Here is a 144,179-nt window from a genome sequence, read left to right on the forward strand (position 1 = left end):
GGAAAGATTGTGGCTGATCCCTCCCATCCTGGACATCCAGACACTCTTTGAGACACTCCCCTCTGGCAGGAGGCTGCGGTCCATCAGGACTAAAACCTCACGCCACAAGAACAGTTTTTTCCCGTCTGCTGTCAGCCTTATTAACAAGGCCCGGAACCCCCCCTGACACTTCACACTCCACCTCTGACTCTACCTGTCAGTGACATTATCACAACCATATGCGTTACATTAACGCTCTACTTGGACTCCCTTGAAAAAACAGTCTGTGCCTCTGTTAACAAAAAAAAAAAAAAAGACCTGTGTACATATATTTATATTGTGCAATTTTTTATTTTACTACTGCTACAGTTCTTCTATTGTTGTATTTTTTACTTATTTTCTTATTTTTATATTATTTACTTACTGTCATATTTTTAACTTTTTAATTGCTTCTTCTTGATAGATGTGTCATGCACCAACCTCACCAAAGCAAATTCCTTGTATGTGTAAAATCGTACTTGGCAATAAAGCTTTTTCTGATTCTGATTCTGATTCTGGGGGTAAAATAGGAGATTTGTACAGGGTGGAAGGGACCTTGAGGAAGGAAAGCTATCACAAGATTTTGCAAAGCCATGCCATACCCTGTGGACAGCACTTGATTGGGGCCAATTTCATCCTACAACAGGATAATGACCCAAAACACACCTCCAAAATGTGTCAGCAATATTTAAAGAATAAGCAGTCAGCCAGAATTCTGACTGTAATGGAGTGGCCAGCACAGTCTCCAGATCTGAACCCTATTGAGCTGTTGTGGGAGCAGCTTGACCGTAAGGTACGGATGAAGACCCCATCAAGCCAATCCATCTTGTGGGAGATGCTCCAGGAAGCATGGGGTGAAATCTCATCAGATTACCTTGAAAAATTGACAGCTAGAATGCCTAAGGTCTGCCAGGCTGTAATTGCTGCAAAAGGTGTTTTTTTTTTTTTTTGATGAAAGCAAAGTCTGAAGTACACATTCATCATTTACATTAAAATCATTATTTCTAACTCTGACAATGTCATCATGTCCTGTTCATTTGTTATATTTCCTATTCAGACTAATCTCATGTATGTTTCCATGGAAAACAAGAAAATTTCCAAGTGATCCCAAACTTTTGAGCGGTAGTGTATACATAAATATTTATGTATAAAAGGCTAAAATAAGAATGGGATGTCACTGATAAGGCGCAATTTTTTGGCTAAGCTGTTTTGCAATGAAATTTAGAAGACATCAAATAATAACCTCATCCACACTGGACAGTCAGCTGTTGCTGATGGGAAGGGGGATGAATAGTAGGTATTATGACAGTCCCAGTAAATCAAACAGAATGACAAAAGCAAGGCCATAAACCAAAACCAACCTCTGAAGTGAAAAGTGTATCCCAAACAGTTGCAACACAGACGTAAGTGTCAAAGCAATGTGGTGCTTTTTTTTGAAGCTGGCTGGCAGCCATGACCAACACAAAGTTTTGCTGACAGCAGCACCTGTAGTGAACAGGTCTCTTGTAGCATTGACAGAAGATGTACAGCCTTGTATTGAAATACTGACAGCTACAATCTGTACAAACTGTTTTAGCTGATAACTTCACATCATATCAACATCTTAAATATATCATCGCAGAAACCTTGCCTTTGCATTACAACTGCACGCTTCATGAAATGCTGCGAAATGCCAACCGTTGTTGTTCAAAATTACTTTGTCATTAACATAATTTATGTTTATATCAAACGTATGTCACCTAAATTTCTTGTGCATAAAATGAGATTGTTAAACAATTAAAGTTGATTGTGTTTCAAACTTAAAATTTTATTTGTGTTTTATTTGATACCATTACTTTGCGTAATTATCTTGCATTTTGTGGATAGGAAGTGTTAGCATGCTAATACTGTAAACTAAAATGATGGCCATGGTAAACTTATTATACTTGTTGAACATCAGCATGCAAACATTGTTGCTGTGACCATGTTAGCACGCTGGTGTTAGTGTTTAGGTCAATATAACCTTACAGAGCTGCTCGCAAGGCTTGTGACTTTGTTTAGCTATATCTTGTAAGGACACTGAGTTGTACAATATGTGTCACTGTGTACAAACTCTATCCTTGCACTACTTGCCTGCTCAATTTTCAAGCTAGATTAGAATTTTGTGTTTGAGCTTTTGCGTTATACATCTATTCCTAATATGTAATATCATATAACGTATAGTATAATTGTTTTTACCAGGTAGTGCAGTATTAACCAACATAAAACATAACATTTAAATGTGTGGCAATATAAATAGACAATAATCAGCAGATAATATAAGATTAATTATCTGCTGACACACATAAGCATGTCACTGAAGTTTACCAGGTTACTTGTGATGGTTACATTTAAATCCCCCTTAGGATCAAGTGGAATACGAGCGGTAACACATAGTTAAAATTTGTCAAAGACAAAATTAGCCTTGCTGGATGTTGATTACTGGCTGTTAAAGTCCCCAAAGGTAATTTTAAGAAGTTGCTTGAAGAGACTTTCAAACACAAGAAAACATGAAGTTGTATGCGTAATGTTTCTAAAACATTATCGAACATATCGAAGCTGCCTGTTTGCGTTAAAAAAATTCTAGTAGTGATGGTTCATTTATGCATGCCAAGCCATCACGGCATGGAGGTTCACAATTCAGTGCACACAGCGACAGACTACTTCATCGAAGACTGATGCAAATAATGCAGAATTAAATTTCTAAAGAACCGAATAAGTGTAAGTTCCACCCAGAAACTCTTAGCCTTACGCTGAAAGCATGCTAAGCTAATTGCTGTGTGAGTTAGTCACACTATGGCGAGCACAAATGAATGGCAGTAAAATACATGTTTTGGTGCTTTCAATGTTTAAATATAGCAAACTACTACTGAAACATTCTTTATACAAGTTTTACTTTTTCATTATGCTATTAATTTAGTATTTTAATTTTTTTTTAGTTTCACAGCCTATTGTAACCTATTGCCTTTCTATATAGTGTAATACAGAAATGTTTGAAATATAACTTATTTTCAAGAGGAAAATATTGCAAAAAATGTCATCCCCAGGTCACAAGAGGTTTGATGGTTTCATATTGTACGACTTGACTGTAGCACCAGTCCTGATGAGAAAAGTAAGTATGCTTTGTCTGCATTCAAAATGAAGAAGACAATATTCCATCCTGGTCAGGCCTCTTTTTCTATCTGCTGTATTGATGCATGGGATACGACAGAGAAGTCATGGAACAGTGGAATTTTTTTTCAGTTTGATTACTTTAGTCAACTCTCAACAAAGACTCAAAGATTCAAAGAGGGCAAGGCCAAGGGCATCCAAGTGAATGCATCAAGCTGTGAATGTGTCAAGTGCTAGAGCATACTGCTTTTTATAACACACAACAAAGGCAGTCGGACAGTGCTACAACCTTCCCATGCAATAAGAGCATTTTGTTCAACCCTCTCTTTTCAAGGGTGTCCTGGTAGCTCAGCTGGTAGAATCCATGCATGTATCATGACTGGGTCTTACCACAGTAGCCAGGTTTCGATTTCAGCCCTGGCTTTTTGCTGCCTGTCATCCTGTCTCTTTCTCCCCTGCACTTCCTGTTTCTCTCCAGCTGTCACAGTCACAATAAGCAAGAATGCAAAAAAAAAACCCATAAAAACCTTCTTTTTACTTTCTCTCTATGTGAGAAAATTTATGAGAAATGTTTGACAGACGAGCTTCCAGTGGTATTGCATCAATGATTGTCCGGAGAGATAATTGACAATGGGTGTTTAGTTGTTGAAGGCTATAGCTACTGTTATGGAGACCTTCAACAAATAATCTATGGTGAGGCTGTGAAGGGAAAATGGCATCATTTCTTATCTATCCAGAAACAGGATTGCAAAAGAGTTTTTGGTTCAGTTTTCAACTAGAGCAGCTCTGTGGAGTTTTCTTGTCACACAGGGCTGGAACTCTGTCCAGGCTGAGGCTCACGTTGACCATGTGCAGGATGACCCCACAGAGCTGATCTGCACAGTCCCTGAGCAGTCGGGAGCTCATGCCTTCCCGACCTGTAGCCTCGCCTTCATCCTCCTGAGCTCCTTCCTCACCTGATCTGCTGTTATGGGAAGGATGGGGTGGGGACTGGAGGGGCGGTTACTGTAGAGTGGTGTGAGGGGAGGTGAATGTAGTCTGTGATGTGGAGTGGTGTCAAATGGTATGAAGAGGGTGCTGCTGGTGTCAGGGATGCTGCGAAGGGAAGGGAGGGAGTATGGAGAAGTAAGACTCTCAGGTCTTGAAAAACAGGTGCAGTTCATTTGCCCATGTCCAGTCTCCAGATTTAGGGCCCTTTCAGGGTTTGTTGTTTGGGAAACACCGTACCTTCCTGGTCAGCGCAGTGTTTTCCACACAGAAGCTAATGTATTCCGCGATGCAGCAGATGATGCAGCAGATGAACCAGGTTGTGATCGGAACAGCCCAGTGGGGGGAGGGGGGACGAACTGTAAGCATCCTTTGTATTTGCATACAGTAAGTCCAGTGTTCTATTGTCTCTGGTGTGGCATTTAACATACTGGGTGAAGATGGGGAGAATGGAAGACAGGGAAGCATGGTTGAAGTCACCAGAGATGAGGAGGAGGGCCCTGGGGTGTGATGTCTGCAGCTGTGAAGCAAGTGGGTAGGAGCTCACATGCTGCTGCAGCATCGGCCGACAGGGGGATGTACACGGATATTGCGATGACATGCGAGAACTCCCTCGGAAGATAATATGGCCAAATGCTAACAGCTAGAAGCTCAACTTCTCTTGTGCAGTGCTGCTTCTTTACAGTGATGTAAACTACACCATCTGTTGTTCACAAACATTGCAATGCCCTCACCTTTCCTCTTACTGCTCTTCCTCGCTCTCCTGTCCACTCTCAGCAGTTGAAATCTGTTCAAAATAAATGTGCGTGTCTGGCGTGAGTAAATTGGTGTGAAGGGCGAATGAACCAGGTCACGCACAGGGCTACTCTTGAAAACTGTCTTCTTCCATCAGCTGGTAAACTCTTTCCTGCCTCGAATGACTGGATTTTCCAACAAGACAATGCCCCTTGCCACATGGCAAGGTCAGTTAAAGCCTAGATGGAGAATCAGAACATTCAAACCATGCCTTGGCCTGCTCAATCACCAGATCTAAATCCAATTGAAAACCTGTGAAACATCATCAAACTCAAAATGGAGAACCACAAGCCCAAAAACAAAGCAAATTTGGCTTCCTCTCACAGACCAAAAACATGCTCATTAGGTTAATTGGTGACTCTTAATTGTCCTTAGGTGTGAGCGTGAATGGTTGTATGTCTTTGTACATTGCCCTGCAATCGACTGGCAACCCCACCTTCCGCCCAATGACAGCTGGGATAGGCTCCAGCCCCCCCGCAACCCTGAAAGAGATGGTCGGGTATAGACAATGGATGGATGGATGTATAAATATAGACCAAACACGTGTGTGGGTCGTGCCTATTGTTTTGTTTCCGGTTTACAACCGGATCCTGTAGTTTTTCTTATGTTACTAGCAGTGGCCACAGCTTATTAAAAACTACAAGTTCACTAGGTCACAAAGAGCATTCATCTCAGGAGAAAAAAGAATGACGCCGTTAAAACTGATTTGCGTTAACACGTTAATAACGTGATATTTTTGACAGCACTAATAAATGTTGATTAAACAGCAAACTAAACATCAAACAGAAAACTAGTCACTATCTGGCATGACTATAGCCTGTGGAATGGCCAATTCCTCTTCAATGGCTGTACAAAGTCATGCACACCAATCCAGAGCATCCCAAACATGCCCAGTGGGTGATATGTCTGCTGTGTATGCAGGTTCTGCAAGAACTGGGATGTTTTCAGCTTCCAGATCAATTGCAACATCTCATCATCTCATCCCTGTAGGCGTAACACATTTTCTGTCATACTGTGAATCTATATTTGACCCTGTGGCAATGCAAATCAATTTTAACGGCGTCATTTTTTTTATCACAAGATTAACGCTCTTTGTGACCCAGTGAACTTGGAGTTTTTTGTAAGCTGTGGCCACTGCTAGAAACATTAGAAAAACTACAGGATCCAATTGTAAACCAGAAACAAAACGATAGGCACGAACCCGTGCACGTGTTTGGTCTTGTCTGCTCGCTAGCTGTAAAAGAGTAGGCTACTGGTTTCTGTGGATGTCAAGCGCGAAACACCGAAATGGACGTAAACAAGATTCTGAATGGAAACTAGTTTCAAAAAGTTGCCAGATGGGTCGACTGACAAGACCAAAGTTATGTGTGTACTGTTGGTGTGAACTGAGTTATTACCGTAGCACATCCAGTACCACTTGATGGCCAAACACACGGCTAATGTGAATTCTTCACCACCTCCTTGTCAAAACCAGGCAATAATGGATGGCTTTTGACAGAGACATATGGATACCGCAACTAAGAACAAGCTTACTGCAGCCATAGCCAAGTAATGTTCATTCTTTCTGGAAAGAAATAAAATGGGTGATAAGCCTCTGGTGAATAAATAGAGGAGCATTATAGTCTGAAACGGGCTGCACGGTGCTGTGCGCGTGCCTCACAGCAAGAAGGTCACCGGTTCGATTCCCGGGTCGGGCCTTTCTGTGTGAAGTTTGCATGTTCTTCCCGTGCATGCGTGGGTTCTCTCTGGGTACTCCAGCTTCCTCCCACAGACCAAAAACATCTCTAAAGCGTGAATGGTTGTTTGTGTATATATGTTGCCCTGCGATCAGCTGGCGACCGGTCCAGGGTGTACCCCGCCTCCCGCCCGCTGACAGCTGAGATAGGCTCCAGCCCCCCCGCGACCCCAAAAGGGACCAAAAACATGCTCATTAGGTTAATTGGTGACTCTAAAATTGTCCTTAGGTGTGTGTGAGCATGAATGTTGCCCTGCGATCGCCTCTCGCCTGTTGACAGCTGAGATAGGCTCCAGCCCCCCCGCGACCCCAAAAGGGATAAGTAGCATAGAAAATGGATGGATGGAACTTGAGGAAGAATGTTTCAGCCATGGTTTAACTGCACATAGTTTAACTGAGTCCTAGTTTACAATGATATGCACTTTGTAACTTATTCTTGTATCACCCTGTTTTGATCCCTTAGAAAGGGATTTTGTAACCAAGTATTTATTTATTTTTGTCATCTGTCTATTGACAGTGTTAAATTCTGTGAGATTTTGCTTCAAATGTGAATGACTGCTCAAAGTGAGAATGTTAGTGTGAAATATAACACTACACGTTATTGTTTTCAATTAAAAACATTTGCACAAAGCAAGCCTTTCCACTTTTCCATGTTGATAACAGTAAAATGATAATTAATGGGACATTTAGGATAGATAAAAATGTGTGATTAATTTGCGATTAATCACGAGTTAACTATGACATTCATGAGATTAATCGCGATTAAATATTTTAATCGTTTGACAGCACTATTTTTAATCTGTGATCTATTTAGCAATGTATTATTATGATCTGTATGGCCAACAACGGTGATCTGATATCCTGTCCAGTCTGAGTTATATTCCTGTGATATGATGGATATGATACATTATGATTTTTTTTGCAGAATTGATCCATACTGATTGTTGATGCGAAGCCTCTAAACTGAATAGACTCCAGTGCAACATTTAATTGAACTCTACATATTATCATGACAACTACTACCTGAGGAAGTATTCAGATATTTTACTTAAGTAAAAGTAGAAATACTGTAGTGTAGAAGTACTGTGTTACAAGTAAAAGGCCTCCATTCAGGAAGTACAAAGGTATTAATATCAAACAAACAAACAAACAAACAAACAAACAAACAAACAAACAAACAAACAAACAGTCATTATGCAGAAAGGCCCATGTCCATTAATATTGTATTATAATTATTGATGCATTAATGTCTACATCACTTTCGCGTTATAACTGGTAAAGGTTGGGCTAATTGTAATTACTTTATATACTGCTGGAAATTATTTTAACAACTTCTAACAATATGTCATACTGTTGAGCATGTTTTATATTATTAATCTAAATCTATTAAGTAACTTATTTTATCACATAAATGTAGCTGAGTACAATATTTCCATTTGAAATGCAGTGGAATAGAAATAGTATAGTAAATAGTACTAACAGTACAGAACTTGAGTAAATGTACTTGGTTACTGTCCACCATCGCTTCTGCCAATCAGGAAAGTCAAACAGTCAAAATAATTAATTTAGAATCATGTTTAAACCAAATGGTTTAAACCAAATGGCATTAAAGTAATCCTGTATTTTCAAATCTTTGTCTGTACACTCTCAGGACTGCTTACTGTGTTTGTCTGGCTAATAAAAACTTGTAAGAGCTTGCAATGTTGAGTTCAGTGCAAAGCGGTTGCTGAGGGGATGCAGATTAACAGAAAACAGTCCTAGCATTGCGATGCAAATCCAGCCATGTGTCTTTGTTCATGTAACGCAGCCTTTTAAATGCAATGTTTGCATGAAACAAAGCAAATTACAATTAAACAGCTACATGTCTCCAATTTCCACTTGCTGGGCCACATCAAGAAACGTAAGGACTAAATGATGTTTGGTTTGGGGTTTTACATTTCAATTTAGCCGCAGGTCTGGAAGCCATTAAGGCCTAATCTGAATCCTGGTCAGTGCTTGCTCCCTGGAGCAGAAAGTATGGCTTTATTAGCATCAAATCATACACAGCATTGAGAATACACACACACACACACACACACACACACACATACACACACACGCACACACGCACAGACACACACACACACACACACACACACATACTGGCATAGACCCAGCCCACGTCCAATAATGGCGAAACAGCATCTCATTACTGGCCATTAGATTTGTATTACTTTCATTTGAACTGGCAATACATCTCATATTCATAAATGGAACAAAGTCACAATATGAAATAGTGACACAGCTGCATGATGGGAGCTGAGAGACAAGGCCAGGAACAAATGATTCGTAAAATGAAACAGTTTGGAAATGTCATTTATGATATGGGGGCAGAATGTTACTGACAAAATGTAACGCCCACTAATGTGCTGACAGGTATGACTACTGTAGGTAATTAAGTATATAAATACATCAAAGTTTTGAGTGAATTTTGCTCAGTCTTTTATTGGAGACAAATGTAAATCTATGTGTATATGAGTGAGCAAGAGGGAGGATATAGAAAAGAGAGCAAAGAGAGTAAAACCTCTTCCATCTCTTTGGCACAACATCCATACTGAGTATCTCTTACTGATGGACACAGCACATTAACTGGCTCATTATCAGCCTCCCACCATATGGACTCAGGTCGGGGTGGGTCAGAGCCACGGCCGCCCGATCCACACCTTCCTAATTAGGACAATTATGCCATCTCCATCATGAGGGCCAGTTACACAAAATGGTGTCACGCCCTTGCCGAGATTGGTGTCACCAAGCCCAGACTATGAGACGCGGCGAGAGGAAACCGCAGTGTCGTTCGGCAGGCATCGCCGAGCTCACAGAGCAATTACCCCGGGTGAGAGGTGCCAGAGTCAGAGGGGGAAGAGACCAGAGAGAGCAAGAGAGGTAGAGGGCAAGTGAAAAGAGAGAAGACAACAGAGAGAAAATCGTAGAGAGATGGAGGGAGGCAGGGGTTAAAACCTGGACGACAGTGAGAGGTTACAGTATTGGTGACTTTTGGATGGATTGGGTGTGAAGCAGTACAAAGTATCCTACTGGACAAGGACAATGACTTTATTTATTTAGTCATTTAACCTCTACTGAGCACACTGAAGTCTCTTTTCATGGTGATCTGGTAAAAGGAATAGTTTTGAAGATTTTGAAAATACATTGCAGGCTGAAACAGGTAGACCTGCTATCTACAAAAACTCAATAATACACCTATTAACAACTCACTAATTAACACTTCACCAAGTGTGCAGGAACCCACCCTGGGGGGGGGGGGGGGGGGGGGGGGGGGCATGCATGCACACAACAGCTAGCATTCACACACAGATCAAGAATGATCAAGAATGTTTGAACCTATTCTTTAATCAGAGATTATTTAAAATATTTCCACTGTGTTATACTCTGGCCAGGAGGTTGCAGCCCCCGCACCACCCCAACCTCACACTAATTTATCTCAGAAACTTAACCATGAAAACAATTTGTTGTTTCATGGTGAGGTTTATGCTGTAACATTTAGGAACAACAGTTGATCCATCTGCCTTGCAGTTCTGTGCACTACCTCCAGCTATACCAGGTTGCCAGATATGGTCCGTTGGTATGGTGTACAAGCACAGTTGTAGAGTTGATTGACTACCTCAGAGTACCTCATATTAGCTTTATCTTAACTTTGGAATGCATTTATGCACAAAAATAAGACTGCAGATTTTGTCCCACATCTCTTACATTGTAATCGCTTTAGGAAGGGATCTCTTCACAGCCAGTATGAACAGCAGCAACAATTACAGAACAAGAACTCTTTCAGCCTACAAATGGGTAGTATGAGTATTCTTTAAGACGGATTGAAAATTGGGGTACTCAATCAGGTCAGAGATTTGCAAGAAGGAGAAAGTCCTTTATTAATCCTTCTCAGGGGAAATTACATTTTTAAGTTTTTTTATTTTTCATTACACACTGAAAACACACACACACACATACATGGACACATAGACATGTATTAGTAGGAGAGAAGTCAGTAAGGGGCTGCCACATGGTTGGCACAAAGCAATTAGGGGTTCAGTGCCTTCAGTCCATACAGACTGAGCTACTGCTCCCCCCAAAAATGAATAAAATAAAAGTGACCCAAATCAAAGCATCAGAAGTTTGTCTCTAGTAAGCTCCAAAATTCCTGGATCATACTTTTCTCATAATGCATCAACTTGTGTTTGCTTCTACAGATAGCACAATTATGAATACAAAAAAATAAGAAAATTAGAATGGGTTCAATTGGGAAGCAAATGGCACACAAGCTGAAATCTGTCCATGGATACTAAGATAGGCCAAAACTCTGTAAGGGCACATAAAACAAACAAACAAACAAACAAACAAACAAACAAACAAAAAAAAGACACGTTACGAAAGGTTTTTGCAATTAAAAGCATTACTGAGTCAATTAGATATAAGCTCAGTTAATAGCAGATATTCAGGTGCACCATTGGCTCTATCGTGCATTAATTAGACCACATTCATTGTAAGTGTTGTTCCATTGATCTTCAGACAAATAGCACACATGACTTAGAGCTCATCTTCAATCCAAAGCAGATCCAGTTTTACCCCAGTTTTCCTTACAACTACCTGATGTTCAACCAGTGATGTTTTATTTTCTTTCTTTCATAACAGAATCCTTGAGTTTTAAATTAGGCCCTGAGGATGCCTGTAGATCGATAGGCTCACTGCAGGTGCACGTCAACAGGAACAACAAGAGAAGGCATTTTCCCTCTCCCTTTCATCAGAATAAAACAAGCTTGATTAGGAGCGATGAGTGGAAAGAAATGCATGAGTTTCTGTCCACCAACAGTTGCACCGTTGCATTTGTTCTTGCAACCTGTGTTCATTAGCCAGGCGTGGTATTGACCATGTTGTATAGCAAAACGGAGATCAAGCTGGGTTACAACGGCGATGCCTGAATTCCTGAAAACAAACTGTTATTGATCTGTGAAAGTAAGTTGAATATAAGCAGTATAAAAGAGGCTGCTTTGAATGCCTAATCCCATGTCAGAATCCAGTACCATCTCTGTTTTCATCTTACAGCATGTTGCTGCCAACACCGGCTGCCCTTATTGTATTCATGCATAGGTGGAGTCCACTTTAGCACTGAGTGTAAGAAGGATGTATAACTGTCATAGGATCAGTGACTGATGCACTTTTTTATTGCGCTGAAACACAGGATGATATATTTTTAAACAGAAGTTTCAGATACAGTGACATAAATACAATTTAATCATTACTCTTAGAAGTGTAGAATTATCTGCTCTGTAAAACAGGGTGACCCACAGTTATTCAGTGGCAGCAAAATCTCAGAAATAATGCAGCCTTTGAAAGAAAATCTAATTTAGAATTTTACTGAATAATTAAATGAATTAATAGAAAGACTCTACAGACTGTTTATGCAGGGACAGAGTTGCATCACACTGCAAGTGAAGGACACAGCCTGGCTGTAAACAGTGTTTATTGTATTCAGAGAATGAAATGACACTGATCTATAAAAACATAGTCTCTGCAGCTTAGGTTTGAATTCATTCAAATGAGTTCAAGCGAGATTTCCTTGAATGATTTATTGGTAGGTGGTTGATTTTTTTTAAGGAAAGTAATAACATTGTAACAGGTCAAATCAATGTCACATCTTTTCAGAACTGCCTTCATGTGTTATACTGTAGAACACAACCCATGCCATCACTGCACATGACACCGATTGAATTTAGGGACCATCACATTGAAAAAAAATATTATGCTGAGAATTTATTTAGAAGTTATGATGATTTTACGCCAACCACTGAATGGGATCTAAGAATCACTCATTTGTTTATCATTACATCCAGTGAACTGTTATCATGCTGCTGGCCTAAACAATACAATTAATCATCCGTCTGGTTAAATAGAAGAATTCTGCCATATCTCTTGTGTCCTGGTCAAAATGAGCACAAAAATGGGTGTTGAGTATCAAGACGAAAATACAGACATAAAGTAAATCCAGAGCACACAGTTCAACAGATGATGAATGAACAATGCAGTTTGCATTGTAGCTGCTTCAGGTCTGTTCCTCATAACAGGCTTTTGATAGCCATCAAAATACAGATCATGTGACGAAAGCACAATAGATACATGTGCAATTCGCAACAGAAAATAATGTACAAGCCTAAAACCACCTTATATGAAAACATTTATCTTAGCAGAGCACATGACTGTCTAAGCCTAGGCTACACCTTACATCTGATCCTGACAGCCTGGGATAAAAGGGAGTCAAAGGAGATCTTTTGTTTCTTTGTTTGTACAAATGCTCAGGCTGCATTCACAAACAGTCAGTGATGCATATGTTGTATACACCAATGACTTCCGAAAAGTATTTAAGGACTGAGTGAGAATCCATGATAAATGAACAACCTCTCAAGCACAGCTGGATGCAGGTACTCTGCAAATGCCAAACAACAAAAAGTTGCACACGCAAAGTCAAGAAGTCAGAATACAAGAAAAATCACTAAATGCTACTGTCTTCTTCCTCACTGGCTGAAAAGCTTTCATAAATTCCCCTAGATTAAAGGTAATGCAAAAACAAAATGAGATCAACTGCATATGATGAAACAGAATTGAAAATTACTTCTTTATTATCACTGCAGTACAGCAAGGTTGAGTAGCAAACCTGACGGTGCATTCACACATTTAGAAAAAAAGTTCAAATTAGACTAACTTAGAATACAAGGTATATATATAAAATGCCACATTAAACATAAAACAATATATAAAATAAAATACAAACACAATACAATAGCAGCTGGGATATTGTACTTCTGGACATTGCACAGCTGCTGAAATTTATTTGTATAGCACCTTTCATACCTCAGATGAACCAGGCAAATAATAAACAAGGGAATTGATGTAGCTTGGATCTCGTCCATTAAGGGCTTTGTATATGAGGAGGAGGATCTTAAAATCATTTCTAAATGTTACAGGAAGCCAGTGCAGAGCAGCTAAAACTGGACTAATGTGCTCTCTGCTCTTGGTTCTGGTTAATAGCCAAGTTGCAGAGTTCTGAATGAGTAGAGGGCTTTGAGTGTTTTTTCTTTTTTCTTTTTTTTTTCAGGAGGCCAGTAAAATTGTAGCACAGTTCTCGAGTTGCCTTGAAATAAAGGCATGAATCACTGTTTCAGCATCTTTTTTTGATTTATAAATGGTCATACTTTGCTGTGTTTCTAAGGTGGAAAAAGGAAGTTTTTATCACATTGTTGATGTGGGACTTGGAGCTTAGATTTAGTTCTGAATTGAGGATAACACCATAATTTGTAACCTCAGACTCAGTCTAGGAAGTTAATTTCCCCAGATTATTAAACAGCATATCTCTTTTTGTTTTAGGGCCAACTGATAAGATTTCAGTTTTGTCTTTGTTTAGCCAAGGCAGATGGCTTGTGCAACCCCAAAACAGATGTCATGTTTCTCAGACACGTGATCTCAAAAACTGATGTAAAACTTTCTCCCTTAGTATGTTTGAAACCAGTTTAACACACAGTCAGAAAAACCAACCAACTGTTCAGAATTTAGGATAGGGTAGGATAGGAATTGGGATATTTTTTACAGCTCTTAATATAGTTATCATTCTTAATGTCCCTGTAATGTGTCCATCACTTTGACGTTGCAGCTGGTAAAGCTGGTGCTCATTATAATTACTTTATATGCTGCTGGGTAGCATAATCTCAGAATATCATTTTTTTAGTCAATTAATATTTTATATTAATAATCTGAATCTGCAGAGTAAATAGTCACTTAAGTTATCAAGTTAATGTATTAGAGTTAATACTACAATATTTGCCTCGAAAACATAGTGGAGTATAAAGTAAAAAGTAGCAGAAAGTAGAAATACTCGAGTACAAGTTTACAAGTACAGAATTATAGCCTACTTCTAGCCTAGCCTAGTAATAGATCAGTACTGAAGTAAATGTACTTCATTACATTCACCACTGGTCGTTCTAAATTTTGACACTAACATTGTCATTTTCACTGCAAATGTATATCAGTTCAAAATATAGGTCTCCTTGATTACTAATGATCAGCGTCAGTCATAAACAAACCATTTCAGATGACCCTCACTTCACAGACTGTCTTCATATGCATGCTGATTAGGTACATCTTTTTAAAATCGATTTTGATTAAGAGTATTTAAAGAGTATTCTCACATAGATGGTCACAGTGCTTACTGAATGAAGTTTATGTTGCTTTTCTTTGTAGATTGTCCAATCTGTATGATTAGAATGTTCAATCTTCCAATAGTCTCTGTTGCAAGTCAAATAACTAATGAACTTTTAAGGGTTAGGCACATTTACTTCCTCAGAAAATTAATTACGGAAGGTATTATTATGGAAGGCATGCTGATTTGACAATTATACGCGTAACCCTGTCTATCCCCGCCTCTACTGCTGCTATTGGATATCGGGCTGTAAAGAAACTCTTCCTTTCATGCCATTGGCTGTATCGCGTAGCCAGGGGGGAGGCGACAACTTTCAGGAAGTGATGGGTTTTGGTTTCTGTTTTACACCGGGCTACTGAGGAACTTGTGAAAGAAGGCTAAACATTTCAGACTTTCTCTATGGAGTCATAATTACGACACCGTATTGATATGTTTTTATACAAAAAGCTCAACTGACTGCGTGCGGTTTGGATTCCCTCCGGACGTTGGTGCATATTCCAGCACGTGAGTCATATTCAAAAGGTACTTACTAGCTAGGGTATCTGCTAGTTGGGCGCTAACTTTCTTAAGTTGCCTAGATGCTGTCCTCTAATTTACCAACCACAGTTATTTGAACGCTTAACTGACGCTCGTTAGCTAACTGCAAAGCGTTTAACGGTCTTCGGTTCTTTCACTTTCCACTGAGCAGCCATTTCAGTCGCCATTCTTGTGTTTCACGTAACTAACTTTAAACTAGCTGCTTATCTGCGGTGTTGCATTGAGCGAGCTGAAAAAGCTGAGATTCACTCAGTCCTGAAGGGCTGCGTTTCAAGGTGAGGAGAACTACATCCAGTTTGATAAGAACTCCACCGCGGACTTGTGGAAATTCCAAACTTTTGAATAAGTGTGTGATTTACAACAACAGTCCCGTAAATTTAGCTGTTAAAGTGCTGTTCCTCACGCTCACACAACTTAAATTCATATTAAAACAGACCGAGTGGAAGTTGGCCTGAAGTCGGATATTCGACGGATATTCACTCCGGGTCGCAGCTTCCATGTCATGTGACTCAATGACTCAAAATCCACGTGAGATACTATTACTACTAGTGATGGGAATTCCGGGTCTTTTTAAGAGACCCGATTCTCACAGCTCGGCGCTCATAAAAGAGGCGGCTCTTTCGGCTCCCAAGTGGCTCCTCAGATTTTTTGTTGCTTAAACTAATTTATTACCAAAATGATGTAGAATTGTGCGTAAAATTAATTACTAATGCACAAGACATACCTTATATGAAATTTTACTGCATTTCCTGCGGTCACTCATTTTCTCACCTTTCCAGCGTTTTGTCTGTCACGGCCCTGTGTGTGTGTGTGTGTGTGTGTGTGTGTGTGTGTGTGTGTGTGTGTGTGTGTGTGTGTGTGTGTGTGTGTGTGTGTGTGTGTGTGTACGCTGTGTCTGTAACCTCCCCCTCCTGCTCAGTGTGTACACACTGAAGCCACCACACTCATGTAGTTGACCAATCATGTGCGGCTTGAACGGAAAAAAAGTCGAGAAAAAACAAAACAAAAAAAACCCCAATTCGGCTCCCTCTCCGGCTCCCAGGTAGGAGCCGACCCCAATTGTTCACTTCAAAGAGCCGGCTCGAAGAGCCGTTTCGTTCGCGAATTACTACACTGGACAAGTAAGATACACCCCATCATGGAGTATTTGAGTGCCTGTCATATTTTATATTCATATTTTTATGGAAAAATCCGCATTGGTCTGGATTCACTCAGTCACATGACATGAAAGCTACTGACTGCTGATTTTTCGATAAAATATGAGAAAGTTGGAACTACACCATGATGGTGTGTATTTGTCCAGTACGATGATAATATCTCATATGGATTTTGAGTCATTAATTCACATGACATGGAAGCTGTTGGGAAAAAAAACTGTGACCCGGAGTGAATATCCATCGAATATTCAACTTCCCCATGGCTAAACACCGACAGTTAACTGTTACAATGTGTACAGTGCTTTTTCATAACAAACTGTATGTCAATATCTTAAAGCTGACGTATTTTAAATTCATTTGTTGTCTTTAACTTGTACAATAGAGAACTGGCAGTGTAATGGTACAGAAAAATGGAAGGGCAGTGTTGTACCAGCAAACTGTTGCACCGCCTATTGTGTTGTTTAAGTTTTGTTTTCATGTTTATGTTAGACTGAGTGATAGAGTCTGCTGTCTGCTTACCTTTAATAATTTTTTCCTTAAATTCTGTCTCAGAAACCTACTACTTTGTTCAGAGGTTTGGGATCACAGACACATCAGAAAATTTTTGCAAAGTTTTACATTTTCCGTCAGTATTTAAAAATGTTTTCCTAACATTTTTGTACACATAGATTCTGCAACTCAGTTTCATGGCACCACCAAGAAAGGGAGCGTTACCCAAACCACTCCCAGAGGGTTTCATCCTGACTGACACTGAAAAGAAGAAATGGAGGCTAGGAAAAATCATTGGTGAAGGTGGCTTTGGACTGATCTACCTTGGTACACGCCCACACACATGCACACACACTGCACATTCACATAAGTATTTACATGCGCACATGCAGACCAGTAGAATAACTCTTACGTCTTAACATAATGAATCTCAACTTTGTGGCCTGCATTTATTCTCATCTTTCCTCTCTGTCTCCTGTTGTCTCAAAGCCTCCCAGGATGAGGACAGACCTGTTGCAGCAGACACTAACTATGTCATCAAAGTGGTGAGGACATTTGTGCTGCACACAGACAGCCTATCTATCATAAAGGACACAATAATGCTTGTTGAAATGAGTATATACTGCTAGATGCCCTCACTGCACTTAACATTCCCAGCCATATAAAATGTCCTGTCAGCATTTAGCATGAATAATCATCTAACTTGGCAGGCTAATGTTGGCTAACATTATCAAGCATATTGCACATTTTTGTTGGACACAGCCAACAAATGAAACACAAGAAAAATGAATTTATGGTTGACCAACATGTTGGCTCTTACTTGCTGTGTCCAGGGGATTATTGGATGAAACAGTGGTGGCCTTCAGTGTAAATTTTGTGGCAAAACCCATCTATTTTTGTGTAAAATATTCCAAACAGTGCTCTGGAAAATGCTGACTGCCTGCTAGTTTTCTCTGTCTTGGGTAATGCATGAAGGCTCACTATTACCTTTAGTACCTTTTGCAACTTTTCAACAAAAAAACAGCACAGCAACATTTTGAAAAGAGTCAAATGAGTTTGCAAAAGACTGATACATAGCCACACCTGGCTTCCTCTGTGATACCCCTTGGGAAGCGCCACCTCGCAAGGTGAAGGGTTGGTTCCTTCGGTATGTGACGTATGAAACCCTGGCTGTATGAGTTTTTGAGACTGTCATTGGTACAGTGCAGAGGAAATGCTCAGCCATGGTTCTGACTGCTGATTTTTCTCAAGCTGCAGGGTGTCTTTTTAACTCTTTAACTTTTTAATTGCTTCTTCTTGATAGATGTGTCATGCACCAACCTCACCAAAGCAAATTCCTCGTATGTGTAAAATCGTACTTGGCAATAAAGCTTTTTCTGATTCTGATTCTGATTCTGATTCTGATTCCGGTCTTGTAGCATGTAAAAAACACCATATTGACATGGTAACAGGGTGGGGTCCTTAAAAGTCTCAAATATGTGCATTATTACTCTTGTCATGTTGGAACTTGTTATCTTTGGAGGTTATAGTATGGTAGTTAATTTGCTCAGATAATGTGTGAGTAATTGTCCATGGCATGCAAGAGTTTGCCATGAGTCAAGTTTGATTACCTGAAGCTTGAGCAAATAAAGTGCAAGTAACAGCATGTTAGCCACTCCCTTACAGGACAACTCAAGGTAATAAACATGCAAACTGTTTAAAGTCACCCTCCTGATATGTAATGTCAGCTAAACTAGCTAACTTCATGGCATTTCTCAACTCAGTTATCAGTGGTGGAAAGTACCTTTGGTTCAAAATTTGCATTGGGATTTCTGTACTGCACAGCAAATGTTGAGTGATCTTAAATTTCTGTTAAACCATATAAAACAAAAAATGCATGCCACCGTTAGAGATGGGAATTGATAAGAATTTAACGATTCCGAATCCATTATCGATTTTGCTTATCGATCCGATTCCTTATCGATTCTCTTATCGGTTCTCATTGGGTGAGGAAATAAAAGAGTACAAATGGGTTTGTTTGCGTTAACTGTCTTTTATATTTTCATCTCTGCACAGAAAATATAAGATATACAGTATGCACAAATGATGTGTGACGTAACCTCAGAACAAACCTAAAAAGTAGGTGAGCTACTTCTCAGAGTAGGAATGAATGAAGCAGAACTACACTGGTTAAAATAACAACATGCAACTCTGACAGAACTCAAATTTCTGATTTTCATTTGAACAGATATGCCAGATAAAATGCAACGAATGAACCTACTGAAATTCAGGGGCATCTGTCAAAAGGGTGCAAACCTTTCACCACAAATCTAGTGAGCGCTCTGTGACATTCCTTTATCCTCGTCTCGGTCATTTTACTCTTCCCTGCCTCAGTGAAAGGAGTGGATAGAGGTGCACGAGACCTGCCGGTACCCGCTGCAGCCTCTGTGCCAGCCTGACTCTGGCAGTCATCATCATCTAAATTTGATGGAAGGACATGGAGATGATTCATGGTGAAAGCAGTTTACACAGTGAAATGGCGCTAACCTTAACACAACACGGTTGTGTTTGTATGAGTTCAACATTACCTTTGGCACTAATAACAGATGATGCCCTGGTGTTTGCTCTGCCGCTAGATTCACAAGTGTCGCTAAGTAGCGTATCAAACACGTGACATTCCTGCAAATGAATGCGTGCATGTTGGAGGTATTTCCCCCTTTGAAGAAATGGAAACTTTGCATGTGTTGCAAGTGGCCCTGGTGTCATCTTTTCACGTGAAAAATAGCCATACTTTGGAGCGTTTCTGCCTCGACGTCATATGGGCTAAACCGTTCTAAACCAAAACAATGCATCGCGCATGTGCAAGACAGGCGGAATCGATAAGCAGAATCGTTAACCAGGCAGGCAAACAATTCCAAGGAATTGAGCCAGAAAGAACAGAACAGAAAAGAACCAGTTCTCGATTCCCATCCCTAGCCATCGTCCTGAAAAAAAAAACAAAAAAACCCAGTCGCACTGAAATGAGCATTCCGTCACTTAATTGAAGAGTATCCTATTGTAAATACTTTGTTTTAAGCCTAGATGACAAGCTGTGCTTTAAAAAACATTGTCCTTGTTGTCCTTGTCCTGTGAAACTTGTTGATATCGATCTTTCGTGTACATCTGTTGCTTCACATATATTGTAATTTAGTTTTATTGTTTTATGTGTATTGTAATTTTTAGATGTATGTGTTGTTAGAAAGGCACCATTGGAAAAGAGAGCTAGCTGTCAATGGCCTTCCCTGTTAAAATAAATGTAATGTATATAACTAAGTACATTTACTCAAATATCGTGCTCAAGCACAAATTTGAGGTACTCATACATTACTAGAATATTTCTATTTTCTGCTACTTTACACTTCTACTCCACTACATCTCAAAGGTAAGTATTACACTTTTTCTACAGTGTTTTTCTGACAATTTTAGTTAGATATACTTTGTGAGAATTTGAAATAAAAACATGATGTGTGTTCTCTCACTCCTTTCCCTCTGTCACCCCTCTGTGCCTCATTAAAATATTCTTCTGCACCTCTCAACCTGATTTTAGTTTTGTCACCTTTTTCACTACTCTATTGTTTGCAGGTCTGTAATAATGTGTGCTTGTATTTGCAGGAGTACCAGGAGAATGGCCCCCTGTTCTCAGAGCTCAAGTTCTACCAGAGGGCAGCCAAACCAGAGAGCAGTGAGTAGCACCACCCGTCCAGCGTTCCGGCAGGTTGCTGGAGCACGAGTGTGTTTGACTGATGAAGTGGCCACAGCACAGAGGCTTTGCTGCCTGCCGCACAGTAATTAATAATAAGCCAAAGCAAACATGCACCTCAGTGGCAGTTAGCCCCCTCTCCGTGCTTGTCTGAGCTCTCCAACACCTTCGTTTGGAGAGGAGCAAGAGAGAGGAAGCCACTCACACGTAATGATGGCTGGGCCTCCACTGAGCCCCTAACCACCTGCCAGCCTGGTTGAGTGCCAGTCAGGCCAGCCGCCATAGAGCCCTGAGCCAGGCCCACTGCTTTGTCTGGGGCCTGTGTGTGTGTATTTGCAGTTGTGTGTTTGTACTCTCAATACAGTAAGACTGATATTTGCATGCATGCATTATTACTCTTACAAGTACAAACTGGAGTTCTGGACAAAACATTTGCCGCCTTTGCGTAGAGTTTAGTGGCCTCTGCTCAGACTCCTCTAGGAAAAGGATAGGATTTATAGATTGGGGGTTAGTCAAGGTTAGGGAATCATTAGTCTCACCAAAGTTTATGTAGCCACAAGCCATTCCCTTCAGACTCAAGTGGTCGATGACAACAGCATTTCTTCTTTCTCAATACAGCCATTGTTGTTCTGAGTTTTGATTTAGTTTGTGGTTTTATTCCTGTGCTTCAGTCTTTTGAGAACCCCACTGTAAGCACCCCAGGATTGTGAAAATGGACATGTGCATACACACATTAACATAATTATTTCTGCTCTAATCTTGTTCCAGTGAAAAAATGGAAGAAAAGCAGGAAGCTGGACTTTCTGGGCATCCCAACGTACTGGGGATCCGGGCTCGCTGAATATAAAGACCTCAGGTATTGACAGAGCCGGCACTTGGTGGACAACATGTTATCAGATGATTAGATGATTACATGCCGTCTCCCTTTCTCAATGCAAAAACAGCATCTGCATTTTTACTGTGGGTTTGTTTCTAATGTGTTGAACGTTAAGATGGCATTATTATCTAAATGGAGGACGATGTTGTGACTGGAGCATTGTATTTCTATTTCTTTGTCACAGACGAGAAAAAATCAGCAGGTGCTAGTGGTAATGGAAGATTTAGTTCCTTAGACCCCATTTATACCTGGCATTAACATGCGATTTGTATTCTCATATCCCATCTGGATAAGGGAAAACAATTATGTTAATGAGGGTGTAAATGCACACAAAACGCATTGTTATTAGAATGTGATTGTATCAGACCACATCTGGAGGGGGCTAGGCTGGCATTGTGAGCAGATCACAGCCAGGTATAAATGCAGTTTCTACATTATGACCACATAATAAAATTAACCCAGCAAGTTGAAAGTTCACCTAACTCGGCCTCTTTTCTGGCTGTTTTACTTGATGCTACTTCTCTTTTAGAAGTCTGTAATTATGTCGACAGTGAATAGTTGCAGTTTTTGGTGAAATTCCACCATAGCATTTTTTGCAAAGTTGTTTTAAAAACTTGTAATTTCTGGGTGGTAAAAAATCTTCTTCTGTTAACCTGGTTTTTAGTGTACTCTCATCATCTTACTGTATCAGGTATTAGGAGATGGGATGCTATTCAGAATCAGGAGAAAAGGTTTTGACTGCTGATATGTTCTCACTCAGGTATCGTTTCATGGTAATGGACCGACTGGGCTGTGATCTTCAGAAAGTCTGCGAGCACAACGGAGGTCGACTGAAGAAGGCCACCGTACTCCAGCTTGGTCAAGGACTGGTAAGGCCATCTTCATGGGAAAAAAAGCAGACTCTTTTTTTATGTTCTTTGATAGTTGTTTAAAGAAGCTGGATGGAGTCGGAGCTCCAGCAGCCCAGATAGAAAACACAGAGTCAAAGGCCACTGACAGCCAATGGCCCTTCACCATATGGTGAACATAAAATACCTCTGACATTGTGCATAATTGTCACTCTTGTTTTTGTGTGCACGTGCTGTGTTTTTGTCCTGTGCCAGGTGGCTGTGCTGGAGTATATTCATGAGAACGAGTATGTCCATGCAGACATCAAAGCTGCCAACCTCATGCTCGGTTACAGAAACCCTGAACAGGTCAGCCCACTGTACACCTCCACTAATTATCCCGCATGTGCATAGAAGTGAGGCTGCTCTATTTTCCAGAGCTACACCTCTGTTATATTAACACACATGGTCAGTTATCAGCTATTCATTTTAATGAGGATCATGTCTATAAGACAAGATAAATTCAGTGTATTTGTTTAATGGCTTTGTTATTAGTAATGTGTGTGTGTGTGTGTGTGTGTGTGTGTGTGTGTGTGTGCGCGTGTGCGCGCACGTGCGTGCACCTGCGTGTGTTCTGTTTTGTGCTGTAGGTCTACCTTGCAGACTATGGGCTGTCCTACAGATACTGTCCTGATGGAGTCCACAAAGAATACAAGGAAAACCCGAAGAAAGGCCATAATGGAACCATCGAGTATACTAGCCTTGATGCCCACAAAGGACTTGGTAAGTCTTCCAATTCATCAGCAGATAAACGGTAGAGAAAAAGAAGCCCTGACTGACATGTGTTGTGAGTACATGGATGAACAGAGGTTATGTGCAGCAATCACAATGTGCAGAAAGCTCCATGAGCAATGGAATGAATTCACCAAACACTGGAGCATTTGAGTTTGGCCATGAAGCCAAAAATCTTCCTAGAACTGTTCACCTTTACTCATTGAGGACTCATCTCACTGACATATTGTCTTTTCACATTTTTTTTAATTGAGTGTATTCCTCAAAAAGGATTAGCAGATGATCACATTCAGTTTAATTTATGTTTTACACAGCATCCCAACTTTTTTGGAATCTGGTTTGTATTGTATTGTTGTATTTGCAAAGCGACGCCCACTTCTGAGCAATCCAATCATGTCAAAGTGATTTGATTTAAATCCCTGTAGTAATTTCCCTTTTTGCACGGAAGAACCCCACATGTTCACAAGCTGATTCACCTTCTGGTGAATAAAATGTTTTCAAATATGTCCAGTGTTTTATAAACATAGCAGAAACTGAGGTAGACTTGACATTTGTAAAAACAAACATGATAGACAGTGCAGTAAGATTGACTGAACTATAAAACCAGCCTCGACATATGAATAACTTTAGTCGCTCTTCTTACCCTAAACATACATGAACTATTCAATTATATTTTTATTGCAAGTGTGTTAACAAAAAAAAAGCATGTGGAACAGATTTTTATAACCTGGCTTCTCCTCAGTGCTCAGTGAAGCATGTCTTTAGCTATATGAAATGCCGCTGCCTCCGTTATGTCTTTGTGCCTTTTAGATGATTTGTCATCAGGCACTGAAGCAGATACCTCTGCATGGTGGTCTGCTGCTTGTGTGGTGGTGCTGCGGTTGCAGATGTTGTTGGACGTTGGCGAATACAGCTGTGCTCCAACGGGTGAGCGCGGCTAAGGTGGTTAAACAAGTTTGTGGTGTTACCGGTCTTGGTGGGGACGACAGTCTTGCATAAGTTACAGACCACATTGGTCTGACTACGGTCCAACTTATAAAATCCAAAAAACTGCCATACTGGCGAGCTGACTTTCCCTGTTTTATTGACAATTTCTTTGCTCGCTGCAGCACTCACTTTCTATTTCTCATCTCAGTCCTCGCAAAGAATCAAACACGAAACGAGATGGCGCAACCGAACTTGATACTGTTACATGATTGGCGTGTTAGCGTGTCACTCCCGCTGATCAGTGATTACTCCCTACGTTGCTTGGTTACTTGAGAGCGAGTGCCTTTGTTCATGCAACCAACCTTGCTTTGCAACTTCTGGTTTCTTCCGACAAAGAAAAATTATCGAATGTTTTATCGAACACATTTTTTATTGATATTGATTACGTGTCTATCGCGAGACATACCGTTATCGTTTTATTGCCCAGCCCTAATATTACCCTCCTATAAGCTCTGGCCTTTTTGTTTGCAGTCTTCGTTTGTCAATACATGTAAAACAGTCTCTCCGCCCTGCCACCATCTGCTTCCCTCGGCTGATATTGGGAACACATTAACTGGCAAATTGCCTACATGCTCCCTCTCTTCATTGACCATCGATTCTCCATCCACTGCCCCTGCTGAATTCCCCAGTACCGTCTCTGTTTAACAATTCCCTAATTAGCTGAAGTCATAACCTGCGTCGTGTATTCATCCCCCATTAATTAAGGGCTTTGATGTTTGGTTAGAGTGAGGCCCGAGCCACAGATAACCTCTATGAGCTCCACGCGACCAACTCCACTACCCTCCAGTACGATATTGTGAGTTAGCATGGCTCAGACTCCCTAATCGCTACGGGTAGTGTTTCTATCAACACAGTCTGTGAATAAAGGAGTGGCAGAAAATGTCCTGTCAGCAGTAACTATCAAATGGAAGTCATGTCAATTTTAATGGTTTTGAAAGTGGGAGGGAACGAGCAAAAGAAAGGTGAGCTATTCAAATTGAGATGTACCTTTTTGCTATTCTACATGAAAGAATACAATATTAAAGTAAGCATCCATTTCCACCAAGTGCTGTTATTGGAGCTCCAAGAGTGCTGCGAGCCTGACAGAGATAATCAATGTTTATATTGCCTATATTACAGTTGTCATTCAAAGAAAGACCTGAAGAAACCTATGTATCTATCTAGCTGCGTGTGGGTATGTATAGTGTATATTTAACACCTACTTAAAGAAAGACAAGTATTTTCCACTGCGCATGGATATTATGTCTGATGACCTGACCATTATCTGCCCTTCCCTAACCTGATGGCACTAATCCCCACAAAGATGTTGACAGGTTGTCATAGTGAGGTTTGGTGAATGCAGCTGCAGACTGGCAGGCCTTTGATCCTAGAGCTAAACGGTGTAATTACCAGCGTTCAGTGGGCGTCCAGTGGACACAAGACCATCTCCAAACGACAAGACTGGAACAGAGGGGTTAAGAGTGTGACACTACAGCATGCTGTAGGGAATCTGAATAACAATAGGAGATAATTAACAACAATACCTTCGCTGTCTCCCTGTCTAACGTGTGTAGAGAACATGTGATAGTGTGTGTGTGTGTGTGTGTGTGTGTGTGTGTGTGTGTGTGTGTGTGTGTGTGTGTGTGTGTGTGTGTGTGAGAGAGCGCGCGCAGTTATGTTGGTGCTCTGTTTTTATGCATTGTGCATGTATGTGTTTTTCAAGCATCCTTCAGCCCAACCTCCTTTGAGAGCTCTTTAAGTGTATATGCACATGCACATCTCTGTGCACTGCCCCATGTCACTCCTCATTTGAGGGCAAAACGCATTAAATACAGAAGAGCAGACACACAAAACACTATTATGAGCTTCGATAACGCGCCCAGAGCACGTACAGAGGGCAGCAACGCTAATGTAGTTGTTGATCTTTTTAATTGTTAATCTATTATGATGCTTTGGGAGTTGCAACACTTTTTCCAGTGTCAGTACCACATGTTTTTTCATCTTTATTCTCCTTTAACAGGCTCTCAGTAGCAATGAAGTGTTGTGTAATTATTTACAACAATAGAAAGCCACACTGTAATGCTGACTTAGTGCATGTTATACACCCACAAGGGCAAACAGTCCTAACTCTTATTTTCAGAGTTGTTGAGATGTAGTGTAACAGACAATGACAGCTTCATATTTGGAGCTAACATGGTTAACACTTTATATTGTTTTTGCTGCAGAAAAAAAGTGGCTGTGAAAGAAATAAGTCACCACTAGCTTTACTGGTTTAAGTTCCATGCTTTGCTCCACCTGAACAGGGATCCAATAGTTCATTAAAGTCACTTTCACAACTCAGATTCCAAAGCAGTTGAGAGACTTTGTAAAAAAAAAAAAGTTAAGAAAAAAATCTTGCGCTTTAATTTTGAAGGGGCTTTTTTATGCAGCGGAGTGCCGTTTATACGTGTCGTAGCTTGGGTTGCAGCTTGTCATTAAGGGGTGATGATGGGTCCTGAAGTCAGACCAGTTTAGAACCGCTGGTATAAAGGATATTACTACATTGGCTCATAAAACTGTTGTTGGTAAATACAGGTCATTTACAAATGTTTGCATTCTGTTTTTAATTTATGCTTTAGACACAGTTTTTGTAATCAGGGCTTGTACTTCAGCATTATAGTCTGGGCAACATACAACACACTCTATCCTGATGCCAGAATCAGTCTACACAATATTTGGTCTTGACCACATTAGTCATATTAGGCAATCATAGATTTATGTATTGGGAAAAAAGACATGGCATACTACAAATTGGACCCCAGTCAGTCAAATGGAGACTACATGTTGAACCCCAAACAATGTTTCACGACTTGCGTGACCTGAAGAGGTGATTGGTAAAGTGCCAGGACCAACTTCATTGTTCTACCTGACGAGTCAGTGAACTTCAACTTGAAGCAATCAGTCTTGGTAAGAGGATTAAGTTGTGGTTAGACCTGAACTAAAAGATAACATGATGGATGTTCATGTGTGTAATCACAGTTTTATGAATGAAAGTGCACGTGGAACCATTCATCATCACTTGATGGCGAAAGTGGGCTCTGTCAGTGACGCCAGTGGGTGTGTAGTGAACATGTGTGCAGAGGGTCACATTGCACCCACAGGTGGGATTCATTGGGTATGCTGCTGACCTGAAGATGATCGTTACAGGTTCACTGAAATAATAAAAAAAAAACATCCTATTTTTGTTTGACCATGTCTATAGTTGTGCGCAAATGACTGCTCTGTGCTCCTGTTGTTGTCCTGTCTCAACGTCTCAATAGACAAGTTGTCAAACTAAGTGAGAGAAAGTGTCCGTCCACAATGCCCAGTTTCGTTTTGACACCGCAAGTCTGTTGGTTTGAGAGGTGCATGTAGTTTGATTTTAGCATTAGATCGTACATGTTGATTAGCAACTTTTCTCTGCTTGTTGCACATTAAGGTCAAAACAATTCTCATGGTCTTCAGTAATGGTTTTGTGAGATCTGGTCCACAGGTTTATGCTGCAGTGTACATCAGGTCCATTAAGATAGCTGTAGCTGGTTAGAGCTGTGGAGTGACACACTAACTTGTATTAGATCTTCAGAAGCATCAATGCCATACTTTGAAGAAATCTCTTGAGAACCCCCACATGGCTTCATACCCATTAAGTTGAGTTACTTTAGGGTTTCTGATGCTGACATGTTAGGACATTAGCTAACATCACTCTTCTCATGGCCTTTCCTATAAAGTCAGTGTCAACATCCAGTCCTTAACCACCTCTCCCATTCTGATCATCGACATTGATCGTTTAGCCCCATGCTGGGCCCAAGCAGTTTAGTGGTCCTGAGTTTTTTATTCACAACATTTGTTTCCTTGAAGTGATTTCCTTTCATCTTTTGCACTCTGTGTATCAACACATCCCTACCCCTTGATATTCTGTACCTACCTTAAAACTATTTGGATTACCTAAATTTCATGAACTAAGGTGTAATCGGATTACTGCCTTACAGGCCCACCCATTCCATGTAATCTGGGTCTGTGTGGCAGTGACCATGCTTCCTCTTTAGAGCAGCCTGTTGGCTGTGGAGGATCAATGCTGGCTGTGGCTCAGGGAGGAGATTTCTCCCCTCTGATGGAACCAGTCGATAGGTAATTTCTCCAGAGATGTGTGGCAGCCGTTACAGTATTGAGTTGCTAAAACTCCCCGGGCTCGACCCTTCTGGATGGACTTGGTCGACAAGTATTGATAGACCTCACACATTAATGTAGACCTATGCAATCACACATGTTCACAATAAGACGCAAACATACTAGACTTGTTCTTAAGGAACTCTTACTACATGGGAAATACCGCTGGTGTAATTGATATAGTTTTTCTTGTCTTCAAATACAGAATTCCCTAATTTTTAATTCTGTTCTACTTGCCCTGCTGATCAATTCCATGAAGTGCTGAAGTATTTTTGGTTATCATTTGTGGAACGCTTTTCTAACTTCAAGGAGACACGTAAAGTGCAGATACACAGCTGTTTGCAGTGCTCATACTAATTAAATACCTAGGTGTAAAGCTCAGTTTGACCACAGTAGTTCTTAGTTCTTCAGAGTGCTGTTAAACACTGCCCAGAACTGCTCCTTTTAAATTGTGCCTTTCAGCAGAAATGTAAGTCTTTGTAGATGAAGAATGAAGAATTTGTCACTGCTTTACTCATTTTCTATGCACATAGAAGAAAAACAGCAGAGACTGCAGTGATACAAGCTAAGATCTGCCAAATGGCATATTTGAAAAAAGCATTGAAAGAGTACTCCGCCGTTTCAGCATGTACTCCTGTAACATTGTTGAAAAAGACCCAAATTGCTGCAGCAGAACCAAGGATATCATATTTTTTTCTTCCTGTTCAAAACCTGGTGCCTACATTACCAACAATACAACTCGACTGCTGACAGTTAGGTCAGAGATTCAGGTGTGCTGTGCTAGTGGCAGCTAATGTAGCCTGGAGCCTCGTGCAGAGATGAGGAGTGGCCTGCAAAGGACACTTCTTTGGAACTCCACGCCCCCAGTTTTTTTCATTGTCAAAACCCCCACCGATGCCGACTCAAGTGGCATCACTTGATGCAATTTATAACACTTCACACAGCTCCCTGTAGAGACACAAAATGCTTTATACAACATTTTTTTCACATTTAGTAGTACACCCCCCAAGACCTGTGAATTGACTGTGTAAAGAGGGTACCCCTTTAAAGGTGGTGTAGGTTATTCTGGAACGAGATCATTGGTATAGCTCCGTCTTCACAATGTGTTTGCATCTTAGCGTGCCAGATTTACTGTCCCTCTTGTTCCATCATCCCGCTCTCCTTGTCCTGTGCCCAAGAATGAACGCCACCTACTCCTGACTGGCTGGAAAAGTGTTGTGTGGCTTGGTACGAGCCAATTCGTTTGTTGCCCATTTGCAGAACCAGGGCTGTGTTTTGTCAGCGCACACAGAACATCAACTAACAGGAAGTTAGTTGAGGAATTTCAAGCTCAGCAATATGAGCAGTCTTTCTTCAGAGTGGTGAAAACATTCATGTCCCCTGAGGATGAATTGTTTGGTTATCCCTTAACTTTTCGTCTTGGCCATCATCATCTCAAGTTCACCTGCAAAACTCATGATATTCCGATCAGCCCCTGCTGTACTCTGTACTTTGTGCTAATTAACAAATGTTAGCATGCTAACATGCTTAACATATAGTCCATATGAAAAACGTTAACAGAAAATTTTAACATGGTATAATAAAAACATCTACAATACCAAACACTACTACTTTTACATTTACTTCCCAACTTGTAATGATCAAAAGTAAACTTTAAATCTCAACTTTCACAGTTCGGTTTTCTTTAACGAGCACTACAGCCTCACAGAGCCTCTAGCATGGTTGGAGTCTTGCTTATTCATACAGAATTAGACGGGAATTGTGTTGTTCTCTGTCTTTCAAGTTTAGACATAAAAAAAGGTTCTGACTGTCATTATATTTTATGCACGTACACATACTTGAAAGGGGTCAACGGTGCACTTATGTAATGCGGTAGTGATGTGGCCTCAGACATTTCTATATTTTACAAGCAGACAGTGTATACAGTGAGGAAGAAAGGAATATATTTCTCTGTCTGGAGAGATCACAGGTATGTGGTTTTATAAAATAGGCAACTACAGGATGTGAAGAAAAAGAAAAAGAAAGTCTCGCGTAGCACTCCAGAGGGCTTTTGTCTTGGCAAAGGGGAGCCAGAGCCAGCATAGAGCACAAACTGAGGCCCTATGTTCATCATTGTCCTCACATTCAGTATGTAATCTCACTGTCATTGTGTCTCAACTGAATCCAGACAGACTGTAAATCACAAGCAAGCAAGTTTCCATCTTCATCAGTCTCCATCTTGTTGGGTGAAACAAAAATGTCCCATTGACAGGTGACATAATGTAAGTGTGAATTAGAATCTGTGCTGCTGGGGTTTTGATTTATTCTTCTTTGTGAATCACAAATCTGCTTCAGCACTGTAAATGGTATTAAAATGGTGTAATGTAAATGGTGTTCAACCTTGATTGCTCTGGGGAAAAAAATCAGATGTTTGAAGATACTATAGATTCTTTTTGATACAAGTGAAACTACTACTGTCATTTATTTTCTTCTCATCTTTGTGGATTTTACACTTGAGATCTGAATCTGATCTGAAAATTAACAGAAGCCGGATATTAGATGTATTATTTTTTTCTGACCACTTCACCACTTGCTGTCTTTTTATAGCTCCATCTAGACGTGGTGACCTCCAGATTTTGGGTTTTTGTCTTCTTCACTGGTTATGTGGGTCGCTGCCTTGGGACAGTGTTCTCAAAAACCCAGCTCAGGTCCAGGAGGCCAAGGCCAGGTAGGTTGTCACTTGTATAGAGACTTAGTGAAATGTGGCTTGGATGTGTGTGCAGTGTTGCTATCTTCAAAATGTGATTGCATAGAATAAAAAATCTGTTAGCAAGATAACTTTGATACCAATTAGCAATATAGCACAACTGAGAACTACATGGCAGTATAGAGCAGTGATTCCAATGTCTGTTGATCCAACAGATCATCCACTTGTAATTCCCATCTTCTGAAAGAGCCACATCACACACAAACTCCCCTCAGTTAATTTCTCATAATGACATTTGATGTCAATTTTGACATCAGAGAACATCTTGGTACAGCGTGTATGCGTGGATACAGTCAGATAACAAAAGCTTAAACATCACTGGGTATCACACGGCTTAATAAAGCATCTACTGCCCTCAAGAGTCACGCCACCTGGGAGGAGGCAAATAATATGGGTAACTCTCGGTCAATGTCATTTCTCAGTCAGCATTATCGAGGGAGTCCGGAATTTCTCCATGGCCCATCTTATCTGTGCCTCCGGACCCAGAACCTCTCAATATGGAGCATGCCAAGTGTGAAGGGCTCTGAGGCCTCTCAGGTCGACAACCACATCAAAGCAGAAATGAGACATTCCTTCATTTGCATAAATCTCTACTGCAGCTCCATTTTTCTAAAATATGAAATTACAGTGAAAACACAAGGCACAACCTGACAAACCTTAACTACAAACCAAACACTTTCAGGTTCTTAAAGGTTTGGGTTATGGTCACTCTGTATTAGCTGGTTGTCCATTACTTCTGTCACTTTTAGAAATTTAAATGATTAATGATGTACTATGGAGAGCTTCATGTCCGTGGCTGATGGCAGCACTTGCAGGATTTTTAGATAATTAGAAGCCAAAAATCTGCTGGGAAACTGAAAGGTAAATCCACCAGATGGAGACACTATCTAAGATTTACGTACAATTTAATGCTAGCTGTGGAATAAAATACTGTGAAGCTTCTAACCTTCAATTTTAGAGATTTTGGAGAGTCATTGATTTGACTCAACATCTACTAGAGTGCTAGTACTACAGCAGCACACATAATTCCAACAAATAAATGGCTGTCAATGTTTTACCCTGAGAGAAGTCTGAACATCCTATAGGATAGTTTGCTTTCAGTTGGTTCTCCTGCTGCTTTCTTCCCACCCTGCTATCTACCCCTGAACTCCATCTCTCATGATGTATCTGTCCTCACTCCCTCACTGTTTTATCTTTCTTTACTCCTTTATCAGACTGATGGATAATCTGCCAGACTCAGTCCAGCAGCTGTCAGTGAGCGGAGCCAGCACAGGTAAGCCAGGTCTGCAGGGCATCTTCAGGTTACAGGACAGGATCATTTACTCCTCTTGGGTTCAACTGAGAATTTGGAAACAGGACGAGAAGCCTGTGGAGGAGGAGAACAATCTGTCTCATCTTCTGCTGTTTTAATGGAGATCCAGTGTAAAGGCCATATATGGGTAATAGCTGTTGCGCACTGATATTCCTGTGTGCATAGTGCTCTAGGACCGGTCTTCCATGAGAATCATTTTCAATTTCTAATGTTTGCAACTTGCTAGTTTTTGTAGTCACAAAAGCTGGCAGCTGAAAATAATGCATAATGCTTGAGTTCAAATCATATAGGCCGCACTCTAACAGTGTCATTGCCCCAAAGTGTAGAGGGCTTTTAATGGCTGGAATATTACGGAGATTTGCGCTGACTGTCAGCTCACATGTTGACACTGAATGTGGTGAAGTAACCCCATGTTACTTTGCCACATGTTGTACACTCAGCCTGTTTGTAGAAGGTTATACTTCACCCTCAACCTCAACAAAGTCAGGAGTTGTGTCTTTAACATTCAACATCACATTTTAGTTGTCATGGAAGAGCAGTGCAGTGGCATTTTTCAGAGCCTTGGTGTGATTGGTGATTCTGCCTGAGTTGAAAAGTAGTTCTGACCTGCCATCTGAAGCAGAAAACTAAAGACACTAAATAGGCATTCTGATTATTCTGCGGTAATTTAAATTACTTTCTATTAAATCCATGGCTGTGTTGTTGCCATAGAAGGGAATGATGCCATTGATGGGAATGATGCCATTCATGTTCATTCACCTGAAAGCTGATGTGAACAGGACCTTTAAAATGTATTACTGGCCAAGAGTCTGTAGAAATGAGGAAACAATGGTCCAGACTGCACGAAGATCAAACCCTCATTCTGCCAAAGTCGCAGAGCCAAGCCTTCTCCACCCAGAATGAAACACTCCATCTCTCCCTCAGTTACGTGAAGCTCCTGAATAACTTTGTACCAATTAAATAGCTGTCCCATTGACATGCCTTTCAAAGTTTGTCGTGTTTTATCTCTCCTCTTTATAAGAAGAGGTCACACCTGTGTGAGGGCTTAGTGTGTGATGTATGGTTGGGACCGGGTGCTCCTTTGCTGACAAGGCCTGGCTGCCCGCCTCAGATAAGAGCCAGGGTATGCATCAACTGTGCGTGCACGTGTGTGTGTGTGTGCGTTTGTGTGTGCATGAGATGCAAGTTTTCCCGCAGTATGTGTCATACACGTCATCTGGCCAGCGTGTGATGCATGGCAGCTGACAGTGTATGACACACACACACACACACACACACACACACACACACACACACACACACACACACACACACACACACACACACACACACACACACACACACACACACACACACACACACACAAGACATATCCATACCGGAGCGCTTGCCTAATCTACTCTGTGTGGGAGATGCATTGCCAGGAAGTGTATTATCTGGACAACGAGACCTTCGGGTTCATCCTGCCTTTGCTGATGCATGACTCAAGTCTCTTAAAGATTCATACTGACGATGCAGCGGGTCTGAAGCTAGCTGTCTAAAAATAGAGAGTCAATTAGTAAAATCAACCTATGATAGCTTGTGCAACAGATGACACATTTTATCAAGTGGTCTGATCGATCTGGCTCGATCTAGCTACACAAACATTCTGAATTAAACCTTGGACTTTGTTTGATGTTCACTCTGTTCCTGTCCTCAGATGAGGTGGCTGCATTCCTCAGTTATGTGAACAAACTGGGCTACCAAGATAAGCCAGACTACCAGCATCTTAAAGAGGTGTTGGCCAGTGTTGTCACAGGAAGACTCGACTTCTCCATACCTCAAGGACCTGAAGGGGGGTCAGCCACCAAGGCACAAAATCCCCCCACCAAGGGAAAGGTGAGAACATGACGAGGTTGGGGTTCTAGTTAGACGAAGTCTACATTAAGACGTTCACAGGAGCATTTCCAGCTTACGTTTGTAGCAACCTCTGTCCACAGTGAAACAGCTGAACAACATGAAAACACCTTAAATTCTTCTTCTCTGACACAAGGTTGTCTTCACACGCCCCACCTGTTACTGTAGGCTACACATAGCCTGCTTCATCTCTGTTCAGTCTCTCCAGTCACTGTTTCATGCCAAATTCACCATATAGTTTTTACAGATTTGTCTGTTTCTGGTGTCAGACAACTGAGTGACACCACACTTCATGCACTACTGCTGTGCTGCGCTGATGCTGTAAATCATTATTTCAGAATCAGTACGTTGTCTGACAAAATCGACATGAATCCAGGTTAGTGACACCAGGTCTGCTTCTCTATATCAGCATATTAAACTGTCATGATGAAAGTGAGAGGTGACTGAAGGCTGTTGTCAGAACTTCAGTGCTGCATAGACCCCAACCCCATCGTCATAGTTTTGGAAAAGCTTTATTCAGCCAGCACGCACACAGACACCAAGATGATGATTTGAAAAGCCTCATTTCAGAGAGGACGTGGAGCTGTGAAGAGAGTTTAGTTAAAACTAAAATTTAATTAAATATTTGATATGAGATCACTTGTATTTGAAACATACAGTAGACTATACAATAAAATGACAATAATCAGTCAATGCTAGTGTGTACTGCACATACTGCACAGTATTGCATAAGGACAATGTGTTAATGGTAATGTTTTAGGGTGCGTATGTGCTCTTGCTACAGAAAGTTTGATCATTTATTGATTGTTTGGACCATTTGGTAGCACTTTATTTGAAAGGGTGTCCATCAGATGGACATGGCACCTTCTGAATGTTTGTGACTGCTGCCATTAATTGTCATTAGGGTTAACTGACCAAATGTCACTTCACGACAACAGTCATAAAGGTTCATGACAGATGTTGTGTTAGTCTGATGCACAAACACTGAAATACAGTGAGTCTGTGTGGAATGTTTGACATGTTTTGCATTCAGTGAACATTCAACAACTTGATTTTTTTTTGGTCACAAAGATTCCTGCTGCCTCTGTTGAGTCTCTTAACCCCACAGTGGAGAAAAGTGACAGCAGTGAAGGGGAGGGTCAACCTGCCCCTGACACCACCAAATGAGTGTGTCAACCAAAGGTGGGCAGGTCTGCAGCTGGAGGAGGACTGTGATTCTCCTCAAATTCACCAGAATCACTTCTTGACCCCCTGGGCCCAGCGAGCGCCCTCTAAATGGCCCAATTTGAAGAAGTTGATGACACACACTTTCCACAGTACAGGATGTCTCCAATTATGCTCCTGATTTCCTCTCCTCTTCTTGTGTCATTTAATTTCCATGCTAAAGTGCTGGCCAGTTTGATAAACAGAAGTGGCCATTTACTGGCGGTTTAGTGAAGAGACTAAATGTCAGCCGAGATAAAGGCCATTCAGCAGCATGTTCACTGAATCATTCCCCACTAGTGCTGCATGAATATATGATTATTTTATGGATGATTATAGTTATTTATTGACATGCATTATTTCGAAGAAACTAGTCAAACATAGTTAAATAACCTACATTTTAGTAAGTTTCATCTGGATCAAGTTTCTGTACAAAAGCAGCTGTCATTTGTTTGCTTTTATGGGGATTTAAAACACATTATCGTAGCAGCAACGTCATAATGCAAGTGGTCAAAGGAGCATGGATGTTGAGAGAAAACTGAGCTCCAGCGGCAGCAAAGATGCGAAAATAAGCCGTTCAAACAACCGCTGTCTCAGCAGAAAGCAGGACGAGCCAGAACGTCCCCCAGAGCCAAGGCTGTGCCCACAGAGGAGGAGGAGGAGGAACAAGAAGAGAAGATGAAGCCTAAACCAGTGCAAGCTCAGCACATAAGAGGACCACCCCTCACTAAACCTCAGGCACAGCAGGTAAGGTCTGAAACAGCTCTGTATTGACCACAGTGAGTTCAGTTTAGTTCTGTTTTATGTTTCTTTCAGATGTCATCAATTTAAGACTATTTGGCCAAAAAACAAAAACCTTCAAAGTGACTGGATCACTCTCGACCTGTTCTCCCAACTAATGATGTCAAACAGCGACTCTACCTTTGACTTCTCAGTGTCTCTGAGAAAACTATGGCTAGCTGGATCCACTGCAGCAAAAAGACTGATAACAAGCTTCACCTTCACTTCTGCTCAATCAGTGGTGTGGTTCATATAGGGATATATTGAGTATGGAGCATTATTGATTTGTTGACATTTACCCTCTGTTGTTGGATGGAGGAGTGGTTGGATGGGCAGAGGAGGGAAGGGGTGTGTTTGTTTCTATAATACAGATTCCAAACTGAATGACGTTTAATGCTGATTCACTCTTCAGTTGTCATGTAGCCAAAACCCTGAAGATGTTGCACTTATACGACTGTTGGAGATAAAGCATAGCAAGGCTCAAATGAAGGCTCAGTTGGGGGGTTGTGTATGTACTACATGCAATACATACTGTGAAGACACAGTACCAGGACGCACCGTGTAAGGACATGATGAGGACACAACTCTTACACCACAATTTTCATTAATGAAACAAGCCTTTTAATGGGGCCACACTTGCCTCCCACATCAGGACTCATTCAGGGTGTCAAGAGATTCCTGTTCATCATGTAACTGCACTTAGTGAAACCAAATAATCCAGTGAACTCAGTAATGATCTGCTGTCTTTTGCTGTTTGCTTACAGAAGGATGATGGAGTTTTGCCTGCTGTCGGCATATCACTGAGGCCAAGGCTTAAACCTGTGGTGACTTATAAAGAGGACAGTGAAGATGAGGATGAAGAAGAGGAGGAAGAGGAGGCCACCAGACCCAGACCCATTCCTGCATGCTATTTGAGAGGCCCTCCAATAGGCCCCAGAGCTCAGCCTAAACAGGTGTGAGGCCAAGATCCCAGAGCCACGAGGCTCCTGATGTATGACTGCTTTTAGTTTGCTGTGTTAAAAAGTTTTGGCTTGAATCTGCTTTACAAAAATGGCTCCAAAACAACTTTTTTTTTGTCAGCATCTTCATAAAGATGTTTTTAAAACTTCAGATTTGTTGTTGTGACTCAAGTTCTCAAGAAGGTTACAAAGAAATACACAAGCATTCAGTTCAGTCGAGCTTTCCTCAGTTACTCACATATAATACAGTCGAATGTTGGTGCTGTCCCCAGTTTTAAAAGAGCAAACACTTGAATCACCCTTTTTAACAGAACACTAAACCCAAATGGACGGGCAGGAAAACAGATGACCTCAGCGTGACCTCAGAGGGACAGCTCCGTCCACAAAGGAGAAAGCACATACTGACCGTCCAAAAGCACATGGAATACAGGGAAAGGTGGGACGAAAGGCTGCTCCACCACAGAGCAGCCTGCAGCCAGCGACAGTGGCGGGACAGTGACCTCCTTAATGAAAGCACAGACAGCTTTGGTAACTGGGAGGGGTCCGCTGTCAGTGGTCCACAACAGGAAGCTCTTTCCATCCAGGGGAAGGGACTGTTGTCCTGGTTTATCTTTGTGAGCATCTTCCTTTTCTTGGGTTTTGTTGTTGGGAGTTTGCCAAAGTGCATTTAAACCCCTCTGAATTAAAAAGCAGTCACTCCGTCTCCTGGTTTTCTCACTGTCTTTCTAAGCTGTTTCCCCATGTCGCCAACAGGAACACAAAGCCACCTCTCAGGACTTCTGGGCCGTCATTTTCACAGTAATGGGCTGAAACAGAAGGAGAATCCTCCGTTATTTCTGTTCATTAAATGTTCATTACACTAAAATGCGATGTGAAGGATCGCTTTGTGAAAAAATGAAGTGGACTCTCATTTCTGCCTGGACTGTAGATGAAGGACTCCCAAATACACTCAAAATCATATGCACAAATTAAACCGTCTTTGACTTTGACTCAAAGGCGTGCTGTATTCACAGATATCCAGTATCACATACTTTACTTACCCCTTTATCACACAAAGAGTCGCTTCAGTAAAATTGCATGAATGCAGTATATTGTTGTGAGCAGCCTTTCAGCAAAGGGAAGGCTATGTGATGTATAGAGCCATGCTAATTAAGTATGCTGACTATCTATTGAGTGCGCAGTGAAGGCCTTTATGAAGCACCGTGAAGGCGGCTGTCAGTCACTGTGAGCTGCAGACGTACCTTGCTGCAGTAAGGACACTCTCCAAAAACAATGTTGAAGCTCTGCCTGCTGGAGGGGAGCGCTCGCAGCCACTGAAGGAAAAGGACAGAGAAGGAAAAAGGCTACTTCATCAAATCACCACTTTGGATCAGATGTGTCAGTGTCAAGTGATAATAATGCTTGTTTCAATGCACACTTATTACTGCACACTTTAAAGGTATATTCAAGATTATCCGACACTGAAGTATTTTGAGGGCTTTTATGTGGAACTTTTGAATGTCCTCCTGCCACTTTTTCTATCTCTCTTCAAAAAGAGAGTCAGTGTGCTTCGTCTCATTGAATACAGAGTATACATATAAACAAAGTCGTCAATGCTCAGTCAGATGGAGCTCATGTCCTGTGTTGTGGAGCTGCAGCGGTTCACCTCGGTCCCTCTCTTCACCTGAGTGCTGAGCAGAAAGCCCTGTAAGGGTCTATGACAGTCTTATTTCTTTTCCTGGCAGCTTGGTTGAAAACCGGCTTTTAACTGATACATTCTGATCTTCTGTGACCGGGATCACGTTTCAAAGCTTCTCTCTGAACTGTGGTAGTGATTTATTTATATCTGCTACAGCAATGTGTACAAAAAGAGCTATTAGTGAAATGAATTTCACTGTGGTTGGCTGTCTGCAGGCTGAAATGCAAAAAACTGATTGATGGCCTGACTGAAAACACAGTGTGTTGCCCGTGTGAACACACCCAAACTATTCTGCACAAACCAGTTTGGGATGTGTCCAGTGATCGAGTGAAAGACGAGTCCAGTTATCTCTTCTCGGACTAATAATGACATTTCTTTGAATACCTACAGACTCAAGCTGTTTCTGTCTCTCAGTGTATTTACATGAGTGTTCAGTGTTTGTGCCACATCTACACAAACACTGTACACACAGCAGTGTACAGGGGTCCACACAAATGGGCTTTTTCTCAGGTAACTCATAATGTCATGGATTTGGTCTAGAGACACACAAATCCAACGCGCTCTCTCCACAAATACTGATATCAAAGCTCAGGATATCAGCCAAAGCGGAGTTCTGATCCAAATCAGTGTTTTCTTAACAACCTGACGAACACTGCAGAAAATGTCTAGTTTTAGAACAGCTATCCTGAGAACATTTTTGTCCACTGATTGTGAATGTCACTGCAAAACACTCAGGTTTCACAGCAGAGGCTTCCTGTGGAACACATGGAGGAAGTGAAGATTCAGTAACAGCAGCTAAATCTTTTGTTGCAGCCTCCATGGTGACCAGTTATATCAACAGATTCTAAATGTGACCCTCACCAACACATCTGCTTTGTCTAATTAAATACATAGATTTAGTTTGTAAGAACAGCACTGACAAAAAACACAAAAAGTTACTCTGCTCCAATTTGAGCAGCCTGCTGATGAAGATGAACAAATCTGTAGGCGGTGCCATACCTCATACAGACAGGCCTGGTGGAAGGGCTGGCCACAGCGAGGGTCATTGCACACCTGGTCAGGGATCGCAGCCTCAAGGCGATAGGAGTAACAGATCCCACACTCAACGCTAAAGCTCTGCACATAAACACACACACACACACACACACACACACACACACACACACACACACACACACACACAAATATCAGTCACAACTGCAACAAGTAACACAAATTCAACCACTCGCAATGAATTCTGCATGGACAAGTGACACTCTTAGCTTGTTTTCTTGTACATTTATATGTGCAATTACTTTTTTATCTTGTCCGTGCACTATGGACACTACTCTCGGTCTCTGGTCGTTCTACTTGTTTTTGCATGGTTTAAAACATTCCACTCTAATGGATCTAAATGGCGTTGTGTGACCTGTGGAAGGTAGGTAAGAGTGACCACCCTTCAATGAGAAGATTCTTGGTTCCTGGTTCTCAGCATCTTCAAGAGAAATACTGTGGAGCACTATACCTGCTAACATTTCAAAGGAAGGCTGCTCCTGTTATACTGACGAGCATCCAGATGCGGAGTGGAGACATGCACTGATCATCCTCACTGCACCCCTGGAGAAGGATGGATCTAAGAGGATCCTGGTCTACCTTTTGCAGACACCCTTTTCCTAAAGGAGAACAGCTGAATGTGTTCCCCACAGATGTTCTATCACGCTGGCTCCCTCAAAAGACAATACCTTCAGCGACAGTGTGTCCTGCTACAAACACACCCCAGGCTTCAGTGCTGCTCCTAAAGGTGGATCAGATGCCTACTTTATTTTTTTCTTTATCTGCTTGGGTCCAGGAGCACTCACAGCTGCAGCATATGGAGTGGTGGATTTGGATATGTTCTGGGATGGACTGCATCCATTTTTTTTTCTTTTTGCATTCATCAATGGTCACATCTGTCAACATGAACATTACATGAAGCTTTTCATTTTTATGAGCATACTTAGATGAAGAGATCATTTGTTTTATGATGGTTGTATTTGTTTTATTTTTTTATGTATGTGTATATATATGTATTTTTAGGTTGTATTTTATATATGTATATTTTTATGTATTGTGTATTTATTTATTTTGTCACTTTAATATTAGAATTTAATGCTTACTGATTTAAATAAGTCCTGAGCCTTTCTGGTAAGGTTACTCTGAACACTCAGAACAGTGTGGTTTCTGTCACATTTTTGCCTTTGAGTTTTAGACAATTATACAAAAAAATTGCAACTATTTTTTACATTTTCACTCACTCCCACAATTTCTGTGCAAAAATGGCTAAAAACATCATCTTTTTTTGAAAAGCCTCTGTAAGCATGTTAAGCATTCAGCATGTTGTCTCACATGACAGTGGCTACAGATGCTGAAGACTTGGGCAGGGCCTCTGTAACCACTTAGTGTTAAACAACCTTCTAGTTAGAACTCCAGTGCTAACATCGGCCCATAACACCCCTCTCTCTCCAGTCCTATCATCACACACTCTCCTCTGTGCTCTCGTTTGCATTTTGGTGTAATGAGAAGCTCCTGTTTTTCTGGGGCTATCCATTAAGAGAGAGGATGGCAGGTAAAAAAAAGAAAAAAAAAAAAAGAAAAAAAAAATCAACATCTGGTCAACTCAACTTTTTTTGCACTCCTCTGAATGTTAATGAAGCTAAGGCATTAATCACCACAGCGACAGCGAATAAACACGACGCCCTTTTAACCCATCCGCAGAGAGGGGATGGAAAAAGAACGAGCGTTAAAAAAGACAGATAAATGGTTTTGCGTGATTAAAGCGATTTGATAGTGCAGAGAATTCTGCCATCTTTGTTATTCTAATGATCTTTTCTGTAAACAACCCAATTAAAGGAGAATTTGTGCCCACCTCATGGAAAAACAAAACACAGAGAGAAAGAAAAATATGGAAAAATAGGCAATAGCGTATGTCCGCCCCCTTATAACTTGAAGCTCAAACAAACACACAGACAGGAGTGTGCATACATAGATGTAAACACACACACACACACACACACACACACACACACACACACACACACACACACACACACACACACACACACACACACACACACACACACACACACACACACACACACACACAGCTCCTTGAGGTAATCATGATGGGAATGGACATGTTTGAAATGGAAAGGGGGCAACTGTGTGACATACAGATTTTTCGTGGGTGGCAGGTGACGGGAATTCGATCTCCAAAACATCCCGGAGGTTGTGCAAGACGCTGGAGTCCGGGTTCCTGCCAGCAGACCACAGACAGCTCCTTCACACACTAATTAACCACATGCAAATGAGACTGCAAAGACACTGGGGGATGATTAGGAGACTTTCACCATTGGTATAAAAAAAGAGGTAAAAAAGCAGGCAGGCGTTTGTGCTGCTTCACACTGAACAGTGGTAGAGGGAGATTTTCCTGCGATGTGTCATGCAGGGAGGCTAATGTTAAAACCTGTGTGAAATTAAAATCTCTACTTTATTTCAAAATGAAATGTAATCACGTCTTTTTTTAGCAGGGGAGCTGGTATGCATGGCCTCCCTCATCAGACACTGATAACTACATGTAATGGTGAAAAAATAGAAGTGGTTGCTCAAAAAAATCCTTCAAAAGACCAAAACTACCAAAACTGATCCTAAATTTGATTTAATTCCAGAAGCCATTTAACAGCCACAATACAAGAAATGGCCAGTTTGCCTGGAAAATACAACCTAAGATAAATAGTTTTTGACAAGTGATTAAAAAAAGTCAACAAAATTAGACAAATATATTATGACTGATTGGAAAATAATATTATGATACTTCCGTCATCATGATATGACTCGATAAATGATTATACTGTATAATCACCTGGTTGAAGATCTTAAGAAATAACCTGGTTATGCAGAGAACCTTACCACAAGTGCATGTTGGCGTTCAGCTTATTCCTCAGTGGAGTCACCTCTGCAGCAACAAAACAAAGGGGAATGCTTGTTATTGGATGTAAACTACTGCTAATAAAAGCCTTAAATCTAATTCCAGGCCTTTTTTTCCATACATTCCAAGAATCTGCAGATAAACAGTTACTGTACATGAGCCCTCAGAAAATAAGACTGTCTTAAAAAACATACTGTGCATACCTTCAAACACCATCTGTTATTTGACAACAGCCCGGTCCACCACAGATAGCGGCATCAGCACTGCCAAATATGAGCCATCACTGCCTCCTCTGTTCCATGGGGAGCTTTGTCTCCATGCAGCGCTCATCACTTTCACTATTTGTTATTCCTACATGCAAAAAGCAATATTTTTATGCGACCCCCTCGTATTTGAGGGTCGCCGCCTGCCTCCCGTCTGGGTGGCTGAAGTGTGTATGTGTTTAATATCTTTTGAGTTGCATTGCTAGGCAACAGGCTAGGAGTTGCATGACCTTGGGTTTACAGAAACAATGGCCAACAACTGATAGGAACTTAAATGGAAAGCTGAAGCCGAAGCTCACCGCCTGGCCCTGGTGTTGGCGTGGTGAGAATGAAAACGTGCCATTCTGGAAGCGAGCCCTTTCACATGACGGGAGACAATAGTCAACACAAGCAGTCTGGCTGAAGTCGAGACGTGTGGAGATCACTGAAGTAGCGCGATTCCTTTTTCATTTGCACCTGACGGCTTCTCACTGATCTGATCTGAATAAAGGTAGGCACAGGCAGAGTTTGTACTGCCTGTGTTGATCCTCCACTGGCAGATTAGGCATTGACTGTAATGATATGGGCCTTATGAAGAGGCTCAGGCCAGTCTTTTCCATAAGTGATGAAACACTTCATTGATTAGTCTGTTGATTGCCTGTTAACAAACATCTGCATGTTGTAGCTTCTCTAACGTGAGGATTTGCTGCTTCTTGCTTTCTCTTCTAACAATGTAGACAGAACATTGTGCAGGGATTTATTTGGATAAAGCAGGAATTTCAAGATCTGGAAAATTTTGTGGGGCAGTTTCCTGTATTTTTATAGTATATTTTTTTTACATTTTATAGACAACACAATGAAATAATCAACGTATAACTTTAGATTCACAATGGAGTACATGCTCAGTCACACCAGCATATCTAAAAGCAAAATTTCTGATCCAAATCAGTTCATTTCAATGTAATTGCTGCAATCTGCAGAGATTCATTTGGTGCTTTTGCATAGAGTTCAGTTTTGGTGAACATTAGCGTCAATTTGCGCCATTTACCAATCAATTAAGTGTCTGGATAGCAAGGGCGTAATTTCCACAGGGGAACGGACGAACATGCCCCCTTCACTTTCAAAATTCCAATTTTGCCCCCCCCCCCTTCACAGTTTCAGTTTGTTTTCTCTTGAAAATCTCCCCAAACACTCTCACTTTTAAACTGAGAATATCCAGATGTAGAAACGGTCATCTGAGTTGCCTTTGGTCACCAGCATGTGTTCCAGACAGTATTATGAAGATTTGTGAGCAGCTTGCTAGACTTTTTTTGCCCTCATTTAACCTCTCAGACCACATGAATTTTATTGTGTGGAGTTAAGTCAACTTTTCATTCGTGACGATCACCTGCAATTCCTACAACTACCTTAACAAACATTATTGACAAACCTTGTGGGCACCTGATAACTGCGTTATAATGAGGACAGGATTTCACATGCTCTAATACAGTGTGTCAGCTTGAGTGTATTAGTGCAGATACGCTTCTTATGCTCTTGCTCTGCCTGAAAACACACTTTCAAGTGTTGCCATGTCTCTGGGGTCCTACCCACCATGCTCGGCTCCCAGCAGGCAGCACTCTGGCAGCATCTTAGGATGTCTGGGATCCACCTCCACTTTGATGGATACTTTGTTTCCTGCACACATAGATAGGGATGAACAACAAAACACTGCTATCATATGGACTAAAAATATATATTATATATATATTTTGGTGTTGATCAGTTGCTTTATCAATGTCAACCTGTGAAGTCCCATAAGATACTGCTCAGTATGTGATAGTATACATATGAACTGTCTGACTTGTCTTGTGCAGTACCGATGGCAATCCGCCTCATGGTGTCGGACCGGCTGGGTTTTTCTGGCTCCAGAATCCAGGTCTTACTGTCAATCTCATCCAGGACGTCCCAGAACTCGGTCAGGGACTCCAAAACCAGCAGGAACTGGCTGTGGAGCTGGTCCAGAGTACTCTAACAAGCCAGACCAGAGCAAGCACAGCGGTCACTTTCAAGACTAGAGAATTCCAAAGTGCTACAACAGCACTGATGCTATATAATGCTATATGATGCTATATAACATAGCTATATAACATTTTGTTATTTCATATATATTTGAAATAACAAAAATGGAGAAGGGCCTAAAGCAAAAGTTTGGGCACCCTGCATGGTCAGTACTTATCAACACCCCCTTTTGCAAGTATCACAGCTTTGAAAGGCTTTTTGTTGCCAGCTAGGAGTCTTTCAGTTCTTGTTTGCAGGATTTTCGCCCCATTCTTCCTTTCAAAAGGCTTCTTGCTCTGTGAGATTCTTTGACCATCTTACATGCACTGCTCTTTTGAGGTCTATCTACAGATTACTGATGAGGTCCAGGGACTGTTAGGGCCACTGCAAAACCTTTAGCTTGCACCTCTTTAGGCTCTTTAGGCACGGTGGCGCAGCAGGTAGTGCGCGTGCCTCACAGCAAGAAGGTTGCCGGTTCGATCCCCGGGTCAGGCGGGGCCTTTCTGTGTGAAGTTTGCATGTTCTTCCCGTGCATGTGTGGGTTCTCTCCGGGTACACCGGCTTCCTCCCAAAGACCAAAAACATGCTCATTAGGTTAATTGATGACTCTAAATTGTCCGTAGGTGTGAGTGTGAGTGTGAATGTTTGTTTGTCCTTTCATGTGGCCCTGCAATCGGCTGGCGACCGGTTCAGGGTGTACCCCGCCTCTCGCCCATTGTAGCTGGGATAGGCTCCAGCCCCCCGCAACCCCGAAAGGGATAGGCGGTATAGATAATGGATGGATGGATGTTAGTATAACTTGCCAGAGAGATCACTCTGTGCTCAGCTGAGATATGTTCTATGACCACCTACATATTGAAACAGGAAGATACAGAGGTGTGACTGATGATGAAAGAATGTACGTATTGTGAGCTACATGAGGTGGAGAAGGATATTAATTTAATTTCATTCAGCCCTTTACATCATCATTTATGACAAATATTGTTTAAATAAGCTCATGTTCCTGATTTAGATTCAATAGGTAATGGAAATCAAGCTTAAATTAATACTCCATGATAATGTTTGTTGCATTTTCTGAGTTTTATTCTAAGCATTGGACAGGAGGACAAAAGAAACACATGACATATCAATGCAGACTTTATTCTATATGGAATGCATAAATATACAGCAGTACAATGAAGGGTAAATTAAGCTACCTAAAGTACACAATGCCTCCCAGCATGGGAACAGGATATTGTGATTAAGTTTATGTTCAAGCACTCATCACAGTCAGAAGGAACAGCTGACGGGAGGGCAGAGAATCCTTTAATTTATTATTGGTTTATGATTACATCTAAATACCACACTGAGCCATAAATTTGAGTTTTTGATATAATCAAATGCAGAGTGCTTCCACTGCCATGTCTCATTTGAGGCAACTGGAATGAACTAAAAGTGCAGACAGCAATTGACCAGTTGGTAAAAACTGTGACAACTTTAAGGCACACACACATGCTCACAGACACACGCGCACACACAGAGGAGAAAGAAAGGCTGATAGAGGTGTCTGAGAGCAATACAGATGGAATGAGAGGGAAAAAATTAGGGGAAAAAATGAACCAAAAATTATGGGTCATTGTGCCAGCACAGTGCACACAATTAAGCATCGTCCAGGTGCTGAGAGCCTCAGCAATTACAGCCCAATTAATGCCAGTGGCATGATTACAGTTACAGCTCAGGATAACTACGCTCGGCCCAGTTCAGAAAGAAAAAAAAAATGAAGAGCTGGTAATTGAATTCCTGCTGTATCTGTGAGAAGAACATGAGTGAGAGTGGAAGGCTTAAGAAAGTATGAAAGAGACTGAATCTGAGCTGAGATATTATCTATTTATGCTATCTCTGACTGACCTCAATTTAGCTCTTAAAAGCAGCCAGGCTGAAAGAATTCACTCCTCTTTACATGGATGCTATAACCCTTTACTGTTGTTAACCTATTTCAATCAATTCTTTTCTCCCTGAGCAGCTTCTGATTTATAAATCAATTAAGAATTACTGATTGTTCAAAAAATAATGATGAATCTGTACATGCTTTTAAAATCACAAGACAACATTCAATGTTGTTGTTTCATGATGAAAAACATGGTTTTCTTATCAATGTACAGTATTTGTTACTATCTACTGTAACATTAGTGCATTCTCTTCATAGAAGACATGAAGGCAGCGAAGTACAAACCACAACCAGGCAACACGATCATTCATTGTTGTAGGAATGAATTGAATGCACCATGGGACTATAGGAACAGCTTCTTCTGGGACCTACACATATCTTGTAGGTGACATGATGTAAAAGTAATGGTAGCCAGATATAAGCCACAGAGGAGGGCATCACCCATTGTGAACAAACAGAACATGTAACGATGTAATCTACCAATCACACTTCAGGATTTTCTTTTACTAATGATTAAATTCAGAGAGACAACGAACTGGTTTATTAGAAATGGTAGATGCAAAAGTAGCTGACAACGGTGCTTGAGAAGAAAAGGATGCCATGCATGACAACCTCAAACTCTGACTGATGTTGTGATGATAATCGGGTAATCCACTTTTTAAATAAAATTGTTATGGGAGTTTCCTTGATGCTGCTTGAGGTGCATCTGCTGAATTTCTACACACATTTCTTAAGGAAGATTACCATTTTATTCCCTCCTTTACAGTGAAAATAACAAAAATGGAAAAGGGCCTAAAGCAAAAGTATGGGCATCCTGATTGATCAGTACTTAGAAACGCCCCCTTTGGCGAGTATCACAGCATGTACAGGCTGTTTGTAGCCAGCTGAAAGTCTTTCACTTCTTGTTTGGGGAATTTTTTGCTCATTCATCCTACAAACAGCTACTTACTCTGAGATTCCTGGGCCATTGTGCACGCACTCCACTTTTGAGGTCTATCCACAGATTTTCACTGATGTTTAGGTCGGGGGACTGTGAGGACCATGGCAAAACCTTCAGCTTGTGCCTCTTGAGGCAGTCCATTGAGGATTTTGAGGTGTTCAGGATCATTATCCTGCTGTAGTGGCCATCCTCTTTTCATCTTCAGCTTTTTTACTGTGTGATATGATGTTTTCTTCCAGAATTTGTTGGTATTTACTTGCATCCATTCTTCTCTTTACCAGTGAAATGTTCCCTGTACCACTGGCTGCAACACAAACCCAATTCCCCTGTCTGACAGTTGGAGAGGTGTTTTTGTTTGTTTTTTGTTTTTTTTTTCTAAAATTGTACACAACAAACAAACTTTATCAGAACGATTTTATTCGAACATCAATCTTAAGTAACCAACTGCTGTATCATTTTTCCTTATATCAAAGTGAACTTAAATAATTCATGTAAATTTGAATGAATACTAAATACATAAAAGTTCAAATTAAACACATAATTTCTACATTTCTGATATATTTTCTATAATTTAATATATCTTAGCTATAGATTTAGTGAATCAATTGACATTTGAAATGAATTGTATTTCTTTGACTTCTGTTTAACAAATCCAGTTCATAATAACGTTAAAGACTGTTCATTTTGAACAGTGTTGATTTTTTTTTTTTTTTTTGCGGTGATGGGGGTGTTTAATATCGACCAAATAATCATCAGCCTGCTTTTTTCTGCTCCAACCAATTTTATTACATCAGCCTTGAAAAATCCACTATCACTCTACCAATACACTGAAACCTCCTGGATTACTTATTTCTTGCAGTTTTTGCTTCTTAAAAATCTCCTTTGTGTAGTCTACATGCACAAAGGACAAACTACACACACCGAGGTTTATTTCTCTTCCCATTCTAGTTCAACACAAATGCACAGAGTGGCATGTCTTGGCCCTGCAACAGAGCAAGCAATAATTACTCATTCAAATGAACATGTCAGGACTGTCGACAGACAGGCCCTTCCCCCCGCCACACACACACACACACACACACACACACACACACACACACACACACACACACACACACACACACACACACACACACACACACACACACACACACACACACACACGCAAACCCTTCACACATCAGACATAAACACACTTGGCACAAATGCAAGCACATACACAAACACACATGTGTACACACACACACACACACACACACACACACACACACACACACACACACGCGCGCACACACGCGCACACGCGCGCGCGCGCACACTTCATGTTGCAGTGTAGGAGAGATCCATCAACGACCCAGCAGGCAGACAGGCTCCATACGGTAACGCTGTTCTAAGCTGGTCCTCACTGTACGCCTGCCATGTATCAGCGCAACAGCACACATACACACACTCACACACACATACAGAGAGACAGAGAGAGACTGAGAGAAAGACACACACACACACACACACACACACACACACACACACACACACACATTAGCATCTCTCTGCACACACACACACACACCACACACACACACACACACACACACACACACCACACACACACACACACACACACACACACACACACACACACACACACACACACACACACACACACACACACACACACACACACACACACACACAGACAGACAGACAGACAGACAGACAGACAGACAGACAGACAGACAAACAGACAGCAACCTTCTGGTATATATGTGAAATACTAGGAAGAATGGTCCAGTGCATTGCTTAGATATGGAGCAGTGGTTTTTATGATGGAAAAAGCAACTTTTGGTGTGACCCCCACATGCATCCATTAATTTCGTGGAAACTTACCCTAACCCTGACCATAAACACTGCCTAAATCTAACACTTACCCTAACCTTACCCTGACCCAAGCCCTCAACCTCAAATTTTAGTACAAGACAAATCCCCACAATGTTCAAACGGATTTATGTCCCCACAATATGAGCAATACATGGTCGCGCACGCACACGCAGGCACACGCACACACACAGTCCATGACAGAGATGACAAGCAGAGTCGTGGGTGAAAGAAGCAAGACGGCGAAGAACAATAACTAGGAAGCAAAGAGATACAAAGAGTGCACAGCTGGTTTTACATCAGAGCAGTTTCATGCCAATTATAGAAGACTACATTGATGGGACTGAAAGAGACTGTCTCCATACAGCAGGTGGAGAAGTGTTTGTCAAATTATGCAATAAGTAGCTCAGGATGAGTCAAGTGTATTTGTGTAGCCCCTAATCACAGTTTGAGTCTCAGAGGGCCATAAAACATCACATTAAAAAACATTCAAAGACATCAAACATCCCCGTCCACATTTGAGGTTCTCAGTTTTAGTCATAAAGAATCTCAAAAATATCAAATACATCTGCCAAGTAATTAATTTGATAGACTTGACATAACAGATTCTCACAACATAACAGCTGAAAATATGTGGCCTTGAAATGCCTTTCCACCGTGACCTTTAGAAACGCAGGATTTGAAGGCGATTGAAAAAAACGAGTGAGTAATTTCACCTGCTGACACCATGATGGTTGCATTTCAACCACAGAAGTATCTCTAGAAACTTCCATATGCAGTACATTAAGAACAGAAAATATATGCATGTATGAGAACAATAAGAATTATGAATCGATGAGAGGAGCACTGCTTATGTTAAATTAGCAAGTCTATGTTAATTCTTGTGGTACAATTTCTTCTTTTAAAAGTGTTTTTTATAAAACACGTTCTAATTCACAAGATACTCTGGTCTACATGTTTGAGTTGATGTTGCTGAACATAAGTACGTCTTTGTTTCTATCAGTGCTGCTGACAGAACTTTCAAATGTTAAGCAAAAACTTCGATTAGACGTTAAAAAAAGCTTTGTTGCTTTGATGCTATATCCGTGCACATGCACATACCTGTGGTGTCCAGGTTATGGCCAGAGGAACTGGCAGGTCAGCTGAGCATTCAGGAGCCTCTGCAGGGTGCTGTGGGTGGAGAAGGTGGGACTGTCACACATCTTAAATTAAGACATCATTTAAACCTAAAAGCTAATTGATCTTCTGTATGCCTTCAAGTCTCCAACAGGAAGCAAAGCACCAAACCCTTGACTTCCTGTGCTAAACTGTGAATTGTTTACCTAATAGGAATTCTAAAAACATTTTTCCTCTCCTAGCACTTCCTTCTCTAGCGATCATTCTCCAACCTTTGGGATCTTACTTTCAGTACTGCAGTACTTGTTTCTTTCAGATTTCTCAGTTCACCTTCAGCATCATGCTACTTTCCGTCCTTCCCTGTGCTCTCCCTCTCTCACTCCCCTGCCATCCAAGCCTCCACGTGTCCGTTCCAGTGCTGTCTCCTCCCTAACTGTGCCTGGCGAGTGATGACCTGTCGCTGGATCTGGTGGAAGCAGCTGGAAGGCAGGGAGGACTCCAAGATATTTTTACCAGGTGCCAGAGGGGTGAGGAGGGTGAGGAGGGCCAGGTGGGCAGGTGGGCACAGAGTGGGGTCCCACCACCCGCCCCTGTGGATGTTATCTGGGCTTAGGTAAGCACCACCTCACCATGCCACTCACTCACTATGCCGAGAACATGCAGCCCCATTGTGAGATGCTTACACTGCTGCCAGCTACTAGATGCTCCATTCTGACTGAGATTTTAAGTTTAAGACACAGAAAACTGTACTGACCACTACTACTACTGATACTACTACAATAGTAAAATATACTTTTTTGAAGTATTGTTAAAAATACATACAACAAATACAATAACCACATTCATCGCCAGTGTTATATAATAATACTACCTCTAAATTTTGGCCACTCTAAATTGCAGTGACACTCGAAAAAAATGACCATGCAAGATATGACTTTGATTGTCATTAGAAACATCTCCTGACTTTGAGAAATTTTGGTTTTATACAACCTGTTTTTAGTTTTGGCCACTTCAGTCATTAGAAATAACATTGTACTACCCAATTGCTGAAAAGTGAAAATGTTGCAACATCACAAAAAAGAAGTTGGAAGAAGCAAGAAACTAGAGCAGTGAGCCAATCAGACGGGTTTGACAAGCAGCGTATTTGAAAAATACGTGAAATGGTAAAATTATTACCCAAGCTCTCCATTCTAAACATCCATCACAGTTTATCAAGGCTGTGTTTAAGGAATTCATCTGACAGTTGTTTTTTTCAATCAATTCATCTGGCAATTATTTTAAACTGCAAACAGTCCAAACCTCCAAGACATTCAGTTTATAATCATGCAAATCAAAAAAATCCTAACATGCAAGAAGCTGGAATCAGAGAATGTTTAGCAATCTTGACTCGTGGGGACCCTTGAGCCTATTAGAGGGAGCTGCCACCTAATGAGGAGCACTGTAATGTCACAATACTTGAATTCATAGAAAGTGATCAGATGTGAAATTGTATATTTTAGCTCACACTGACCACTAGAGAGTCTTGTCTAGATGCATCTACAATTCTGTAATAAAATGAACCAAAACTGTTATGTGTTCCTGTGACAAACCATCATTAAACACACTGTATCACCTTTACTCTGATGATTTGCAGACCTGTGACATGCAAACACTTCAAACTGCATTTGTCTGCATTTGTCTGCATTTGGCTGCGCCTACAGCAGGTAAAGGTTTTGTGTACTTCTTTCATTAGCAGCGAGCACAGACAGCAGCTATGCAGATGAATGTGGGTGTACTGGTTTTCTCTGTGCACCGAGGAAGACTTTCTATCATGCTGAGGTCTATGTGGAGATGTTTTATCTGTGCTACATCTCAGTCACAGTGGGTTATCATGTCTCTCCACACCCTCTCTAGTTTGACCTCGATTAGGGGTACAGATGTAAATCACTGATTTGCTATCAACAAATTGAATATCCCATACGCGTTTGATGAAGTCAGCCTGTTTGGATTTAGATTGGCTATAGGTCAACATCAAACTTTAGAATATCCCATTTGATGATGCACCATTTCCAGTGTGAAAATTCTCCACCCCTTAGACGAGAGAGTGTGTCTCACCTTAGACTTGAGTTTAACGGTGAGGATGTGCTGCCTTCCAGAGGAGTCCTCTGCCCTCAGCCTCAGCGTTTGGAAATCAGTGTCTATGAAGAGCAACCTGAAGATGGACACACGCAATAAATCAGAATCCATTCACACAGAAGGGCACATATCTCTGCACTTACAGCAGCCACCATCCACTGTTAGTCACAGCTGCAGAGAACAATACTAAGACATCAGCTTCCATCAACCACCTTTAGATTTATCAGTGCAGGCACCAACAAAGCGCCGTTACATCAGGCTGCAGTGCCACATTCGTGCCCCAAAATGTCGCCATTTTAGTACAGGGAAGCTGCACCTCCTGATGCATGTAAGTCTATCAAGGCAGGAGGTCTATACACAATTAGAACCATCATAATTCAGTGAATTTTCAACCGATTTTCATGCAGTTTGTAAGAAATGCCAGACATGTATATATCATATATATGCTTGATTAAATAAAAAATGTGGGTTTTCATAACAAAATACTTTATGTAGATGGTGACAGTGATATTTCTGTAATATTCAAAATGAACTTACCCTCCGTAATTAGTTCCAAAGTATATTAGTTTTTCTTACTGCATGGAAAATGGCTGCCATGATGTAGTTTGGTTTTTGATTTTGCAAATAAATTAAGACTTAATGACATAATTCCAACAAACACGAAAGTTAAAAGACGAGGTACATTTCTGACAGACTTCATTCTTTTTATAATTTCACCTCAGTGAAATATTAAGTTTTACTCAGCTACAGAAGAAAATAAATATTTTACAAACGTAGCTTTAATCTCACATACAGTAAATGTATAAAAAGGTTGATAATGCCCTTTCAGCATCATGACTGATATATACATTTTTACTTTTACTTTTTTTTTAACCTAACATAGGTCAGCTAAACTTAGCACCAAGACAGTCATGTTATCTTAAAAAAACAAAACAAAAAAAAAAACGTATTACCATATATCAAATTTAACACGTTTGTGTTGTATAATAACTGCACAAGTGATATATTATAACCTGTTCCTTGTTTCTGGCTTTCTTTCATCACAACATCCAAAAGCAGCACAAAAGACATTTTCTCTGAATGGGTCATAACCTGCTACTCATGTTTGTGGAAATCATTAATAATAGAACAAAAGCACTTGACAGATTTATACTTTATCAATACGAACTGAACCTAAATAACAACGTATGAATGAAATCTAAATTTACGGAGAATTGCAAGCGGGTTTGTTTTTACTGCAATTGACGAAAATGTTTGTCTGAAAACTTTGTCATTAAGGTTTGGATGGTATCCTGTAGGCAACATTAATGTCCTTTGCCTGTCAAGTGATGAACTGCACTACTTGTAGTTGTTCATAGAGATGGTAACAGATGTTTTATACTTTTGTATACTTTTGTAATTTTGTAGCCTGTGCTGCAAAATTTTTAACCCTCGTGCAAAAAAACCTACAGCCTGTATACAGACTTTTCTTCTCTAAATTCTAACTGGTCGTCTTCTATAGCAAGCCCCTTTTTAATGGTCTAATGGAGGCATACAACAAATCATATATAACAATTGTTAAAACCACAGAAATATCCCAGATTTTATGCTTTCTAATAAAACTCTAAGCAAACACACAACTGCATGTATGCTCTATTAATTGCACAATAGTGACCAATCTGCCATCACATCACCTGACTGATGCAGAAGAACAGGAGTGAATACATATTTCATGATGCAATAAAATAAGGCTGCAATCAACAAAGAGCTATTCAAAGAACCACTGTGATGAACAGACTTCTTTCATGCCATGCCCACACTATTTGCCACTATTTGAGTAAAAAATGTAATACTAATACTACAAGGACTTAAACACTTACACGAGTTGGATTCAAGCGCTCATAAAATGACATGTCTCCCAGTGACCTTACAATGGGTTCATATCTTCAAGCTCAAGTCAACCTGTAAATCAGACCCCTTCCTTCCTGAGCTAATTATAACCTATTGAGGCTGAGGACAAAACACTGTCAGATTTACTGCTGCTCCAGCACACTGTGAGTGACTCAGTTCCTCCCCCTCCCAAGTCCTTCTCTTGTCTACTGAGACATGAAGACTAAAGACTGATCTGAGACAAAGGATTTGGACAGTCCTCCTCCAGATTTACAGTACATTACGATGGACGCTCTGTGCCGAGGCTGACATGACTGTATATCTGCTGAGGATTTATGGAGTGTGTTAGAGAGGAGTGATGTGAGCAGTGTGCTCAGGAATGACACACACACACACTTAGGGAAGTGATGGAATGATGGGAGACGGTGTCCGATGTGCCCAATTCATAAAAGTGCCTGCTCGCTCAAACACTTGCAATCAAACGCAGGCGAAGGGCAACAGTGCTGAAGTGTCACACGCACACGAACATCTACACATGCAAACACACAATTTCATGATCACTCCAATTCAACTCTGCGTCCCTTTCATGCATGCTAACCTGATTAATTTCTGCTCCCACGCTTACTCACTTTCACGGCCCCTCATCTCTTTATCTCTAAACCATCTTCATATAAAGATCTCGCAAACACATTACCCTATCTGCTCCTTCTAACACACACACATGTGCACGTGCGCGCGCATGCGCGCGCACACACACACACACACACACACACACACACACACACACACACACACACACACGCGCACACACGCGCACACACGCGCACACACGCACACACACACAGTCTTTAGGGATGCATCAGTGCCAGTATGGGATATATATATATAGGCCAAAATAATCTAACAGCGGCTCAGAACTTCCTGAGCAGATAATGCCCAGGTTACTTCATATCCTGAGGTCCACATTTACAAAGAGTACAGGCACATAAAATACCCATTAGTGCTAACAGCAATAAATACACAAATCTGTCAAGCAAGACCAGTTAATAGACCTATGCAAGTGAAAGAAGTGACAAGCATCCAAGTGAACAAATCAATAAATAACAAGTTGAATCGCTGAAATAAAGTGCTGGTGATTTGCAGAGTGCATGAATCAAAAGAATGCCGGTTCTCTCAAAGGGAAAATCTGTTTCTCTTAATCCTATTTCAGTCATTTCAGTCATTCAGTCTTGAGCAAATCACTGCATATCCATTGTATTTCTGCAGTTACCAGTCTGTCAGACCTGATGGGCAAACCCAAAGTACAAGGTTTTCGCAGATTGTAGAAAGCAAAACACTTATTAGACATTATAAGATCTTTTTTAAGGAATTAAATGAGTCTTTTACAATCCACTGTTCTGGTTGCAGGACACAAGTGCTATGCTTCACACTGCTAATACTGTGGAAAGTTACTTGAATATGACCATGTACTGTTTATACAGTATGGCTGATGTCTGGTCAATGGCACTTTAACCAAATCAAGCACAAATCTGCTTATTGAATCCAAATCATTTTATATATTTTACTGGGTTTATTTAGGTGTAATCTTTCAAATTTGCAAGTAACTACAGTTAAAAATAACTACGACTCAAACCTACATTTGGAATCAGAATCAGTATCAGAATACTTTATTGATCCCTGAGAGGAAACTGGGTATTGACCTTTAGCTGGCCGAGAAGGCAGAAACACTACAGTCTTTTTAACCTGGATGTAATGTGATCAGCTACATGAAGAGATACAACACTGTTGGTCTTGTTTGACCTTAAAAAACAAAAAAAATAGCTCACTCACAGTTGTCTTTCAGAGAAGTGTTGCTCCTCTCTCACAAACAATGTTTGTCTGAGTACAGACTCCCAAATGAGACAGCACATTAACCAGAAAACAGCTATGTTTCATTTCAGCCGTTACGGTGCCGGTGACCTTTGTCATTTTAACCGAGGTAAGAAATGATCAGCAGTGATTAAAAATGAGAAGCCAGCCACCTAAATATATTCAACATTGCTCGTCACTAAGGAAAAAGAAAGATGATGTGAAACTGGAAAGCAGACCTTACATGGTACCAGCTATCGAAACTCTGGGCCAAACCTTATGTTTCCATACTGTTGATCAGACTTTGACCTTTTATAGTCATTATGGTCATTTTGGAAAAGAGTCTGTGGTAAAAAATAATGCAAGACAATGCACGACAGGATATATAAGTCTCGTTAAAGTGTAGTATCTCCAGGACAGTAGATTTTAAAGAGCTAAGTAAATATGAGAAAGAAGGGCTGGCATGACAGTCGATTCTCAAGTGGAGATTAACAATGAAATAATAAATGCACAGAATGCCACAAAAAAAGACTGATGAGAAGAGATATAATATTCAGATATATTACACAAAGCAGGTATAATGCAAGGCCATACTGAGCATTACTCAGTATTGACCAAATTTTAAGGTTTGGTAATTTACAAACAGTACCGGCAGTGAAAAAGTCACTGCATCGCTAACACACATTTCCATCTCCTCTCCTCTGAGGTCTCACACCCAGGATGGCAGGGACGAGCTGCCGCCCCTACTTGGCCATGATGGAAACAGCATGACAGTCAGACGTCCTACTGGGAAGACTGATGAGAGCATCCTATTTGCAACTCCACAGCCAAGTGAGCTGCTTCCAGACAGTGCACACCACGCACATTTGTGCTTCTGTGTGCGTGCACGTGTGTGTGTGTGCGTGCACGTGCGCATGTCTCCGATTTTTTTTGTGTGTGTCAACAAAGTGATTAATGAATTAATGAACTACATATGTAGTGCTCGTGTGTGTTGCATGAGAAATTCACATGCAAAATGACGACGTACATAAGGTACAGTAGAAGAGAGAGGACAATGTAATCACATGCACTCAAACAATGTATGTGCATATAAAGTGCACAAAAAACAAACAATCTCAGATTAATCTCAAAAGCAGAGACACCTACACATATATTAATTAGGTTTGCAGTCTAACTCTAATTTACTGGATGTAAGTGCATAAACCCCAGTACTATTTGTCAATGCATTTACATCACACTGTTATAGGAGTCTTTTATTAGCTGGCCTAATAATACTGTGTTGTAAACAAATGTGGTGGAAGAAAAAAATCTATGTTAGAAAGCATCAAATCCCTAAGCCCTGGGCCTGGTTGGCCAAACAGAGCACTGCAGTCAGAGAGCCAATATAACTGTCCTCAGAAGAGCAGCAACATAGTGTGACAGAGTGATAACACTGTGAGAAGAGACGACGCTCTGTATGTACACCAAGAGGCTGTGAACATGGAGTGGCAGCTGTGCCCGTAATGAGGCCCGAAGCTTCCAGGGCCACGTTTTAGGGCCACCGAGTGATGGCAGCTGACCCACTTGACCTCATTTTCCATTAATTAACACATGGTATGCCATCTCCAGCCAATTAAGATGACCACACTCTCAGTGCAGAAATGGAGACACATGGCTAAAGAGAAGAGAGAGAGAGAGAGAGAGAGAGAGACAGACTCACTTACCTGGTCCAATCAGCAGACAGAATTACAGCTGAAAACCCCTGGTGGCTATTAGCACGGCCCATACCAATTAAGACGCTAAGCGAATCTCGAGTGCTTTGGAGATTGAGGCCCACTGTGTATAATGCCTCCTAACCGTAACACGACACTGAAAATGATGTTGGTCCCATTTCCAGCATAAAGCATACCTTCACCCCCCCTTCTCCTATTACAACCTGAGAGTCTTCAATTAGAGCCATTTGCATTTTGCTAATATCATAATTGTAGCCATGGTCATTAATAGGAAAGTGGAAAATGAGTGTAGTAGTCAAAGCTTAATCCGAGCTGGGGGAGAATAGCTATCTTCCTACTAACCACCACCACCCCCTCCTCCTCCTTCTCTCCTGACGAGTGGAGACGACAGTATTAGCTGGGCCTGTCACCACATGTGGGCTGAGAGTTATTAAATGTGACCTGGATTTAACCATAACTCAATAACTAAAAATAAGGAAGTCATTAAGAGCCATTTGTTAATGTGGAGCTGTGTTGTTGCAGGCTCTCCAATCACTTTACACAGCTGGGAAAAAACAAGCAGTGCTCCATATAGCTGTTTAAAGCAGTAGAGGTTTCTAGTCTATCCACCTCGGCATGCTAATCTTACCTCTGGGGATAATACACGAAAGTCCCAAAAAATCTCGATCAATAACTTCAAGTTTCAATAATAACTTTTCCTTGTCTGGCTTGTGAGTTGCTTACAACTGCTTATTTGTGGCCCACAAACTCTGAGGGCCACAGTTCTACTGAGAAAAGGCAAACCACAGAGTTGATATCTAGATCACCAAGAAACAAGCTCCATCAGCCAGCAACTCTGCAGGCTGATCACTCTGAGAGCAACCTGGGACCAAGGACACAGGGGTGGGAACATTACCCAGCTGTTTCCAACTGAAACAATCGTTTACATTAAAACAATAGTTTACTGTTGTCACACTCATCATAGTTGCAACTACATGTCATCTTTGAGAACCCCCTTGAAACTTGAAACTTTGTGAGATAAATATAATATACTAGTGGACAACTTGTATGCCTGAAACATGCCTGATAATTTGTGCTTGCACTCCAACCAATTCACGGCACCAAGTAACACAAAGTTTAGTGACTTTCTAACTCGATCACTCCCTTACATGCTCTTGCTCACTTTTTCTCTCGCTTCCCATCCCTTTCAGCAGAGGGTTGGGGAGAGAAATAGATAGACCATGTCTGAACCAAAGCATACATGATTTATGAATATGTATGTGGATCATTTAGTTAACTAAAGATGGAAACAACTGCAGATTTGCAGCAGTTATAGTAGAGAAAGTACAGAGAGATACAGACACTGACTGTTTATGACAGTTACTGGTGCCTGCTGCCTAATAGAGTAAAATTAAACTCTAAAATTTCAGCCACAAAAGGGCTGAGCAGTCATGTACATTTTCAGATAATCATTTTTGTGTTTGATCATAAATACCTGATATCAGTTGTAGGGCTGCAATTAATGACTATTTTGAACTAATCTGTTGACTGTTTCTTCAAATAATCAATTATTTATCGGATAAGAAGTAAAAAGCTAAATTTGATTATTTCCAGCATTTCAAAACACAGCTTATTCCTTGGCTTATTGTATAATGCTCGTTCAAACCTCTTGCCAAGGCAAGTACAGACAAGGCCACGACAATAAAAAATGAAGTGAAATGAAAGGAAAGTGGGGATGCAGCCATGCACCGAGAATAAAAGGGAAATGTAGCTAACATATATTTGATCAGAGGCTTTTGTTATGAAGAAATAAAAAAAAAATCACTTTTGACTGTTAGCGTTAGCGAAAACTGCCATCTAGGGTACAAATACACGATACACATTAATTTAAAAACAAATCTAACAAAGAGGGAGAGATCACATTCATGTTTTTGTGACTAAACATCACTCTCCCCCACTGTGACTTCAGAGCAGTTTGTAGAAGTAATGAGCAGACAGAGCTGAGAGTCAGCGGGTGATGGAGGAGCCCTTTGTCAGACATGTGAAGCAGAGCTGAAACGATTAGTCGATTAAACAATTTGGCAATTAACCGAACGACAGAAAACTAATCTGCAAAAATTTTGATTAATAGTTAATCATTTCAAGACTTCGTTGGTACATGTGTTAGTGGGGTGTTCTTCCTCGTCAAAGCAACTTTATTCCAAACTATAAACATTTTCCAAACATTTTTCAAGCAAAAATGCAAAGTACTTGCTAGTTCCAGCTTCTCTGTTTCATTTAACAAACTGTATTACTATATCACAGACTGAAAATCTTTGTGTTTTGAACTGTTATTCAGCCAAAAACGAAAACAAATTAAATGTTAATTTCTGCTCTGCAAAACTGTGGTGGGCATTGTGTCAATATTTCCAGATTTCTACACAAAGTGATCGATGGCTTAGAAATCTATCTATCTATCTATCTATCTATCTATCTATCTATCTATCTATCTATCTATCTATCTATCTATCTATCTATCTATCTATCTATATTTTAGTTCTACACATAAAACAAGTACTTTGGAAAAAATTACTTGTTGATTACCACAGCATACCGATCATCTTGTCAATTTTCGATAGTCCATACAATGATCAGTCAACACAAACAAAACAGGTAAGCTATCTGTCAAAGCGACATGTAGAGTTGCAAACCTGTTTGTCATTTGACATCTTAGGTGTTGAAGTTCTTTTAAAACATGGTTGCAGATGCAGTGATAGTGCTCCTAGTTGTCACTTACTTGGCCCACCCAAGGGTCTCCATTTCAGAAATGAGCTGAGAGTAATACTGGGGAGGCGGGATGGAGCGGCACTCAGGAAAGCTCTTCAGACCCACTTCCTGCAACAACAGCGAGAACTTATTCTTCTTATTTAAAGCCCATATTACTGTGCACATCATCAAAACTTCACCACACTCTACCATTATCTTTCTATTAAAAACAAACAAAACAAATACAGCAAAACTGAGTCCAGGTCAGTAAGTCATATTCCTTTGTTGGTGACAAGCACATACAGTAGGCTGTTTTTCTTTAATCTAATTTTAATATACATGTACATGTGTGCCTCACAATCAAGGCTATTCTCATTCATAAAGCAACAATGTCAAAGTGACCGTGCTAACCACTGTGTCATTCTCCTCCTTACCAAGACAGTTTTCAGCTCCAGAATGAAACTGACAAGATCAGCCGACTGCTGCAGCCTCTGAGAGAAGTCAAACAAGAGAGAAAAGACATCCTTGAATGGGAGGATAATGAAGTGACAGTGTCTATTTTTTTCCTCTAGCCAGCCATTCAAATCAAACACAGTGTTTGTGATTAATGGGGGCTGCCACCAGCTTTAATAATTAATGATAGCTTAAAGGCTGTGAAAATAATGAACTTTGCAGCCCGGGGTGAAATATCAATCTCATCCAAATAACCCTGAGGGGCCACATAACAAATAGGGACATTTTCCAGGCGATGTTAATTAAACAGTGAAAAATATTTTTTCTCTGCTTGTGAGTGAGGTGAGCCTGATGGGTGACAGAGAGCACAAGAACGACTTCAAGATGATGCACAGAGCACAAAGGAGCCAAGATGACACGACAAAAAAGAAGAAACACAGAAAAATCAACTTGATCTCAGGCAGACCTGGCAAAAACGACACAACAAAAAAAAACAGTATGATGCAATTTGCACAAAATACAACTGAGGATTTGGTGCTCCGTGTAGAGTTTACCTGCTTCACTGTGTGCTCATACCCACGCAACAGGTGCTTCAACTGCCAGCAGCACTGCAGCCTACAGGGACAAAGTTATGCATAGTTACAACAACTTAAGTTGTAAATAAAACACATTTTGTTTATGTAGTAGCCTATAGTAAAGGTAAAATGATAATTCATACCTAGCCCGTGTGAGCTGGCGGTCTGGTGGAAGCAGTATTCTCATTCTGAAGTCTTGTTCCTGAGAGAATCATGTGATAACCTTTGAACAGACTCGGAAATAAAGGAGGACGCGGCCTACCAAACTCCATTGAGAAGTTTTACAATATAAAGTGTCTGTGCTCACTGGAAAAGGTGCACATTGGCTAAGACATAATATTGCAAAACACCTGAATCATCATTATCATCTCTTAAATTCAGCATAATGTTAAATCATGCATTGAACGTAACAGTCTATTGAAATGTGGCTTTTTACAGCTGCTTCGCATTGTATTGCTCACATCATGTTCAGCTGACGCTAACACGACTGCAAACACAACATAACGTAGCAGTAACATTAGCGTAACCATGATGCGTAGTACCGTATGGAGACAGCAAATCAGTAAGTTGGCAAAAACGTTTTTCTAAAGTTCCCGAGAGTAACATGTATGCCGAATTTACCAGCGGTACGTAGACATTCGTGAAATGTCTGAAGTTATATACTATTAGGCATGCAAAATTTTCCACAGCGAGGAATCATTAAAATCACACATTTTATAATGAAGTTTGGAAATATACCCCACTGACACAATAACTTAACCTACCTGGACCGTGATGAATCCGTCATAGACTGTTTTCTCCTTGTTGAGAGGTAAAAGCAGTGGGCTGTCTTTGACCAGTGAAGTCTCCATCGTTTGTTTTAAAGTTAGGTTAACCAAAGTTTCAGTCAGCAGTCAAGCCAGGACTGCTTCCTTAGCTAACGTTAGCAAGCCTGACAGGATAGAGTAGTAGTAGAAAATTGAAGATTTGTGAATAACACGAAACCCTGAAGCAAACACTTTCACTTAAATAGCTCAATTAATGCTGCTGAACTACAGATAATACCAAGAAGTCGTTTGGTTTTAGGCAGGACCAGTTCGCAAAGTTGGAGCTGAAACCCCTCATCGCGCCATGAAAAACAAAACAGGCGACGTCATAATGCTGCCTTCAGTGACTTCTTAAAACACCGGAATTATGAAAGACTGTGGCGGTGCGACGTTTAAATTTCAGCTTGTGTAAATAGGCGTGGAATTGTACGGTTGCCTGTTCATTGTTCAACTGTTATTTACAATGATTACAAGGCCTGTGTAATCATCATTTGTGACTACCCAAAGGACTTACTTACATGGAGCATTTGAAGCTGTGACTGTGACTAGCTTGTTGCCTAAAGTTACAATAGAATAAAGGTATTGATAGGATAAAGACCCTATTTATTTATTTATTTATTTATTTATTTATTTATTTATTTATTTATTTATTTATTTATTTTTGTCATAACATTGCGGTATTTATGCAAATTCCACATACTGATGTTGAGGTGTTTAAAGTGTCATCTACAGTTTATAGATATCTCTCATTAAATTTCTCTCTGACTTTGTCTCACTTTCACTTTTCCTATTTTAGGAATAATGTTGTATTTAGGTAGCGAATGCTACCTATTAGGGTCAGGAGAGCAGCTCACTACTCATCTCTACTCAGAGATGGGGCAGTAACCCTATGTTTATTTGTCAAACCAACCACTAAGTCTTCATCCTTGCAGATTTAGGGCTCCTGGATCTTCAAATACTGCCGCTTTGTCACACCCCTAGGCATCTCATAGGGATGCACAAGGTACCTTTGAGCAAATGTTTAGGATGGCTTTCAATTAACTCCAATGTATACCCATCTGCAGCAGCTCAGAGCAACGGAGCGTAGTATAAAGAGCAAGAAAGTCCACAAATGGAAGGGTGGGGTGTAGGAATGGATCAAACTAAACCTAACCAAACTGCGACTGATTAACAACAATGCCCACATGCTGAAAAGGCTTTCTGGCATGAAGGCTTTGTGCATCACTGAGATGAGAAAGTGTTGGATGGTCTGAACAGTTACTCTGGGCATCTAATATTGCTGTGGATGGGTTTACATTGGAGTTACATGAAAAGCTGGTGCTCCCCATGCAGATACTAAAGGGTATGAGAACAGGTTGCGTGGCCATGATGCCCACTCGGAGCACAGCAAATGCTCTGCTTATGAAGGAAGTGTTAGATGAGGGACTGCACTGGAGTAGGATACACCGTCGACTACATGTTCACAAAAGTACATATGGATTAATACTTTGACATTAAATCCTGTAGTTTCTCTGGAGTGATCTCTCCGCTGGACTTGTCACCAGACCATCTGTTCACTGTTTCTACAGCTGGACTTTAGATTTACTACATTTCTTGTTCCAATTACATTTCAAATTTTTCTTAGTCTAAGTGAATACATTGGCTAACTCCGACTTAAACCGATGGTAACAGTAAGGTGCAACTCTGCTGCTACCAGCTAAACCTGATCTTACTGTACATACACTAAATGTTAGCTGCAAAGCTGATGTTAGTGTAGGTTGTTATTTTTTATGTTTCCTCACCTTTAAAGAAATGTAACCTGCATATTATTATTGGAACTCAGCTGTTTTCTTTGGTATGGTTTCTGTGGTTGGCCAGCCATGGTGCAAGCTGAGTATTTTAATCAATTGTTTAAAAATATTAACCTAGACAGCAGTGGAAGATAGGTGTACGTGTTCACAAGAGCTGCATTCATTTATATTTAGGGTCAAGTGGGGCCAGTGGAACAAGCTGTACACACAGCACTGACATATTATCACCTTAGACAGTTGATATGGCTACTGTGTCAGCAAACAGTTCTGTGGTTACACATCCAGCAGACAAGGGGAGCAACATTAGTATTCCTTGAAGTTGTGTTTTTGGTGACCTGACAATTTCAAGTCCAAAGTGGTAACACTGTCGCCTCACAGCTAGAAGGTCCCCGGTTCGAATCCCACTGTGAGTGCTGGTGGCGTGTCCTCCACCATGTCTTCAGTGCCTGCTGCTCGAGGAAAAAGGGGCCTTTCTGTGTGGAGTTTGCATGTTCTCCCCGTGTTCACCCATAACCCCCACTAAAAACATGCAAGAAGATCACCGCCTGACCAACGGTAATGAAAAAAGGATGGGTCCCCGGGCGCAGGCACCGGCATCGGCTGGCAGCTGGCAGCCCACCGCTCCTGGTCTGCCGCGGAGGAACAACGGACCGTGGATGGGTCAAACGCGGAAAAAATAATTTCACATTGCATGGCGTGTGTACAGTTTCCTCCTCCCTGTAGCATGTGTGTGCTGTGATGAATAAAGTACAAATCTTAATCTTAATCTCTTTTGCTCTGTCTTTGGTCTCCACCAACTCCTTCACCTGCTAAATGCTCCACTCCTTTCACCAACTAGTTGCTAATGTTTATCTGTCGTTTGGTGCTGAACAGGTAATGTGGTGCACAATGGGTTCATCAGAACTTTTCAGTTGAAAACAACCATCTGCTACAGCTACAGACAAGGCTGAGTGGACTAAAACAGTGAAGTTGAAGGACTCAAAGCTGAAAGAAGGAGCTGAGAGACTCTAAATCAGTCTGGAGAGCTGAGGGGAACTGCAGATGACAAGATGTCGGTTTTTTGTTTTTTGTTCTTGGGAAATAATTATGATGAGTGCACCTTTAAGGCAGTGGTTTCAACATTGCCGTTCAAAAAAAGCACTCTATTGTTTTTTTTTGTCTTAAATCAATCTTGACTCAGACTTGACCCCCATTTGGACTTGAAACTGCTCAGACTTGTCTCAGACTGCATGACTGCAGCCTTGCAATTTAGTCCTAACCAGTAGCTTCTCGTTTGGGCTAGAGAGAACCTTTGTATGCACAGAAACATAATTAAGGCTATACATTGATTTAAAGAGGCAAAACAGTCAAATGGACTCCTTATGATTCTGGCTCATGCTTTTTTTCTGTTGCTAACTTGCATCCATCAGCCAATGTCCTCCCTTAGTGTGCATAAAATTGCCTCAACATATGGCAAATGGAACTCTGGAGATATAACAAATTCCCATTCTAATCCAATCAAAACATGATTACAACAAAAGCACACTCCAACAATGCACACTTGTCCTTCAGTTTTCTTTTGAGCCCATATTCATTCGTGGAGCTGTGAGGAGAGAATAGGAATGTGTGATTATACTGTATAGAGCTGGTGAGGGGAGTGTGTCAAAGTGTGCATGCCACACAATGTGCCTGGAGAGATTGATGTTTTTGTCATCCACCTGCTTCAAAGCTGTAAAAAGCCGGCTGATGCAAATAGAGAAACCTAGCCAGGCAGGCTCACAAACAAAAGAGGGAGAACCTCACTGCACTCTTTGCACATCTATTTTGGAGGAATATCTGAGGTTTCTGTTGTGACGCACACTGGGCTCAAACACTGAACACTGAATCTGAGTCTTGTGTCTGGGAGTGGGTAAGTGCTGAATGCCTTTTTTGTTCTCTTTGGGAAATGGGAACAATTTAACGCTTTTTTTGTTTTGTTTTTTGAATACGGTGCATCGGCAAAGTGGCAGTGGGAGAAGGAAGCAGCAGCACCCTTCCCTCCCTCTTTCTCTCTTTCCCTCTCTGTCTTTCTCTTTGGCTCGCTCTCTCGTTCTTGTCATGGAGAGCAAATCTGCAGGCGTGCAGCACGACCGGCTTTAATGGCATTCCAATTGCAAAAAGGGCATCAAATTGTAGCGTCAGAGGATAGCAGAGGGGCAGATGCATATAGGCGGTGAGCTCTCTGTCGTCTTCTGTCTCTGTCTGCTTCTTCTTTCTCTTTCTGTCTGACCGCTCTACCTTCCGCTGCCTCCAGCGCCGGGCTCCGTCTGGGAGAGGAATGATCTATGGTGCTTTGTTTATCACTGGCCATGGTCACTTCTCTGGAATGCAATTGGCTGGAACTACACCGTGTGGGTCCTGCACCCTGCGTCTCTCTCTCTCTCTCTCTCTCTCTCTCTCTCTCTCTCTCTCTCTCTCACTCTCTCTCTCTCTCTCTCTCTCTCTCTACCTTTCTCTCTCCCTCTTTGAAGCAAGACACGAGCAGGGGTGCCTTGTCCAACGTGCCTTTTTATCTCTCTTTCGTTCATTTTTTTTCCCCTTCTTGGTGTTTTGCATGTATCTGAATGATAATGGAACATATTGTTCCCTGGACTAGTGATTGATTGAATGGCTTGACAGCAAAATGTGTTGAAGACATTCAGGAATTTGTGCATGCCGAGTTGTAGATTATCTTGTGTTTTGTCTTTTTTGAGCACCATTTTGAAAATGCACTTTGTCTTTATTGTAATTTTAATTCTTTTTGGTGCGTTTTCATGTTTAATCAGAATAGTATATTGCATGATTTATTGCAGCAGTGGGAGGTTTGCATTTTTATTCTCAATTTCAAGAAATGAATATCCACAAGTCAGATTTTTGTGTTCTTAAGAGACAAAGCATCTTCTGTTTTATTTTTTTTATGGGGAAACATCTGTAATGTGTCAGCACATTAGTCATAAATACACAAAATAGTGACATTTCTTTCTTTCTGCGCTGGCACATAAAGGATTAACTGATATATTAACACAGTAATATATCAGTTAGCCTTTACTGTTCATATTATCTACTTTAGAAGTTTTTATTTCTGGGATCCATTTCAGCTTCTTTTTTTTTTTAAGAATATCTAATGCATGCGTCATTGTGTATGTTTGGCTTGAGCTGGAACCATACAGCACGCTTGGCACACAAACTGACGTGACAACATTTTAATATTTATGCTGATTCCTCCTTTATACACATTTACAGTAGAACACCGTGTCTTTCTACAAAGACAGATTGAGTGAAGCAGCCACCAACTATCACTTTTCTCTCCAAGTATGTTTTCGAGTGCGTGTGTGTCTGAGTGTGTTTCCAGATAAGTGGGAGCGCGGTGTGTGAAGTCTTAGCCGTGGATTACAGGCCTCACAGATAGGCTTGTATCCAGACTGCTGTCTGACATGAGTTGATGGGATTACAGGAGGTGGGTGTCTGTCCTGCCATCCCCATCCCATCCCTCTATGGGTGGAGGAGACACTAGTTGGAACTGAGGGTCACTGTATGTGTGTGTGTTTGTGTTGATGTTAGCATTAGACCATTACAGGCTGATGCTGATGCTTATATTACTTATTAAAGCTATAAATAACTGATGCAACTTTATGTGCAAAAATTCATTTGATTACATTGACTGCAGCTACAAAACAAATACAAAATAACATAAGAATGTGACACCTTCTTTGAATCAGACACAGGGCAAAAAAGAAAAAATCTCTTTTAGTAACTGCTGCCTCTTATTTATGGAATGAGTTTCAGTTAATGTCAGCTTCACAGGCCTAACTGTAGGTTTTACAAACTGTTGAATATAGTTGAAATAATTAGTTGATCTATCATTTAGCTAACAAACGTAGAATTTTGCTTCTAATTTATTTTAATTAACAGAAATGCCATTTATTTGCTTCCAGCCACTTAAATGTAGAAATTTGCTGCCAAAACAAGACATTTGAAGACATCACCTTGTGCTCTCACAACTTGTGACGTGCATTTCTCTCTTTTTTTGACATTTCATAGATTGAACAATAAATTGGAATCAATCAGCAGACTGATGGATACGGAAAGTAATAGGCTTCCTGTTGAGTCTGATTATTTATCGTCCGACATATCAGTCTCAGCCTCATTTCTGTGTATTATTATGTTTAATATGTTGATATGGCAGCTCAGTGACGGAAAGCGAAGTATTTATTGGCCTAGAGGAAGATTAATACAGGTAGCATGGAGTTTGCTGTGAAAAAGCACATTGTGTGCACTTTCTTTCTGATTACCTCTGACCTCCACTTTGCTTTCAGCATTTTATTTTATCACCAACCACAGGAAGCATCCCTCTCCAGTATACTTTGATGTACTCATGACACTGGGTAAATCGCAGATAATCTTATCTATTGATACTATCCAGGTAGTTTCCTAATCTAAGCCAGGGCTCATCTCTATGAGCCAAACGCAAGAATGTGGATGCAATGCAAGTCCACTTGAGCTGATTAGTGTGTGAAGTGTGCTTGTTATATACCCAGCCTCACGCTTGATTACTGCTGCTGCTTTACTACCGACGGCTATGCACAGAGACACTGTTGGGATGTGATGTGCCCGGTGACAAATGGAAATCGAGAAATATTAGCAGCTCCTGTTTTGAAAGCAAGAAATTTATAAGAAAATTGAATGAAATTAAATGACACGACAGCCAAAGCTAATCTTCAGCACACATATTTATTCTCTGAATTGGCATAATAAACTACATAATAGCAAATTAAAAATGTCCTCCAATAATCCCTTATATTCTCCAAAAAAATCTACTACCTCATTTAACTTTATTCTCTTCCTTACATGTCCTTCCCTCCTTTTTTTTTTTCTCACCCTCTTTTGTACTTGGCAAAGCTTAAGTAGTACCAATTAAATATGTTATTCCATATGCTCTATTATTGGACATGCTCCTCCATAATGCATGTATTTCAACACGAATCCCTCAGTAATTGTGCGACTGAATCTAATACGGATTTGAAATATAATGTGAATATTTGGGGGGAGGGTGAAATATCCTGCTGTGATTCTCCATCTGGCCTGTGCAGTATTGGAATGGTCCATCCTCCTTTACCATGCCGTCCCAGAATAAGCTTCACTTTAAAGGATCAATGCTTTTATTATTGAAGTCGGTCTCTGTAGTGCAGGCTAATACATTCTGCATTGATCTCTCTCCCCCCTCCCTAAAACCTTTATTGCCATTCCTTCCAGCGAGGCTCGCATTTAAAAAGATATCTTCGGCCGAATAAAGATTTTACAAAGTGACTGGAGGACAAATAAGCCTATAAACTGGGGTATTCACATCTTAGTGGGAAGGAAAGACAGGGGAGAATAAGGAGTCAGAGTTGCCAGCAGGCATTTTGAATATCATTACCAGCTTTGCAGGAAGAAATTGAAATCATAAGCATAAGGAAAGTACCTGGTAATTAAAACTGTCTTGCTGTGCCAAGGCTTTGATACCTGCTTAAGAAAGTATATGCGAGTGTGTTTTCACATCGATGTAGATATTTCAGCTGCACAAATTTCGGTGAGGTTTGACATAAAGCAGAGGATGTGAGAGTGTGTTTTGCTGTGTTTTTTCCTCTGTCAGGAGGAGATCTGTTGATGACAAGCTGTGTGTGTGTGTGTGTGTGTGTGTGTGTGTGTGTGTGTGTGTGTGTGTGTGTGTGTGTGTGGAAACAGCCATGGATTGCTGTGGGATGTGGCTCCGGCTGATGTTTGCCATGAGCGGTCAGGCTCAGTAGGACTAATGTGTGTTCAGATTCATTCATCATTTTGCCACTTTCTGAAATCGTATGCATCAGCACTGTTTATTAAATGGAATTTATTGTAAAACTCTGAACGAAGAGAAACACATGCCACCATCATGCTGTAACCAAATGTGTCGTAGGTTTGTGGCCTGTGGTGCAGCCACAAACAGTCTGATGTGGCTGTATCAAAATCAAAGCCTGAAGCATGCGTGCCAGACCCTTATTGAACAAATTTGCGCCAGTGAAGCCAGCAGTTGAGGACATTAATGATCTGGACCCACTGGGGTCTGGTGCTCCGCACCCACAGGCTAGCTGCTCGATCCCCAATCAATAGCTTTTTATTAAAATTGTTTGCGAGGCAACACAAATCCATATTGTTTTGCCTCAGACAGGGGCGCCTATGTGAAATATGTCGGACATATTTATATATTTTTTTCAGATGAATGCAGAAAATGACTGCTTGATATGCATGAGAAAAAAACAGAAGGGCAGTGGTTTGGCATTATTGGAATATCCATTTCAACATTGATTTTCATAAGAGATGCATTTGTGATTATCTTATTTTCTCTTCCCTCTACAGGGTTGAATTACATATCATATTATCCCTGGTATTAAGGCAAAATTAATAACACAAGTAATTATAATACTTATGTCTAATGATATGCTGCGAGGGCCCTATTGATTCAGTTGAGATGCATCTCGGGGAAATGGCTTGGAGCTTTGCCTGACGACAGGCGCTGCCAGTGCGCTCAGCTCTGTGTGGAGTGGCAAAATAAGATCAACAGCAGAACACAAGCATCAATCCCCAATCCACGTTCAGTGTCATTTCATACTTAAAATCCAATCTGTGGCCAATGATTAAGCTTCAGCATAGTATGTTTTCACCTGTTTTCTCCTTAGTCCAGGCACTGATTGTATTTTTAGTTTTGATTTATTCAACAGAATGTCCCCTGCGTTGCACTTCGTTCTTTCTTCATTCAATTCTTCAATTCTGGAGGATCTTTTTTGGCGTGTTGATTAGATTACCGTGATGTGCTCTTCATGAATACACCACCATGCTCGGCGTTGAAAACATCTGAAGTTCTTTACTATTGCTATTGCAGAGTGGCCATCGTAATTGTACTGTATGTGCCCAGTGGTTGATTTTTCAATATAAATCTCTCTTTGGACCGGTTCCTTCTCAGCTGTTTGCATGTGTTTATAAAAACTGAAATCCAGAATGGTGTGTGTTCTCACAGTGGTCTACAGATGTCAGTTCCCTGAGTGAGGACGGAGTTTGGAACAATAGAGAAGGACTGGAAATCGACAGAGGTGATTACTTTTGGTGAATTCAAGTCAATCTGAAAGGACATGGCAGACACTGACGCACTCTTGGGCAATGATTTTCCTTCTAATTTATTGGTTTAGCTTTATTAGATAGTTTCAGAAACTTGTGCCTGCATCTTAACTGAACGATATTTGTACTCTGTTTTAGCATGTGCCAGTCATCTTCCGGGCAGTTTATGTTGTCTGTATTGTTTTTTTGTTTTTTTTTATTCAGAAGTCGCCTTCTTGGTATTGCCTCTCTTGCTAAATTGAGTCTTTTACCTTGTTGAGTCGAAACAAAAAGCCTGGTGACACACAAGAAAGGCTGTTATAAGTGAACGAATGAGGGGAAATGATGCTTTTTGCTAATTTTGTCCAGATTTTATTCACCTTGGCCTAACGTGGGTATTCATGCAGTATATTTGTTATGTACTCATACAGTTAATATTAAGATCATTCCAATTATTTACCTACATTCTGATGGTTGCTTTGCCGTTCAGGCTTTTAGTTCTTTAACAGGGAAGACAGGCTGAGTTGTTGCCATTGAGGTGACAGGTGCAGTTGCAAACACCCACCAAAAGAGGGCAACATGATGTCAGAATTGTCCCCCCCAACTACCACTACCTCGTCAGAGTGCAAGCTGGTGAACAGGGAGGAGGGTGGGGTGAGGTGTGTGTTGGTGTGGGTGTGTGTGGTGGTGGTGGTGGTGGTGGTGGTGTGGGGGGGTTGTAGGTGCTGGGTTAAACGTGTAAGTAATAGTAATTTACATTTACGCCTAGAACGGCTTCCCCTGCGCTGTCAGTCTGCAGTTCAAAGCTCTCTTCCACTCTCCTGGCAACAAAGCCAGCCGTCTTGTTACGCAGGCACCAGATAGCACGGCAGAGTGGATGAAGTTCTTCACAGTCAAGGTGTCATTATGGAAGACCTTGCCTTGGTGCGGCGGCCCGCTTCAAAAAACAAAAGGGATAGTGGTGCAATGGGGTAGAGGGGGGAAATTAAATATGCCACTCTCCCTTCTCTCAGTCTTCGTCCTCGCTTGGAAGCAGGAGTTCCAGACCCCTAAATGTGGCTTCAGCCAAGGACGATCAGCTGCAGAACACCTTTATGATGCTGTGCTGATTTGGAATTTGACAGATTTGCGTTTGCTCTCTCACTTTGTAACCATTTTCCCTCCTTTTTTCACACCGTTTGATGAGGTGAAGCACAGTGGCCGACAATTATTGAAAAAGGCACAAAAGAGCAGTGGTAGATCACATGCTAACTGATACCTTTTGCCATCCCTTGTTTTCGGGCTGTAAAAATCCCACAGCCCATTTGTTCTATGATGTGACAGCATTGATGATAGGATGACAGATGTCTTACCAGCCCACCCCTCTGTGCCAACAACCACCACCCACCCCACCTCCTTACACCCCCCCAACACACACATGCTGAAACAGTTTGCCCCCATTCGGCTGGGAGTCGACCACAGAGCACAGCTGCATTGCTCCAGTATGGCGGAGCCCCCTTAACCCTGCCCCCTCTGGAAACCTTCCCTCCTCTTCCTCCCTCTCCTCCCCTCTAAAGGAGAGAGTGATAGGCCTCTTTGGCACAACGCTGCCTCTTTGTTCCCTGCCAGGTTGACTGCAGGAGGTCGGGTCAGCTGTAATTCACGCACTGGGCAGTAGAGGACGACGTGCCCTGCAGAGCAACAGGGGCACAGGGCCTGGAGGAGAAACAGGAAATCCTTGGTGGTGACATTTAGTCTTCTTATTAAAGGCACCCGCTTATATCTAACACTAGTATTTGTAAGCAGTTATTAATAGGCATGAGGCCTAATTAAATGTATTATAATTGGTTTCACATGTATACACAACAGTGTTGTGGTAACAACTGTAATTCTTAATACTGCAGCACTGCATGTTGAACAATTCAATTACATTGGACATACAATTAGACATGAAATTCGGCAGGAAATGACTTGCATGTATGCACAGATCCAGCGCTGAAATGATCAGCTGAATAATCAATTAGCTGATCGACAGAAAGTCAATCGGCAGCCGTTATCACAGTGGATTCATTACTGAAGTGCGTTTTTAAGCAAAACTGCGCAGCTGTCTTTGTTCTCTGCTCGTTGCATTTGAACATTTGCTGCTCCTCATGGTTTTATATCATTATTTATTTAATATCCCTTTAGGTACTTCAGCTGATAAAACACTTTGATGGCAATAGACCACACAATAAATCAATTCACTGAGAAAATAATCGTTAGTTGCAGTCCTACAGAGGTAATTTTCATTCTGTGTCCGCATGTTTGTCACATCCACGAAGTGCAGGGCTGAAACATTTAGCATTATAAATTGAATATGCTTGAGTTTTGGACTCTTGGCCAGAAAAAAGGTGCACTTTGAAGATGTCACTTTGGGCTTTTGGAAATTGGTATTTTTCATTATTTTCTGATGTTTTATTTACCAAATCTTTAATCAATTAATTAAGAAGACATAATGGTCAGATGAACGGATGATGAAAATAATCATCAGTTTCAGCCCCACAGAGATGATTTCCTCTCATCACAGGCCGTCATCACAGGCCGCCGAGTGCATCGCTGAAACGTTTAGCGTTTGACATCACTCTGATTTTGTGCTGTTTCCATTTGTTACTTTCGAAAACAAAATGGACTCGCAGTATCCTGCCAGGTCTGATCCTGACACTCCGCTGACCTTCCCGACTGTCTCACACACACACACACACACACACACACACACACACACACACACACACACACACACACACACACACTGGTGTTTATGAAGCTCTCTTTTCCATCTGCACTATCTGCATCTTCTCCTGTAATATTCTTAATCCCACGCACACCACACAGGCAACAGAAGGTGCGTTTAGGCACACTGTATGTAAAACAAACTCTTTCTTATTGTAAGAACGCGTGAAACAAACAAACTCATTAGAAATACACATCCTGCTCCCTTTTTGTTCTTTGTGATATTTTATCTGGGCTAATGTGGTATGGATATTCAGCGCAGACTTCTGCTGAAGTCGTCATTTCGCTTCACCAACATACACTGTGTGCGTGTGTGTGTGTGTGTGTGTGTGTGTGCATATTTATTATTATTGTCTTGATTCCTTCTTGCCAGGTTTTTGTAGAACATTTAGCTAATTGATTATCACATACCTTGGCCTTATCAGCAAACCGTTATTTTGTAAATGAATATTCAAGAGAGATTTCTCCTGTCTTTGCCTTTGTACTACATTATTTGTGGACAAAATATGCAAACAGAGAAAGGCAGCTTGCCTTTCTGCCTCACTGCCTAATTACATTTTGCGCATGCACCTATACAGAGACATGCCGTGTATTTATAGCGGAGGAGAATGAATTCACACACTCCCCCGGCTGCAATCGTATGCCAGGCATCTGCTTATGAAGTGGCTCTTTCTCTGGTATGGTTCTGCAACTGCTCTTCCCCCACCTTGTACAAGAGGAAAAGAGAGATCGAGCCCGGTGGAAAGACAGAAAGAAGAGTGAGAAAGGAGCTTAATCGCTCCTGTCTGTTTCATGCCCCCAGCCCCCCACCACCACCTCGCTCAAAATGGCTCATCTTCTATGGGATCAATTTGACTTGTTTATGTTTATGCACCGTCGTGCTTGTCGCCGGCGCCATCTTTGTGAGGAGCCTTGTCGGGGGAGAGGAAATGGATGGCAGTGACAGGGAGGAAGAGAGAAAAAGAGGAGAGGAAAAAAGGAGAAGGAGGGAAGGATGGACTGGCAGGTGGAGAAGATGGGGGGGCAGAGAGTGAGGGATGGAGTGACAGAGGGGATTTGACAGACAGAAAGCAAGGGAGTGGGGATGGGGACGGGGGGGTGTCTGCGACATCCCTTGTCATCATATATGTAGATGCCTTTTGAAGTTTGCAGTGTGTTCCTGTGCTGGTAATGTACCATGCACCCGCACACAAGATTGACAAAAAAACCCTGAGCACCTTTCTGTGCCCAGTAAGGCTGCGGCGGCTAATCGTTCTTGGCAGAACATACTCTGCTTTAATTTTAGCCATAATGACGATGAGAGGGGCGAAATGATACTTTAAAGAGCAGAGGAGAGTGGAGGAAAAAAAAGAGGGGGATGAAAAGAGTGAGAAAAGGACGAGGAGAGAGAGGAGAAGAGAAGGGAGAGAGTGAGAGAAGCTGTGAAGGTGATTAGTTGTACTGGCGGATCTTGGCGGTGGAGGAGGTTGGAACACTAATCCTTGCTTTGGTTGGAGACATTTTCGCGCAGTAGGTCCCTTCTTCCCGCCCCCTCTCAATTTTAAGCCCCGTGTCAAGCTCAAGCCCTTCTTTTCCAGCGCTCACTTGCTCTCATTTCCTCTGCCTTCTGGCAAGCCCTGCTATTTATAAGAAAAATCATTTTTCTTTCTCTCTCCCTCTCTTTCTCCTTTAATTCTTTCCTGGCGTGTTTGATTTTCTGCCCTGCTTAGAGAAGGTGCCCAGATGAGTGGCAGCCAGCCAGGGCTCGTCTCTTCTCCGCTCTTCCTACCTCTCCTCTCTTTCCTCCTCTTCCTCATCCTCCCTCACATGTGGCTTTTAACAGGGCTACCGTACGCACACAAACACATATCAAATTTACATTGAATAACAGTAGCAGGCTGCTGCTGTTGTATATTGATGACTGGCTTACGTTCGGAGCATTCTTACCATTTTGCATAACCAGTGTAGCAATGTGAATTGGCCCTCTGCCCAGACAATAAGCCATAGATTTTACAGTATGACATCATTTATCCAGTGCATTATTTGATTGTTTTGGCTGGTTTCTAATTTGATGGATCTCACTGTTGTCTCTTAAAATCATCAGCATCAGCTGCTTACTCCTTTCAGCTGAAAAAGAAGGAAAATACATGTATTTAGCACACTGCAGCTGCTGGGAGCTTTACTACTACTACTACAACAGCTTCAAATGAACGTTTTGAGCAACACTAATCAGGACAATATAGCATATATTGTAGCTTTGGCCTGCCTCGCTGAATATAAAGAAAACTGCACTTTTCACATTTACATTCATGCCAAACACTCCAGGGCCTGTCAATGCTTGGGGCCAGATATCATCCAAACTGCCATTGATTTGTTTGTCCTTTGGCCCTTTTTCATGGTTTGGGAAATGAATCATGGCTTCTTTTTTTTTTGTTGTTTGTCTTGGCATCATCTGTTTAATCCATACACTCCTCGTTTTCCATAAATAACAGGGCAGAACTTGTCTTGGACCGGCTTGTAACGCTGAGTGCTTTTGTTCTCAAAAGGATGACAGCAGTGCTCGAGGTGCTTCACACACACACACACACACACACACACACACACACACACACACACACACACACACACACACACACACACACATCCTTAACCACGCTTTTAGAGGTAAATTGAATTTAGAGAGCACCAAAAAGATACACTTCCATATCTGCGAGGCTACAAGTTCAAATTTCACAATGTATGCACGGCAATAACTGAGAAACACATGAACATTTAAATCGTGGAACTAACTCATCAACTGTTGAATAACACAGTTTAAAAGGTTCAAGTTACACAGAGTGTCTTCCTTTCTTCATAACCTTTCTGCTACTCTCCGTTCCTTACTCTTTTTCTCCATCGTTCCTCTGCAACAGTGGGCAAAATTAATTTCCCTGACCTTTGCATGGCCCGAACAGCATGGGGTCAAATTCCAGCGTTCATTACTCTGCTGTTTTATTTCACTATAAAATATGTGCAACCGGATAACGAGAGCTCTGGGAATCCAAGTATAGATTATTATGAAATAATAATCTATACTTGGATCCTGGGAAAAAAAGAAGAAAATAATTAAAGGAGAATAAACAGCCACCTGATCAGAGGGGAGGTTGAATCGGGAACTTTCAAAAATGATTGAAGTGGTTGGATTTTTCTAATGTGTGTGTGGGTGGAGATGAGAGGTGCAACATATGGAGTTCATGTGATGGCGGAGGTTGTCATTAAATGATCTGTATTCTTTTTCTGTACATGCTTGAATGTAAAGACAGATTCACGTGTATGAAGACAGTTTACAGGCACTCAAGACTTTCTGAAAATCTCATTACCTGCAGGCTTTGAGGCTGTTACAGCAGCAGGATTGACAGTAAATCTTTCTCTCTGTCCTCTCATTTAACATGGAGGTATCTTAAATTCATAAACTTGAATTGTCTCTTGCATTTTTCAGGAAGGGGTTGAGGAAGGGGTTGTGTCCTTGTACATATTTTCTAGAGGTTGGTTTATACGGTACTGCACACCGAGGCAATTGTGCCAGGTGTGTGCCATGGACGTAAACACTGTGTAAGCACGATAATTGTGCCACTTAGCAAGCAAAGCTGTGTCAGGACTCAGAGCTCTGTATTTAACATGCTGTAGTTGGGGGAGAATCAAATCTTGCCGTGTTTAGGCTTACGAATAAAAGAAGGCAGATTGGATCTTTGGATAACCCCGCAGGCCTACATACGTTTCCATGAGGCAGAGTTGCTCTTGAGGCAGAATAATCTAATTGCTAAGCCTCAGTGGTTGAACTGTGGAGCCAGAGCTAGAACGTTAGCTAACAGATACGCTTGAATGGCAGATGAGGAACTATAATGGCAGCGGTTTCTTTTTTCTTTTTTTTTTTCTACGGTCAGCAGGCTAGCGCACTCTTCAGTCAGCCAGGCATCCTAGCGAACATGATATGGCTGGTATTGTTTTTCAATTAGTGGCAAAAATGACTGTTTCATCATAATTGTGACTTATTACTGTTTTGGACTTTTTTTCGTTGTTTTCATCTGTCATTTCTATCTCTTATGTGTTGCTCAGGGCAACATGGTGGCCCTCTCACCAAAAGTTTGTTGAGATCGGGAAACACAAAGACATAATTTTGTCCATCTTTGTGTTATTGTTTGGCTAACATGGGGAATGATTTAAAATCTGTCCGCTTGTCCAACGGCTTGTGTTTTTTTTTTTGGCCTGTTTGACCTTAAAATTAAATCCCCGGATTTCAGTGATTAACTTGGTGAGCACTGCGTCGTTAATACTTGCAGGAAAGATGACCAACAATACAAGACCAAATAAACTGGAATTATGCCTGATAAACATTTTCTTAGCAGACAGTGCATCTCCAACCATAGAGCCTTTGATAACGTATCACTCTCCCATAAAGATGGATATTAAAAGTATATTAATAAAATATTATGGATTCCAGCTTTTTGTTCAACCTTTGATTGAATGCTTTTCTTAGAATCCTGGCCTTTGAGTTATGTTTGCATAATTAAGTCTGCTACAGTGTGAGGGCTGTTAAATAAGTGTTCTGGCTTATTTCTGATTGACTAAGAGCCCAGTGTGTTTTATACATATTTTATATTTTATACATTTAAATAGTAAAAACATGCAGTGACTGTGTTCACCGATCTCTAGATTATAAATAACTATAACTCAGTGCTACAGTCCACATTAGCTGTCATTTACACGTAATTACACAAGTTCTAATAATGATGTAGTCCCTACTTTGTGGTACACACATACACACACAGACTCGCCCTACACATTATCATTGCCTAAAAGACCTGAACAAGAACATCCCTTCAAATTTGTCAAAATGTCAGTCTAGCCAGGCAGTAATGGACTCCATAGGTGTCACATACTGTTTGATTGATAACGCCCACTTCACCTCCCCGAGCCAGAAACTGCAAACTGTCCATTTCCTCAAGTAACTTTACACATCAAGAAAGAAGCAAATCTCTCTCCTCATCCTCTCACCTTTGCATGCCTGGTCATGGCATGATGTGAATAATGTGCTGAGCCTTCCTGAAAAGAAGTCTCCCGATCCATTTCTTTTCTTTTCTTTTCTTTTCTTTTCTTTTCTTTTCTTTTCTTTTCTTTTCTTTTCTTTTCTTTTCTTTTCTTTTCTTTTCTGGAGTGAGCGCCAGGCTCTTAAAGTCACCATCTGGCAGTGTCCTTGCTAGTCACCAAACTCCATCAAGTAGGTCCGACAGCTCGGGCCGCAAGAGTGCTGGACGATAAAAGGATTGAAACTTTTAGAGGTGTGTGTCAAAGGAGGTGAAGGGAGACAGAGGCATGAAGAGGAGGATGATGAGGAGGAGGAGGAGGAGGAGGAGGAGAGGGTAAGGAAGGAGTCAGTCTTCATCTTTTAATGGCAGCGTGCGTGTGCGGAGAGGACGTGGAAGGAGGAATGTGGAGGGAGAAAGAGGTAGCGTTTAGTTCTGATAGATATTGATAGAGATTGTAATGAATGTGGTGAGGGCATGGCACCCTAAAGCGCTGCAGTGGTAATGCAGGGTGACAGTGTATTTGTACTAATAACCCTTAAAAGTGGTGATAAAATACTCCACTCCCCTACCAGAGCCCCTGATGGATGTGCTGGGAGTGATTAAACTACATTAGGCTGTGGGTCCACTTACCCTGCATCTATATGTGTGTGTCTGAGAGAGAGAGAGAGTGTGTTTGAATGTCTTAAAACACTTCTCCCCTCAGGGATCAGGCTATTCCAGGTAGAGGGGCAAGTGTACAGCCATTGTCGATGTGGGTGTGTGTTTGTGTGTAGCAAAGCATATGTTGCTTTAGAGAAGCCTGCAGAATGACACATACTGTACATCATTTGGATCTGTGATGCTGAGTATACTCCGGCTTTTCACTTCAGTGTATTCCCAAAGGTTGGGAGGGCAGTGTCAGTGTCATTGTCATCCAACACGTTGCTGTATTTTGCTGTTGACAGGGAAGCGCACTTTGCTACTGTTTTTTTTTTTTTCTTACCACGGGAGATGTTTTGACTCAACACTGAGCCAGGGGAGAAGCCTGCGGCAAGACCACTGTACGAGGCTCACTGGGAATAGCACCGGTCCTGCATCCACCGTCATGTTTTCACACACACAGCCACAAATGCGTTCATACAGATGCATGTCTGACACACACAAGAAATGCATGAATGTAAATTCTTATCCATGACCTCCAGTTGGTAATCATGCAGTGTCAAACAATGCTGACTACAAATAGAGCAATAAAAAAAAGAACTTCATTTAATATAAATTATAAAGTGAACACACACCTTCCCTAAAAGCACAAAAACACATCAGTCTTTACCGCACTTGATTCTCGAGGCCTCGCATCATGGCTGGCACCCAGGCAGGTCCGATCTGCTTTTAATGACCCTCCTGGGAACCCTTACCTGATGGGCCAGCTTAGCCAACATGTCCAGGTGCAGCAGCATAAGCATTTCATTAAAAATTGAAGCCAACATTTTGTAGAAAAGCTCTCAGTCGGCGCGGGGTAAAAAGAGGAGGAGAGAGGACGTCGAATAAAAAACAGGAGACATTCTGGCACGGGTCCAAAGCTAGATGTATGTGAGCTTCTTCTTCTCCTTCTTCTTGTCTGTCTCATTTTCTCCCTCCCCCTCCTCCCTCACTCCCTTTCTCTCTCCTTCTCTCTCTAATCACACTCTGACTTTACTTGACCTTTCTGCGGCTAATTAGTCGGCTTGTGGAAAAGGATTGTGTAGTATATCTCCAGCAAAGATGATGATGGCGATGCTCTGGTCTTTCTACGACTTGCAAATGTGCCGGTGATTAATTCAGGGAGGCCATCTTTTTTTTTTTTTTTTTTTTTTTTTTCTCGTCCTAAAACACACAAACCATAAAACACTGTGGGTTGTGGTGACCTCAGTACTGCCAGTGGGTGAAAGGAGGGCCTTGGCTGGAAGTGTGGCTCAGGATGCCACTGGAATAATCCCTTACTATGATAAACTGCTGTATTTTTTACAGCATAATGCTACATTTAAGAGAAATATTGAATCAAACCTGTTCCTAAATGTATTTTTATTTTTTTTTTGCTTAATTGTTTTACAGAAACCCTTTTTTATGATCACACTCTATTGAATAATTCCAGTAATTTGGTATCAGTTCAGCAGCCATGAACACATGCTTTATTAAATTGAATGTATGATGGTGCTGCTTAGACTTAGAAATAATTAAACTAATGCCAGATATTAGTCTCATGGGGGAAATCACAGTTGTAGTTAGTTAGTAATGAGTGGGTGGAATAGCACCAGAAAAAAATTACTTTATTTATGTCAAATGTGTTTTTGTACATGCAGTTGAAAATGCTTTTGTGTGTGTGTTGGTCTGTGTGTGTGTTTGTGTGTGAACAGCTGGATATGACTCAAGTCCTGAGCTGATGGCTGTTCTTGGCGTGTTGACGTGTGCCTTCAGGTGCATAGTGTTCTCCATTTCACGCATAAAAGAGTTAGCTCGTACTCACATACACATATGGTACATACACACACAGGGACAAGGTAAATGCATGCAAAACATCCGCCCACGTACGCAGACACAGCCGGGGAAAGCAGAGGAAAAAGCAGGTGTGTGCATGTGTGTCAGATGCTCAAAGTGAATCCTGTGTGATTAACTGTGTGTCGGATGTTTCAGTGTCTGCTGCCTCATTATTACAACTTACATATGCTGTTTTTGACATTAATAATTGATCTTCCTTTAGCTGAGAAAAGCAACGTTTGGGAACACTTAAATCAGGTTCCAGTGGATCAGAATTTAGTAATAATCATCTCTAAGAAAAAGCTCATATTATAGTTAGTGTGATTATTAATGGTAGTATTATACAGTGCAGATGTGTTAATAGGCACAATGCCTTACGATACATTTGTTTAAATGAACCCATATGATGCATTATAAAACATTATGGTTACATGTATGTGTTAATAGCTACACATATAATGCATTGTAATACATTATAACTCTTTGTAAATGTTAGCAGCCACACACTGTAAAATGTATGATAATACACCGGTTTAAGTAACCTCTGGGGGAGTTTACATGGTAAATTAAGTGCACACACAGTGTAATTCCAGTATGTTTCCATTTGACTATTCATAGGTCATCACAATAATAACGAAATACACAACTGTGCTGAGAAAGCTTTTGAAACACCATTTAGACTTTATATTTTATGTAACTATAATTAAAAAGGTAACTGATTAGATAGAATAGAAAAAAGTGATGAAGAGTTGTTAGGTTTTTTATAATCACATTTCTATTGTATTTCCACAATATTCCTATTGAGCCATTGATTGTGTCCAAAATAAATAATGACCAGAATAAAGTCACCTTTTTTTTTTTCTTTTTTTTTTACCATTGTTCATTCCTTTAATATTTCTATTTTACTTGAGTAATATTCCTCTAAAATAATTTACTTATTTTTCATGTGAATTGCTTTGCCATCGGCAGTCTTGTCAGAATTTTGTAAAACTAAAAATGTGCTTGTAATTGTAGTTCTTAAACTCATTTGCATGGATGACATGGATATACTTAAAATATTATTTTGTGATAATAAAAATATCCATTACCTACAGCACGCTTTTCCACCTTTTTCGCATCTGTCCCATTAAAACATAGCAGGTTCTCCATATGAGCTTACATCACTGGTTTAATATGCTTACGAGTTCTCAAATTGTTCTATACAGATATTTTTCAGCATCTGTAAAAAAAAAATAAAAAATGAAATGATTAGAGAGAAGTGTTTTGTGTTGTTTTTGATTCTCTCCTCCCCTATCCCCTGACCACTGACCCCACTGATCACTTACAGAATACTGTCCACACACACACACACACACACACACACACACACACACATACACACACACACACACACACAATAGTGTTTTTAGGTTAATTCACGTTTTTAATTGCAGCATCAGATCTTACTGCCATCACTGGTTTAATTTGGTGCGCTCCTTCATCACATGCATTGATCATTCACCATGCTGCACCTTTCATTCCATAAGTGGTACACTCTGTTCCATCAAATCACAATTCATCCCTTTACAGGCTCAGATGCCTCAAACAACAAAATGCATTTTCAGTTTCTCATCCCACCACTCAAGGAAATACCTGCTACTCTCCATCAAACATGCATCAATTAAGTGTTGATGTGAGGAGAAAGGACAATCTATAGTTTGGAGGATTTATTCAATTTGCATCCGTAATTGCGTGCAATTTACAAACTCATTATTTTACAATTTAGTGCATTTAACAGCAGCTGGAGGGCAGATAATGGTGGGGCTATAGGGGGCGAACACGGGCCCCAGATAGACCCAAAACATGATCCAAAGTACTAAAATGATGATTTCTATATATCTGGCTCTGAAAAGTTCCATTTCAGTGGAGAAAAGTGTGAATAGAAAGAAAGAAAGTTGATACAGGGGAAAAAGCAGCTTCCAGTAACACAGATAATTGTATTTTTACAACCTGATAGGGATGATGTGCAAGATATCAGCTCTGAATAATTCACACTGTATTGATTGTTTTTTAATTTTGCTTTGATCGAAATATTCGTTTTAATGTTTAATGAAGAGCTTGCTCTGAGTGTACAGTGAATATCAGCTCTCTGTATAGCAGAAAGCATGACTTGTCAAGAGGAAATTTATAGCTCATTGTAACTTTCCAGCTCAGTCCAACATTTCTGTGAAACCACTTTAGTCACTGATACTTTGAAGGTGACATAGCCATACAGCCTAACAGCCTTTGTGCTTTTATTACATTTGGCATGTCCACAAGAGCTCATGAAAGAGCTTTTCTTGCAGCAAAGGTGGGCGACTTGCTGCTTTTTGGCCCCTTTTGGATTTGGAATTGATCTTAGGGCAAGATGGCCTTGTTAAGCTCTAATAAAGTCCACAGATTTTCAGTGTATGATGCTGTGCTTAAAACGGGATTGTGTGTGCCTCAGTGTGTCGCAATCTGCGACTGCGTGTGCATGTGATGGCCTCTCCCTTTCTCTCCTCTCATAACTGATTGTTTACTGAGTGCTTTTCACCTTTTTTCCCTGAGCCTGTAAGTATAAAATTTTAATTAGGAACACTGACAGGTCTGGCGCATGATCCACAGCCTTGCATCCATCACAGAAAAACGAGAGAGAAGGATAGAAGAAAGAGAGAGAGAGAGAGAGAGAGAGAGAGAGAGAGAGAGAGAGAGAGAGAGACACTTTCTTTCCAATCTCTCTACTTCCACATCTCTACCTTCCCCATCCTCCCCCCTCCTCAGTCTCCCCTCTCCTGACGCGAGTGCTGGACTTGAGCAGCAGGTGCCATATTACTGTGTACAGAAAAGCAATTAGGCAGCATATTGGATGAATGAGGAGTGCATTAATATTAGCAAGTGCATTTGTCAGTGGCGTTTGATGCAAGTCCTTTTCTTTTCTTTCTGCAACATTAAGATTGTGGCGCTCATAAATTCACTGCTTAAACCACCATCTGCTGCACTGTCAGCCCACACCGAGGAGAGAGGAGAGGAGAGGGGAGCCATTTATTCCCTTCTGTCTCTCTCACTGGGGAAAGAAGAGTGAAAGACAGATAGATAAGAAGAAAATGCATTCATTCCCTCCCTTTCTTTGCCTTTCTTTTTCTTTGTTCCACAGGGAATGACTGTGTATTAGGATTTATGGAGATGCTTGGCGCACACCAAGCGACAATGCTCTTAAATCTGGCTCTTTTCCTATTGTCTGGAGTGCTACCTTCTGCTTACCGACAAATGCGTAGACACATTTCTCCTCATTGTGCTCAAAAAGGAGATAAATTCTTACGTGTGTGCCAATTCAAACAAGCATAGAGAATAACTTACAATAAACAGGTGGTTTTGCGATCATAACTCAGCGCAGTGTGTGGCTAGAGGTTGTGCTTCTCTTTGACCTCTAGCTTGTGTTTTTCCTCTTTTGCGATATGTGTTCTCACTTTCACAGCAGTGCATATATTTAAAGGATACAGTTGAGGGTATTCAATGTTTTTCCTCATGACACTGAATTCCAGGACAACACCAAAAGCACTGATCCTACTAAAAAGTATTGTAGCTAATTCCTCCGTATCATAGAAGTGCATCAGTGAGCCTCTGGGTAACATGTCCGTTCCCTCATCAAGTGGATTTTGGGTCAATCTGATATACATGTATGTCTTGCAACTAAAGTTACTTAGTCTATCAAATGTGTATTAATATGCACCTGAAAATAGTCCCCAACAAATGTACTTTTTCCCTTTTGTTTTTGTTCTAATTATTATTCTTTTTTATTTCTTCTTTTTCCTTGCTATGAAAGTGTTGGTGCAGCAAAAACCATAAGAACAAAAGTCATCAAAAAGGGCAGATGGTTTGTACGTTCCACTCATTACTGCGGCACATAAAATGAAACTCATTGACCTCAGGGTGGCACTGTAAAATCAAGTTTACGTTTTCCCAATCATCTCAGGAATTGCTCCAAAAGTCTTCTGCTCTCAAAATGTCAAATTTTCTGACTTTTTCTAAATTCTTTCAAAATCCTAGTTTGGACAACTTGTCAGAAACCATCAGGCCAATCTAAGTCATCATCAACGGGCTTTGCTGAGCTAAAGTTTTCAAGGAAATTTCACCAAAATATTTGACAATGCACTCAAGAAAAGCAAGCTGATGTTAGATTTTTTTGAGAACTGCATCCCCAACAGTTAAATTGATGTGAATTTCTTAAGTCTGGTGACATCCCTCTCTCTGCTGTCCACTTGTGAAGTTGGTGTGGCGTCTTGGTTCAGGAGCCAGTGGTTGGGGTTGGAGAGGACCTCAGGGAGCTACTTGCACCGGGTTAACTCTCACTATCATTCCCATTGTCTTCAATGCAGTACTTCACTAATTGTGCCTATGTTTAGTAGCAACTGCTGTCTGCGAATACTGTGTTCTCCTGATGGTCCAGTGGTCTAAACATATAGCTTCTAACAAGAAGCAAATTCAGTGTGGCACCAAAGTGTGTTTCTTATTTGGTCTGAACTCCTGTGGTTTCAATGTTGACATGCTGTATTCTGTGCTACTTTTGCAATTTCCAAACTCACTCCCAATCTCCCATGACAAGTACATCAGTTGTATAATTTCTTATTATTTTTCTCTGGTAAAAGTGTTTGTGCAGCAAAAACGTAAGACCGAGAAACACCAAAAATTGGCAAGTGGTTTACAAAATCCACGGGCATATATATAATGACACTCATTGACCTCAGTGTGACGCTGTAGTAATCAAGTTTACACTTTTGCAATTATCTCCAAAACAGCTTGGCATCGAGTCAAAATTATTTCATCATTTTAATTTCTCAAGTCATCTGCATCTGGTCTTCTGCTCTTAAAATGTCAAATTTTACGATTTTTTGCAATCTGCTTGAACCTCAATTATATCCCATTGTGGCTATATTTTAAGTTAGGGTATGTTTGTTTTGACACTAGTGTGTCTCATCCGAGTCAGTCATCAGTGTTTGCCTCATGTCTTTGTTCATTTTGACTCTGATGAAGACACAGTAATGTCGAATGCTTGTGTGTTTGCAAAATAAAAGTCTGCAAATCAATTGGTGTGCTCCGGTCCCCTCTTTTCTCTGGTGGTGGTGGGCGATGTTAGGGTGGATGCATTACCATTCGCCGGTGCATCATTGCATAAACCTATTATCAGATGCATTGTGTGGAAGTATTTTTAGAGGCAAGGGAGGGAAGGCGTCTCTGTGCTCCTGGCTGGCTGGGCTGGTGCAGGCAACACATTGTGCTGCCGTGTTGTTGCCTTCTCTGGGGACAATCGTATAAGTGTCATGGTACCTCTGGGTTTGGAGGGGTGTTGTGTGTGTGTGTTGGGGGGGGGGGGGTTGACAACACCTCCCGATTCTCCCTCTGAAAGCCCCCCATTAAAAAAATAGAAAAAGAAAAAAAGAAAAAACAGAAAAGTGTCACTGGAAGATTACTGTCACACTGCTGTCACCGTGACGGTGCCCTGCGGGCAGTACGGGGGCGGGATTGGCGGGGGTCGGATGGTTGATAGGAAGGTGGGGGGCAGTTGAACACCACTCCCCTTCCTTCTCCCTCTTACTCTCTCACTCTCTCACCCCTACTCTTCCCAAACCCCTTGCTTTCCTTGGTGATTAGCTCACCCCATGGTGAGCGCTAAGCGGCCTAATCTGCAACTATGAGGTGGTGGGTGTTGAGAGGCAGAGACAGAAAGACAGACCCAGAGAGAGTAACAATACGCAATCTAGACAGAGAACAACACACACACATACAGTACACATGAAATAATTATTAGAGTGGTTCGGTTTTGCTTTTGAATGATTTGCAGAGCTCTAATTCTCAGTGTTGCTGCTGTGTATTACATGTAATGAATGCTTTACAAAGCAAATTATCTTGACTTGACTCTTTACATTTTATTTTAGCAAAACTGTGTCTGATGAACTGTCACTTCAGTTTATAACACCCTGTGTTAGTTGACAAAAAATTGAAGTGAAGGGCCATTTACTAGCTTCCCCCTATGCTTTCAATCATATCTTTTGTCTCCACATTCCTATCAGCAATAATAAATTGCACTCACGAAGTGAACTGCCATTAAGAAGTTCATCTGTAAACATTAGCCGTCAGGTACTCAGGTTTTAAACAAACTCAAAGGTTAGCCAAAGAGAAAAGGAAGGAGAACCATGTTATAACCCAAACTATGTAAACACACAACAGTTAACAAAGTGACTGTCTGGTTTAAATTTGATCCCCTGTATGTGCAGCAGTTGTGCACATTTAGTTTTCCTGTGCAATGAGCATTGCTGGATCAAGTTAGCCAGTGCAAACATTTGCTATTGCGCCCCTAATGATCCCTAATGTACCACCCTTTGTCCAATGTCCCTGGTCACCTTCAAGTTTGTGTTAATTCTAGTTCAACCAGTAATCCTATGCTGGAATAATATTGAATTTCTGTTTTAGTATTCTTTAGTATTCTTCTTAAAGGTGGAATTTTCAGAAAATCCTTGTTATTTATGACCAATACTTTTGGCAGTAACTAGAAATGTATCTAATTACTTTTCCAAATAAAATACTGCAGTTACAGTTACTGGAATTTAAATGGGCTCATTACTCTCACTTTTGTTTCATGTGAAAATAACTTGCAGAGGAGAGCAGAGAAATGCAGCTTATTCCTGAGAGTTCAATTTACGATATAATGTCACTCAGTGTTACAGTTCTAATAACTGAAGAAACTTTGGTTCATTAAACATATAATACAATGATAAAATGTATGTCTTGTTTCACACTGTGCCATGGCAATTCTAAATTAACATAGGCATGTGTGCATTCAGAGAATTAAAGCAGATATTTAAAAGTCGCACAACAACACAAATGTTTTTAATATATCCACTCAGTATTTTGCTAGCAATAACTTGAGCAAGCAAACTAGATTAGGTAGCTGTTGGCTTTGCTGTCACCAGGGACAGTGGAAGTATTTTCTTGGAGGGGGTGTTGCAAGTATCACTTTATTTGTGGTGCACAACCCTGGACTGCACTGTCCAACATAGCAGTGCTGATTAGAGTGAGTTTGAGCCTGACCCAAGGACAAATGATTTGAGATGTAAACAGCTGCCAAGAACTAAGACTTTGATTTTCACAAATCCTTTTTATTATTACGACAATAAAATATGGTTCATATCAAAGAAATCATGTCATGCATGCAAATGTCAATTATAAATTCTTCATAAGATCATTTATAAAGGTACTGAATCAAAAGTCATTAGGTAAAAACACACAATGCTGACACCGTCTGCAATGTATTCCAGCCAGTGCCACTCTTTGAACCACACGGCCTTGTAGGAGTGAATGAAGTTTTCCCCAGTTTCAGAGAGGGAATCCATTTAAACTCTGGTGGTCTGAAGGACACTGCACCTGCCTTTTGAGTAACCTCAGCAGACAAGGACAGAAGAGCAGTACTACTGTGTGGGGCTGCTCTGTTGGTGTTGGCCTTCTGGCACAGATCAGGGAGGTGCAGGTGTCAACTTGTCAGTCTTTGTCTCTGTCTCTCAGGTCTTTAGCTGACTCAAGGGGATGTTTTGAAAAAAAAAATCAAATATCGACTTTTCTGATATTGACTTGAACTCTTAGCCTAATTTGCCTAACCAAGTCAATGTGCGTGTTCATCAAAAGTTCCAACATGCAAAAATTGCTCTATGTGTAGTCTGGTGTCAGGTAGTGGCACATCCTCATACCTAAATGACTGGATAGGTTGATTGTCGATCCCAAAATGACATAATATCAGTGTCAGAGAGTACCAGTGACAAGCTGGTAGAATGGACGTGTGCTGGACATTCCTTCTCGTGTCATCAACACTGTGAAATGGTCACTGTTTGATAAGGTTTAGGCAACAAAACTGCTTGGTTAGATTTAGGAAAAGGTCATATCTTAAAATATATACATTATTGTTTCCTACATGATGTAATGAAAATAGTTTATGTTACTTAAAATGCCAGCCATGTATTTATGATACAGGACACTTGGATAAATTAAAAATTCTGTTTTTATGGCAAAATGCTTTATTTTATGTAGATAGTAACAGTAATTGTTCTATAATCTAATCTAACAATTAAGATTAGCCTATCCTAAATAAATCAAGACATAGAAAAGACATAAAGCAAACACTAAAGTTGAAAGATTAAAGTCATTTTTGACAGGCCTCAGATTTCTGTTTTTAATTATATTTCTAGTGAAATAATCACGTTTCACTAATTTCCATTGTAAGCCACCTCTATGTACGATAAATATCCAGCATATCAAGTGCATCAGCAGGGTCGCACAGAGTTGCAGTGTAACAGTCACATATTCTGCTAAACTGATTTTACAGTTTTGTATGACTATAAAAAATTATTTATGGCTGCATGTTTATACAAGAGAGATGAACAAGACAAATGTTTTAATCTCATCAGTGATGGTGCTGGAACAAATATCCAAGGAGGTCATAAGTCTTATGCCAGGGGGGCACCAAATTAATGGCAAGTGTTATCAAAGTTGTGCTGAGTGAAAGTGAAACCATTCAGTGGTACGTTCCCCTGGAGAACATTTTTGAGAAACAAATAACAAAAATAATGCATTCTCCTGGCTTTAATAATATTCTGACTAAAAGCACGAGGAAAAATCACTTGCTTATGTATGTTTTACGTCAACCGAAATGTTTTACTCAAAACCATAGATGCTGGGGTGTTGAGGTGAGTGCAGCACCCTCTAAAACCAGATTTTACAAAAAACATCAGGTGATAAAAAGAGAAAGAGAGAGAGAGAGACAGAGAGACCGTGTGGATGAGTGAGGGAGACGAATGGAGAACATGGACAGAAGTGTTGACATGATATAAAACCTTTGATCATGAAGCCGAATGTTTTCTAAAATTCTCTGGTTTATCAGTGAAGTGTATGAACACACTGCAGACTGGAGTCTCTGTGCACAGTAACTAACAGACAGATAGATCCATGTTACATCCACTCATCTCCTCTTTGGAACGTCTGTGTCCTCAGTGTGCTGCTTTAGAACCTCTATGAACTCATCCAGACCATCTCTCTCTCTCTTCATCTCCGTGCACTCCTCGTGCATTAGTTGTTGACAGTGTGGCTGCTTTGACACAGGCCTACAGTATGCTGGTGTTCAAGTCTGCTGTGTGCTGTAATGTAAAATGTTCTGACATTTTTGTGAATTGTTGTAACTATCTGATATTAGTTATCCTAGCTCTTCAAATGAATGGAAAAAACACAAATATTGCACACCGTTTAGTGACGTCATTATATGGAGTGACCTCTCACCTATATGCATAACGAGGTCACAGCAACGGGACAACAAACAAAAAATCCAGATAATCTCACCAAGTCCTGTGAGTTCCAAAAGCTTCACATCGGATTTCCATTTTCCGCTGCTATCGCTGGACTCTGATGACGGAGAAAATGTTAACGGGCTTATACAAGTGAGTGAAGTTGGGGACACTGCCCCCTGGTGCCCCCTCATGAAACTGATGCTGAATCTCATGTAAATACATAAAAAGATTCACGATGATTGATACAGTAAATGTAATTTTCAGCATCTTGATGATATATAACTTTAGTATAACATAAGTTAGCTTAACGTCGTATCAGGACAGTCACTTAACTTAATGTTGGCTGAACATAAGGATAATGTTTTGCGATAAAAAAACAATGAAACACTGCCAAATGAAAATAAGGTAAAACTAGAAGGAAAAATTATTGATCTAACAATAAGTAGGTAATGACTTAAGTGGAAAAAAGGATTTCTGCTGGCTAACTTTTGGTGAAGCACAGCAGCTCTTGTTCTGATGCTGGTGCAGGGAGGCTCCAGAAGAGATTCCACTGAAGAGTAGTCTATGGATGTTTTGTATACTAAGAGGTACATGTCCCTTCAATGTGCCATTATGGCCAAATAAAGAAAATGCTGATCTGAAAACGTTTCTTGTTAAGATTTGGATGGTGTCCTGTGTGCTACATTATTTTCCTTTGCCTGTTTAAGTGATGAACTGCTCTACTTGTGGTTTCAAAAGATGATAACAGATGTTTTTTCCTGGTGCTATAATTTTGTGGCATTTCATTCGCACCAATTCTTTCTCAGAAAAAAAAAAGAAAAGAAAAAGCATTTAGTGCAGCTGTTGGTCAGTCAACATCTCTGACTGTCACCCTGTGCATATATATATAGACACACACACATAGGCACACACTCTTTTATGGACCTAAATCAGCCGTGTGAGAGTCCTACATCTGCCTTAAATCATGGCTGATCAGTCTCCCCAATCAACCATTTTGGCCCCGTCCAAAATGCTCCATTTCCTGACCCAGCTTCTCATCTCTCTTCATGCTATTAGTCAAAGCCTCTCTCCATTTCTTTTTTAACAGTCCTTTCCTAAACACTGCTACTGCCAGGTTTGTCAGCCGCCGTAGATTTAGCTGCCTTGTCAGTAGCGCTGCTGTCCTAATCTCTATCACAGCCTCAACTCTGGCCTCGAGGAATGATCAGAGAATGAGAGAGGTAGAGAAAAGGGAGAGAAGCAGTTTTTGTGCCAGAATTGCTTTTTTTTTTCTTCAAATAAGCAAATGTGTAATGTGGCAAAGGCCCAGTGCAGACCTACCCGCGAGGGTTGGGGGGTTGGTGGAAGTAGGGGGTTAGAGAGGGGAGGCAGACTTGGCACAATGCTCCGTCTAGTGTTCTGAATTAGTGAAAGTCCCTTTCACCCCCACTCCCACCTCTGTGTACCTTCCCTCCTTCATTTTCTTTGTCTTTTATCTTTGATATGCTTTCTTTTTTTTTTTTTTTTTACTTCCTCCCAATAGCTAGTGGATTGTCATAAAGTAGGCTAATTTATGAGAGCTGCTGTGCCGGGCTGTGATTTTAAGGATCATATTAGGAGCGTGTGCTTGTTTTTGGGGAGTCCAAAAGTATGAGTGATTATGCGTATGTGATTATTTCCACAGCTTCAAGTCAGTATTGTGCTGCCTTATTTTCTGCACATGAAACCCTAATTTCCAAAGAAAGAAAGATGCTGAAAAACATCAGACCACCTATACATTTCTTTTTCATGCAACAGGTGCACCAGTCCTTCCATTTACAAGGGTTTTTGTTTTGATTTTGACTCTTCGAAACAGACAGCTGTCTGTAGGGTTTGGTGATAATGACTGTCTAATGTGCAAAGGTAACCAACTTTGTACATGCATTACTATCTATTCTACCTACACAAGAAAATCTAGAGCTACTTTGGTTACATAGGTTTTCATTGTATTTGATTCTGAACATTGAAAAAGGCTTAAAATTAAGTCTGCAACACAAGTTTATGAAACACACATGCCAGCAGAAGACTGTTGGCCTTTCTTACTTAGGTGTGTGAGCATTTTGAATTTGTGTTCTTGTCAAATGGGATACATTTCTACCCAAACTCCACAGCAAGCCATCTTTGACACAACTCTGATTCCAAAAAAGTTGGGACACTGTGTTAAGCATAAATAAAAGCAGAATGCAATCATTTGTAGATGAACTGTGATCACCAAAAACAGTTTTACAAAGTGTTTCCAAACCCATGTAGTAACATCCTTTATTCATGTGTTCACAAAGTGGTGAACCTCACCTTACTTGTAAACAACTGAGCCTTTCCAGGATGCCCCTTTCATACGCAATCATGATACTATCACCTGTTAGTAATGAACCTTGAAGATTTTTTTAACTAAACCATCAGTCCCTGTGACATCAGCACTGAGGAAGTGACATCACATAGTATTTTTAAGGTGAGTGTCAGTAAGTTTTTTTTTCATTTTTTTATATTTTATTGTGTGTTTTATCAGATTGAGACGGTGAGACTCACCATTTCAGCTCAGTTGTATGAATAAATGATAGCAAACAACTGTTTCAGAAAAATTGAATAGTGTAGCAAAATATTACAATTTGATGATGTCCTAAATGACATGTAGTGCTGCCGTCTTAGCTAAATATGGAGTGATAGCGACTATTAACCAAACACTTCAGCCCCGTCCCATTCAACCCTGTCACATTTTTGATAGCGACAGGGTCGAGTCGTAGTGACAGGGTTGAATGGCTGACACTTCTCAGTAGATGACTCAATTGTAGACTTTGATGAGAACTGTCTAAAATGATTCCTAATGCTATTTTATGTTCCATATTTTCAGACATCACAATGGCAAAAACAGCAGCAGAGCAGCAAAGAGAACAGGGCAAGACGGAACGCAGACCCAGAGAGAAGGGAAAAATATTTCAGGAGTGAGGGCGAGAGGTGGAAAAGGGGCACTGAGGCACGGAAAAAGAAAAACATGGGATCTGAGTGACAGAGCTAAACGACATAAGCATAGGATGTGGAGGAATGCTAAAAAAAAAAAAAAAGAGTGAAGAAAAGGGAAGCATTGAGCAATATCAACACCCTTCCACAAAGTCCTGATAATCAACATCCAGAGCTACCCAGGTCAGGGCCATAAGGGAATTTGTTTACCGCTGACCACATGGACAGATCCATTCCATTGATGTCTGCGATGAATTTGTGCTTGATGCTTCTGATTTAATGTAATATGTTCAATACTTCTTTAAATAAAATGTTTTGTTTCATTTTTTTTCACTTGAAAAATCTTCAATTTTGATAACATTCAGTTCCCATTTTATTGAATATTATATGATTTGCACAATCCATACCATATTAAAATATTGATCACCTCTGCTATCGTGTCAGTCCCGTCATGCCGAGTTCAACCCTGTTATGTGATGTTTTTATTCATATTTGAAGAAATATGAAGTTAATGTTGAATGTGTGTACAATTTAGTGAATAATCAGAAAAAGTGAATCAGCCCTAATCAAATCCTAATGTTACTGCATGTTTTTGATCAAGTATGAAGGCAGATGTCAGATAAAGTTCTGAAGACATGCTTTTGCTGTCAAATGGTGAGGATTTTAAAAGAAATAATCTGCTTCATTACTGAAGTTCTACAAAACTACAACATATTTTCAAATCATATTCAGGGTCCAAGTTGTCTTTGAACAAATTGGAGTCAAAAAGGCTTTAAGTGAGAAAGAAATGCCTTATAATGATTGGGATTTCATGTCTGAGGTAGGAAAATGTATTTTCTCACATGTTTAACTAGTCCACCATCAGAAGTATTCTTTTCAAACAATGGTATGACCCAAAAGGCGCCCATCTCAGAGAATCACCCAGTAACCAAACCGTGTTCTCCTGTGTTCAACACTGATGTTTTGTCGATCACCCCAATCTCCTCCGTCAGTGTACTCATAATTACTACAGATGTGGTTTTGGGGCACTTGCTCAAATGACTGATGTTGTCTCTGAAGTTTCTCACAGCGAGTTACTCCAAATACATTTATCATGGCATGTTTTCCAGCTCTAATGAACTCATACAACATTGTTCTGCAGCATGACCACAGCCTTCTGCTTACTCACCAGCCTATAGAGGAAGCTAAGCTACTGACCGCTAGAAATTTGGTAGCCGTTTAACATAGCGCCATTTCGTTTTATTTTCATGCAAACTTCAACGTAATTATTAAGAGATATTTTCATTTTGGGGGTGAACCTGAAAACTATAGTGATTTAAAAAAAGCAGAATTAAAGGTAGCAGAGGGGCAGGTTGTCAGTGGATATACTAAACTGCCAGTAACAGAAATAACAGTGGAATGCGCTACAGAGAATATGGGTTATATTACAATAATGGGTCCAGGGAGCAGTGAGTAGTATGTGGGTTAAATTATACTGTAAGCAGGGACCGCTGGACTGTATGTAGGTCATATTATACACTTTAAATGGGGACTGGTGCACATTATGTGGGCTATCTCAGTTAAATCCAGTCAAATGAATTCAAATTTTAGCCTACTATACACATTCATGGCTCTTGTGCACCTCAGAGAATCTGCCTTTGATGGCGAAGCTTTTTGTGTGTACTCATATACCACCTTACACATATACTCGATGAAATTAGTCCACTACACAGCAAGGTCATTGCTAAAACGTGTCTCACATATCTCTAATCTTACTCAGACATCCACACACTCACATACAGAAGCAGCTCATCCACACCCCGGTGGCCTGTAAGCCCTCAGATATATAATTTTCTTCAAATGCACCTTTTTAGTTTGCCTGTATCCTCAGTGCCCTTTTTCAATCTGAGCTGCCGACTCATCCTGTCGTGTCCCATCTTTCACAAATCACACAGCGGCGGGGCCATGATCGGAGAGGGACAATTTGTCAGCTGTATGCATGAGTAAGCAACAGATTCACCATCCATTACACTGACCGGACAGAGGAAGGCGGAAAGAGAGGGGAAGGAGGGATTGCATGTGTGTATGTGTCTGTGTGTTCATGCTTGCCAATCCTTGTGAGAATGATTTTAAATTTTAGACCTTCAGAGGGAGGGCATCTTTGCAAAGTGAGGACATTTTGGCTGTTCATCATTTACACATGAAGTTTGGTGGTGGAGTTTGAGGTTCAAGAATTTCACCAAGGATTTGTGGAACTGGCCCAATGGTCAACTAGTGTGTTCAGCAAAACAAAGAAAACATAGATCAAAATCATCCTGGTAGACCACAGGTCATACTGCTCTGTGTGTTAGCACTGTGTAGAGTGATTTCTGCTGCTTTGGTATCGTGCACTCGAGCCATAGAACTGTGTTGCATGCTGTAATGTCTTGCAGGATGTGCTGTCACTACTTCACATTAAAAGTTTTCCACCAGTGAACCACTTGAAGACATGTGATGTAAGATGTCTAGAATTAGCCACTGGGTGTGCAGAAGCAACATATTGCTCATTTCTGGTTGTTAAAAAAAATTGCCTTGATATAGATCCAAACAATTTTCAGCACCCTTGAAATATTGTAAGAGGATGAGACCTCACAGCCACAAGTAAAATAGAGTTGCAGGAAAGAGGTGTTCATTGTAAATTTGGGCTGTAAGCAATATCAGCATTTTTGTTAACTTCCTCCCTCCTCCCCATGTCTCCACCTGTTCCCCTCCCTCAACACATGAACACACTGCGGTCTTCACTACAGCACCTGACAGCATTAGACAGCAGGGTCATCCTCCTCTCACCAGTAAGTACACTAAAACCAACCCTGGCAATAAGTGCAGTTTACTAGCCATCTACTGAAGTCACAGACAAACAATACATTAAACCTGTGTCAGAGTATGAACATGGCATTTGAAAATATTAGCTAGTGTCCTGCTGGACAGACAGATAGCTAGTTCTGGATAAAAGGCAACTAGCTAGGCAGACAATTCTGAGTTCTAACAGCTTCATTTCCAAACATGAATGGAGTAACTGGGTTCTTAAAGCCACTAAGTTTGCTAATGGCAGCTTGTGAGCAAGTTCTTTGGAATGTCACTCACCCAAGATATGAAGCTGCAGCTGTCAGTGAGAACTGCTATTAGATTTGTGCATGTAACTTTCTTCTGATTTTGCATCACAGCGGTCAGGGAAGAGGGAGGCGAGCCAGGACCGAGGCCGAGGAGGACCAGGATGCTGTCATGGGAAAGGGAGAAGCAGAGGCACCTTCAGTCAGGAAGCATTTTGTGTGCAGGTACGTCAAAGAGCCCAGCCTGGGCTGTGATTGATAGAGTATGTACTGCTTATATCTTGCTGACGTACTCAATGAATACTTACAATACTGTTTTCTTTTCCTTTCATTTTCACTTGTGCACTTGTAGTTGTATGTCATGTCAATATATCCTATTAAAGTATATTGTGCTGTGATTTGACGACAATAAAGCTTTATATGACTGTGTGTATTAATATTTCATAACTGTGCCCTTTCAGGCAACACTGAGCACATTCACACACTCTGCCCTGCCTCAGCTGGGACCCTATCCTGATCTTCTTTGCTCTATGTCCAGACCATCCCTTTCTTGGACAGCCACGTTAGTGCATCTGTCAGAAGTGTGTTGTGATGCCATCAGACCCAGGGAATGCATGCTGCACTGCAGCCAGCCTGGTGCATATCCATGCTGCCTCACATGGATGTATTCACCCTTTAAGAAGAGGTCCTGTGGCTCGCTGTGGGAATGTGGAATGGTGTCCACTGCCGGCAGACAGTATGCTATGTGGCAGCATGGAGTGTTACTTAAAGGTATCACAGGTCAGTTTCTTTCATCACGAACAGTAAATGAACATATTGGACAGATATTTGAGGTTATATCTTTTTTTTTTTTTTTTTTTGTAATACGTTATGATGCTCTATTGATATTGTTGGAGATATTACTAACTACAAATTTTGGAAAATGTTGTTGTATATTTGGGAAAATTGGGATCTTGTCTGACTTGTCTTGTCTTTCTGCTGACAGATGTGCCAAGGTCGCTATTCATCTAAATATAAAAAAGTTTATCCATTTCATTTCAGAACATCTCCAGTTTTGTCTCATGTGTTTGTGTTATGTTTGGGGTGAAGACATATTCCATGGCACATTTCACTTATTCAGTTTCAGTTTATTCCTAGGGCAAGTTGTATGACTCACCTATTCCTCTGCTAGCTTGTGTCTGCAACTACTCTTCTGTGGGTGGTGCTGGAATACCTAACAGAGCTCCAACATGCTTGGCATCATCAGGCCTCCTTGACCTCACTGATGGCACACACTCATCCGGAGGACAGCCTTTTCTGCAGGACAACATCCTGTCTGCACTGTCCACTTCCATAACCTGTCATTGTAAAACTGGTGGTACTGGATGGTAAGTGTGGTTCCATTTAGCTCAGTAATAAACATTTTCAGTGAATCATTTTTAGATTTTTCTAGCTATGATAAACATTTTGGAATATTCTTTATCAGACTTATTAAGTTCCTAGCTACATTTTGAGTATATGTCAAAAACATAACATGGTTTCATGTTGAACTTAGTCAAATGATGCTTTTGCTTTTCCCTTGGATAATCTCCTAAAGGTGGTGGTTGTAGCCAGGGCAGCTGGCAGGACCTGAGCTCCATACAAGGGCAGAGATCCCAAAGCAGTTGCCAGCATACATCAGAGTATGATTGTGGAAAGACTCCACTTCTGCAGTTGACCTGTAACATTGAAATGCATATTTTTGTCCATTTCATTTCATGCTACAGCAGTTTCCACATGGTCAGTAGCAAAATACAATATTACATACCCAGGATGTATGCTAACTTTCTTGCATATAGCACTGCTGCTCCAGAGGTTGAAAGTTTTGTATAAAAGGCCACAAAATTGTAGCATAAGTATGAAACGTCTGTTACATAAAAGTCATTTCCTGGAATCTTTTCTGGAGCCTCCAGCAACAAAACAAGAGCTGCTGTTCCTCGTCCAGAGTTAGCCACGGGAAATCCTTTTTCTACTACTATGTTGTATCAATAAATCTTCCCTCTCATTCTGCTCTTTCCACTGGCAGCGTTCCATTTGTTTTGTTTCACAATAAGTTATTCTTATTTTAAGATCGCATACAGTTAAACAACTGTCCTGATATTAAGTTAAGCTAACATGTTAGGTAAAGATGAACATTTTTAATTATATATAAATATGATGAAAATTATATCTATCAATCATCATCTGTTGTGTTACATATTAAGAGATTAGAGCTAATTTGTACTGTTAATCTCTCTTGTATAAACAGACAGACCTTTGCATGTCAAAGGTCTCATTTATATCCTCAGAGGACATACTGACAAAAAACACAATAACAGTGATCACTTGTCAGAAATAGCGGCTTAGTGTATGGCACAGAGATTAGGAAATATACTGTAGCTTCTCTGAGATAGTACTTCTTACAAGATGACTGTCACATGTAATGAACACATTTAGGTAGCGGTCACAGAGTACCACTCATGACATCAATCAAACTCATAATCGGAAAAGAGCAGCGATTGCTTTGGAGGAGAGAGTTCTATGTTAAACTCAGTGTAACATAAAGTACATTAGCTAAAATAGTAATACATTGTCATGGAGGGATGGCTATCACTAAGAGTCCTAGTTAGATTGCAACTCTTTGGAATTTACAGAATAAATTCTGTATGTCATTTCAATAAGTAATCCCAATCAAATGTTGAGCAGCAATTTGTCATCAACATTATAAAAGAGTTGACATTTGTAGACATGGAGATACAGTAGTTAGCCCCGCAACCCCAAAAGGGATACGCGGTATAGAAAATGGATGGATGGATGGATGGAGATAGTTAGTCTTGATTGCCTGATAAAAGATGGAAATGGTAGCCTCAGTCTGAGTGATCAATTCACTCAGAATCATGAGCAAGAATTATGGGTGTCTTACATCTTTGGTGACCTAGTAGCTACGTCTGAAAGATGTGAATGATGAAGCAAATAGCCATTTTCTTTGTTATTATGATATGATTGCGTGGCACCACTTGTAGCCAAGTCATTTTTGCAAGTAAGATACTTTCTTACCAGCAACATGATAAACAATTAGTCTTCTGCCACCGTAAAACACCGAAGTCCACTGCATTTATAAACTAATGTTAACTATCAGGGTAAAAACTACCAACAAACCTAGCTGGCTAACAAATATCTGCATAGCTACTGCAGAGGAAAATATACATTAGCTTACCTTTCCAGAAGCTAGCTGTGCATCCCTTTTCAAGTGATTGAGGTTTTTCCAATGTGCAGGTTTTGCTGAAACACATGTGCATGGACGCAGTGCTGCATGTCTGCCACAGCATGCCTTCAGCAGTCCATTATACTCAGGTACAACCTGATACGACCACAAAAGTCTCATAGATGTAGTGCTGCTCATCTCTTTATGCAGCTGGCCTGTTTTTTTTTTGTTTTTTTTTAATTGTACCATGGTACCAGGGGCAATGTGACGCAGCACGCAGTGAAGCTGGCATGTAACCACATGCTGCATAATATCTACCCAGCGTCAAAATGCGGTTAAGCACATGGGGAGTGTTGACGCAAAGTCCGCAGCAGAGACTGAACAAATGACAATATGTCTATGTTTACACTGTGCAAAACCTAAAGTCCTCCAGGAACATACTCCTGTGCTTGTCAAATCCTCCAGGTACACATAGTACGCAGGCAAAGATGTGAACAGTGCTGCTAGCATCACAATCATTTGCCTACACATTAAAATGCATGTCAGCACTTTTGAATAGATGGGCAACAAAGTCCTGGACAGACAGAGAGAAGAGGTGTAGTGAAAAAAAGAAGCGATAGAGGAGGCCAAAACTTTTTGCTGCTTTGACACCTCTCTTCCATTTTATGAATAAAAAAAGCATATACATCCTTCCTGTGAAGGCAATGCATGTGTATGTATGAGGTTGTGTGTCAATGGACTCAAGGAGACATGTCTCTATGTGTGTGTGGTAAACTTTATTTTGACTACATGTGTGAGATCATGCTGAAAGTAACCCTCCTGTTTCACACAATTGTATATGGATGTGTATGTATATATACAGTAGGTGTGAGAGTGTGTTTGTGTTGAATCACCATATGAAGGTTGTTTGATGCCAGACCTCCACAGGCCTGAATAGATTTACAGACAAAATTCATACATCTGCTTTTGTTAGAGATGTAGAGAAACGTTGACATGAGTATGTGTGTGAGAGAGTTTCTGTGTGTGTGTGGAGTATGTCAGAGAGATTAGCAGAGTAGCAGCCAAGTTTTGTAGTTTTACAGAACATGAAAAACCATGAGCAGTCCCACACCGCCAGTGAAGAACCTCTCTCTGCTTGTAAAACTCACATCTGAACTCTGGAGTAATCTAACTGGACCACAACGCATTGCTATAACACTATGAGCCCATGATCGAATGGATACTCAGAGGAATATACTTGTGACCTTTGATGCCATGTTGGTGCCACATTGGTTTTTGTGCTTTTTGATATATAAACAATGTTGTGGCAAATGATCATAACTATTTTTTTTAAACCCTAATATGACATAGTTTTGACTTCAAAACTACAAAATGAATGTAAATGAGTCTTATGTTATCTTACAAATGTATTCATGTCAGTCTGTGTATATTACAGTAGTAGTTACAGGAAGCTGTAACTCAGTACATCTCTATGGTAGTTCACTGAACAGTAGGTATATAGGTATACTTAGGCCTGTTCCTTACCCTGTTCCTTTTTGGAACTGAATTAGGCCACTGTGGGGAGTAAAAAAATTGAGATTTACAGAATAAAGTAGAATAAAAAGTTGTAATCTTACGAGTGTACTTTTAGCAGAAATTGGTAACACTTCATTTGAAGGGGTGGCTATAAGACTGACTGTTGACATGCTTTGAGATGTCCCAAACAAGATATCCAAAATACTATAAGATGACTTTGTCCATCTTTCTGACACAGAAAATGTGTCTTCATCTCTGACGCAGCTCCTCCCCTTAGAAGAAGTGTTGAATGATTTAGCGGGACTTTAAGTCATCACTCCTGGCTTTGGTCCACCTGTGACGTACATTTTAATTTGATCTCCTCTGGAACAGCAGATCTTTCTTGAGGAGGGATGGTCTTCACCCTAATGGCCTGGGTGCACTTTAAAAGATATTTATATTATAGAAAGACAAAGGGTGTTGACCACCAAAATCTTAAGTATCCAGAATTAAACCTGTCTAGGACCAGGTCCCTTACTGTTAAGCTTGCCTTGTTCAATATAAGGTTACTGACCAACTTTTCACATGACTCAATGAGGACATTCCAAACCTTACAAAAGCTTGCAGCAGAACAAAATGCAAATGGAGGACAAGAAAACTCCAAGTCCATTCCCTACAAATGAAAGATCGACTGGTCATCTACCGCCAAAAAGAAAAAGTTAGTAAGCACCAATCAGTAAAAATCCAGTTTTTTATTTCCATCCATTAATCATCTTCTCAAACCTCAGACAAGTCCCACCGATTCATCTTCTGCTGACTGTGAAAAATTTCTCTCCTTTCTTTTGTAATAAAATTCACCAAATTCGAGCAAACATCACCATTCCAACTTCTCCCATCATTCTTTCTTGTCCATATCATTGTTTGGTATATAGCTCTTGGCCAGTTGATATGGGAACTCTCACGGATGCTGTGTCCCACATAAAACCCTCATCCAGTCATCTGGATATCATTCCAGCTAAATTGTTCAGAGGAGTGATGGGGAAATAGGCCTAGTCTGCTCCAAATATTCAACAGCTCCCTTTGCTCTAGATGTTTGTCAGATTATTTTAAAGTAGCCTGTATTCAGCCTCTGCTAAAAGGCCCTGGCCTTAAGCCATCAGTTTTTACACAAATTAGACCAATCTCAAAATTGTCCCGCATTTCCAAAATTCTTGAGAAACTGTTCAAGAACAACTTCTGGAAGCGATTCATGACATGCTGTGAAAATAATCTGGACATTGCAAGCTATAAACCACTGACACAGCTCTTCTTAAGGTTACAAATTACTTAATAATGGCTGCAGTCTGTGGACACAGCTCTGCTCTGGTGCTGCTTGGCCATAGAACAGCTTTCCACAGTCACTCTATAATAATTTGTAGACTTAAAGATTGGGTGGCCATTTTTGGAACAGCCCTAGAGTGGATGTCACTGTATATGCTAATATTAGGTCATATTATTCACCACCGTAACATGCCAGTTATATACAGCTATATCTTGCCATTAAACCCTCTCAATGCAACAAGCTGCAGAGCTGATGTGAAAGACTGGATGTCACAAAAGTTTTTGATAATCATCACCCTTGAGCACCTGCATAATCAGGTCCAGCCACTGCTCGTACCCCATGTCCCAAATATGTAGGACACTGCTAAGAACTTGCATGTTATCTTTGACAATGAGGTAATTTTTGGACAAAACACTCACACACGCAAAAAAAGTACAATAATGTCTTTGCCAGCTCAGGTATATTTCCTGAATCAGAGCAATGTTACCTTTCAATGCAGAGAAAATATTCATGCATTATTTCCTCACATTTGGACTATTGTAAGGGCTCGTTTACCTGCCTCAGTGTGAGAGTGAGATGTAGCTCAGCTTCAGACTGCGCAAAACAACTCTTGTTGTTATTATTATTATCATTATTAACCAAGACAACATAACCGGTCATAAACATGCCATAGCAGCCCTCATTATCTAGACTTAAAGAAAAATAGCTTCATGTGTTAACATCACATTTAACTGTCATATGTGGTTGGTTTTGATGTTGGCTGTCATGAGACCATTATAATTGTGCCTGCCCTGCATAATTAAATATTTTCCATGACTTTATCTACAGTGGTACAATTTGGACCAGTCATTAAGATATAATTAAATGTTATTACATGGTTAAATAATTTTAAAGTAACACCTTGCACATTAAAGCAACATTATGCTAGAATTGGTATTTTTTGCAATTTGCAATTTTTTCTGATTGTTCCCTCTGATGTCCTCTGGCTGCTCTGCCTCAACTCCGTGTTTCATAGAGTTTCCTGATGGACAGTTTCACTTGTTGCTAAAGTAAGCACTAACTGCTGCTAACTGTAGCTGCTGTTAACTAGTTAGCTGTGTAGCTCGGGGTCCTATTAGCTTGGAGCACTGTGGGAGTGTTCTGCCAGCAATATCAAGTTGTCCTAACAAACACATTGACAGGTTATGGTGTCTTAATGTCAAGATGTAATAACAAAGACATCTTAAGCAATGATGTAATTAATTGAATGACACTTCATGACAACAGTCAGAAACATTAATTGAGGCTCATTTAAATATTTAAAGAACAAAACCTGAATTTTATGAAAAAAAGGTTGGGACATGTGCTTTAACATCTTGACCATATGATCAGTGTACAGATGTGGTCTGTGTCTCTAAGCTGTGCGTCCTCCTTGCTTGGTGATAATACCACACTTCATATTATTAGAGGTATCTTGCTAATACATATATTGCTAATACATATTTTGAATTACTAATGTAAATCTGCAATGTAACAGCACAATACAGTATAAATGTTAGAGGAAACAATGGACATGGTAGATATTTTTGATTTGATTTGTGGTTGTGTATTGTTGAAGCTGTGCCTCTGACTGTTGTAGTGGTTTTCTGGAATGTGTTGGTTAATTTTTACAACCTTGCTGTGCACAGGCTCACTTGTGAGAAAAGGAACTTCTGTACAAATACAATCACAACTGCACTGAAGCGCATTACATGCACCACAGCAGCGCTGTTGTCTGTTCATAAACTCCCAATACATGTGAGTGCAAAAATACACTCACACACACATGCTCCTACACACTTTCCCACATTGACATCTGCACTCCTCTGTCCGTACACAAAGATTTTCTATATACACACGCATGCAGACACGCACCCTCCCCTCTGCACACACACACACACACACACACACACACACACACACACACACACACACACACACACACACACACACACACACACACACACACACACACACACCTCTGGTGTGAATGGCCCTTGGCCACAGGCAGAGTTTTCACAGTAAACTAACCTTGATCAATAACCTGCTATGGACCTCAGCAAAACCCACTGTTCTCCCTACTGCTGGATTTCAATATCACGCCTGTTTGAACACTCTAGCCACAGGCCAACTGTGTGTGCGCATGTGTGTGAATGCACATATGTGTGTATGCATGTACGAGTGCTGCCGCTGCATGAATTTACGAGAGCCTCTGAGCTTGTGTGAATGTGTTTTTGGCCTTGTGTGTCTGTGCTCAAAGAAATCTTTGTGCATGAATTTCAGTGTGTGCGTGTGTGTGTATGTGAGTGTGTGTGTTTGAATGAAGCCTCAGGGTCCGCTGTGAACGGTGCTAACTGGCCCTCTGAACTCTTCCCTGTGAAGAGAAAGAGAAAGCCACCGGGCATGTGCAAAGGACAGCATGCCATTTACCTGGGCTACGGATGGTTTTTAAAACTGGCATGAGGGACTTCCACGCACACACTCATGCTCTCACACACACACATACTGAAGATACTCCTGCCTTTTGCCTCAAACTCTAAAGCACACCTTTGCTCCCTCGCCTCAAACACAAACACACTTCAAAAGTTTTTTTTTCATTTTTTATTTTTTATTTTTGGAAGCGATACAGTCAGTACTACCCCTGCATTTAAAGAGCCTAACCGCTCCCTTCATGTGCCCTTTTCTCGCTTCCTGCCTCTGCAAAAAGGCCCCACCGCGCCAAAAAAGACTTGGTAGTTTACATCCAGTGCTACAACTAGCGAGACAACCTTTTGGCTCTCCAAGGTGTTCGTCTCACAGTGCTCTTTATATACAGTATGGTGAAGTGTGAAGTGTATACGGCCCCTGCTCCAGCTCGAGCTGGGCCTTCAGAAGAGCATTATAAGGTATTTCAACTTGGGTAAATGCTCAGAAAAACAACAATTGGTGAACTCTGAATGCTGTGATGTGGATGTTGAACAATAGTGGAGTTTATCCCATAATGGCATGTATCACAGATGTAATGCTTTTCCAGTAATGAGTAATGAAACAGCCAGAACTTTTATATTTTCATCATAGCTCATGAATAGTGTAAAAAAAACTTGAGCCATCTGCCTTATCTGAACCTGTGTGTGTGTGTGTTCATTTGTCTCAATATACCTGTGTGTATGAGTTAGTGGTTGAATACAGCTGACCCAGATGTGTTAAGTGGGTCATGGGAACATCACCGCCCACACACTGGGGGTTATGGGTAGGCAGAGCGCTCTGGTGTGTGTGTATGTATGTGTAGATGGGGTTAGGACACTGGGGCAGTGCCCTGATTATACTCAGATTAGTTTTGGGAATTCATCGCTCCTCCTCCTGAGCTTTACCCCCCCTAACTCTGTCTCCCTCTCCTTTTTCTCTTTTCCCTCTGTTCCTACTTCTCTCTCTATCCCTCTCTCCCTAGCTTTAGCACAATATCTTTATTTGTTGTTTTTTTTTATTTTGACAGTGGCTGCATATTTTCACATTTTGCTCAGAATTTAATTATTCGATCAAAATGAAGTTTTCCTGTTAGTGGCTTTAAGATTGTTAAAATCATCTTACTCCACACACTGAAAGTTTATATTATGTATGAGCTTGTTCCAGCTATGAAATAAGCTATATTAGGCATACACTGAGTAGGATATTGAAAGCCGAGGATCAGTATTTTTATGGCTACATCTGATGGAAATATTCTTGATTGCTGCGTCATTTTATACATGATTTCTTAAAATTCAGCCTGACTTTTGGGATCACCAGTTTCAAAATACAGTTCTGAGTATTTGAACAATGCTGGGCTGCACAGTGTGAGTTTGTAATGATTGGTGTAAAGGCTGACCACAGGGTGTGCATGGATCTGAGAGAAAACAAAAATGCTGTCTTAGGAGGGAAGGAACAATGAAGAGTCAGAGTTACTGTCCTTTTGAATATATTCACATAAGTGTAGTTGAGGAAAACTGCACTACTTCACATCTTTCCTGACAAAATTTCAAAAGTTGGCTTAAGACTTAAGGCACAGCAGTTTAATAGAAACAAGCGTGAGTCTGTGTTCTTGTTGTCCTTTAACTTCCAACAGTCATACAAATCAACTCTACTACTATTTGCCGTGGAAGCTGCCTCACTGTGCCAGAAACTGAGACACTTAGTACAAATGGATCAGGCAGGGGGTCATTTTTGTATAATTCAGCTTGATTCTGTAGTTTGGATGAGACTGGAGCCAAATTTTAAGGAATTATTCCTAAAATTGCAGTATTTTCACTGATGTTGAAGAGGCAATATACCACCTGATACATGCTTAAAGCATTAAACGGCCTTTGCTTGATCTTGTGACTACCTGATTAGTGACTGGTCCTCCTCTTGTCTCTTTCTGGTGTTTTTATGGTTGCATCCCCAGCGTGATTGGAAATGGGGCATGGAGCCTGGGCAGGATGTCTCGGAGGAGAGATGGCAGCCAGGGTGGCACGCTGACTGGAGGAGTGCCAACCGCTCTCAACCCGGTAGGGATCCATGCCAATTCTGCCTCAATCTCTCTCTGTCTCTCTGAACCAGTGGCCGTCATGCTCGCTGACATTCAAAGTTTGTTACCCGCAGCAGAGATTCACTACTTTATCCATTACTTTATCTGTCACCCATCCAATGGTGAATATCATAAAGTGCCACTGTTGTTAGTCAGTGTGGTCCTCATTGCCTCAATGTGTGTGTGTGTGTGCGTCAGTGTCTTCTTAGCAGTCTTACTAAACTTTTTATTTTGACAAATCACCATAATGTCATGAGTTTTTATGCATCTACTCTGCACTATTACACTTTATTTATTGTCATATGCTCAAAAGTAACTATGAAGCAGCTGTTTTTACATAAACACATAAAATAGTGTGGAGGCTAAAATATAGGAGTATAATATAATATAATATAATATAATATAATATGATATAATATTATATAGCAAAATATAAGGCCGTGGTGGACAGGTGCACAATACATCTACATGTAGATGTATGCATATATAAACAGGTAGTTATAGATGTAACTGGGCACATAAACGTGAGATAGAATATGTATGTACTATACAAAGTAATATAGAGTGTAAAGTGCACTGTGAGTAAAGTATCATAGTGGCGAGTTTCAGAGCTGAAGAGTTCAACATGATGAAGCTGTCGGGTAGCCTGGTGGTTTGGGACTGGATGCTGCAGTACCGTCTGCCAGACGGCAACGAGAAACTGGTGTTTGTGACTGGTGTGACTGGGGTTTTCTTCTTGCACTGCTGGGTGTAGAGGTCCCTCTGTAATGCCATACAGACGGTGAAGCAGCCAGCCACGATACCCTCCACAATGCACCTGCAGGAGTTTCAGATGTTGTTGATGGGAAGAAAGAGCGTAAGAAACACAAAACAATTGACTGCTGGGTTTAGTTTTCACATTAAATGTCTCATGTTCATGATTCCAAAGGAGTACAAACTAGCCCCAGTTTGGGGCTATGAGGATGTTTTTTGCTCTTAGACTTAGCTAAGGCATGTGCACACTGATAACACTGTCAGATTGCTTTTGTAAAGATCTCCACCCTGAAACGAGTGAACAATGTTAACACAAATCTCTAAATCTTTACCAACATGTCTTCTTTGGGTTGAGAAACAACACAGTTGTCCGCCATGGCACGACCCATCTGGAAAAGAGTGCCACAGCTACAGGCTGTATGCTAAGACCTGTATTATGTGATCAGCAGTTTTTCTTGCTCTCTCTAAAATACAAGGGCGACCTTTTCAGTGTTATCCACTCTGGAGAAAATCTCCTGTATATAAGCTGGATTTTGTCAGTTCTCAAAAGGCCATATAATTCTTTGCTGGAGTTTCTCCAATTATGAAGCTGGTTATGAAGCACTTTGAGCTGCATGAGCTTGCACTTAGTGTATAGTACAACCACTTAATGTTACGATCCACATGCTGTCTACGATGGGCCCAGACTGCCAAAGGACAGTGGCTGTAAGTGGCTCTGAGACAGATTGAGAACATCAGGTGTTTTAATTCGACTGGTGTCAGCCTGTGAAACATGGCTGCTCGGGCCAAACTGGCCCTCGGCTACACTCTCTAATGTTTATATGTCTAAGTATGAGCCAAATGCATGCTCTCAGCACACAGGTCAAAAGCTATGAACTTAGAGTGGGCATGTGCCAGAGACATGGTGGGCCTGCCAATTGCTACAAGCCTGTGGCCAGACGGCGAGTACACAGAGGTCAGGAGCAGCCAAGTGGAGTCCAGTGAGGGATACCCTGGTTTAGTGTTGGCCAAACAACGCCCCCAGGCTGGCTGGACTGACTCAACATGACTGCTGTGTGTGTGTGTGTGTGTGTGTGTGTGTGTGTGTGTGTGTGTGTGTGTGTGTGTGTGTGTGGACAGACTGAGACAGAAATGCTCAGCTTGTCCTCTGTGGGTTTGCTTTGCTGTTTACTGGCCAGAGTGGGTGATGAGAGGTCTGGGCTGGATATCCCCTCCGTCGTTAAAATGTGCTACTCTGCATTATAAGCTGTCTGCTGAATCTCCACAGAGGCCGTGAAAGGTTAGCTGGTGGATGCTCTGCTGATGGTTTTGTATTGATAGCCAGCATTTTCTTGATGTACTCTGTGTATTATCATTTACTGTTATTGTTTTTCATGTTTTTCATTTTATTTCCAGGCTAATTTTAAATTATTGTTTTTTTTAATGTTTTCTTCTGTTTCAAATTATTTTAACATGTTCCCTTGCCTTCATTTATAATATTTTTATTTGCTTATTTATTTTTTTCTTGTATTATATTTTATTTGATTTTTGAATTGCATTTAGTTATTATTTATATTTATTATTATTTATTTATTAATTATTTTTGGGCTCAGATCAAGTTTGTTGCTCTAATCCTGATCTGAATGCTTAACATTGTATATCTCCCAATTCTTGCTCCGCTCCTACCTTACTTACCTACAGTGCTAAATCTTATTTCTCAGCAAGCTACTCGATATAAACAGAGGGCACTTGTGCAAAACTACAAAGTTGATAAGCTTAGAGACCCTTTGTACTTTGCCCACCTGGTCATCAGAACTCGGAGTTCCTCACACCAACTCATACAAACACATTGACGCAGTCTCAGCTTGACTGTGTGCTGCACTGAACAGCCCGGCCGTCACAGAGGACAGCAGTGCTGCAACAGCAGGCCGAGGTGGACAGAACGGTAAAGTACAATAAACAAAGGCTTGGATTTTGATTGGCTTTAATCAGGAGCTAAAACTGTGATGTTTTCCTCAGACTCTTATGTAGTTGAAAAATTGGCTCCAATGGGTAGACCATGAACTTTAGCCAATTCTGAGTCATCAAAATATACACGGATCAACTGTTGGACATTCCTTTTTATTTTATTGTTTCATTTCATTAATTTATTTTTTGCTTTGTTTTTATCTCATTTCTTTTTTCATTTTTTTCTTTTTCATTCATTCATTTGAATTTTTATTGCTGTTTGCATTGATTGTTTATTGATTGTGTGCCATCACTAATTAGTACACAATGTTGTTTTCTCATATTTCAGCTGTGGCACCTTTCACAAGCCTCAATTTAGCATTGAGTTCAAACACGCTGCTCTTTAAAAATCCATCGCCATTTTTATTTTCATACCATCACAAACCACAAACACACACGCGACTTCAGTCTGTCTGACTATATATCTCACAGACAGATACTGAGGCACACGCACACACATATTGTAGATGACACAGTGCTGCCTCCCCCTCTGGGCGGTCAGTGTCTCCCTTTGGCACGGTCCTGCTTGGTACGAGTCCAGAGTCCTTGAGGTAAGATGGCACAGGACTGGCTTGGCACACTGGTAGTGGATAGTGTCTATAGTAGCCTTTACACACAGTACAGGTGCCATTCGGCTAAACACACACTCACACACACACACACACACACACACACACACACACACACACACACACACACACACACACACACACACACAGACTCAGGATAGCCAAAGCTGAATCTACCGCCAAGTCCACTTACAGGCCATGGGAGGATAAACACACACTTTGGCCAAATACACACACACACACGCGGCCAAAACCAACCTCGACCACTCTGTGGCCAAAGGCATTTGCAGCACAGTCCCACTCAGCAGGGAATCCCAGCGCTTGGCTCTCCATCTCTCTGGGAAAATCCATCTAAGAGGGAAGGAGGGGGTTGTGGGGGATAGGGAAAGCTGGACAATCAAATATTACAGTGTTTAACACTTCATTTTCAATCCCAGCCGATTCCATTCCCCGTCAGTGTTAATTGCTGCTGTGCTACCTGCCACCAGTGGTCCTTTATGAAATGACTTCTGAATTGAAACATATGGACAAGGAACCGCAACGGGAGCTGGGAATGACTTGAGGAAGGGTCCCATTAAATAAGAGCCAGCTAATTACTTTGTCCTCCCTTTTGTCCTGCGCTATCCGGGCTCTCACCGCCATTCATATATCTTACTGTAATGAGTAAAGCCAGGGCCCGGCACCTGTGCTCAGTAATTAAACATATAAATTCTCCCCACACGGAAATATGTGTACTCACTAGGATTGATTTATAAGGCTCTCGAAATTGCGCTGTTGAGCTTATTTTCATTGGCTGTTTCTTTCAGAGAGAGTGGGATGGGGAGAGTCGTCCATCAGCTCCGTGCTGGAAAGCTCAATCTTTTAAAACACTTGTCTCCTCAGAGTCAAGTTTCCTTCTTTCCATTGTTGCTGTTTGTGTTGTGGGTGAAGGTGGTGATGGGAGAGAGGTGAGCCTTTTGGATACTGAAATGAGCTGTTAACATTAGCAGCCAAGCGCTCCAGTGAAAAATGTACTCATGAAAGCATACCATGATCAAACAGGGATCCAAACAAAACAGGTCTGCGACTCATTTATAGTTCCTTCTGCTGTGAACTGACTCATGCTGTACAGCAGGAAATGGTAAAAGCAATGGAAGGATCGCTTCTGATACACAGAACGCTGCTGCAGTCTCATTTCCTTGTTCTTAGTATGAATATGCACGGAAAGTCTCACTGAATGGGCTTCATACCAGGTTCTGTCATCATCATTACTTTCATAGTGTATTAAAAAAAAAAAATAATTATCACGTTGTTGCTGCTGGTCTTTTAAAAAGCATGTTCGTCAGTGCCACCCACCCCTATGACAGTAATGCCACAGCTTGACAACATGCTTGTTTTGTAATGGATCAAGTGATTTGTTTTTCTCATCCTGGGTTTTAATGAGTGAGTGTTTGAGTGTCTCGTTTAGGTCTTAATGTTTCAGCTCTGGCCTTTTTAAATCCTGACGAAACTGGATGTAAGCAGAAATCTTAAGCTGACTGCAAGTACTGTTGACCAGGGTTGTGCATATGGGGCTCAGTTCAACCAAATACCACTCTTAAACAATGCAGCTCAATGAAAAGCTAATGAAATTTAGAGTGTGAAAGTTCATTGTTGACCTTGAAAACATGATTTTGATAAAAGCTTATCAAAAAAGATCCACACTAGCTTTCCCAGAATGTGTCAACTCCTGACTGACAACTGAGCAAACTCCATCTGCTGACGAGAAAAATGAGTTGCGTTTGAAAGCTTTGGAAAAAGAAAAACAGTAGACCTTTGAAGGATTTGAGAATTTACCAGGCAGAGAGCTTCTAATGAAAGACACTCTCTGCACCAAGGGAAGTGTTTTTGCAGCTTGACCTTGACTTGGGACTTAATGTCAGGATATCTAATGGTCATCAGATGGTCACCAAAAGCACATACAGACTGTATATACCTTCCGAATGCAGCATGCGTTGTGCTAAATTACAAAATGTAACTGATTAATGGGAACAAACGAAGAATGAAATGGTCATATTGTATAACCTTTAAGTAAATATACAATACATGCATATCCATTGGGAGAGTGGAAGCAAAGGCCTGCATTTTTAAAATATATTTTGTTTGTATTCATTTAAGAATACAACAGATGTAATGTATCTGAGGGCAGCTTATGTTAATACTACTTTGGTAAAAAAAAAAAAAAAAAAGGCTCAAGTGTATTTGTGCTGAGATCCGATACCAGAGATCTAATCGGCAGCTTGCTTCATTTGTGGTGTCCTAAAAATATTTTGGTCAAATAAACCATAACTTGTTTTGGTTTTATTTTATTTTTCTTGTCTTTGAGTCATTATATCTGTGTTCATACGGTCAGTGAATCAGTCATTGTTTCAGCAGCATGTGCTGTTCAGGTAGTCTGGTGCAGAACGTACAGCAGCAGCTGCAGTTTACGTGGCCTTTTACACATGAGGGCAGTATTACATGTGCTGACTTCATATTTGTTTGGATTTCCAAGATCTTTGTATTTGCATTATTAACTACAGTACATTTGTGAAAAACCATGCAAAGGTTTCAATGTAAAGTACAATCAGGGGGTGAATATTTCTGCTGGAGGGGCCAAATTTGATCCCCAGGCTGCTACTGGTGTAGACGGTTAAGGTCCTTTCAAATCAGTCACTTATAGAAAAAATGAGCACGGCCACTGAATATGATCATTTGATGAATAAGAGCTTTCAAGTTTTCAAACAACACTAATTCAAATCATAATAATCCATATAACAATATGGCAATCATTAAAACAGCCGTATCCATTATTTGTCCATATGTAGCCATATGGACCAAAGAGCAGAAGGTCAGTGGCTCTACTCGACTACACCGCTGCTTTTACTACTCATGGACGTTTTTAAATTCCACGTATGCAGACTCTGTGAGGCAGCATATAAAACCATATGAGCCTCATTCTCCTCCATGGCTGATGGAATTCCCTATTAGCCGAATGGAGAATGTTTCCCAGCTGGGAGTCTCAGTCTGAATGTGCTGTGTTAAAACCTAATGAATGTCATAATTAACTGGATATACTTTACATTTAGAATGGGATCCGCTGTTATAAAACCGTCTACCTTTTAACCCCTTGTTCACCCCTCTCCTCGTCTCTCTTTTGCTCTCTCTTTTTTCATTTCTTAAGATGACATTTCTTCATTTGCCGTGCATTATTTTTTTCTTCTGTTTCTTGTTCACTTTCTTTTCTTTTCTTTTTTTTTGCTTTTGGCAGAGGCCTGCAGCTTTCACAGCATTCCAGACACTTTTGTTAATAAATCATTGGGAAGTTAATGAAAACGGCATTCAGGCATATCCAAAATGATTGTGTTCTTTGTCATGCTAATAAAGTGAAAGATGTTCGTCCAGTGGGTGAATGCCTGCGCATTACTAGCAACTTCTGATTATGTGTGCGCCTGTTGCACCTCCTTCTTTCTCCCTCACCCTATCCTTGTTTTCCCTCACCCTCTCCTTCTCACAGACGAATGTTTTAGCATATTTATCTCATAGGTTATCAAAATGAATCCAATAGGTTTCTGAAGCAGACATTTGTGTCACTCTAAATTGCTCTGAGGGAAATAAAAGGAGATGGCCGCCTTGACTTGTTGATGACCTCTACTTTTTCTCTTTTCCACTCCCCCCGTCTCCATTTACCACCTTTGTGTCTCTGCTTTCCACACAGGAGAACAGAACTTCATTTACAAAGTAGCTCAAAACTTAGAAATGAATCAAAATTTGGCAGCTTCTGTCAGCAGTTTGATGGGCAGGAGGTGGACAAGCTCACTGCGTACCCAGTGGAGCAAATTTTGAGCATACATTAGGACAAAATAAACAAACAGAAAAAAAAAAAAAATGTTTTTAGCTCCTCATTAAAAAATGAATGCCCAGATTATCTTGGAATTCTTTTTCTGTACATGATGCTTTTGATATTTTTGTACATTCCTTTATCTCATCTTAGCATACACAGTTCTGCTTTATCTTATCCCAAGGTCCTAAAATTAGTCTATATTACTGTTTGTGTAACAAATCCGTCAAATTACAGATAACGCCTGAAAATTGCATTTGTCTTTGAAAAACCATGAATGTGTGTTTTAGTCTGTTTTTGTCCCATAACAGATGACACTACATTGGGAATGAGTAATATATTTACATGAAATGATTTGCAGCAATAGGCTGTTCTATAGGGAATAAAATGTAGTATATAATGACACACACAGAATTTTCCGTTCTCTTAGGTTTCTGTTAAAATCTTCATTGCCAGATATGTGAAAGTATTTCACGGTAACAATATTAGTTGAGCAGCACTGAGACACAATTGCTGATCACTGAAATGCATTTCTGTCTTTTGTGCTTCAGTGTTTTTAGTGTAAATTGTATTTTTCTGGTTTCCTGATCTGCAGCAGTGAGGATTGGCTTGCTTTATTTGCAGTTAAACTTGGTGTGTTACAGAAAGTGCTCAAACACAGACAACAAAATGTGAACTTATGCAATTATATTTTTATATATAAGTAATTTTAATCGCAATCATGTTGCCTTGTATGACCACATTACTATAGTGCAAAGTAAGACTCTGGGCTAGCTTATTTATATTTACAGTATCATAATCATCACAACATCATCTTGGCCTCTGCATCCAGTTACCTATGCAGGCATCAAATGATTATCAGAGCATCTCAACATTCAATATGTTCAAAATTAAATTCTGATTATTTTTACAAGATAGTCATTGTAAAGACTTTTCCAAACTTTTCATTTTTTCATTGCACATACTGTAAATAGAGATCATACAGTCAATCAGCCTGTCATACAAGACAAAATGATTTCATACTTTCTCGTTTCAGTATCTATATCAAATGTTTTGTTAGCATTCAAGACATCAAACATAAAATACTATATATATATACTGTAAGCTGCAGTTGTACTATGATGATGGAATGCATGAAACAGTAATGCACATTTTCACTTTAACAGAAGGCCGTACATTCTAAGGAAAGAAATGCATTTTAGTGGTGGTGAAATCATTAGAAACGATTTTGTGTAGCTTGGAAGCTGTTACAATATGAACACATTCTAGTGAAAAGAATATCAACTTGCACATGCTGATACAAGGTGTCTATATTCAGAAGATTATTTACTGTTTTACACATCGCAAGGACACAATTTAACGTCTGAAGGTGCTGACTTTACATTGATTTGTCAAATACTGTGAAAATGAAAGTTTTCATTCTCATTTATGCTGCATTCTTGTTGTTACTTGACTAGTTTCTCAGGAAATGACCACTGCGTATTCCTGAGAATTATTTTTTTTGACAGAATATTTTTTTTTATTACAGCCATTTTCTTAAAAGATTGACAAATGATGAAAAGTCAAAACTTGATGCATGACCTCCATTGATAGAGTTGTCGTTTTACAGGCTTCACTTCATCTTTACAGACACTCTCCTTCTCTCCACCTAAACCACGCTCCACCTACATGTACCCCCTGTCTCTTTTCTGTCTCTTCCATAGATTGCTCAGGCCTGAATTCCTGCAGCTACACATAAAAATATTTGATGGCGATGGGCTCCCATAATCAAGCTGAAATCTCCATGATTATCCTGTATCAGCCGATCTCTTTTTAAAAAGCTCCGGCGGTTGCTGGTGTTTTACATGAATTTGGGGCTCTCTGTGGTGCTACCGGGAGCCGAATACATTTGTCAGGTTGAGCCTCTCTTACAAATGCACTGCATGCAGTCTCTCTCTTTCACACGCACACATAAACCCTTCAGTAATGGCAAAATCACAAATGAAGTGGGATGAGCTGAACGAGCATGATTCTGTGTGTGCGTACGGACGAGATAGAAAGACGGGGGAAAATGTATGTATATAAATATAGATGCGTAGAATTTCGGATGGCACGTAGTCTAGTTTTTTTGTAGTTTTTTTTTTAGCAGGTTAAACATATTTTGTAATATTTGTTTCTTGCAGGAATCCTAAAAACAGACACTCTCATGACTATTCTGGGAGGTAGCCTCTGTCTCATACCACTGTGAACTGACAGCAATGTCAAAAAGACATGTGTGCATGGAGTAAAAAAAAAAAAGAGAAAAATCTGGCTTTCAAGTTTTGTCTGGATTTGACAGGATGTCTGTAGAAATCATTCAGATATTTCTTTTCTGTCCTGTACAGTCTTTTTATTGTTTGTTGTTATTGTTTTTGTTCTTTTGCATGCTAATACTAGCCACATGTTTTCATGGACGCTAGAATTATGGTGTATGACTGTATGTCAGATTCAGTTTTTCTTTCCTGTAAATGTGATAAACGGAGATTTTGTGTGTTGTGTGGGGCGGCGTGGTGGGGCCATCGTGCTAGAGCCCAAATCGCATCACTGGTAGTTTGTTCTGGAGTCCATGTTGGAGCAGGTAACTGCAGGTGAGGACAGGGGGGCTTGAAGACAACACATAGGCCTAATTGGAAAGGCGGCAGGGTCAGAGTCTGAGCAATATGTTGCACATGCCTCTGTGGTTACACCAAGCGGATTATGAGACACTTGACTGGAAAAAAGCTGCAGTGCTGAAGTGGAGGAACAAAAGCCAAAGTAAAAATAAGAATATTCCATATCCAAGAGGAGACCGACTGAAGAATGCCTGATTACAAATTCATCTGCTACTTCAGCACCACGGACAGCAGCATGGATTTATCAATGCACAGCAGTTAGGCTACTGAGCCATGTCAGAGCCGTGATCGAGGCCAGAGAGTCTAACTTACACAAACCAGATAAAAGATCATATCAGGCAGACTAGATGCCTAGATCCTCTGCCCCTGTTCTCTCTCTGCTATGAGGGAATAGAGAGGTGGATGGCAGGTCAACAAGGGGGGCGGCATTTTCCTAAGGAGGGGGATGACATCTCCCCTTGTTCCTCTGCCCTGTCCCTCCTCGCACCTGCTGGATTTAACATAGAATTCAGACCCAGTTTCCTTTGTCACCATTGGTCAGGTGGTGATCTTCTTGCATGTTTCTAGTGGGGGTATATTTATGGAGGATACCCCGGGTGAACACGGGGAGAACATGCAAACCCCAAACTGAAAGGCCCCTTTTTCCTCGAGCAGCAGGCACTGAAGGCATGGTGGCGGACACGCCACCAGCGCCCACAGCGGGATTCGAACCAGGACCAACTAGCTGTGAGGCGACAGTGTTACCGCTTGTTCCACCGTTCCACCCAAAGTATACATATTAGCTCATTCTAAAAATAAAACTAATTTCCCTTTTTGCAGTGAACTTGATTTTAGCCCAAACATGAGATTATTCAAGTCAACTATATCTCTACATAAGATCAAATACAAGAAGATAAATAAATAAAACCCTTGACTCCTAACTTGGAGTCTACGCAAAAAAGTGTCAAAAAGAAAACAGAGTGAAAGCTATAAAAATAAAAAAGGAGCACAAGCATCAAACACAAGTCATGTGAGCAGAGGGTAGTGCTCCTGTCCTGGGGCATGATTTCCTGTGAGCACCTTGGACCATTCTCTCAAAGCTGTGTGCCAAGACCCCCCCACCCCCCTTCCACTTGTCGACCACCTTGACCACCATGCTCCCCAGGAGATGAGGTCAGGGTGCTGAGATGGAGATTCAGGCCAGTTTTCTTCAGTGTCCTCTCCCTGTGCTGCTTCAAGGTTTGAGCCGGGGTTGCGGGCAAAGCTATTGAGAGCTGCTGGCGAGGGCACCATACACTTCCTGAGGCGCTTTAAAAGGAATTCTCCCTCTGTGAGACACCTCCCTAGTCAGACTCCATGGCAGGAAAGGCAGTAGCTGGCCAACATTTAGCTTCCTGCCGCTGAGAAGGAAATGGGAAAAGGTCCTCCAAAGTTCCACCAACTGACTACAAAAGAAGTAGGCATTGCCCTGAACCACTCATGAGAGGTCAGCTATTTTTTCTTCTTCCCTCCCTCCCTCCCTTCCTCCACATGGCTGAGGTTACAGCATGGAAAGGTGAGCCTGAGCTGATCCTGCACTGGGGAGGGCAGCCGTCACCTCGAGCATCAGGCTAACACTAACATCCACAAGCTCCAGTGTAGCCAGGATGAAAGGCAGTTGGAGGGGAGTGAACTGTACCGGGCTCCGCAGTATTGATGTCAGAGAAAATGAACCGATCGATCTGCAGAGGGAAAATGTAGAAATAGAAACGGTAAATCTGGCTCTCTTGACTAACAGCTTAACAGCGGCCATCTTTTTTCCCCCCTCACTTCTTTTGCTCTTTTTTTTGTTGCCTTCTATGTAAACCAGGCCAATATCCCTTCATTGATGTTTTCAAGAGGGCAGTAAAGCATTTGAAAGCTATATTGGCTTGTTTTGCTCTCCTCAAGATGAAGGATGCTGTGTTTTTATGATCAATAGACCAGGCCTGACTTACTGCTCAAGTGGCTGTTATTAGGGACAGTAGAGCAGTCACACAGGTCTGGCATGTATAGCTGTCATCTCATCAGATGTCTGAGGAAAGGATTTTGACTCGGTCCAGCAGCAGTGCCTATGGAAACATATGGTGAGACGAAATAATTTGAACATGCTTGATGCCTCCATATGCTTACTGTAGAGTATCAGTGATGTGATGGTAAATAAAGAAGAAGCAAAATTGTGACCTCCATTTGATAATCTTCACGAGAGAAGCAATCACAACCAATACGAGTTAATTATGTCTTCAGAGGAGCTTTGTGCTATGATTTTGTGCAGTGTTCCAGAGCTCCACTACACTTCTAATTTTACCCTCACTTTAAAATATTTTCTTTTGCTGAAAAACCCTCATAAATAAATGCTGATATACGCAACACTGAGCAGAATGACGACACCACGCAGAGGAAAATAGCCTGAAAACAACAAATTTATTGGCAATACTGAAACTGAAGCAGCAGATAGGGGTGATGTTAGAGCTGGCTCTTCTTCAGCTACAAATGAGGATGTCTTGGCGGCTAGTACCAGACTGAATTGTGCAGTGGACAAAAACTTGGTCTGAAATCTACTTCTGCTGAGGTCAACATCCTTTTCATGTTCACTGAGGAAGCGGATGGATTGAAGAGCTGGACAGACGGTACACTAACTTAGCATTGGAATCTGCAATGACGTAAATGCTCCCTCCTGGTGACAGAACTTTTGAATCCTTGGCATCAAAGAGAAAGCGATAGTAAAAACCAATGAAGGTGGATGAGGCTCACAGAAGTATTAAACCAGCCCGGGAAGGAAGGTCAAAAGCTATCATAGTGAGGCTGCAAAACTATAGACTCAAGGAACTTGCTGTGGCTCACTAGACACAATTACCCCCTTAGCTATAATGGCGTAATGGTGAACATCTTCACAGCCCTGACTTCAGCAACTCCGCGAAAACATCACTGGTTTGATGAGATCAAAGAGAAGTAAAGAAAGTGAGATCAAGTATGGATTTTATTTCATTGTCACTGTTGGTTATTGTACCGACACTTTCACAAAGTTTAAACTTTCAAGTGCTTTATTGTCGTGTGCACAACAGTGACAGTGAAGCAGTCAATGGCAACGGGATTCTTGAATCTTAGGCTCCCTCTAACAATGCTCAAACAGTCTGTATAAAAAGAAAATCACACAAGTAGAAATGACATTATGTATAATACATATATATAAAATATACTATTGTGTTAGGCAGACTTGCAGAGGTTCTAACTGTGGAAGAGTGTTCTTGATTCATTCTTCAGCATTTGCAGAGATTTCAGGCTCTCCTTTTTCCACAGCAAGTGAAAAAACAAGTGCATCCACAAAACTCACCTATTGCATTTTCATTTTCAACTGATGGAGCTCAGTCTGACACATGAGCATGGCAATGCATTTCACTACAAACACTAAAAAAACAAACACAAAAATGAAGACAGACACAAAAGAGAGAAGTGTTATGTTTGTCTTATACACCACAACACAGTCAATTCATGAATACATAGGATTCATGTACATGGTCGTGACATTTCCTTTTTGTGACACTCAGTACAACTTTCAAACTATTGTATCCTTCTTGCCTGCACCATGTTCACCGTCGTTCTCATTTTGTCATCAAGTTAGACTGTCTAGAGCCAAACACTCTTTTCTACCTACAGATAATCTGCCTGATTTGCTGCCATACTTCACTCAGCCTCACGTTGTGTTCTGTCTGGTTAGGAAGTTTGATTATCTTGGTTTGTTTGGCCCTGACCAAAAGAGAGATATTTTCATCATGTTGACATCATCTTAAGTCAGCAAGGGATATTTCCTATGACAATAGAAGTATGCCATTTTACAAGTTCTGAGTCCTCAAGTTATCTTATGGTAGAAGAAGAAAGAAGAAAGAAAGTATGAGATGGAGACAGAGGGTAGAGCCAGATGTGCATCAGAGTGTATGTAAAATGGATGCAAAGACACTTTTAGCAAGAATGGCGTATCTAACAATAATTAATAAACCTCAAAAGGACACCAAAATGACACAACATTAACTCATTAATCAATATAAAAGACAAGCACACTGATTGCACTCAACTTAGGAAAACTTAAAAAAAAGGGAAAACAATAGCCATTTGATTCAGTTTCAGTTCTGGAGGTTGGTACTTAGCTTCCGACTCATGAGCAGTGACTGAAATACTTCATATACACAAAACACACAATCAAGTTATTTATAAATGAAAGGTTTATCATCTATCAACTGCAAACACCACTAATAAACATACAAACAAGTGAATAAATACAACCATGAATGAACGCCATAAATACAGCAACAGACAATTAATGACCAGATAAAGCAGTGAATGATGGTAAGACGTATTGATCTGGGGAAACCACTAAGACCACTAAGTGGATGGAAACTTTAACATACTAGCATTAACCAGTGGAGTTAACTCAGTGCACTGTTCAGCAGCTGCAAGCTTGTTAGGAGATACAAGGAAAATACATTCAATATCGTTCCTGCATTAATTGGCATTCCTTCTTTTGACTTATCACTTCTTAATAACTCATCAACCCCAATATCACAGGGAAAGTAAGGTTCACCTGGTGGTTCAGATGGCCAATGGGGAATTGTTGCTGGAGGGGGAGGGTGCAGTGGATGGTCGATTCACGTGTGGAGCTCCTTGAAGCTCTCAGGTATCCTCAGGTGCACTTGGACCCACAAGGCCACTCGGTTTGACTCGGCTGTCTCTCTCTGTCAGCAGGCAGTAGGATGATGTTTTCACACACCTCCACTTAGTCAACAAGAAAAGAGTTCAACCAACCCAAAACTCAATTAATTCCCCTTTCAACCTGCATTTTGTCTTGGTAACTTATGTTGCACACCTAAGCTGCTCAGTAGGAGGTTCTGTTCAGAGTTTTGGATTTAAACAGTCTGTAAAAAGTGCCACCTTTTTTCTAAGATTTCCTGATCGTTGTCTATGAGCAATACTCAGCAGAGGGAATACATTATATATAAAAACTTCCTGCTGTACGTTAATAATGTGACCAAATGAAGCAGCGATGCAAACTGTATGCATGGCTCTGCGGTTTTTTGCCACAGGAGCCTACGTGCATTCAGTTAGTGATACTGAAAAATGCTTCATTCCTGTTTGCATCAGGTAATAATAACAATTTTACACAGCTTATCATCGATACACTAATTAAGGGATAGAGGTGTCCATTATGAAGGATTAATGGATGACAGGGAGGCCAAAACCTTTGTGGAGTCCATTAATTCCTCATACCTGGAACAATCATTACCATCCTGTAAAGCTCTTATGCAATCTAAATGTTGTTCATTGCTCCAGTAAATATGAGGAACCTTACACAACTTTTATATGATTTGACAACAGGAGATATTTCTAGTCTGCTCAGCTCACAGAACCCTAAGCTAACATTATGCTAACAAGATTGCAAGTCAATGTCAAATGATAGACCATGTGTCCTGTTGGCCATGGCCTGAAGTAGTGAGTTGAATAGTGAATGGGACGAGAGATGATCGCTGAAGTGATAAAAGTATCAGTGAGGTCAGAGGGGCAGTGTACTTCCTGCAGCCTGTGTGCATCCTGTGGTGTTCAGAAGATGAGGACCTGAAGGCTCAGTGTCGTAAATATGGTGTTTTTCAAGGCTTGACTCATTTAGAGGCTGGTGTGTTTGTGGCTTTTACTGTTATGTAAGTATAGCTTTATACAGTGCACTGCTGCTCTTGAATCTGGTGCCAGCCAGGATTAATACATGCCCTCTTTACTGCCCCCCCCCCCCCAAAAAAAAACAAAAAAACAAAACAAAACAAAACAGATTTGAACTGACAGTCTGATCAAGGCTGAAGTCACCCATTGTTGTAATTAAATGACTTTGACTGCATCCCTTAATAATTTTAGATACAGGCTCTGTATTAATTGAGAATAGTTATAGACAGACAGTTTATTGGGACTACTTGGTAGGTTTCCACCCTGCAGCCAATCAGAATCCAGTCTGGATGATGGAGGCACTGTAACTGTAGACCACTTTGCCACTGTCTGCCAGCATTCCCCTCTTGCCTTATTTGCAGCAACAGCATTGCATTTTAAGTGTAATTCTTCGACATTTCTTACAGTGCTCCATGATAATAACCTGTTCCTCTTGACCAATATAGCAGCACACGATCGGTCCATTTTGTGCAGAGGAATTCAAGTCAAATGGCACAACAAATGTCCCTTTTCATGCCAATGTGAACAAAGCCTGATGAAAGAAAGCTGGGTTAACAAAGTCAACAACCATTGTCATGATAGGCATGATCTCTGGGGTGACAGACTCAGACTCAGCTCATAAAAAGATAGCCCAGCTATGCTGAACTTCCTTCACAGTATACCCCTTAGTTCCTAACATCTTTCTTATTTTTCCTATATGCTTAATTGAACAACTCTATTAACATATATTTCATTGTGCATTGCAAAGGCTGTCCATTTGTTCTGTGTTTCCTGGGTTCACAGTGCTGGGTGTGTAGGTAATACCCTGGAATATGGGCGTATTAGCAGTTATCAAATGAGTGCAAGGCCCATCCCATCATAAACTGGCCATTTGTCACTAAAAGTTTCATAAGTATCTTCCATGAGTTCTTGAAGGGCCATTTTTTTTTTACTCTGGGGGTCTTATAGGGTGCCAGGTTACAAGGTGTTTAGGAAAAGTTCAGCTCTCTCTGTGAAAGACGTAAAGTTGAGGTCACCATATTTGCTACAGCCGATAGAAGGTAATGATCCTCGACTGGCCCTCTGCACAGACATTCTGCAAAGGATCATTAGGAAGGTGGAAAAAAAACAGAACCAACAACAGCTAAACAAGTCCAATCAACAGAGATTTGATTGACAGGACCCCTGGGTGTCTGGCACCCATGAGACAAGACCTAATTGTTGAAGCATCACAGGGTGCAAAGTCACCACTTTGATACACACGCATAATAATAATATCAAACTTAATCTGATAGTATTAGTTATGCATAATATTTAAATAGTAATGACATGAGCAATACTTTGTTCATTGTAGCAGTTTGGCTGAGCTGTAATGTCTGACCTAAAGAAACTTGGTACACTATGTTCATTGGTGGGTGATACTTCACTTTATATGTAAGCCTGTATTAATGAATAAATACATATTTATATATTCAATATTCATATGAAGTTTTTACCTTATGTTGTTTTATTTGAATGGTTTTATAATTTTACTCGCAGCTTCATGAATTCCATCAATGGCATCTGCTAGTTAGTTTATTTCTTAATCTTTATGTATTTATTGAATCAATAACAGACGAAATATGTTCACTTTAACCAGTTTTATGGGCTTGTCTGTGCAGTGAGTGTCCGAGTCATTGTGTTCTCTGGTGATATAGGCTGAAGAGGAAGGGAAGGGCTCAGTAGTAAATTCATCCTAGTGGAAAGAGTTTGTGAGTAGTTGTTCACCTTGAAATATTGTTATGTAAATGTTTGCTTTGATTCTGTTAGCCTCTGGTTTAACAGTGGTTTAGTCCAATTAGGGTGGGGCCAGGAGGCCATTAAGACAATTAAAAGGCCAGTATATAAAGCTATTAAGGCACTGACAGTAGGAGAGTTGTTGTTGGCAGCAGCTAGCTGTGAAGCTGTGGTATTCCACTATTTATCTTATTTTCTCCTCATTAATTTTACCAGAATTTGGCTCCTCTCCTCTGTTTCATTCTCATTTTTGGTTCAGAGACACGCTGCCTTTTCTGCATGGACTCTTGCCTTCTCAGCCGTTCTTCACCTCAGCATCTTTTCTCTTCACCTCTAGTGACAGACAGCCACTAAACTCCCGCATCGATGTTGAATTACTACCAGGAATGCTGCACGCATCGTCATCATCACTATATGAAATGCTATTTTTAATTCAAGGGGGTAGTGTTTTTTTTTTTTTTTTTTTTTTTTTTTTTTTTTGTAGATTTAAGTTTGCCACTAATATCACTGTTATTACCAAATATGAGCTTTGAAGCTGAGTTTGTAAAATACTTGTCAGCGGCACAGGTCAGTTCTGTTAACACAAAGGAGTGCACTTTCTTTATCACTATATATTTCATCCATATGATTTTATGAATTCTCCTCCTTGAACTGCCACCTTATCGTGGTGGAGGAGTTTGAGTACCCGAATGATCCTAGAGGCTATGTTGTCCGGGGCTTAATGCCCCTGGTAGGGTCTCCCAAGGCAAACAGGTTCTAGGTGACGGGTCAGACTAAGAGCAGTTCAAGAAGCCCCTTATGAAAGAAATTAAAGCAAGGAAGCGTACGTCGCCCGGATTGGCGTCACCGGGGCCCCGCCCTGGAGCCAGGCCTGGGGTTGGGGCTCGCAGGCGAGCGCCTGGTGGCCGGGTCTTTGCCCACGGGACCCGGCCGGGCACAGCCCGAAGGAGCGACGTGGGCCCGCCTTCCCGTAGGCCCACCACCCGCAGGAAGGATCAGAAGGGGCCGGTGCTATGTGGAATGGGTAGCAGTCGTGGGCGGGGGCCCCGACGACCCAAATCCTGGACAACGACTCTGGCTATGGGGACATGGAATGTCACCTCACTGTGGGGGAAAGAGCCTGAGCTAGTGCGGGAGGTTGAGCGGTACCGGCTAGAGATAGTCGGGCTCACCTCCACGCACAGTCTGGGCTCGGGAACCCAACTCCTTGAGAGAGGCTGGACTCTCTTCTACTCTGGAGTTGCCCGCGGTGAGAGGCGGCGAGCTGGTGTGGGCTTGCTTATAGCCCCCCAGCTCAGCCGCCATGTGTTGGAGTTCTCCCCGCTGAGCGAGAGGGTCGCTTCCCTGCGCCTTCGGGTTGGGGATAGGTCTCTCACTATTGTTTCGGCCTACGGGCCGAACAGTAGCGTAGAGTACCCGGCCTTCTTGGAGTCCCTGGGAGGGGTACTGGAAAGTGCTCCAACCGGGGACTCCATTGTTCTGCTGGGAGACTTCAATGCTCACGTGGGCAGCGACAGTGACACCTGGAGGGGAGTGATTGGGAGGAACGGCCTCCCCGATCTGAACCCGAGTGGTGTTCTGTTATTGGATTTCTGTGCTAGTCACAGTTTGTCCATAACGAACACCATGTTCGAGCATAAGGGTGTCCATCAGTGCACGTGGCACCAGGACACCCTAGGCCGGAGGTCAATGATCGACTTTGTAGTCGTATCATCTGACCTTCGGCGGTATGTCTTGGACACTCGGGTAAAGAGAGGGGCTGAGCTGTCAACTGATCACCACCTGGTGGTGAGTTGGATTCGCTGGCAGGGGAAGAAGCGGGACAGACTTGGCAGACCCAAACGTACCGTGAGGGTCTGTTGGGAACGTCTGGCGGAACCCGCTGTCAGGGAAGTTTTCAACTCCCACCTCCGGGAGAGCTTCAACCAGATCCCGAGGGAGGTTGGAGACATTGAGTCCGAATGGACCATGTTCTCCACTTCCATTGTTGATGCAGCCGTCCATAGCTGTGGCCGTAAAGTCGGCGGTGCCTGTCGTGGCGGCAACCCCCGAACCCGGTGGTGGACACCGGAAGTAAGGGATGCCGTCAAGCTGAAGAAGGAGTCCTATCGGGCCTGGTTGGCTCATAGGACTCCTGAGGCAGCTGATGGGTACCGGCAGACCAAGCGTGCGGCAGCTCGGGCGGTTGTAGAAGCAAAAACTCGGGTCTGGGAGGAGTTCGGGGAGGCCATGGAGGAGGACTACCGGTTGGCCTCGAGGAAATTCTGGCAAACCGTTCGGCGCCTCAGGAGGGGGAAGCAGCTTTCTGTCAACACTGTTTACAGTGGAGGTGGGGAGCTGTTGACCTCGACTGGGGATATTGTCGGGCGGTGGAAGGAATACTTCGAGGATCTCCTCAATCCCTCTGTCATGTCTTCCGTAGAGGAAGCAGAGACTGGGGACTTGGAGGTCGATTCATTCATCACCGGGGCTGAAGTCACTGAGGCAGTTCGCAAGCTCCTCGGTGGCAAAGCGCCGGGGGTGGATGAGATCCGCCCTGAGTACCTCAAGTCTCTGGATGTTGTAGGACTGTCTTGGTTGACACGCCTCTGCAGCATCGCGTGGCAGACGGGGACAGTGCCTCTGGACTGGCAGACTGGGGTGGTGGTCCCTCTTTTTAAAAAGGGGGACCGGAGGGTGTGTTCCAACTATCGGGGGATCACACTCCTCAGCCTCCCTGGTAAAGTCTATTCCAGGGTACTGGAGAGGAGAATCCGGCCGATAGTCGAACCCCGGATTCAAGAGGAACAATGCGGTTTTCGTCCTGGCCGTGGAACACTGGACCAGCTCTATACCCTCCGCAGGGTGCTTGAGGGTTCATGGGAGTTTGCCCAAACAGTCCACATGTGCTTCGTGGACTTGGAGAAGGCATTCGACCGTGTCCCTCGCGTCATTCTGTGGGAGGTGCTCCAGGAGTATGGGGTTGGAGGCCCTCTGTTGAGGGCTGTACAGTCCCTGTACAACCGGAGCAGGAGCTTGGTCCGCATTGCCGGCAGTAAGTCGGACCTGTTCCCAGTGCATGTTGGACTCCGGCAGGGCTGCCCTATGTCACCGGTTCTGTTCATCATTTTTATGGACAGGATTTCTAGGCGCAGCCAGGGGCCGGAGGGGGTTCGGTTCGGGGGCCGGCAGATTTCGTCTCTGCTTTTCGCGGATGATGTTGTCTTGTTGGCTTCCTCGAGCCAGGACCTTCAGCATGCGCTGGGGCGGTTCGCAGCCGAGTGTGAAGCAGCTGGGATGAGAGTTAGCACCTCCAAGTCCGAGGCCATGGTTCTCGACCGGAAAAAGGTGGCTTGCTCCCTTCAGGTTGGAGGAGAGTTCCTGCCTCAAGTGGAGGAGTTTAAGTATCTTGGGATCCTGTTCACGAGTGAGGGAAGGATGGAACGTGAGATTGACAGGCGGATCGGTGCAGCGGCTGCAGTAATGCGGTCGCTGTATCGGTCTGTCGTGGTAAAGAAGGAGCTGAGCCGAAAGGCGAAGCTCTCGATTTACCGGTCAATCTACGTTCCTACCCTCACCTATGGTCATGAACTTTGGGTCATGACCGAAAGAACGAGGTCCCGGATACAAGCGGCTGAAATGAGTTTCCTCCGCAGGGTGGCGGAGCGCTCCCTTAGAGATAGGGTGAGGAGCTCTGTCACCCGGGAGGAGCTCAGAGTAGAGTCGCTGCTCCTCCGCATCGAGAGGAGTCAGCTGAGGTGGCTCGGGCATCTCTATCGGATGCCCCCTGGACGCCTCCCTAGGGAGGTGTTCCAGGCATGTCCCACCGGGAGGAGGCCCCGGGGAAGACCCAGGACACGCTGGGGTGACTACGTCACTCGGCTGGCCTGGGAACGCCTCGGGATCCCCCCGGAAGAGTTGGAGGAAGTGTCCGGGGAGAGGGAAGTCTGGGCGTCCCTGCTCAGACTGCTCCCCCCGCAACCCGGCCCCGGATAAGCGGAAGATAATGGATGGATGGATGGATGGATTTTATGAATTCTCATTTCTTTAGTGATAACATTTGTTTTATAGGTAATTGTCAAAAATCAATCCTTTTGTCATGTTAATAATATTTTGTAGCACTGGTGTGCAGGTGTACAGTTTTCACAATGTTTTTTTTATTTGCTCCCTGGAGGAGTTAACCCCCTAGCAAAGCTAGCTAATGGACCTACGTGACCCTTTCCTGGACAGTCCTGGCTCAAACACTGGATATAACACATCTCTCCATATCTAACTGACTGACATGAAAATGAATTGATTTCACACAGTATGTGCTCACCAAAGACACTCATATATTTTTAGGATTTTAATACAATATATTAATTCAAAAACAATTGCTTAGGTTTTGCTGTTGTGCAGTGAGCTAAAAACAGGAGTTTTTATCCAGAGGAAGCACTGTTCCAGTCCACTGTGTTGGTTTTTTTGGGGGGTGAAATAAGCTGAATCTCATTTTTTTCCTCCACTACAGCAAGCTCTGTGCAGAGTGCCCTTAGTATTTTCATCTCGCACATCATGTTTTTAATTATGAGACATATTGAGCAGCGTGTCCAATGCACAATAGCTCCGCTGGAATATTCATGTCCAAAGTTGGAGGAAAGTGGAAAGGGGAGGGAAGTGAGATGTAATTGTAATTAGTGAAGAACCTGGTGCTGCCAATTCTCAAAGGAGCATCTGAGTCACCTGCTGTGTGTACGCGTGTGTGAGTGTGTGTGTGCGTATATGTGCATCTGTCCTCCTGGCTTAGTGTACCTGGACACACCAGGGAGTGTGAGGAGCTCTCTTGGCTTAACTAGGAGATGTACCTGTCTGTCTCCTCGCTCCGGGCTGAAGTGGCTAGTTAGCATATGCGCCGCCATGCGTGCGTGTTCACCCTATACGGGTGTGTGTGAGCATGTGCGTGAGTGTGTATGGGAACGTGCCTGTGCGTAGGCCTCATCTCAAGTCTCAGCGGAGTCTTGTTGTCTAAGATTAATGAAGGTCACCAGAATCCTCCAAAGTATTCCGATAATTAAGGCTTTGTTTATCAAAAACAAGTTATATTAAGAGCAAAAAGATTCATGGTAATTATTCATAATCTTAACAATTCAAGTGTAGCCACCTCATTTGTGCCTTTAATTCTTCTTGTTAATGTTTTGCATAAATCTGCATAATTACTTGAGATGCCTGTTGTATTTTTGACAGCTACTCAGTTCGTGTGCACTAAAGGGTATCGAATGTGCCGCACGCTGCATACTTAAAAAGTGCCTGTATGGCTGGAGCGGCAAAGCATATTTCAGCCATCAAGCCGGCTGTGTGGGGCAGCAGTGCACGCAGAGAATGGGCTGTTTTCTATCAAACGGAGTAAATGAATGCTTCTGCTTCTGGTGGGTAGAATGAGGGCTTTTATGAGCTAGGCGTCTCCCAAATCACGCCGCTAAATGGGGGCATCGGCGAATAAATCCTCACTCTAAACAAAACCGCCCCGCAAACAGGGGCTGCTATGAGTTTGCTTTGATTTTTGTCCCCTCTATAATATTCACTCATGACATAATTCAATGTGCGTGTGTGCATGCCCTGAGTTGAGCTGAGGCGCCCCCTGTATAATCACTCTGATGCAATAATCACATGTAAATGACCACTGCATGGAAATGCTCTCTCTTGGTTTACATAATCTTGTAATGACCTCTTGTAACACACTGTGATATCGGCTCCAATAGATTGTTCTTGCATTCGCTTTCTTAACCCATCTTATTTTTTGCAGCGCTGGCCTCTGGAATGACATGGAGAGTGAGGCTGGCCTATTAGCACCATGACATGAGTGATTTAATTTACCCTCTGTCTCTCTTTCCGTTCCTCTGTCTCTGCTCTTATTTAGCATGCGACAGGCGTGGACAGTAATGCCTGTGTGATTGGGCTGCGCTGGGTGATGATTTTAATAAACACACACATGCCGAGGGGGCCACAGGTCAACGGTGTTTGGATTCGTCAGCCCCACAGGTAGGATAGAGCTGTGAATGATTCAAGAGGTTGCTACACACACACATGCACACACACTTGCAGCAGAACTGGTCAACATATCCTGTGAAGGAAACACTGACTTTAGCTCTTTGCTTTTTCTGTCCTACTCTTTCTTTTCTGCACTTGTTAGCTGATGTTTGTGTATTTGTGCATGAATTCTGCACTTTTTTCTATGTTAGGTGTAGGCTAAAGCATCTGTGCATCCTGTGTGTGTGTGTGTGTGTGTGTGTGTGTGTGTGTGTGTGTGTGTGTGTGTGTGTGTGTGTGTGTGTGTGTGTGTGTTTGTGTGTGCTATCACTGTCCACTGTTTCACACTTCTCTGAGTACCTAGCCCTCCATGCAGGCCTTGTGCTCCTCCTCAGAGAAACATGTGGCTCTGATGTTAATTGAAATATGTCTAATGAAGAAAAGTTAAGTAAGAGAGAGAGAGAGTTGTAGGAGAAGACGTAGGTAGACAAAGAGAGGACAAGGAAGAGGAGAAGTAAGAAAACAAACAAAAAAAAATAAAGCTTCAACTTTCTTTAATTATGTTTACCCAACAGGCTTTGCTTCCTCATTTAAATAGCATAAACATCTGGCCATGGCGCGCCACTAGCATGACGGCAGTAGTCAAGCAAATCTTGTGGAAAATAATGAAATTAGATCCCCGGTGCTGTGACAGTGGAAGGGCAGAAGACATCCGCTCCATGTTAATAAAATTGCCATGAATGAGTGAATACAATTAGGAAATTGTCAGTGGTGGCAGTGAACTTTTGTAACTCACCGATGTTTGCATCATTCGATTAAGGCACCAATTTGGAATTATTATTTGCGGCTGTTGTGGCTTTTATTAATTGTGACCCGGCAGTGATTGGCCTGCGATTAAACCAGTCACATATGATGTGGCTGAGGGTGAGGGATGGATTGGTGGGCAGGCTGATGGAGGACATTTTTTTATTGTTGTTTATCTCTGTGAGTGCAGAGTGAGGAAGATGGAACTTTGTGTGTGTGTCTGTGTGTGTGTATAGTGAATGTGTGTATGGGAACGCATGATGCTCAACCTCTGAATTGAGGCAGGGAGGATGTCTGCTTTTAATTATGGCTTCATTTTTGCAAAACAGATTCAGTTTGTATGCTTGGAAATCAACCTCAGATTCATGTTTCAGTTTAAAAGCTCTGTAATTTAGTAAAACAAATTCAGCATACAACTTTCAACAATGCTCCTACTACTCCACATATAGTTCTTTGCTACTGACATAACATCCATCATGTAACGTCCTGTAACATCATGTAACATGGAGCCACAGTCGCGGGTTCTGGGGCTGTTTTCCACTGTTCTCCACCCACTGTAGAGACTAAAAGTGGGTCCTGCTGCTTCCAGGTACTTTCAGCGTTTCTTCCAGTGCTGTCAATCAGGAATGGTCAAGCAGATGTACAGTCACATCACAACAAGGATGGCAGAAACAAACGCAACTGCTGGCATCTGGTAGTAATGAGGATACAGCGCACATCCAGACAGTGGATGGAAAAATGTAAAAAAAAAAAAAAAAATGAGCAAATGGAAACTGACAAACTGTAAAGTCCTTCAAACTGCTGAGCGGCATTTTGGGACACCACCAGCTTGTGCCCTAGGTTCTAAAATATATATAGGAAAACAAATGTTCAAGTAAATGTAAAAAAAACAAACAAACAAACAAAAAAAACATGTCAGTGCCCTTTCTTCTATTGTTATCTGTGTATGGATAAGAATCAGTTTAGGGATGGTTAATTTCCTGCTGTAGAGCAAGGCAACAGTCTACTGTACGTCTTTATGTGCTCCCCCTGCGTGCTTCAAGTTCATTCCAACAAAGAAAGTTAATTGCAACTAGTGCTGAAAGGACGAAGAGAAAATCAAACAAACAATTGCTGTGTTTAAATGTCTTTGGGTTTTGCTCTGTTGATCAAACAAGTCATTTGAAGACATCACCTTGGGCTCTGGGAAATCATGATCTGCACAGGTTTCTGACATTTTATACACAAAGCAATTTATTGATCAAATGACAGATTAATGGCTAATAAAATTTTCTAATTTAATTGTAATTGTAACCTTCCTATCCAACCTTTTGTTAAGATAGGACTAGATAGACTAGATACATCACCACATCTGGTACTTCCTTCATGATTCTGTACATATATATATATATATGTGTGTGTGTGTGTGTGTGTGTGTGTGTGTGTGTGTCTTTACAGACTGTGATGCTTTGGAAGAAATCCCTTCAAATGCTCTCAGTCTTTATCATCTTCGCTCTTCGGATCTGGCGTTCACCATTCTAAGTTCCCTTTGCAAATTTGAAGTAGTCCCTACCCTCCTTGCTCTGTGCGTTCTAGAGAGAGGACTGTGTTTACTTTACAGCCTCACGCAGGCAAGGGAAGGGATTACATTTGTGGAAATGAGTTGTCATTTCAGGAGGTAATAATGGATTTAGGCCTGAGAGCTCGACAAACACAACATGGGGAGAGCAGAGAGGATGAAACATAGGAGCTGAGGTAGAGAATGTGTGTGTACTTAGTGGATTTGTGCGCACACAGGAAGGATGGGATAGACACACAAAAGCACACACACATGCACTATTTGGCTGGACATCTGTACAAATGAGAGAGTACTGGTGGATTCTGCTGGGGTGCCTGGTTGGGGGGTGGATATCCCACCACAAGATTCCTCCAATCTTCAAAGCTCCAGTCCGGTTGGAAGTAATGGTTTCCATCCCTGTTGCCAGATTGGGTTCGTCCTGTCATCACCACTGTATTTACTGACAACCATGTTTTATCTTTTGTCTTGGCCGCCCTCAGAATTGCCTCTGTAGTATTTTACACTGACTGAAATGTCTCTTTTGTCTTTGGCTGAAGTTTTGGAAGTTCCATTCTCGCCTGCCAATAGAAACAGGCCCTCTTAGTTTCACCCTCCTGTCTGTAACTGTGACCTTTGGACTGCACAGTAGTATGCCAGTCACATTAAGTCCATCATCATCATCACATAGGCCCTCTTGTTCCATCTCACGTACCATATGCAGCCGTGCTTAATATATCATCCACTGAAATATTTTCACTGCTGATGGTCTGCCAAAAAAAACGAAACGGATTCATGAATTATCATATTGACCCAGAATGATCATCATTAATGAATGTTGAAGTCAAAGATCTCCACAGGTCCACTTCATTTCTAATAACTGAACTGGACCAGGTCTTTTGGTGCATTGGTTGTATGAATCCTGAGAAATTAACACCACTCACTGGAAAGATGCAATTGTACATGAATGTGGGGGCAGTGATGCAAGGTCAGCTGCAGCTTCTTTACAAACAATGGTCAGGTTTAAATTTAGGCTAAGGGATTATTGGCTCTCTGCATTGTTAAAAAGCAAGAATCTATGCATTTTTAATTAGTTGAACAGGGCTAATGAGACTAAGTAACACAGTGAAACATATCCAAAATTATCAGTTTTAATTCAGTTATCATGAAATCTACATCTCATGATGGTATTAAAAGGAAAAAAACACATCTTTGAAAAAGACTGTGGGTCACACCTACCATTACCGAACCCAGACAGATTTCTTCACAGGCTTTGCATGTACTTCATACTTGATGATGGAACCATATGCTTGAGCTATTGAGAATGTATGTGCCTTGATGTGTGTAAAATGATCATTCCAGGTTATGCGGAGGTCAGGGGCAAAGCGGTTTGGTTAGAATACGAGCAGCTTTGTATAAGCTCCACATACTAGCACATACATTTTGTCACATCCAGCTGTAAAATCACAGGTCTTTTTGCTATTAATCATACATAAAGCAAGGCACAGGACTTATAGTCACAGCAAATTTCATAGAAAACACCATTAGCCTGAGTCTCTTATAAAGGGATTTTCTATAGGTTGGGAGATGGGGTAGTTATGTAAGCATATGCGTGTGTGCATAAGAATGTGTATGCGCTTGTGTGTACACATTTGCATCTATGTGGAGAATGAATTTGTGTACAAGTATCTACTTGTGCATTTTTTGTGTGCTTGCCCGAATACATGTGTATCTGTATGTGTGTGTGTGTGTGTCATGAGACAGATGGGTAATAGCCCCTGTGCTGAAAGCAGGGCCCTGTGTAACGTGCAGCCCTGATTGCAGACCTGATTACCTGCCATATGCTAGCTGAAGGGTTGAGGGCCGGACCAAATGAGAACAGTATGCAAACGTTAAGGCAGCGTTTTTATAGCGCAGTCATTATGCCCCTGCTCTGGCAAATGAAAACGAGCGTGGCAGGGAGGGAAAATAATGAAGTCATAAAAAACGGACGGGTCACGGTGCGTAGTTGCTGCCATTGCCACCTCCCAGCTGTAATCCCATTGGCTAGAGGTGAAGGGGAAGCGTCCCCTGCTAAGATGACGGTAAGGCTATGGTTAGACTGCGGGGTGGCCCTATTCAGTTGAAAAGCCTTCCAGGGAGGAAAGATGGCAGTTAAAGTTTAAACTGTATCTTTTTCATGGGTACATCACCTTTAGCTGGCGAATGAGTACAAAACACAAGTTTGTCTGTGTGTGTGTGTGTGTGTGTGTGTGTGTGTGTGTGTGTGTGTGTGTGTGTGTGTCTGCGTGTGATGTGATTATGTTCCTATTAGCCTTTGCATTCTCCATTATGCATGCAGCGTACAGGGCTAAACTGACCTTGTAAGATGATCATTGACTCTCCTTGGAAAACACTTGTTATCCCAGGATTAACACACACACCAATTACTACCTGCTTGCCACATGAGCTCAGGAAATGAAATATTTCCTATCCGTGTCTCTTACGAAAGGGGAACTCCAGGCCCTGTGTGTACACACAATAATGTGGGGTCATGCAAATACATATACCCTTTGGAGTATGTACTTATTTATTGTTGAACTATGTGTGTGGAAATCAAAGGCAGAATATGTTAGTTCAATGGCAGGGATCTGAATGGGCTGGATCTTTTAAAAATCATGTACATTTGTGTTTCATGGGTGGATCGAATTCCCAGAAGTGCGACGTGTGGAAAATGTTTTACCCCTCCCAATATATTCTTTGTGATTTTGAATAAAACAATCTTAAAAAGAGTAAACATTTACAAAACATAAACAAAACATTTGGTGCCATTTGTACAAATTATTTTCAGAAGAATACCTGCAGCTGAAATAATCCCTTCCAAGCTTTTGTCTGGGTATGGAAACTTTTTGGAAGCCAGAAATCTAAGGTGTTGTCATTTTCAGTATTCTCCCACCACCGTGATCTTTCACTAAGAAGTGATTTGAACCACCTAAATATAACCATCAATGCATTAATCATGCATTATTTGCCAGGAGAAGGATTTTGTAGAAGAAACATGAAACACTGTATGTGCAAGAACTATTTCTACATATCCAGAGGTTTTGGTCGAGTACAGTTTAAACCAATTTGCATTAGATGTATGATGAGCCCCAGCGTCATCGTCAATGAATGAGCATGAGATTGGTATTGATCTTCTCATCTCACTCTGGGAAAAAAGTAATTAAGTGCATTTCCCAAACTTTTTAACCATTTTTTTAAGATTCAATTGAAAACATTTTCCTATTTAACATACTCAAAAAGGTTGGACGCCTTTTTCATACCAATGTAATTACATTAGGATTCGTCTATTCTGTTTGATGTGGTTACAAAAGGAAATTTCTATTCTGGTTATATTCGAATCATGTTGTTAATGGAATACTGGGCTCCATATAAAGCCAGCATTATGACATTCTATGTTGTCCATGTACCATGTCTTTTCTGCTTCGGCAAAGAAAACTGATTCCCATTCAACAAGCTGAGACTCCCACCTTACGACAAACCTGTTAGCTGCGTGTAAGGAATGACTCTTGTTGCCAGGGGCTCCCCATCACTTTTCCCATTTCCATCCATCAGGAGAAAAGAGGAACTTGTGCATAATCCTGAAGCCCATTGTGGCCTACTTAGTAGGAAGGGAACATGTCTTTCCGACTGGTTGTGCCTTTGTATGTGGGTCAGCTTCATTCAAATTCTCTTTCATTCCAGCTCTTCTTCCGACACTGTGGCCCATCATTAGCTGTAATATAGGTCACCCCAGGCTTTGTGAGGCTCCAGCCCCATTTGCATTCTTGATTCAGATGTAGCAGTCATAGAATGACTGTAGGTAAGGAGGTGGAAAGCTAGGGGGGAAGGTGGCATCAGAGGTAAAGGCGAAGCTTTTATCACTTTTGATGAAAGGATGGGGTCAGTCTGGATACATGCTTAAAAGGATCAGGGGGTTTTCCCAGTGGTGGGAAGATGAAACTCTTATAGGTGCAGGTTGTAATCTGCAGTAGCTACTCTGTCTCTCCTTTTCTTCATGGTGAAAAAAAGAGAAACGATGAGGAACTGCATTAAGACTTACTGTAACATGTCATATTCCAAAAAAATCATCACGTAAAGGTAAAAATCATTAGGTTCTTGAACGAAACCCAAGACTTTTAAGCAGGAAAGAAGTAGTTTAGCAGGCCCTAAGCTTGCAATTTCATTAAGTTTTATAAAGGCATTAACCACTCTACTCCTGCATTAAATTTAACTCGATAAGCTTTATTTGAATTTATAATTGAGGAATGTGAGGATGTACTTACACTACAAACCCCCAAGTGCGAACACAGGTGTGGTCACAGAATTAAAGCTTTCCTGTGAAAACCAAGTGGAAGGTTATGACAATGACCTGAGAGCAAATAAAGCTGTTCTACATCTATTCTGTATGATGGTTGGTGTTATATTGCATGCTTGGCTTGTATAATGTGAGTGGCTATTATTTACAACACACAAATGATGCGTTATGTCATGATGTGTTATTTATGACTTTTGATCTGCAAAGGGAACACCATAAAAAGTAGGTGATGTCAAAATATCAGGGGGCACTATATAGAAATTCCATTCTGTGCTTGTTTATCCCACCCATCCACTGTATACACAGTAACTATTCTTCTGCATTCTCATGGTGCCTTTTATGGCCAGCATTCTTCAATCATCCTCCCACCAGAGTTGACAGTAAAGCCCTCTTCACATGATCAGCTGTACCAGCTATGAGTGCCTCAAGGAGCACAGTGCAGACACAAGGTGTAGTGTAAGTTTATATCTTCAGTGAGCCTGAGCTAGCAGACAGCGTCACTGTTTACTATCTGACAACTGACATCATGTTAAAGTCTTCCTGCCAAGATGGTGGTATGATTGTAAGTGTTTTGTGTGAGAATGAGCTTTTCCTCCATCACAGGTAGCTGTCAGGTCATATGTCAGACAGCTGTTCAGGTTGGTCTGAAAGGTCAGAGTTGAAACTGATTGAACTTTGAGTCCAGTAACAGGGCATAAAACAAAATTAGTGTGAAATGCTTAAAGTTAGCTGGAGCTAAGCCGGAAGACGAAGCTCTCAATTTACCATCTACGTTCCGACCCTCTCCTATGGTCATGAACTTTGGGTAATGATCGAAAAAACAAGATTGCGAATACAGGCGGCCAAAATGAGTTTCCTCCACAGGGTGTCTTGGCTCAGCCTTAGAGATAGGGTGAGGAACTCGGACATCCGGGAGGAATTTGGAGTAGAGCTGATGCTCTTCCGCATCAAGAGGACCCGGTTGAGGTAGTTCGGGCATCTGGTGAGGATGCCTCCTGGACGTCATCTCAGGCAGGTGTTCCTGGCATGTCTGTCAGGAAGGAGACCTCAGGGCTGACCCAGGACATGCTGGAGGGATTATGTCTCTTGGCTGGCCTGGGAATGCATCTGGATCCCTCAGCAGGAGCTCGTTGAAAGGGCTGAGGAGAGGGCTGTCTGCGCTTCCTTGCTCAGACTGCTACCCCTGTGACCCAGACCTGGACAAGCAGAAGACCACGAGTACGTATGAGTACAGTTCTTAAAGTAGAGCTGCTGCAAGTTTTGATATGTCATTGATGTCAAACAAATAAACAAGCAAATGCAATGGCTCGTGGCGATTATGTGCAGACTTTGATTCCCATCACAGGCGTACAAATAACCGTCCCCTTTTGGTAAATGTAGCCTTCCTTAACAAAGTCTTTATGCAAAGTCTTTATGTTGCTTAACCCTAACCTTTTTTTTTTTTTCTTTTTACCATAATCACAAGCTTTATATAACCACAACTGTGGTGTAGTTACCATGAAAATATGATGTAGGCAGAAAAAACGAGAAAACAAAAAAAAATGAAGCACACTTTTTTGTCTTTTTTTTCAGCTGTGTGGTATCCTGTTTGGGGGTAAAAAAAAAGCATTAATCACAGTCCTAAAGAGTCCTCAGCAGCACAGCAGCTCCAGCCTCGGTGTTTAGTATGCAAAGCAACAGAGCATATTGACAGTTTTTTTTCTCCTTGGCAAATTACATGTTTCCACCTTAATTGTTATTGGAGATGTTATCATGAAGCGGATTCAGCCTTCACTTCTGAACCGTCAGTGGTGTGATGGGGGCAGAAGAGAGGAGTTATGCAAAATACGGCCTATGTATAATTAATGACCCCCCCCCCCCCCCCCCGTGCACATGCACACACACAACCCCTCTATCCTCTTTAGGATGGACAGCTGGTGCCAGGGTGTCTTTTTGACCTCTAAGGGCTGCAGTGTTAAATGGAGATACTGAGGGCGAGGAGGGAATGGGAATTGGTAAAGGATGGATGCTGAAGAGGAGACACACACACACACACACACACACACACACACACACACACACACACACACACACACACACACACACACACACACACACACACACACACACACACACATGCACACAGAACTTGAGGGGTCCTGGTATAACATGAAAGCGCATGTACACACTCGTAATTTGGGAAACTTTATATCTTCCTGGACACTTACCATAACTGTAAGCACTGCTTGCTTTACTCTAACCTTAACCCAAGTCTTCACCCTAAAATGTAATGAGTTACATAAGGAAGGCGAGTCCCCACAATGTGACTGCGTAAACAGATTTATGCCCCAAGAATGTGAGTAATACATATCCACACTTTAGTTTTACTACTTACTACTTGCGTGAATCATGTAGAGCTGGGAAGTTTCTTTGGGGGTGGACACCTGGTTAAGGTGAGGAAAGGCCTGTTGTTGTCATGTGCTGCTACTTGAAATGTGCCTGTTGAACTAAGATAGAGTAATTTTGCCTTGTACTAAGTGAGCTGATGTGACGTGACGCAAAGGGACTGTTTTCTGTGTGTTTGGTGTGTGCTACAGGCGTCGATATGACAGGACGCTCTCTGTACGTGATGCACTAGAAGGATGGAGATTCACTGCCAGTATCATGTGAAATGAGGGAAAGTAGCAATAGAGCAGCACACAGCTAAGCAGTGAAAATTAGCACAAACACAATTTTAGTACAGATTTAGTACAGCAGTATTCTCTGCAAATTCATCTGTAATTTTTTTTTTTTTTTTTTTTTTTCAGATTAATTGTTTAGTCCATAAAATGTCAAGTAATTGTGAAAAATGCCCTCCACAGTCCACAGGAGCATCTTCAAAAATCTTCCTTTCTTCGGCAAATAGTCCAAAACCCAAAAGAAATTCAACTGATAAAGACAAATGAATTTTCTATCAAATTCGGCAGCTGTGGTTCAGGAGGGAGAGCATCCGCTTATCAGAAGGTTGGTGGTTCGATCCCCGGCCTTGGCAGTTTGCCTGTAAGTATGCTTGTGCAAGATACTGAACCCCAAGTTGCCCCCGATGTTGTGCCATTGGTGTGAGTGTGTGAATGGATAATGTTCGTAATGAGCAGGTGGCTTAGCCACGTACAAATGTGTGTGTGAATGGGTGAATGCAGACTTGTGTTGTAAAAGCACTTTGAGTGGAAAAGCGCTATATACATGCAGTCCATTTACTGTCAATAAATTTAGTGATTAATCAACTGATCATTTCAGTACCAAAATCATGTCCTTCAGCAACAACATAGGATGGCTGGGATGTTTTCTTTTTTATTCACAACCTTTTGCAAAGTATCCCCCTGCTTTCATTTCTAACAATGAAAAGCAAAACATTTCATCTATTTCCACTGACGTCAAGAAAACTTTAGAATCCAAGAGCAGCACAGCTAATATGTCTTCTTGATCAGTAAAAATCTTATTTCTGCAACTTATTTGTACTCCGCTTACACATTTTCCCTTTAACTTCTAGACACAACTCCTGACCTGTACAGGTAAAGATTGAGAAAATGACATCACCATGACTGACTTCACTCACATTTTCATCCTTGTGAGGACATTTGTTGGTACATAAGTACTAGAACACACACCACACACTCACAAACACACTCACACAGCTGACTTTTGCACGCTCTCGTCGGTTTACTTACTGTACGCCCTATCTCTCCATTAATTGATCTAAACAGGCTCAGATTATCTCTGCTCTTATGCAAAAAAGCCAGAGTCACTGCCAACTCTTTCAAGATAGCAGAAGGCGAGACAGACATAACTTTGACTGAAACGCCTCCTGCGTCTTAATTCCTGACGGGAAACACGTTAATATCCCACCAGCCCCCCACCCCACAACCCCCCCTCCATCTTATCTCCACCCTGAGCCTCTTTTGATGTCCCAACTCTAATCAACTCGTCCGGGCTGACGGATGTGCGGCTGACACGGGACAATCGTCGGGATCTAAATCGTTACATCTCCCCTGACATTACCGTGGCATTTTTGTCGTGGCAGAGGTAAGGAGAGTGAGGATCGGTTCACGGGGACCATAATTCTTTCCATTGGGGGGAGGGTGCGGGGGGGCAGATGGCATATTCATATTAGTGTGGAATTAGGCCTTTTTTAGATGTGCAGGAAATCCAGTGTTGGTGAGGAGAGCGCTGGAGACCATACGCATCCTTATCAGGGACGGCGTAGGCCCTATTCATACCGACTGCTATCAGCATAATTCTTTTTGACATTTCAGATAAGCATCTTTACGGAAAGCTCCCAACTAGGCAGACGGGGGAGTTGTCAAATAATGAAGGAATCCTACATGTTTACTACTAAAATATCAACCTTTTAAATAGGTGTCTGGATTTGACTGTTATCTGTGAACCCTCATCCTACCGCTTCCTGTATCTCTGTGAGGGACAAGGGTTAGAGTGTGTGTGTGTGTGTGTGTGTGTGTGTGTGTGTATATGTGTGTGTGTGTGTGTGTGTGTGTGTGTGTGTGTGTGTGTGTGTGTGTGTGTGTGTGTGTGTGTGTGTGTGTGTGTGTGTTTCTGCTGATGATTTACAACACATGCAGACTCCACGGTGTCTGTGTGTCTCCACTGTATCAGAACATGCCATACCACATACATTAATCCTATCTGCTTTTAATCTGCTAATATTTCCTGGAGAATTATCTGAGGACACTGTTTCATATGCAAATACGGCGGAGAAATAGCGTAAACACAGCACTCATTGTGTGATGGTAAAACACCTACTGTACCCATTGTTGATTGGACAGATTAGGCATCTGCTGCATTGCCTGTTTGTGTTAGGCTGTGGCTGGGAGTAAACACAAACAAATTATCCTTGGATTATGGATCAACCTCTAATCACTGGTCAGCAAGGACAAAGGCCTCATACTTCTGCTGTAACCAAGAAGCTCAGTTACAGCAGAGGTCCAACGTGATGTATTCACTATGTGCAGAATATGAACAATGAAATATTACAAAGAAGCATCTTTAAATGAACACACTCGTCTCTTATTACAACAAAGAGGACAAGAAAGGAGAGTGTGTATAGAGGTCTTCAGGAGTGCACTCGGTCGACAGTAACTGAGACCTGACCCTGGACTCAAATGCAGCCAGGTCAGTAACACACACACACACACACACACACACACACACACACACACACACACACACACACACACACACACACACACACACACACACACACACACATACATAGACACACTTCAAATGAGTATTGTGATTGTCCATACTTCCCAAGAGCTAGCTCAAAGCTTAGTTCACACAGATTAAGATAAGGTAGTTCACATTCATAGTTCACATTTGAATTTTGTCGACAATCCCAGAACTGTTCACTTCTTCCATTTTTTAGTGAGTCACAAAGGCTGCAGATCTTAACAACGCAGTCTATAAGTTAAAAGTCTGTCTACATGTTGGGAAAAGAAGGTAACCTGTGCTTTACAACATGCTGTGAGTTTGACGTGGACGTCATCATCATTCACTCACAGATACTTCTCGAGGCTGGTCAGGTGTTCAGCTCGTGTGAGAATGAATGCTGATTTACACAAAGTTAAGACTTGTTTTTTCATACCCGGACAGCACAATTTGTATAAAAATGTGAGATATTTTTCCACTGGAATCTGTACTGATTTGTTCATAAAACCTCGTCCTTCCTCATAGCTATGTTGTAATATTTGGTTTTACTCGCTTTGTCGGTTGGGTTGGTTAGGTTTAGGCATGAGGAGTGACAGTGTTATGCTAAGCCAGTCAGAGGCAGACTAGGTCTGGGCATGCCTTTGCCAACCAGCATGCTGAGTGCTGTGAAACACAGTGTGTAAGTTCACGTTCATTAGATGCAAACGGATGTGTTCAGTTCACCGGAAACACTAGCACGTTCAGTGATTGTTTAGTGCGTTCATGCACAACATTGTGGATAATATACGTCATTTGTTTAG

General features: G+C 41.3%; 1 protein-coding gene and 1 pseudogene across 1 annotated transcript; one reads left to right on the plus strand and one right to left on the minus strand.

Annotated features, from left to right (window-relative positions):
• Positions 1-15,215: 15,215 nt before the first annotated feature.
• On the plus strand, positions 15,216-38,131 carry LOC139341104 (serine/threonine-protein kinase VRK1-like; annotated as a pseudogene).
• On the minus strand, positions 38,019-63,529 carry fancl (FA complementation group L). Its single transcript, XM_070977441.1, has 14 exons — positions 63,163-63,529; positions 62,542-62,600; positions 62,378-62,438; positions 61,805-61,861; positions 61,402-61,499; positions 53,197-53,293; positions 51,088-51,156; positions 45,064-45,214; positions 44,798-44,881; positions 42,947-42,992; positions 42,212-42,293; positions 40,022-40,138; positions 38,586-38,657; positions 38,019-38,150 (listed from the first exon to the last, which is right to left on the minus strand). Exons 1-14 carry the CDS (start codon positions 63,247-63,249, stop codon positions 38,115-38,117), a joined length of 1,116 nt encoding a protein of 371 aa, XP_070833542.1. The 5' UTR covers positions 63,250-63,529; the 3' UTR covers positions 38,019-38,114.
• Positions 63,530-144,179: the final 80,650 nt, after the last annotated feature.

Source organism: Chaetodon trifascialis, chromosome 13, assembly GCF_039877785.1.
Source record: "Chaetodon trifascialis isolate fChaTrf1 chromosome 13, fChaTrf1.hap1, whole genome shotgun sequence".
Taxonomy (NCBI): domain Eukaryota; kingdom Metazoa; phylum Chordata; class Actinopteri; order Chaetodontiformes; family Chaetodontidae; genus Chaetodon; species Chaetodon trifascialis.

Excerpts from the sequence above, each read along its gene's own strand:
- fancl (XM_070977441.1), bottom strand. The coding sequence starts at position 63,249 with ATGGAGACTTCACTGGTCAAAGACAGCCCACTGCTTTTACCTCTCAAC. Across the intron at positions 42,993-44,797 it reads CCTGCTGGGAGCCGAGCATG|AGGTGACTCCACTGAGGAAT; the intron begins GTGGGTAGGACC and ends TTGTTGCTGCAG. Across the intron at positions 42,294-42,946 it reads AACGCCAACATGCACTTGTG|GAACCCGGACTCCAGCGTCT; the intron begins GTAAGGTTCTCT and ends GTCTGCTGGCAG.